The 141,341-nt window shown below is 49.3% G+C and overlaps 4 protein-coding genes across 4 annotated transcripts in view; all 4 read right to left on the bottom strand.

The window, feature by feature from the left end:
* The window catches only part of LOC119962804 (granzyme K-like), a 10,732-nt gene extending 7,067 nt beyond the window's left edge, over positions 1–3,665 (bottom strand). The window contains exons 1-2 of the mRNA XM_038790896.1: positions 3,471–3,665; positions 2,019–2,181 (exon numbers count right to left, since the gene is read on the bottom strand). Of these exons, the coding sequence (XP_038646824.1) occupies positions 2,019–2,181; positions 3,471–3,531 (224 nt within the window). The 5' untranslated portion in view covers positions 3,532–3,665. The remainder of the gene's footprint in view (positions 1–2,018; positions 2,182–3,470) is intronic.
* A 24,710-nt stretch (positions 3,666–28,375) lies between these two features.
* Positions 28,376–112,580, bottom strand: LOC119963626 (polyserase-2-like). The gene is made up of 14 exons (XM_038792955.1): positions 112,405–112,580; positions 112,180–112,324; positions 107,634–107,784; positions 104,434–104,706; positions 93,788–93,980; positions 82,376–82,520; positions 80,750–80,894; positions 78,836–79,117; positions 78,690–78,747; positions 55,107–55,280; positions 53,499–53,643; positions 52,247–52,400; positions 48,367–48,639; positions 28,376–28,711 (listed from the first exon to the last, which is right to left on the bottom strand). The coding sequence occupies exons 1-14, from the start codon at positions 112,475–112,477 to the stop codon at positions 28,565–28,567; spliced, it is 2,358 nt and encodes a 785-aa protein (XP_038648883.1). The 5' UTR covers positions 112,478–112,580; the 3' UTR covers positions 28,376–28,564.
* LOC119962806 (granzyme K-like) lies at positions 72,318–88,119 on the bottom strand. Its single transcript, XM_038790898.1, has 5 exons — positions 88,000–88,119; positions 82,376–82,520; positions 80,750–80,894; positions 78,851–79,117; positions 72,318–73,021 (listed from the first exon to the last, which is right to left on the bottom strand). Exons 1-5 carry the CDS (start codon positions 88,061–88,063, stop codon positions 72,872–72,874), a joined length of 771 nt encoding a protein of 256 aa, XP_038646826.1. The 5' UTR covers positions 88,064–88,119; the 3' UTR covers positions 72,318–72,871.
* Positions 112,581–127,332: 14,752 nt separating the features above from the next.
* Positions 127,333–141,341, bottom strand: part of LOC119962805 (granzyme K-like) — a 22,190-nt gene continuing 8,181 nt past the window's right edge. Inside the window, exons 3-5 of the mRNA XM_038790897.1 lie at positions 139,117–139,270; positions 133,754–134,026; positions 127,333–127,717 (exon numbers count right to left, since the gene is read on the bottom strand). Coding sequence (XP_038646825.1) covers positions 127,535–127,717; positions 133,754–134,026; positions 139,117–139,270 — 610 coding nt within the window. The 3' untranslated portion in view covers positions 127,333–127,534. The remainder of the gene's footprint in view (positions 127,718–133,753; positions 134,027–139,116; positions 139,271–141,341) is intronic.

Raw genomic sequence — 141,341 nt, 5'->3', positions numbered from 1 at the left:
GTTCCAATTCTAACTTTCCCACCCTGGTTCCATATACCCCCTATACCCTTCATCTTCATCTTTATAGAACATAGAACATAGAACAGTACAGCACAGAACAGGCCCTTTGGCCCTCGATGTTGTGCCGAGCAATGATCATCCTACTCAAACCCAAACCCACGTATCCACCCTATACCAGTAACCCAACAACCCCCCCCCCCCCAATCTTACTTTTTAGGACACTACGGGCAATTTAGCATGGTCAATCCACCTAACCCGCACATCTTTGGACTGTGGGAGGAAACCGGAGCACCCGGAGGAAACCCACGCACACACGGGGAGGACGTGCAGACTCCACACAGACAGTGACCCAGCCGGGAATCGAACCTGGGACCCTGGAGCTGTGAAGCATTTATGCTAACCACCATGCTACCGTGCTGCCTTCATGAATGTGAAGCTTCTGCATGTATGCAAACATACAGTAAGGCAAATTATTCCATGAAGAAAAGCACAAATTGTGGGAAATCAGTAGCAGTTCAGCCAGTTGCCATTAGTTGAATATTCGTCCTCAGACTCTGACTTATCTGTTCATCTATTTATTCTAGATTTCCAGAATGTTCTATCAGATTTCCAATCATCGCACATTTTTTTTTGATCTCCAGTGTAGGTGCAGCAGTTTAGTCATTTGTAAATAAAAGTGCAGACATCTGGAGTCATGGTTTTCAATTAGGAAATTAAAATTCAAAACATTTGTAAAATATCCATTCCTGAAAATCTAAGGGAGTTCTATGTGGTGTTGGCGGAAACACACCCTGGCCAAGAATTTGGTAAAGATTGTGCGATCAGCTGGTTATTCCTCAGTGTTTATGCCACTGGGGAGACTGCTCAAGAGAAAGAAGAGATGCCACTGGTGCACTGCCACAACAATAGGGGCACATCTAAATAAAGATGGCACCCCAGAGGCTCCGTACTGCGGAAGAGTAACCAACTAAGGCATTACTTGGGCATCAGGGATTTCCAAGAACCCTTTAATAAGGACACGGGGAGTCCATACCGAGTGAAAATAAGAACAAAGTTTTATTTACAAACGATATATATATACACACATCCCAATAGACCCCTACCGGGTACCTGCTTGGTCAGTGCCTTACTGGCTGACCTTATATACATGAGTTAATTGAGATACCCCGCCCCTAGCAGGGGAGCTCATGCTCCGAATGGAGTTCGGGCAACTATTCCCACCCTGTAGGTACCGTGCGGGATATTACAAACCCCTCCCTTTGACAGGTAGCATCATCATTCTAATGTGACTTCTGAAAGGGGTTTCATCTAAATAATTTTGACAAATGTCCTTGCTTCTGTGACCTAGATCCTCAGATGGGACGCATTTGCCATTTGGCAAATGGCCAGGTGTACCACTGTCAATGATGTTCACGCTCATGGGTCTGAGAAATTTCCAGTGTTGGGAGCCCTTGTCCTCCTAATTCACAGGTCATCATTCGGGAGATAGATTTCAATCCACTACAAGGTCCCGCAGTATCCCTAGCATGTAACCAAATGTATCCAGGTCCCAAGTTCATGTCTGGCCCTCCAACTGAAATCTCAGCTGAAGGGTTGCAGAACATTTACGCTCTCATGTACAGTTCTGTCCTGGCCAATTATCTAACTACTGACTGAGAGCTCTACTTGTGATTTGTGATACCTGCAGCCTGAAGCAGCTCTCCACTAGTCGGAAATATTCAAAAAACTAAACAATGTTCGCAACTACAGAACTATATCAGTCTTTTCTATCTGACAACCAAGCTGAATGAAAGTAAATGATTACATATATTATATAATAATATATATTGTTTTCATATCAAGATCTTGCCAAATAAATATATGCCAACAACACAAAGCTCTGTGTAGCAATAATGGTTCGCGAGAGTATTTGAAAGTTATTATTTGATGTTGTTTAAATGAGGGTGCTGAGCACTTCATAAATTTAAGTGAACAATCATTATATAACGTCATTTATACATGTACACACTATAACTTACGATTTACAGTGTGCTGCAGTTAGTACCCATTTATGTCTGATCAAGGCTCCTCCACAAAAATGATCATAGCTGTTCTTTCCATTGTTATAGCTTTGGATGGAAGCCATATAAGGTTTTGAATGGGGTTTAACTTCACGGCCTCCAATAATTTCCACACCATGATCTGTATTAAAAATATATAGAAGATGTTGAAAAGCTATTTCGTCAGTTGAAATGAGTACTGAATTAGTGTATGTAGATCTTTACATGCGTGAATATGGAAGTAACAATATGTTTACATCTTATATAATTTGGAATGTAAGCAAAACATTCTGATGAAGATGAGATGTTAGTGACTTCCCTTGACACCAAGGCAGCATTTGACCAAGTGTTAAAGTCAATTGGGATTCAGGAGCAAAACTCTTCACTGGCTGGACCTAACACAAAGGAAAATGGTTGTAGTTGTTGGAGACTAATTATTTTAGCTCCCGACCATTGCTACAGTAATTCCTTGAGATGTCCAGCCCTAACCATTTTCAGCTGCTTCCTCAATGAGATTTCCTCATTGTACGGTCAAAGGTGGGGCTGTTTGCTAATGAATGTACAGTGTTCAGTTCTACTCCAATTCCTTAAATAACTAACAAAGTAATCTGTGTCCCATCAGAATCCACTAGGACTCCTAAAAAAACGTAGCTTTTCCTTCTCTCGGACCCACTTTCTATGTAGTTTGGTTTGGCGGGGTAAATATCACTGTCTGAGGCTATAGCCTCTGACTAACATTGTAATCAGGCACAAGATTAAGTTCAACGTAATGATTAATGAGACGAGGTGTGAAATGGTCTGTTAACATCACTTGTTACGCACCATTACCTAAAGCTGAATTTCCCTCCTGAAGAATTAAATCTGTTATCGTTATTAGACCATCAAGCACATCTTATTTCTGGTGTTGAATATTATCAAGCAGATGTATTAGACAGCTTGGTAACAAAACATACTTATTCTCTCCACAAACTCCTCTTAGATTTGTTACATTGGTTAAAAAATGTCTTTGTGATGTGGCATGGTGGCGTAGTGGCTAGCACTGCTGCATCGCGGCGCTGAGGACCCAGGTTTGATCCCGGCCCCGGGTCACTGTCCGTATGGAGTTTGCACATTCTCCCCGTGTCTGCGGATGTCTCACCCCCACAACCCAAAGATGTGCAGGGTAGGTGGATTGGCCACACTAAATTGCCCCTTAATTGGAAAAAAATGTCTTTCTACATCCTGGAGTAATAAGGACTGGCATATATCAAAATGTAGGAAGTATATGTTCAGTGTAATAACTGTAGAAAGGGGTAAATATTAGCATATTAAGCATAATAACTTAGGTTATATTATAAAATAAATAAACAACACTGATTATGAAGTAAATATATTTATAATACATGCTAATATAAATTCACTAAGTATAAAGTTGCTTATTTTGTTACTTACAGGTTGGAGTTAGGAAGAGAGCAATCGAAGAAATGAACAGAGTATATTGTAACAATTCCATTGTAGCTTGCTTCTCTTGTGATTGCAAGTGAAGTCCTCATGGATAATTTATAATAAACTCAAAGGGATGTGGTTTATGACCTTTGATGTCATCTCCAAGAAGTTAATTTCTTTCTATGGTGAGTTGGTTCCATTTATGGCAAGCCACACAACAACACCCAAGCCTGACAGACCAGAATACAAATATTCAGGCATCTATAAGAGAACACTGGGTTTCACTCAGGGTTCTTTCAGATTTTGGAAACTATGATTTCATTTATATTTTGAATATTCCAGTGAAATGTTCTGATGACAAGACATGCCATATTTATTGGGATTCTGTAGCTTATGCAAATTTAATAAAGCAATTGATGGGCGCTGACTAAATCTGAGAAAACCTTAACAGAATGCGTTACTTTGATGTGGTTTACTTTCAAGAGACAGCTCTTACAGAAAGAATGTCACAGAACCTAATAGTTTAAGTTGTACTCTTCTACATGTTTGCGTCAAACCATTGTTCATGTGCGCACATTGAAGTAGAAATAAAAATGGTGTTAAGAATCTGGTCAGGGAACAAATGGCAAAGTGCGTGATCTAACGGAAAAAAAACAGAGTCCGTTCTTGGCGGACTCACTCGCCTTTTCTGCAATGAGGAACTCCACTCCTCAGTGCAGGAAGAGATTTTAAAATGGCGAACCAATCTCTTGACCCCCTGACCCCCTGACCCCCCCCCCCCCACCTAATGCCGCAACTCACCTGTTGGGGGGGGCCCTCGAGCCACCCGCCTGCACCTCATACGGACAGGGCACCCCAGGTCTAATCACTGGTGCAGGCAAAATGTCAGCTGGGCACCTTGGCACTGCCAGCCTGGCACCCTGGCAGTGCCACCAGGTTGTCCGCATGGCACCATGCTGGCAGTGCCAAGATGCCCAGGTGGCATCAGCAGTGGCCGGGTGCCACCCTGCCCAGGTACAAACCACCCATGGACTTCGGATTGCCTGGGAGAGTCACCGTGCCATTCCACCTGTGGGGACCAGTGATAAACAGTGCCTGACTGGAGTGTCCTTGGCGAGGCCGGTAGATCCTGGGTGCCAGTTAGATCTGGCATTGGCAGATTTCAATGCGAGCTTTCAAACTCACTTAACTGCAAATCTGGGTCCCGCCCATTATGGGCAGGATCCAGATTGAGATGTCTTGTGACATCTTGTTAGATCTCACGGGGTGTAATGACCGTCGGGAAACCCGGAAGAGGCCTCTAGCAGGATCTACCGGCCATGCTGCATCCCGATTCCGGTGAGGCATGACCAGTAAATCGCGCCAAAAATCTATAGCCCAGTAAGTGCAAAGTCAGGCTGTGGTCTGCAGTGAGTTAGTTGGACTTAGAGCCAATAAATAATGGTCGGATAATTCACTCTCTAGCAGGGTTCTGTTTCTGATTGCTGTCCAATAACTCCTCTTGGAATTTGAAGACGTATGGATGGCAAATGAGAATCAGGTCCGACATCATACTGTGAACTATTGAATATCAATTAAATGTCAACATACACTCAGCTGTAGCCTTAATCTGAAAGAGTTCTCCATTTGTTGAAGGTGGCGGCTTTAAACTGACACTTATCTCCCCTCTTAGGTGGTCATGAAAGATCCAATGATACTATTCAAAGAAGAGCAATGGAGTTTTCCTGGTGACCTGGCCAATACTACGAAACACATTGGAACATCTTGAAATTGTGAAAGGTGCTGTATAAATACAATTCTTTCTCAGGCTCACAAACAAAGAGATGATCCGCAGCAAGTCAACAAGATTGTTAGATGGAAAAAATGTTAGGGATTTTCAACAATCCATGGGTCAAAGAATGGAAACGGATGTGCTTTGAAAATAATGCTTATCGATGGCCTGTCAGTGTCCTGACAACGTTCAAAAAGTTTTTGTCTCAGCTCGGGTGCAGTACTTTTTAATTGATCGTATGGCCACTTCTGCGCACCTTGAGATTGCTGGTCCTCCTATGTGTTCCAGATATGCTGACTCTTATTCTGCAAGGTATCGATAGATCCCCTCATGACGGCCATCTGCCTTCAGCAGTTGTGCTGAGCAGGCAGTTCTGAACTCCTGTCAGAGCTTGGCTCCATTAACTGGGCACTGAGCTTGCCATCAGCCCACTTTTGGCACCTGCACATAAAGATCACGTTGTGTGGGTGACACAGACATGTTGCAGGGTCGGGACTCAGAAATCTTCTCGTCGTCGGGTTCCCAACCGTGGGTTGAAAATCAAGCCCAGCGGTTAGCACTGGTGGCTCACAGCGTCAGGAACCCGGGTTCAATTCCGACCTTGGGTCACTGTCAAACCCACAGCGAACTGCGCGCACTGCTCAACAAGTTCAATAAAGCGTATTGAACCAACATCACAGTTTGGAGTCTACATTCAAGTACAACTGCATCCAGTTGCAGTCCGTGTTAACCCAGGGTGAATAACACGACAGACTCCTCCAGTGCTGTAACCACTCTATGATTCTGCAATACCTGACTGAAATGCTCACATTCTGAATGCTATTGTCTAGAGTCAGTTGGGGACAAGTTAGATATTCTGCAAATAAAGGAAATGACCGCAAAAGGCTGCAGAATAATATAGCATATCTTTTTGCGACAGGAGATTGATGTGTGAGCATCAAGCAGTCACAAAGATTGCAGAGTCATACCACATTTATATTTAGAACATGCTGCCTGAAGTCAAGCAATGAGTTGATATAACCAAAACAATATAGACCTCACTAATTTCACAGCTTCTTGTGTAAGTTAAGGGCTTCAACTACAGAACTCACCTTCAGCGAGCTACACAGGGTAAGATGAATTGCAATGAGTGAAATTAAGTATTTTAAAAGCTCATTTGAGTATTTTAAGTAGTTGAATTTAATTATATTACGTTTCTGCAACAGAACAGCTAATATGTTCATTATCATAACCCCTGCAAGGCCCATGGGGAAACCACAATCGGTCTCCCCTGGGGGCTCCTGGATTACGAGTTTTCACAATAATGGGGAACAGAGCATAAAGATTCTTGGCCCGAGCAGGGACCAGCATGTTGGTTGTTCCAACGGGGACTGTGATGTGTACATAGTTATTGCCGTGGGCAGACTTTATGTTGGCTTCCTTGGTCATTAAACCCATTGTTTCAATGATTGAAATAATTTCAAAGTTAATGTTTCTTTAGTAATACGTGGGCTAAGGACATCATTTTGGGAGGAATGATTCTGCAAGTAATTGACTAAAACCATAAACATTAATCATATTCAATGGGTGTAATTTGCTGCATTTACAACTGTTAAATACTCATTCAATACCCACCCTTTTCTTTCACCCAAGAAAACCACATATGGCTTTCCATCAAGAGAGACAGTTGGTTTTGTATGAGTCATTCACCCAGGGTTTACCATTTGCAGTAAGCCACGACAATTTGAGTCATGCTGCTATCTAAAGGCGTGATTCTCTTGCCTTGTTGCACTCCGCTCGAGCAAAACGAGGCCGGTGAATAGTGGGAGAGGCCGAAAACAGGGACCGCGCCAGGCGCCAAACAGTTTGTGATGGAACCGGCCTGCTCCCCTAGGTGAAATGAGTATCTTGCCATAGCGTGGTGAGATACCAATTATCACCACTTAAGCCCAATTTGCAGACAAGTAATGAGAGCCACCCATCATCCAATGGCCTCCTGTCATTCAGCGGCCTCCCCAGCAAGTGCTCACACTGGCGCCGATTAGTACTCCTTTTTAAAAATGTGAACCTGGCAGAAGGGCTTCTGTGGGGAGCCGAGGAGGGGAGTAGACATCTTTGCTCACAGGCAAAGAACCCGGGAGCATTGGGCTTGTCCCTCCAGTGCTTGGCAAGGAATAAAAAACATAGAAACATAGAACAGTACAGCACAGAACAGGCCCTTCGACCCTCGATGTTGTGCCGAGCAATGATCACCCTACTCAAGCCCACGTATCCACCCTATACCAGTAACCCAACAACCCCCATTAACCTTATTTTTTAGGACACTAAGGGCAATTTAGCATGGCCAATCCACCTAACCCGCGCATCTTTTATCTGTGGGAGGAAACCGGAGCGCCCGGAGGAAACCCACGCACACACGGGGAGGACGTGCAGACTCCGCACAGACAGGGACCCAGCCGGGAATCGAACCTGGGACCCTGGAGCTGTGAAGCATTTATGCTAACCACCATGCTACCGTGCTGCCTTGTGGGAATGGGGGAACTAACAGCCGGGGGGGGGGGGGGGGGGGGGGGGGGGGGGTAACCCCAGCTGGGGGGACACCTATCTGCAGGGGTGGGCCACAATGGGAGGATGGGGGGGAAGCGCTGGGGGAGGCAACCAAGTGGCAACTATGCACAGTACCACCATGCCAACCTCTGCACCATGACCACACACGAGCCCCCCCCCCCCCCCCCCCCCCCCCCCCGACTGTCTGTGGCTGAAGGATATTGCTAACAGCGAATTGGCAATCGTGGTTAAGTGAGCACTTCACACAACCCAAGTGGATTCCCGTGGGTAGGTGGGCCATGTAGCATGTGGGACTTATTGCCTAGCATTCCAATCACACCGTGATTCCCGGACACTTTGCATGAATACTGCGGGGGGGCAACAACACCCAAGCAGCAGCCAACATCTGAACATCCAGGGGATGGGACACAGCTCCAGGGATGTGTTCATGGCCGGAGGGTGGGTGGGTGCCAAGGGAACGGACCATCGCCCGGTCCAGGGCAGTCCGGGCATGGGGGAGGGGGTGAGGGTGGATCAATGGGGGAATGGAGGGTCCTGGGCTTGGGGCCACCGCTGTCTGTCAGTCTAACAGCCTCTCCCAATGTCTTACAGATATTGGACACCATGGCAGGGATTTTGGACCCCGCAGAACTTGCTCTAGTCGTGCAGCTGCTAGGTCAGGCGGCCAGACGCCGGAGTTGCCGACAGCAGCAGCATCAGCAGATGCTCGGGGTGGCAGCCCATGTGCCGGGTCCCGCTGCAAACCCTGAGGACCCAGCTGCCCATCAGGTCAGGGTGAGATCCGGGGGGGGGGGGGGGGGGGGGTGTCGCGTGACAGCCCAGGGTGCACAAGCATTGCTGGTTCTTTGAACAGGTGATGGATAGCACGTGCCGCAGGAGGCTGTGCCTTAACAAAGAGATAGTGCAGCATCTTTGCCATATCCTCGAGGACACCTGCTCTCATTGGCCTTAGCTTTTACGGCTTAGGATCCTTTCGCGGCTTGAGCGGGGAACTGTGTGGCATCTCGCAAACTACAGCCCACAGGTGCATCCGACAAGTCATGGATGCCCTTTATGACCGGGCGAAAAACTACATCAAAGTTGACATTGACTGAGCCCAACAGGATGCCCAGCAGGTTTCTCTGCCATCGCCGGGATCCCCCAGGTCCAGGGGGTAGTGGATGGCATGCACACCAGTACGGAGGCCAGAGATCGAAGCAGAGTCCCGGTACGATGAGACCCATGTGGCTACCCAGGCTGTGATTGAGCGGTGCATCAGACTCCTCAAGGTGTAGTTACAATGCCTTGATCATCCGGTAGTGCACTCCAAGACACCTCTTGGAGGGTTACCCACTTTGTGGTGGTCTACTCTGTCCTCCACAACCTGGCACAGCAGAGGGGCGACGAGCAGGAGTTTGGTGATAAGGAACATGTTGGTTCACTATCAATTACGACGAGACGAGAGTAGAATGTAATCGAGGCTTTATTACACAGAGATGTGTGGCCTCCTACAGCAGCTGACAAAATGGCTGCTGTACGGAGAGCTCACATATTTATACTCCGCAGGCAAGGATCTACCCCGTACCTGTAGAACAGGGGCCTTACCGTAAAACCCATACATACAGTATAATACATCAGTGGTGACTACCACATTCACCCCCTGTTAAAAATGAGTCCAGCAGGGGTGGTGGAGAACTATATACATACAAATTGCTTTTAAAAATCACAGAGAATGTTACACATTTAGGCGGTCTAGTGCCTTAATTTGTCGGCGAGAGCGCCGCAGTGCTGGTGGTGACTCCAGCGTCGGCTTGGTCTTCGGTGACTCCAGGAGTGTGTCGAAATCCTCTTCATCCCCGGGTGGGAGCAAGGGGAGGACGGATTGTCCTGGAACGGTGGCTGCGTGCCGGGACAGACGGGGGGGGGGGGGGGGTGTGTGTGTGTGTGTGTGTGTGTGTGTGGAACCAGCTGGTGCCAGGTTTCTGAGGGAGACTGTGTCTTGGCAGCCATCGGGGTACGCTACCTGAGCGTACTGCGGGTTGGCGTGGAGTAGCTGTACCCTCTCAACCAATGGGTCCGCCTTGTGGAGTCGCATGTGTCTACGGCGGAGAATGGGTCCTGGAGCTGCCAGCCATGTCGGGAGCGAAACCCCGGAGGTGGACTTCCTGGGGAAGGCAAAGAGACGTTCATGGGGGGTTTCGTTAGCACGGTGCACAGGACTGACCGAATGGAGTGAAGTGCATCGGGGAGGACCTCCTGCCAGCGAGAAGCTGGGAGATTTCTGGACCGTAAGGCCAGTCGGACGGCCCTCCAGACTGTCCCATTCTCCCACTCCACCTGCCCGTTTCCCCTGGGGTTGTAGCTGGTTGTCCTGCTCAAGGCAATGCCCCTGTTGAGCAGGTACTGGCGCAGCTCATCGCTCATAAATGAGGATCCCCGGTCACTGTGGACGTAGGCGGGGAAACCGAACAGAACGAAGATGGTGTTGAGAGCTTTGATGACGGTGGCAGGTGTCATATCAGGGCATGGGATGGCAAAGGGGAATCGGGAATATTCGTCGACCACACTGAGGAAGAATGTTTCGGTCGGTGGAGGGGAGGGACCCTGTAAAGTCCACGCTGAGGCGTTCAAAGGGGCCTTCACCAGGCGCGCACGGTCTGCCCGGTAGAAGTGCGGTTTACACTCCGACCAGACCTGGCAGTCTCTGGTGATAGCCCTGACTTCCTCCATGGAGTAGGGCAGATTGCGGGACTTAATGAAGTGGTTAAAAACGGGTGACTCCTGGGTGACAGAGATTGTCGTGTAGGGTCCGGAATCGGCCCACTTGTGCGCTGGCACATGTACATCGGGATAGGGCTTGGGGGGGCTCGTTGAGCTTATCGGGGCGATACAAAATCTCGTAATTGTAGGTGGAGAGCTCAATCCTCCACCTCAAGATTTTATCATTTTTGATCTTGCCCCGCTGTGTGTTGTTCAACATGAAGGCAACCGACCATTGGTCAGTGAGCAGAGTGAATCTCCTGCCGGCCAGGTAATGCCCCCAATGCTGCACAGCTTCAACGATCGCTTGGGCATCCTTTTCGACAGAGGAGTGCCGAATTTCGGAGGCATGGAGGGTGCGGGAAAAGAATGCCACGGGCCTGTCTGCCTGGTTGAGGGTGGCGGCCAGAGCAACGTCTGATGCATCGCTCTCGACTTGGAAGGAGAGCGTCTCATCGACCGCGTGCATCGCGGCCTTGGCGATGTCGGCCTTGATATGGTCGAAGGTCTGATGAGCCTCGGCCGTCAGTGGGAAAATGGTGGACTGAATGAGTGGGCGGGCCTTGTCCGCATAGTTTGGGAACCACTGGGCGGAACACGAAAAGAACCCCAGGCATCGTTTGAGGGCCTTGGGGCAGTGGGGGAGGGGGAGTTCCATGAGGGGGTGCATGCGATCAGGGTCGGACCCTTGAACTCCGTTCTGAATCACAGAGCCGAGGATGGCTAATCGGTTCATACTGAACACACACCTCCTTGTTGTAAGTGAGGTTGAGGAGAGTGGCAGTGTGGAGAAATTTGGAAAGGTTAGCATCGTGGTCCTGCTGGTTGTGGCCGTAGATGGTGACGTTGTCCAGGTACGGGAAACTGGCCCGCAGTCCGTACCGGTCAACCATTCGTTCCATCTCCCGTTGGAAGATCGAGACTCCGTTGGTGACGCCAAAGGGAACCCTAAGGAAATGGTAAAGGCGGCCATCTGCTTCAAACGCAGTGTATGGGCGGTCCGCCTTACGGATGGGGAGCTGGTGGTAGGCAGATTTCAGGTCCACTGTCGAGAAGACCCGGTATTGTGCAATCTGATTGACCATATCAGATATGCGTGGGAGGGAGTACACGTCGAGCTGCATGTACCGATTTATGGTCTGACTGTAGTCAACGACCATCCTCGTTTTCTCCCCGGTTTTCACCACTACCACTTGGGCTCTCCAGGGGCTGTTGCTGGCCTCGATTATATCTTCCCGTAGCAGTCACTGGACCTCAGACCTGATGAAGGTCCTGTCCTGGGCGTTGTATCGTCTGCTCCTGGTGGCGACGGGTTTGCAATCCGGGGTTAGGTTTGCAAAAGGGAAGGCGGGTCGAACTTAAGGGTCGGGAAGCCGCAAACAATAAGGGGTGGTAAGGGCCCGCCAAGTTTCAGGGTTAGGCTCTGGAGGTTGCACTGGAAGTCCAGGCCGAGTAGCAAGGCAGCACAGAGGTTGGGGAGGATGTAGAGGCGGAAGCCGCTGAACTCTACGCCCTGGATGGTGAGGGTGGGTATGCAGTACCCCCGGATCGCCACGGAGTGGGATCCGGATGCCAAGGAGATTCTTCGGTTAGTGGGGTGTACTGCGAGGGAGCAGTGCCTTACCGTATCGGGGTGGATGAAGCTCTCAGTGCTCCCGGAGTCCAGAAGGTAGGATATCTCGTGCTTGTCGACCTTCACCTTTGTCGAAGTAGTTGCGAGGTTGTGCGGTTGAGACTGGTCAATCGTGACTGAGGCGAGACGTGGCTGGTCGTCGGCAGTTGCAGGCGATGAGCAGCCTGATGAGGTGCCCGACGGGCAGGGGTCTTGAGGCGGGTAAGATGGCGTCGCCCATGGGCAGCACGTGTCTTGGGGCAGGCATGATGGCGGCACCCATTGGCTCTGAGGCAGGCAAGATTGCGGCGCCCACGGGCCGCACGTGTTGTGAGTAGAGCAAGATGACAGCACCCACGGGCCACACGTGGTCGAAGGAGGGGAAGATGGCGGCGCCCACAGGCCGTACGTGGTGGGTGCTGGGACAAAAGCGGCAATTGAGCGGGCCTGGAACACTGCAGCGAAATGTCCCTTCTTGCCACAGGCATTGCAGTGTGTGCTCCGTGCCAGGCAGCTGGGGGTATTTTGACTGTCTGCGGAAGTAGAATTTGGGTCCCCCGGGGTTGGTTGATGCCACACGGCGCAGGCCTGGGGTTGGCCGGGTGCGGTCGCTGATGGGGTCCATGATGCGGTGGCTGTTGGTGGGGTCCACGAATCACAGGGGGGGTGGGCCTGTACATTGCGTGAGGCGACCATAAGTGAGAGCACTAGTTTTTTGGTCGCTGCGAGGTCAAGCGTGGCCCCTTCTATGAGGCACTGGCGGATGTAGTCAGACCCTATGCCCGTAACGAACACGTCTCTCATCAGCAGGTTTGAATGTTCAGTGGCCGAAATGGCCTGGCAGTCACAGTCTCTCACTAGGGTGAGCAGGGCACGCCAAAAATCTTCCACAGACTCACCGGGACGTTGGTGCCGCGTGGATAGGAGATGCCAGGCGTAGATTTTGTTGGTCCGCTGAGCGTAATCCTACTTCAGTAGCGCCATGGCCTCTGCGTAGGTTGGCGCGTCCTGGACGAGGGGAAAAATGTTGGAGCTCAGCCACGTGTACAGAATCTGGAGCTTCTGAGATTGGGTCTGGTGCAGACCCGATGTATGCTTCAAAACAGGCTAGCCAATGTTCAAAGTCCTTTTCGGCGTTGTCTGCTTGAGGATGCAGCTGCAGGCGATCCGGCTTGATGCGGAGGCCCATCTCTGAAAACTCTCTGTGTAATAAATTGGTGCACTATCAATTACGACGAGACGAGAGTACAATGTAATCGAGGCTTTATTACATAGAGATGTGTGGCAGCTGACAAAATGGCTGCTGTACGGAGAGCACACATATTTATACTCCGCCTACTGGGTGGAGCCAGAAGGCAGGGATCTACCCCCGTACCTGTAGTACAGGGGCCTTACCGTAAAACACATATATACAGTATAATACATCAGTGGTGACTACCACACATGTGGCCATCTCCGAGGAGGAGGAGGGGGACGGTGACGAGGATGATGAGAAAGCGCTGGACCAACAGGGGCTGGATCCTGAGTACCAGCCAGCGGCTGCTGGACAGGCGGCAGAGACGAGGGTCCGGCAAGCTTGGAGGGCCAGGGAGGCTGATTCAAATCAGACGTGGCCTGGTCCATTGTCAATAATGACCCATTCCCTCAAACCCATCTCCCACCCTCTCAGGTCTGTGTCACATCACTGGGACTCTATCAGCGGGTCACTGTCAAGGGCAGAAGGGCGATGATTACCTTCAGAGAGCTGAGCGTCAGTGCTCCTTAATCTATGCCATTGTCTGTTGAGTGCTCGCTCACGTACATCACCAACATGCTGTGTGGTGCTCACCAGGTTGTGCCTCAGAAGCCTGACCACTAACATTTCTCACTGAGGTGCATGTATCTGCATTGGTGAACGGTGGGGGTGGCAGCTGTGATGCCTCGATTGTGTCTTCCTCAGAGCTCCCCTCTGAGGTGGTCTCCTGGGAGGTTGGAGAGAATGCCACCCGGGATGGGCTAGCGCCATTGGCTGGAGGACCTGCGGGAGAATGGACATGTGATCAGTGGGAGGGATGGATGGGTCAGTCAGTATGGCAATAACAATTCACGTTTGCCACGTCCCCGGGTGGAGTCCGGTGGTTCCTCACCTCAGTGACGTCTGCCAACCTCTGCGAGGGTGACCGATCTGTCCTTCACCACCCCAGTCACCTCCAGGGCCCGCCCCTTGAAGAAGGTGAGGATTCTTAAGTCCAGCACTCTTCCGCCAGCAAATCGGCTAGCGAGTCTTCAGTTGCGGCGAGAGGCCCATGGGGCCTTGTTAAGTGGACCAATTAACATAGAATAGCATTGCCGGCATCGCTATGCTGAGCGCTGGGGAGCTCGCAGCAGTTCCCGCTCGCTACCGCACTTAGAAATCTTTCTGGAGAATCGTACCCAATGTTTTGTCAAGCTCTGGATGAATTCCACAAACAAACTTTCATTTTATTTTATTCCATAATTAATACAGTTGTTGGGCATAAATGTTTTTCAATTACACTCAATTACTTGGGTGTCATTGGGCAATATAAAACAATAAAGGTACTATCACACCACAGTGTGTATTCCAAAGGCCACCGACTAGAAGGAAAAAGAGGAATAAACTTTCAAGGAAATTACAGAGGTGCAAAAACTATCGAGTAGTTTTAACAGGGGGACTTTGATTAACCCATTATAGACTGCTGTAGTAAGACTGTTGAGAGGGAGAAAAGGTTTTGAAATCTCTTCAGGAGAATTTTCTTGATCAGTGCATTTCTGGCCCTAAGTAGGAGATATTATTGGATCTGTTCGAGGAGGTGATATGAGAAGCCAGCAACACAAGGATTAGGAGCAGGAGAAGGCCATTCAGCCTACTCCTCCATTCAATAAGATTATGGCTGATCTTCTATTGCTTTTCCTGTACCATCCCCATATTCCTTGATGTTTTTAATTTTTCAGTCTCAGTTTTGAACATACACAATGTCTGAGCCTCCATGGCTCTCTGGGGTAGAGAATTCCAAATATTCACTACCCTTGAGTGAAACATTCCTCCTCATCTCAGACCTAAATCACATCTTGGATACTGTGTTCCCTGGCTCTTGGCACCCCAGCCAGAGGCAACATCTTTCCAGCATCTACCTTGCCAAACACTGTAAGAATTTTGGAGGTTTGAATGAGATCACCTTTCATTCTTTTAAATTCCAGAGAATAAAGGCCCAGTCTATTTAATCTTTTCTCATTGGACAACCTCTCCATTCCTGGAAATAATTTAGTCAATCTTTGTTGCACCCCCTCTAAAGCAAATATATCTTTCTTTAGGCGAAGAGGCCAAATCTGCATACGCTGTACGGTAGCACAGTGGTTAGCACTGTTGCTTCACAGCGCCAGGGTCCCACGTTTGATTCATGGCTTGGGTCTCTGTCTGTGCGGAGTCTGCACGTTCTCCCCCGGGTCTGCATGGGTTTCCTCCGGGTGTTCCGGTTTCCTCCCACAAGTCCCAAAAGACGTGCTTGTTGGGTGAATTGGACATTCTGAATTTTCCCCCTGTGTACCCGAACAGGTGCCGGAGTGTAGCGACTAGGGATTTTCACAGTAACTTCACTACAGTGTTAATGTAAGCCTACTTGTGACACTATTAAAGATTATTATTATTACTCCAGGTGCAGTCTCTCCAAGACTTTCTGTAATTGCAGTAAGACATCTACTCTGAAACGCAAATCCTCTTGCAATAAATGCCAACATACCATCTGCCATCTTTTGTTTTTATAAATTTAGAGTACCCAATTATTTTTTTTTCAATTAAGAGGCAATTTAGCATGGCCTATCCACCTAACCTGCACATCTTTGGGTTGTGGGGGCGAAACCCACGCAGACACGGGGAGAATGTGTAAACTCCACACGGAGAGTAACCCAGAGCCGGGATTCAAATCCGGGTCCTCAGCGCCGTAGGCTGCAGTGCTAACCACTGCACCACATGCCGCCCAACCATCTGCCTTAACTGCTTGCTGAACCTTGGTACAGCTTTCAGTGAGTGATGAACAAGGATGCCCAAGTCCCTTAAACGTTTAACACTTGTCAGCTTCTCACCCAGGGCCAGGAAGAGAAAGTCATGGCTCTGGTGCTTCTCCTGTTTCTGGGCACTTTGACCACATTATGTGACAATAATTGTCAAATTCAAAAAAGTTTGGCAATTTGGTTTCTTCTGGAATATCAATTTCTTTGCTAACAACCATTTTATTCCAAATGAATGTGTTATGTTAAACTATACATATTGGTTAAATGGCAATGATTGAATAATCAGCTCATCAAAACACTGATCAAGAAAATTTTCCTGAAGAAATTTCAAAAACTATTCCTTTTCTCTGCTCTTTACACACTTACTAACCCATGCTCTGTTCAAAAGTCTTTCCAGAAATCTTTGAAAACCTAAGTCTTTCATTTAATATCCTCTGAAGTCGGTGAATAACAGTCCACCTGTCATTTGTAAGATATTTTGTAATTTGGATTCAAAAACCCATCCTTCCTCACGGTAGCATGGTGGTTAGCATCAATGCTTCACAGCTCCAGGGTCCCAGGTTCGATTCCCGGCTGGGTCACTGTCTGTGTGGAGTCTGCACGTCCTCCCCGTGTGTGCGTGGGTTTCCTCCGGGTGCTCCGGTTTCCTCCCACAGTCCAAAGATGTGCGGGTTAGGTGGATTGGCCATGCTAAATTGCCCGTAGTGTAAGGTTAATGGGGAGATTGTTGGGTTACGGGTATACGGGTTATGTAGGTTTAAGTAGGGTGATCATTGCTCGGCACAACATCGAGGGCCGAAGGGCCTGTTCTGTGCTGTACTGTTCTATGTTCTATGTTCTAGAGACGCACGTACCATGGCCTGACATCTTCTGGTCCTGCCCACTGTGGGACTGGAAATTCCTGCCTGAAGTCAACCGTGGAAGTGGGGGGGGGGAATTTCCTGCCCACTCACAGCACATTTTCCGGCAGCGTAGGCAACTTGCCGTTGGCGGGCAGTGAGAGCTCCCGGTACCGCCAATTCCATGGGGTTATGCGTGCACCTTCCGCACTGGGGGGACACGCCAGGGGGTTGCCATCGGCAGGACCAGAGGATCCCACCAGCGAGAAGGGCTGGAAAAGTTCAGCCAGCAAGTCCGTCAAATTTTTCCTCTCACTGGTGACATTTCCCATCCATGGAATCTAAAATGTTGTAATGCTCTATGTTCTATGCAATAGTATAGCACAGAAGGTGACCATTTGAGCCATCTCGTCTGGACAGTCTCTTTCAAAGGGCAATCCAATCAGTCCCACTCTTTCCCCTTATCCATGTTCATTTTTTCTCCTTCCAAATACATAACCAAATTCCTTTTGAAAACTTCTTTTGAGCCTGTTTCCAGCACCTTGCCAGGCCGAGCATTCCAACCATTCATTGCAAACCAGTCTCTTCATGTCACCTTAAATTTGTGTCATCAGATTCTTGACCCTTCAGCTACTGGGAGTAGCTTCTCTATCTAAACCTTTCATGCTTTTAAATACATTTTTCAAATCTCCACTTCGTCCCAACTTTGAATTACGGCCTCATCTATTCTGCTCCAATCTGATCCCGCCCTCCTTTATTCTGGATTGTCTTGCTGTACGCCACAGTAGTGACTTTACATTTGTATTGTAAATAACTATGTTAGCTTTTCAACTTGCATATCCTGGATTATCATACTAGCCTCCCTTACTGTGCTCCTATCTGACCCCGGCTTCCTTTATTCTGCTCCTATTTGATCCCGGCTTCCTTTATTCTGCTCCTATCTGATCCCGCCCTCCTTTATTCTGCTCCAATCTGATCCCGGCTTCCTTTATTCTGCTCCAATCTGATCCCGGCCTCCTTTATTCTGCTCCGATCTGATCCCAGCCTCCTTTATTCTGCTCCAATCTGATCCCGCCCTCCTTTATTCTGCTCCAATCTGATCCCGGCCTCCTTTATTCTGCTCCGATCTGATCCCAGCCTCCTTTATTCTGCTCCAATCTGATCCCGCCCTCCTTTATTCTGCTCCGATCTGATCCCGGCCTCCTTTATTCTGCTCCAATTTGATCCCGCCCTCCTTTATTCTGCTCCAATCTGATCCCGCCCTCCTTTATTCTGCTCCAATTTGATCCCGGCTTCCTTTATTCTGCTCCAATCTGATCCCGCCCTCCTTTATTCTGCTCCAATCTGATCCCGCCCTCCTTTATTCTGCTCCAATCTGATCCCGCCCTCCTTTATTCTGCTCCAATCTGATCCCGCCCTCCTTTATTCTGCTCCAATCTGATCCCGCCCTCCTTTATTCTGCTCCAATCTGATCCCAGCCTCCTGTATTCTGCTCCAATCTGATCCCGGCTTCCTTTATTCTGCTCCAATCTGATCCCGCCCTCCTTTATTCTGCTCCAATCTGATCCCGGCCTCCTTTATTCTGCTCCGATCTGACCCCGGCCTCCTTTATTCTGCTCCGATCTGATCCCGGCTTCCTTTATTCTGCTCCGATCTGATCCCGCCCTCCTTTATTCTGCTCCGATCTGATCCCGCCCTCCTTTATTCTGCTCCGATCTGATCCCGGCCTCCTTTATTCTGCTCCAATCTGATCCCAGCTTCCTTTATTCTGCTCCGATCTGATCCCGGCCTCCTTTATTCTGCTCCAATCTGATCCCGGCCTCCTTTATTCTGCTCTTATCTGATCCCGCCCTCCTTTATTCTGCTCCAATCTGATCCCGGCTTCCTTTATTCTGCTCCTATCTGATCCCGGCTTCCTTTATTCTGCTCCTATCTGATCCCGGCTTCCTTTATTCTGCTCCTATCTGATCCCGGCTTCCTTTATTCTGCTCCTATCTGATCCCAGCTTCCTTTATTCTGCTCCGATCTGATCCCAGCCTCCTTTATTCTGCTCCAATCTGATCCCGCCCTCCTTTATTCTGCTCCAATCTGATCCCGGCCTCTTTATTCTGCTCCAATCTGATCCCGCCCTCCTTTATTCTGCTCCAATCTGATCCCGCCCTCCTTTATTCTGCTCCAATTTGATCCCGGCTTCCTTTATTCTGCTCCAATCTGATCCCAGCCTCCTTTATTCTGCTCCGATCTGATCCCGCCCTCCTTCATTCTGCTCCAATCTGATCCCAGCCTCCTTTATTCTGCTCTTATCTGATCCCGGCTTCCTTTATTCTGCTCTTATCTGATTCCGGCTTCCTTTATTCTGCTCCAATCTGATCCCGGCCTCCTTTATTCTGCTCCAATCTGATCCCAGCCTCCTTTATTCTGCTCTTATCTGATCCCGGCTTCCTTTATTCTGCTCCAATCTGATCCGGGTCTCCTTTATTCTGCTCCAATCTGATCCCGGCTTCCTTTATTCAGCTCCAATTTGATCCCAGCCTCCTTTATTCTGCTCCAATCTGATCCCGCCCTCCTTTATTCTGCTCCGATCTGATCCCGCCCTCCTTTATTCTGCTCCAATCTGATCCCGCCCTCCTTTATTCTGCTCCAATCTGATCCCGGCCTCCTACATTCTGCTCCAATCTGATCCCGGCATCCTACATTCTGCTCCAATCTGATCCCAGCCTCCTTTATTCTGCTCCAATCTGATCTCAGCCTCCTTTATTCTGCTCCGATCTGATCCCGGTGTGGCGCTAACAATTATACTCAAAGCCGAGAGACTAGTACAATAGAGGCTTTATTGCTGTACGATGTTGTCCCTCCATCCGCAACTGTAGACTGAGGGTCTGAGCAGCTCTCATACATTTATACATAAACTCCCTGTGGGCGGAGCTAGCCGGCAGGGGCTGACCGGAGGAACCTGTATTACAGGTACAGGCATACATCCCCCTACTGCAGTACACATAACTACAGTGGTTATCTCACCACATTCACCCCCTGTAAAAAATGAGTCCGGCGGGGGTGACATGTAACTCTAATACAAAGGATGCTATTTACAAGAGGGTCCAACAAGTAAAATCAAGAGTCCATCCGGTTAGCAGGTTACAGGTTGAGTCGAATCGGTGGTCGGACGTTCTGCTGTGATCGGCGTAGCTGTGGTGGTGACGTCGGCACAGGCGGTGATGGCCCCGATGGTGCAGGTGCTGGCGGTGTTGGTGCTGGCTGCTGGCGGGATGACTCCGAGAGCAAGCCGAAATCTTCCATGTCCTCCAGGGTGGGCAGGGGGATGAGGGATGGACCTGATGGGGACGAATAGGGGGGCGCTGGGGTTGGCGCAGGAAGGGGTGTGGGCATGGGATCGGCACCTGAGGGAGCCAGGTCCCGGAGCGAGACTGTGTCCTGGCGGCCGTCGGGGAACTCCACGTAGGCATACTGAGGGTTGGCGTGGAGAAGGCGTACTTTGTCCACCAGGGGTTCTGCCTTGTGGTGCCGCACATGCCTACGGAGAAGGACTGGGCCCGGAGTCGTGAGCCAAGTCGGGAGCGACACTCCGGATGTGGACTTCCTAGGGAAGGCAAAAACACGTTCATGGGGTGTACTGTTAGTTGCGGTGCACAGTAGCGACCGAATGGAATGGAGCGCGTCAGGGAGGACCTGCTGCCAGCGAGCGGCTGGGAGGTTCCTGGACCGTAGGGCCAGCTGGACGGCCCTCCATACCGTCCCGTTCTCTCTCTCTACCTGCCCGTTTCCCCGGGGGTTGTAGCTGGTCGTCCTGCTGGAGGCGATACCCCTGCTGAGCAGGAACTGACGCAGCTCATCGCTCATGAATGAGGATCCCCTGTCACTGTGGATATAGTCGGGGAAACCGAACAGGGCGAAAATGGAATCCAGGGCCTTGATGACGGTGGCAGACGTCATATCTGGGCATGGGATGGCAAAGGGGAACCTAGAAAATTCATCGACCACACTAAGGATGTAGGTGTTGCGGTCGGTAGAGGGAAGGGGCCCTTTGAAGTCCACGCTGAGGCGTTCAAAGGGGCGGGATGCTTTCACCAGGCGCGCGCGATCTGGCCGGTAGATGTGCGGCTTGCACTCCGCACAGATCTGGCAGTCTCTGGTGACTGTCCGTACTTCCTCGACGGAGTAGGGCAGATTGCGGGCTTTGATCAGATGGTACAAGCGGGTGACCCCCGGATGGCAAAGGCTGTCGTGCAAGGCACGGAGCTGGTTCACTTGTGAACTGGCACATGTACCTCGGGAGAGGGCGTCTGGGGGCTCGTTGAGCTTGCCGGGGCGATGCAAGATCTCGTAGTTAAAGGTGGAGAGCTCGATTCTCCACCGCAAGATTTTGTCATTCTTGATCTTGCCCCGCTGCGTGTTGTTGAACATGAAGGCTACCGACCGTTGGTCAGTGAGGAGAGTGAATCTCCTGCCGGCCAGGTAATGCCTCCAGTGCCGCACCGCTTCAACGATTACCTGGGCTTCCTTTTCGACAGAGGAATGCCGAATTTCGGAGGCGTGGAGGGTGCGTGAAAAGAATGCCACGGGTCTGCCGGCCTGATTCAGCGTGGCGGCAAGGGCGACATCTGAAGCGTCGCTCTCTACTTGGAAAGGCAGAGTCTCGTCTACGGCGTGCATCCCCGCCCTGGCTATGTCAGATCGAATGCAGGCGAAGGCCTGTTGTGCCTCGGCCGAGAGGGGAAAATGTGTGGACTGGATAAGTGGCCGGGCCTTGTCTGCGTATTGCGGGACCCACTGGGCGTAATAAGAGAAAAACCCAAGGCAGCGTTTGAGGGCCTTGGGGCAGTGGGGAATTGGGAGCTCCATGAGGGGGCGCATGCGGTCGGGATCGGGCCCCAGTAGTCCGTTTTGGACTACGTAGCCAAGGATGGCTAAGCGGTCTGTGCGGAACACGCATTTCTCCTCGTTGTACGTGAGATTAAGGAGAGATGCGGTGTGGAGGAATTTATAAAGGTTGGCATCATGGTCCTGCTGGTCATGGCCGCAGATGGTGACATTGTCGAGGTACGGGAAGGTGGCCTGCAATCCGTACCGGTCAACCATTCGATCCATTTCTCGCTGAAAGACCGAGACCCCATTCGTGACGCCGAAGGGAACCCTCAGAAATTGGTACAGACGACCGTCCGCCTCAAAGGCAGTGTAGGGACGGTCCGATTTACGGATGGGGAGCTGGTGGTAGGTGGATTTCAGGTCAATAGTAGAGAAGACCCGGTACTGTGCAATCTGATTGACCATATCAGAAATGCGGGGGAGGGGGTACGCGTCGAGCTGCGTGTACCGGTTGATGGTCTGGCTGTAGTCCACGACCATCCTGTGCTTCTCCCCGGTCTTAACCACTACCACCTGGGCTCTCCAAGGGCTGTTGCTGGCCTCGATGATACCCTCCCGAAGCAGCCGCTGGACTTCGGACCTGATGAAGGCCTTGTCCTGGGTGCTGTACCGTCTGCTCCTGGTGGCGACGGGCTTGCAATCCACAGTCAGATTGGCAAAGAGGGAGGGGGGCTCGACCTTGAGGGTCGCGAGGCCGCAAACGGTGAGGGGAGGTAGGGGTCCACCGAATTTGAGGGTGAGGCTCTGGAGATTGCACTGGAAATCCAGGCCTAGTAGGAGTGAAGTGCAGAGGTCGGGGAGAATGTACAGACGGAAACGGTCGAATTCCACACCCTGTACAGTGAGTTTAACCAGGCAGAAACCCCGGATCGGGACAGAGTGGGAACCGGAGGCAAGGGAGATCTGCCGGTCGGCGGGATGGATCGCAAGGGAATAGCGCCTTACCGTGTCCGGGTGGACGAATGTCTCGGTGCTCCCGGAGTCGATGAGGCAGGAGGTCACATGGCCGTTGACCAGCACCGATGTGGAAGAGGGTGCCAGGTTGCGAGGACGGGACTGGCCGAGCGTAACGGAGGCGAGCAGTGGTTGGTCGGCGGTTGAGTCAGATGAGTCCGATGAGGAGCGGTAGCGACCCGTGTCCCGTGATGGCGGACCCTGGAGACGAGATGGCGGCATCCGCAGTACCTGTGGGTAAAATGGCGGCGTCCATGGAGCGCACGTTAAGGGGTCGGAACAAAATGGCGGCGCCCATGGAACGCACATGGCTGTGGTGGATGAAGATGGCGGCGCCCATGGGGCGCACGTGGCGGGGGCGGCAAAAGATGGCGGCGCCCACTGATTGCACGTGGGGTCGGGGGAAGCGGACGGCGGGGCCCATTGAGGGAGCGGCTGAGGCGTGGGGACCGGCGGCGCGATAGCGGCGACCGTCCGGGACTGACACACCGCTGCAAAGTGGCCTTTCTTTCCACAAGCTTTGCAGGTCGCTGTGCGGGCCGGGCAGCGTTGGCGAGGGTGCTTCTGTTGGCCGCAGAAGTAACAGTGGGGACCCCCAGGGGGTGCGGTGCGGCGGGCAGCGCAGGCATAGTGCGCGGGGGCGGCTGCTGGGGGGGCCGTTTGCGGGGTCCACGAGGGGTGGGACGGATGGGCCTGGGGAGCCGTTTGCGGGGTCCACGAGGGGTAGGACGGGTGGGCCGAGTGGCTAGCGGAGTAAGTGTGCGCACTACGGGAGGCGGCCGTCATGGAGAGCGCCAGGGCCTTTGCGGCCGCGAGGTCGGGGGCGACCCCTTCCAGCAGTCGTTGCCGGATGGGGTCCGATGCAATGCCTGTAACGAAGGCATCGCGCATGAGTAAATCAGAATGTTCCGCGGCTGTGAAGGCCCGGCAGTCGCAGTCTCGTACCAGAGGTATAAGGGCCCTCCAGAAGTCCTCAATCAACTCACCCGGCTGCTGGACGCGAGTAGAAAGTTGATGCCTCGCAAACAGTGTGTTCGTCGATGGTGCATAATTCTCCTTGAGCAGTTCCATAGCTGCGGTGTAGTCGGTCGCATCTCAAATGAGCGGAAAGACGCTGGAGCTAAGTCTGGAGTACAGGAGTTGCTTTTTCTGAGCCTCCGTCGGGGGAGGGTGTGCTGAAGAGATGTAGGCTTCGAAGACTGCGAGCCAGTGATCAAAGTCTTTTCTGGCGTGAGGCGAATGTGGATCCAGCTGCAGACGGTCAGGCTTGACTATGATGTCCATGGTGACTGGGAAATCGTACAGCAATAAATTGTGGCGCTAACAATTATACTCAAAGCCGAGAGACTAGTACAATAGAGGCTTTATTGCTGTACGATGTTGTCCCTCCATCCGCAACAGTAGACTAAGGGTCTGAGCAGCACTCATACATTTATACATAAGCTCCCTGTGGGTGGAGCTAGCCGGCAGGGGCTGACCGGAGGAACCTGTATTACAGGTACAGGCATACATCCCCCTACTGCAGTACACATAACTACAGTGGTTATCTCACCACACCCGGCCTCCTACATTCTGCTCCAATCTGATCCCAGCCTCCTTTATTCTGCTCCGATCTGATCCCGGCTTCCTTTATTCTGCTCCAATCTGATCCCAGCCTGCTTTATTCTGCTCCAATCTGATCCCAGCCTCCTTTATTCTGCTCCAATCTGATCCCGGCCTCCTTTATTCTGCTCCGATCTGACCCCGCCCTCCTTTATTCTGCTCCGATCTGATCCCAGCCTCCTTTATTCTGCTCCAATCTGATCCCGGCCTCCTACTGTGATGAATGTTATCAGTAGCTGATATAATGGTACCTTACCTTTAATGCATTGGCCCTTTAAGACCGGGCTTGGAACCCTGGGGGACTCTGCCTCTGGCTCCGCCCCCAGGAAACGGTATATAAGATAAGGCTCACTCAGGCAGCATGGGATGAGCACACTTCTCGGCTGCTGTACAGTTCTCAGATAATTAAAGCCTTTGAATCATCCCTGACGCTGCTCCCTGCGCACCCACCCCACCTCCCAAACTATTGCCCTCACCTCTGGGTCCCATTCGGTCCAAATCATGGAGTATTGTGTCGCTGACCTCGCAATTCAAGGCGCTGAATACACCCGTTTTAAACTTTACATCTTTCCCCTGCTGCACGGTCTAGGCTTTCAGTGCAGCCACCGGAGCCTGACACTGAAGTTCGGTGGACCCCTGCCCCCACTCACGGTATGCAGCCTGGCGACACTCAAAGTTGCGCCACCCCCCCCTCTTCGTGAACCTCACTCCCGACTGTAAGCCCGTCGCCACCAGGAGTCGCCGGTACAGTACCCAAGACATGACTTTTATCAAGTCAGAGGTTCAGCGGCTACCAATAGAAGGGGTCATAGAGGCCAGCAACAGCCCTTGGAGGGCTCAAGTATTGGTAGTCCGCTCCGGGGAAAAGCAACGAATGGAAGTGGATTATAGCCAGATCAAAAAACGCTTTACGCAACTCGATGCTTACCCACTTCCCCGCATAGCAGAAATGGTGACTCACATCGCCCAGTATCGGGTATTCTCCACGGTCGACCTAAAATCGGCCTATCATCAACTCCCTATCCGCCCAGAGGACCGCCCCTACACGGCGTTTGAAGCAGCCGGTCGGCTGTTTCACTTCCTCAGGGTCCCTTTTGGTGTTACAAACGGAGTCTCCATTTTCCAGAGGGCGATGGATCAAATGGTGGACCAGTACGGCTTACGGGCTACTTTCCCGTACTTGGACAACGTCACCATCTGAGGCCATGACCAGCAGGACCACAACGCAAACCTGAGGAAGTTCCTCCAGACTGCCCGGGCCCTCAACCTCACGTACAACAGAGAAATGCGTGTTCCACACAACCCGGCTAGCCATCCTCGGCTACGTTGTGGAAAATGGGGTCCTAGGCCGAGAACCCGACCGCATGCGTCCCCTTAAGGAACTCCCCCTCCCCTGTAGCCTCAAGGCACTCAAACGGTGCTTGGGGCTTTTCTCCTATTACGTCCAGTGGGTCCCCAGATATGCGGACAAAGTCCGGCCACTCATTAAGACCACGGTTTTTCCCCTGACGGCTGAGGCCCAGTCGGCTTTCAACTGTATCAAGGCCGGCATCATTAAGGCCGCCATGCAAGCGGTGGACGAAGCCATTCCCTTCCAAGTAGAAAGTGACGCATCAGATGTCGCCCTGGGTGCTACCCTCAACCAGGCGGGCAGACCAGTAGCATTCTTCTCCCGAACCCTCACCGCCTCGGAAATTCGGCACTCTGCAGTCGAGAAGGAGGCACAAGCAATGCGGCACTGGAGGCACTACCTAGCCGGTAGGAGGTTCACCCTCGTCAGCGACCAACGGTCGGTCGCCTTTATGTTCGATAACGCACAACGGGGCAAAATAAAGAATGACAAAATTCTGAGGTGGAGGATAGAGCTCTCCACCTACACGTACGATATTAAATATCGCCCGGGGAAGCTGAACGAGCCCTCAAATTCCCTGTCCCGCGGCACGTGCGCCAACGCGCACAAAGACCGCCTGAGAGCCATCCACGATGACCTCTGCCACCCGTGGGTCACCCGGCTTGCCCACTTCATCAAGTCCCGCAACCTTCCCTACTCCACAGAGGTCAAGGCCATGACTAAGGCATGCCAGATCTGTGCGGAATGCGAACCGCAATTCTATCGACCAGACAAGGCCCGCCTGATAAAGGCCTCTGGGCCCTTTGAGCGACTAAGCGTGGACTTCAAAGGGCCCCTCCCGTCCACCAACCGCAACATCTATTTCCTCACCGTCATCGATGAGTTCTCCCGCTTCCCTTTTGCTGTCCCCTGCCCCGATACGACCTCGGCCTCCGTGATCAAGGCACTGCACAGCATCTTAACTCTGTTTGGTTTCCCCGCTTATATCCACAGCGACCGGGGTACATCGTTCATGAGCGATGAGCTGTGTCGATATCTGCTCAGCAAGGGCATCGCCTCGAGCAGAACGACGAGCTATAACCCGCGGGGAAACGGGCTAGTGGAGAGGGAGAACGCGACAGTTTGGAAGGCTGTCCTCCTAGCCCTATGGTCAAGGAGCCTCCCAATGCTGTGCAGTGCCTTGATCACGGAAGCCGAGGTCATATCGGGACAGCAAAAGGGAAGCGGGAGAACTCATCGATAACGGTGAGGAAATAGATGTTGCGGTTGGTGGACGGGAGGGGCCCTTTGAAGTCCACACTTAGTCGCTCAAAGGGCCCAGAGGCCTTATTCAGGCGGGCCCTGTCTGGTCGATAGAATTGCGGTTCGCATTCCGCACAGATCTGGCAGGAGGTCCTACCCGATGCCCTACATTCCATTAGGTCGCTCCTCTGTACGGCCACGAACGAGACCCCTCACAATCGTTTGTTTGTCTTCCCCAGGAAGTCCACCTCTGGGGTCTCGCTTCCACATTGGCTGACGACTCCGGGACCAGTTCTACTCCGGAGGCACGTGAGGAGCCATAAATCCGATCCCGTAATCGAGAGGGTCCACCTGCTACATGCAAACCCTCAATACGCCTACGTCGAGCACCCCGACGGCAGGCAGGACACCGTCTCCCTGCGAGACCTGGCACCAACTGGCTCTCCCACTGACCCCGCTAGCTCGCCCACCGACCCCGACGCTATCCCCCCCCACCCCCCCCCCCCTCCTACCGACGCTCCCCTCACCGCACCGGCTGCCAACCCTGACAGCGCCCCCCCCCCCCCCCCCCCGTAGCGCCCCCTGCCCCCCAGCCGGCGCCGATCACCCTAGTGATCCCGGATACCACCCCCCCCCCCGCTCCAAGGCGGGCAAAGGCTCAGTCAACCGTGCTCCCGGATATACCACCATCAACACCGACCGTATCCACGGCCTCACCACCGGAGCAGAGAAAATCAGCACGGACAGTCAAACCACCCGCAAGACTGAACTTGTAACTCCACTTCACCCCCGATGGACTATGTGTTTTTTTTTTAAACAGGGGGTGAATGTGATGAATGTTATCAGTAGCTGATATAATGGTACCTTACCTTTAATGCATTGGCCCTTTAAGACCGGGCTTGGAACCCTGGGGGACTCCGCCTCTGGCTCCGCCCCCAGGAAACGGTATATAAGATAAGGCTCACTCAGGCAACATGTGATGAGCACACTTCTCAGATGCTGTACAGTTCTCAGATAATTAAAGCCTTTGAATCATCTATCTTCTCTCCTGTGTCGTGATTGAGGGTATCTCAGTGGCGTAAGCAATTTTTTTCCTTCCAACTCTTTCAGAGTAACTACCGGGGTAAAACTGGCAGAACCATCCAAAACTAACAAGATTAATTGCTTCCGTCAGATGGATCCCAGCCCAGCCCAGGCCAGCAGGTTACAGCCTATGTATGATCATTTATTTTATTTATTGAAGCACAAAAGAACAGAAATGTAACGCTTGAAAATATTGTTCCACTTTGCTGTTTAAACAAAATACCCACAAGGATTTCACCAATTGAACAACACAGCTGTGACCATTCAAAACTTTTCAGTTTTTTGACAGGTTCTATTGCCTACCCCTGAACCTTTTGCATGCTCCTGTTTTAAATTGCAGCATATTAGCCTAAAATAATTCAATAAACTGAAACCGTAAATGTAAATGCCATTTCTTTAGCCACCCGAGGTACAGCAATCCACGCAAGACAAACATAATGCATGAAACACAATATTCAAACACAAGGTTCAAGCTGTGATTTTACGAATCCACTTGATATACTCGTTTGTGATCCTTGTATAAATTCCAGGTCTGTCGGGAAGTCCACATTGTTTCCCAAAAGAGACAATTCCTTGGAGCTTGTTCTTACATATCAACGGCCCACCGGAATCTCCCTGAAACAAGAAACATTGATTCATCTAAAAGTACAGGAAATGCGCCAACATTCTTGTTATATCATTTTATAAATAAGAGTCAAGTTTATTCCCTGAAGGTTGAACAGAGAGTAGACAAGATCTGAGATTCATCCTGCCACATCTAACCAATTTAGGGCAGTGGTGATGGATGGTACACAAACCTCGAGCAGTAACTCAGTTGGCTGTTACAGTCATCAGAATCCCAAGGTGTTGTTCGAACTCAGAGGGTGAAAGGCTACAACAGAGACCCGAATCTTTCGTACTGGGCTGAACTTTCCAGCCCTTCCCACTAGTTGGATCTTCCAGTCCCGTCAACGGTGAACCCCCCCCCCAGATGTCGCACCAGTGGCCCACCATCGGTGGGACCGTATGTTCCACCACGCGCCACCTCCGTCGCTGGAAAACACAGCATGTGAGCATGGAAATTCCTACCCATAGAGTTTATTTTAAACAGAGCCACATTGCATCATCAAACACCTCAAATTAACAACCATTCTTTCAGCCTGCTCCTAAATATACATTTTTGGGGGATTTTCATAGGTCGAATTTACAGTGCAGAAGGAAGCCATTCGGTCCATTGAGTCTGCACCAGCCTTTGGAAAGAGCACCATATTTACGCCCATGCCTCCACCCCATCCCCGTAACCCCCACCTAACCTTTGGACACTAAGGGGTAATTTAGCGTAGCCAATCCACCTAACCTGCACATCTTTGGACTGTGGGAGGAAACCAGAGCACCCAGAGGAAACCCACGCAGACACGAGGAGAACGTGCAGACTCCACACAGTCAACGGAGGCCAGAATTGAACCCGGGTACCTGGAGCTGAGAGGCAGCAGTGCTAACCACTGTGCCAATGTGCCGCCCCTACATTTGATGGACTCCTTAGAAATGGGACTGTAATTAAACTGACTTTTAATTCTCTAAATCATGCGAGGTTGTATTCTCTTCTCATTAGCTTAATTAAAACTGCATTCAACAAGAACTTATTGAATCTGACCAGTCTGCCTGGATATGAAGATAATAAGGGTGAGACCAATTAAACTAATTAAACTGAGGGAAAATCAAAAGAGCAGACTCGTAAAGGGATTCTGCATGAAGGAAAAACAAATTGCAAAGAAAACTTAAAACATAAAATAAAAATGTGATTAAAGGGGTCAATAAAGCACGCCTGTCCCCATGAGTCCACTGGGCATGGACAACTCCATAATAATAATAATAATCTTTATTGTCACAAGTAAGCTTACATTAACACTCCAATGAATTTACTGTGAAAAGCCACTAGTTGCCATATTCTGGCACCTGTTCGGGTACACAGAGGGAGAATTCAGAATTTCTAATTCACCTAATAAACACGTTTTTTGGGACTTGTGGGAGGAAACTGGAGTACCAGGAGGAAACGCACGCAGACAAAGGGAGAACATGAAGACTCCGCACAGACAGTGACCCGAGGCTGGAATTGAACCCGGGCCCCTGCTGTGAATCAACAGTGCTAACCCTTCAAGAGTGCCGGCAGGCACCGTGTGCTCCAATATTATGACCACTCGTGTGTCTCAATTAACCACTACTTAAATACAACTAAAATAAATTGCTACATGTACAGAATTGGAAACACTTGCAAACACTTAGCTCCCTCTACCACTCTCCTGGTACCATATTTTCTAATAGTACAACAGACTGAATCACTAGAGGTATTTTTAAGAGTGGTTCTGTTTCATGTAAACACATGCTTTACACTCTGCATTAATTGAAGGTAATGATGGGCTCTCTCACCTCAGTTGAATGTTTCCAGGTGCACAGAAAGTTGCTGCAGGCAATCTCAGTGAATACCACTTCCTTTGAGCAGCTCACATTTTGATTCTTAGCTCCATTGCAAAGAGGTTTCCTCCTCTGCTTCCCTTCCGAGAATAATTACAACAGATCTATCCCAAAACTGGGACAATCTCAGGTCAGCTACTCTCCTGACAGACATTGTGACCCATTCAAGAACATGGCTTGTTTCAAAGTGGGAAATCCAAAATGCTGACTTTTAAAATCAGGAATACGAGATTGTCTACCCACCAAAAGGTGATCTCCCAATCACAAGAATGTTCAATGCAGGCAGCTCGTCCAGATTATACTAGGCTGATTCCAGGATAAAATTAGTTAATGGTTCGTCAATCCTCTCCTGCAATGTCTGACCTGAAAATCTATGCTCTAATTTATCTAAACCAGTAAGGAACATATTGATCAGCCGATTCCTCTCCATGTTGGATATTCATATTGTCATGTGGGTGTACCTTTAAGAAATGGGTGTTTTTAAATGGGTATGTATATAAATACCTGTAGTGAAAGTACCTTTAAGAAATGGGTGTTTACTACTGCAGTGATGTCAGAGAGTGGGTGGAGTTGGGCTGTCTGTCAGCTTTTTACTTTTGTTTTAGGCTGTTTGCTGCAGGATGTGTTTTAGTTTCGTTTTCAGAGCTGGACAGCTGCAGTCACAGCCAGAAGGGGTATTAGTCTTTCTCCCTCTGTAATCTAAAGTCTGTAAATCAGATTTAAAACTAATAGCTGCTCTCAGTAGTGACTTTAACCTGATGTGCTTCTGTTAAATATTTTGTTTTAAGTCCTCTGGATGTTAAAAGGACAGCTTACGGATTACTTAGTGTTGTATTCTTTGGGGGTTGTATTTGAATTAATGGTTGCTCAGATGTTCACTGTTTGTTTTAAAAACGTTAACTTGAGTTAATAGAATAAACATTGTTTTGCTTTAAAAAATATGTTTCCATTGCTGCTGTGCCACACCAGTAGAGTGGGCCGTGTGCTCCACATACCACAATCTATTAAACGTTGTGGGTCAGGTGAACTCCATCATATACGTTGGGGTTCTCTAAACCCTGGCCCATAATAATATCCATATTCCCCACCAGCACCACCAGCCCATCCAACTCACCAGCCTGTCCAGCACACCCAAATCACCAGCACCTCCAGCATTACCCAACTCACCAGCACCTCCAGCATTACCCAACTCACCAGCACCTCCAGCATTACCCAACTCACCAGCACCTCCAGCATTACCCAACTCACCAGCACCTCCAGCATTACCCAACTCACCAGCACCTCCAGCATTACCCAACTCACCAGCACCTCCAGCATTACACAACTCACCAGCACCTCCAGCATTACCCAACTCACCAGCACCTCCAGCATTACCCAACTCACCAGCAACTCCAGCATTACCCAACTCACCAGCACCTCCAGCATTACCCAACTCACCAGCACCTCCAGCATTACCCAACTCACCAGCCTGTCCAGCATTACCCAACTCACCAGCACCTCCAGCATTACCCAACTCACCAGCACCTCCAGCATTACCCAACTCACCAGCACCTCCAGCATTACCCAACTCACCAGCCTGTCCAGCATTACCCAACTCACCAGCACCTCCAGCATTACCCAACTCACCAGCCTGTCCAGCATTACCCAACTCACCAGCACCTCCAGCATTACCCAACTCACCAGCACCTCCAGCATTACCCAACTCACCAGCACCTCCAGCATTACCCAACTCACCAGCCTGTCCAGCATTACCCAACTCACCAGCACCTCCAGCATTACCCAACTCACCAGCACCTCCAGCATTACCCAACTCACCAGCACCTCCAGCATTACCCAACTCACCAGCACCTCCAGCATTACCCAACTCACCAGCACCTCCAGCATTACCCAACTCACCAGCACCTCCAGCATTACCCAACTCACCAGCACCTCCAGCATTACCCAACTCACCAGCCTGTCCAGCATTACCCAACTCACCAGCCTGTCCAGCATTACCCAACTCACCAGCACCTCCAGCATTACCCAACTCACCAGCACCTCCAGCATTACCCAACTCACCAGCACCTCCAGCATTACCCAACTCACCAGCCTGTCCAGCATTACCCAACTCACCAGCACCTCCAGCATTACCCAACTCACCAGCCTGTCCAGCATTACCCAACTCACCAGCACCTCCAGCATTACCCAACTCACCAGCACCTCCAGCATTACCCAACTCACCAGCACCTCCAGCATTACCCAACTCACCAGCACCTCCAGCATTATCCAACTCACCAGCACCTCCAGCATTACCCAACTCACCAGCACCTCCAGCATTACCCAACTCACCAGCCTGTCCAGCATTACCCAACTCACCAGCACCTCCAGCATTACCCAACTCACCAGCACCTCCAGCATTACCCAACTCACCAGCCTGTCCAGCATTACCCAACTCACCAGCACCTCCAGCATTACCCAACTCACCAGCACCTCCAGCATTATCCAACTCACCAGCACCTCCAGCATTACCCAACTCACCAGCACCTCCAGCATTACCCAACTCACCAGCCTGTCCAGCATTACCCAACTCACCAGCACCTCCAGCATTATCCAACTCACCAGCACCTCCAGCATTACCCAACTCCCCAGCACCTCCAGCATTACCCAACTCACCAGCACCTCCAGCATTATCCAACTCACCAGCACCTCCAGCATTACCCAACTCACCAGCACCTCCAGCATTACCCAACTCACCAGCACCTCCAGCATTACCCAACTCACCAGCACCTCCAGCATTATCCAACTCACCAGCACCTCCAGCATTACCCAACTCACCAGCACCTCCAGCATTACCCAACTCACCAGCACCTCCAGCATTACCCAACTCACCAGCACCTCCAGCATTACCCAACTCACCAGCACCTCCAGCATTACCCAACTCACCAGCACCTCCAGCATTACCCAACTCACCAGCACCTCCAGCATTACCCAACTCACCAGCACCTCCAGCATTACCCAACTCACCAGCACCTCCAGCATTACCCAACTCACCAGCACCTCCAGCATTACCCAACTCACCAGCACCTCCAGCATTACCCAACTCACCAGCACCTCCAGCATTACCCAACTCACCAGCCTGTCCAGCATTACCCAACTCACCAGCACCTCCAGCATTACCCAACTCACCAGCACCTCCAGCATTACCCAACTCACCAGCACCTCCACCATTACCCAACTCACCAGGCTGTCCAGCATTACCCAACTCACCAGCACCTCCAGCATTACCCAACTCACCAGCACCTCCAGCATTACCCAACTCACCAGCACCTCCAGCATTACCCAACTCACCAGCACCTCCAGCATTACCCAACTCACCAGCCTGTCCAGCATTACCCAACTCACCAGCACCTCCAGCATTACCCAACTCACCAGCACCTCCAGCATTACCCAACTCACCAGCACCTCCAGCATTACCCAACTCACCAGCATTACCCAACTCACCAGCACCTCCAGCATTAGCCAACTCACCAGCACCTCCAGCATTGCCCAACTCACCAGCCTGTCCAGCATTACCCAACTCACCAGCACCTCCAGCATTACCCAACTCACCAGCCTGTCCAGCATTACCCAACTCACCAGCACCTCCAGCATTACCCAACTCACCAGCACCTCCAGCATTACCCAACTCACCAGCCTGTCCAGCATTACCCAACTCACCAGCACCTCCAGCATTACCCAACTCACCAGCCTGTCCAGCATTACCCAACTCACCAGCACCTCCAGCATTACCCAACTCACCAGCACCTCCAGCATTACCCAACTCACCAGCACCTCCAGCATTACCCAACTCACCAGCCTGTCCAGCATTACCCAACTCACCAGCACCTCCAGCATTACCCAACTCACCAGCACCTCCAGCATTACCCAACTCACCAGCACCTCCACCATTACCCAACTCACCAGGCTGTCCAGCATTACCCAACTCACCAGCACCTCCAGCATTACCCAACTCACCAGCACCTCCAGCATTACCCAACTCACCAGCACCTCCAGCATTACCCAACTCACCAGCCTGTCCAGCATTACCCAACTCACCAGCACCTCCAGCATTACCCAACTCACCAGCACCTCCAGCATTACCCAACTCACCAGCACCTCCAGCATTACCCAACTCACCAGCATTACCCAACTCACCAGCACCTCCAGCATTACCCAACTCACCAGCACCTCCAGCATTACCCAACTCACCAGCCTGTCCAGCATTACCCAACTCACCAGCCTGTCCAGCATTACCCAACTCACCAGCACCTCCAGCATTACCCAACTCACCAGCCTGTCCAGCATTACCCAACTCACCAGCACCTCCAGCATTACCCAACTCACCAGCACCTCCAGCATTACCCAACTCACCAGCACCTCCAGCATTACCCAACTCACCAGCCTGTCCAGCATTACCCAACTCACCAGCACCTCCAGCATTACCCAACTCACCAGCACCTCCAGCATTACCCAACTCACCAGCACCTCCAGCATTACCCAACTCACCAGCCTGTCCAGCATTACCCAACTCACCAGCACCTCCAGCATTACCCAACTCACCAGCACCTCCAGCATTACCCAACTCACCAGCACCTCCACCATTACCCAACTCACCAGGCTGTCCAGCATTACCCAACTCACCAGCACCTCCAGCATTACCCAACTCACCAGCCTGTCCAGCATTACCCAACTCACCAGCACCTCCAGCATTACCCAACTCACCAGCACCTCCAGCATTACCCAACTCACCAGCACCTCCAGCATTACCCAACTCACCAGCATTACCCAACTCACCAGCACCTCCAGCATTACCCAACTCACCAGCACCTCCAGCATTACCCAACTCACCAGCCTGTCCAGCATTACCCAACTCACCAGCACCTCCAGCATTACCCAACTCACCAGCCTGTCCAGCATTACCCAACTCACCAGCACCTCCAGCATTACCCAACTCACCAGCCTGTCCAGCATTACCCAACTCACCAGCCTGTCCAGCATTACCCAACTCACCAGCACCTCCAGCATTACCCAACTCACCAGCCTGTCCAGCATTACCCAACTCACCAGCACCTCCAGCATTACCCAACTCACCAGCACCTCCAGCATTACCCAACTCACCAGCACCTCCAGCATTACCCAACTCACCAGCCTGTCCAGCATTACCCAACTCACCAGCACCTCCAGCATTACCCAACTCACCAGCCTGTCCAGCATTACCCAACTCACCAGCCTGTCCAGCATTACCCAACTCACCAGCACCTCCAGCATTACCCAACTCACCAGCCTGTCCAGCATTACCCAACTCACCAGCACCTCCAGCATTACCCAACTCACCAGCACCTCCAGCATTACCCAACTCACCAGCACCTCCAGCATTACCCAACTCACCAGCACCTCCAGCATTACCCAACTCACCAGCACCTCCAGCATTACCCAACTCACCAGCACCTCCAGCATTACCCAACTCACCAGCACCTCCAGCATTACCCAACTCACCAGCACCTCCAGCATTACCCAAATCACCAGCCTGTCCAGCATTACCCAACTCACCAGCCTGTCCAGCATTACCCAACTTACCAGCACCTCCAGCATTACCCAACTCACCAGCCTGTCCAGCATTACCCAACTCACCAGCACCTCCAGCATTACCCAACTCACCAGCACCTCCAGCATTACCCAACTCACCAGCACCTCCAGCATTACCCAACTCACCAGCACCTCCAGCATTACCCAACTCACCAGCCTGTCCAGCATTACCCAACTCACCAGCACCTCCAGCATTACCCAACTCACCAGCCTGTCCAGCATTACCCAACTCACCAGCACCTCCAGCATTACCCAACTCACCAGCACCTCCAGCATTACCCAACTCACCAGCACCTCCAGCATTACCCAACTCACCAGCACCTCCAGCATTACCCAACTCACCAGCCTGTCCAGCATTACCCAACTCACCAGCACCTCCAGCATTACCCAACTCACCAGCCTGTCCAGCATTACCCAACTCACCAGCACCTCCAGCATTACCCAACTCACCAGCACCTCCAGCATTACCCAACTCACCAGCACCTCCAGCATTACCCAACTCACCAGCCTGTCCAGCATTACCCAACTCACCAGCCTGTCCAGCATTACCCAACTCACCAGCCTGTCCAGCATTACCCAACTCACCAGCACCTCCAGCATTACCCAACTCACCAGCACCTCCAGCATTACCCAACTCACCAGCACCTCCAGCATTACCCAACTCACCAGCACCTCCAGCATTACCCAACTCACCAGCCTGTCCAGCATTACCCAACTCACCAGCCTGTCCAGCATTACCCAACTCACCAGCACCTCCAGCATTACCCAACTCACCAGCACCTCCAGCATTACCCAACTCACCAGCACCTCCAGCATTACCCAACTCACCAGCACCTCCAGCATTACCCAACTCACCAGCCTGTCCAGCATTACCCAACTCACCAGCACCTCCAGCATTACCCAACTCACCAGCCTGTCCAGCATTACCCAACTCACCAGCACCTCCAGCATTACCCAACTCACCAGCACCTCCAGCATTACCCAAATCACCAGCACCTCCAGCATTATCCAACTCACCAGCACCTCCAGCATTACCCAACTCACCAGCACCTCCAGCATTACCCAACTCACCAGCACCTCCAGCATTACCCAACTCACCAGCACCTCCAGCATTACCCAACTCACCAGCACCTCCAGCATTACCCAACTCACCAGCCTGTCCAGCATTACCCAACTCACCAGCACCTCCAGCATTACCCAACTCACCAGCCTGTCCAGCATTACCCAACTCACCAGCACCTCCAGCATTACCCAACTCACCAGCACCTCCAGCATTACCCAACTCACCAGCACCTCCATCATTACAGTAGATAACGGGGAGCCGATGGATGTGGTATATCTGGATTTCCAGAAAGCCTTTGACAAGGTGCCACACAAAAGGTTGCTGCATAAGATAAAGATGCATGGCATTAAGGGTAAAGTAGTAGCATGGATAGAGGATTGGTTAATTAATAGAAAGCAAAGAGTTGGGATAAATGGGTGTTTCTCTGGTTGGCAGTCAGTGGCTAGTGGTGTCCCTCAGGGATCCGTGTTGGGCCCACAATTGTTCACAATGTACATTGATGATTTGGAGTTGGGGACCAAGGGCAATGTGTCCAAGTTTGCAGATGACACTAAGATGAGTGGTAAAGTGAAAAGTGCAGAGGATACTGGAAGTCTGCAGAAGGATTTGGATAGGTTAAGTGAATGGGCTCGGGTCTGGCAGATGGAATACAATGTTGACAAATGTGAGGTTATCCATTTTGGTAGGAATAACAGCAAACGGGATTATTATTTAAACGATAAAATATTAAAGCATGCCGCTGTTCAGAGAGACTTGGGTGTTCTAGTGCATGAGTCACAGAAGGTTGCTTTACAAGTGCAACAGGTGATTAAGAAGGCAAATGGAATTTTGTCCTTCATTGCTAGTGGGATGGAGTTTAAGACTAGGGAGGTTATGTTGCAATTGTATAAGGTGTTAGTGCGGCCACACCTGGAGTATTGTGTTCAGTTTTGGTCTCCTTACTTGAGAAAGGACGTACTGGCGCTGGAGGGTGTGCAGAGGAGATTCACTAGGTTAATCCCAGAGCTGAAGGGGTTGGATTATGAGGAGAGGTTGAGTAGACTGGGACTGTACTCGTTGGAATTTAGAAGGATGAGGGGGGATCTTATAGAAACATTTAAAATTATGAAGGGAATAGATAGGATAGATGCGGGCAGGTTGTTTCCACTGGCGGGTGACAGCAGAACTAGGGGGCATAGCCTCAAAATAAGGGGAAGTAGATTTAGAACTGAGTTTAGGAGGAACTTCTTCACCCAAAGGGTTGTGAATCTATGGAATTCCTTGCCCAGTGAAGCAGTTGAGGCTCCTTCATTACATGTTTTTAAGGTAAAGATAGATAGTTTTTTGAAGAATAAAGGGATTAAGGGTTATGGTGTTCGGGCCGGAAAGTGGAGCTGAGTCCACAAAAGATCAGCCATGATCTAATTGAATGGCGGAGCAGGCTCGAGGGGCCAGATGGCCTACTCCTGCTCCTAGTTCTTATGTTCTTATGTTCTTATTACCCAACTCACCAGCACCTCCAGCATTACCCAACTCACCAGCACCTCCAGCATTACCCAACTCACCAGCCTGTCCAGCATTACCCAACTCACCAGCACCTCCAGCATTACCCAACTCACTAGCACCTCCAGCATTACCCAAATCACCAGCCTGTCCAGCATTACCCAACTCACCAGCACCTCCGGCATTACCCAACTCACCAGCACCTCCAGCATTACCCAACTCACCAGCACCTCCAGCATTACCCAACTCACCAGCACCTCCAGCATTACCCAACTCACCAGCCTGTCCAGCATTACCCAACTCACCAGCACCTCCAGCATTACCCAACTCACCAGCACCTCCAGCATTACCCAACTCACCAGCACCTCCAGCATTACCCAACTCACCAGCACCTCCAGCATTACCCAACTCACCAGCACCTCCAGCATTACCCAACTCACCAGCACCTCCAGCATTATCCAACTCACCAGCACCTCCAGCATTACCCAACTCACCAGCACCTCCAGCATTACCCAACTCACCAGCACCTCCAGCATTACCCAACTCACCAGCACCTCCAGCATTACACAACTCACGAGCACCTCCAGCATTACCCAACTCACCAGCACCTCCAGCATTACCCAACTCACCAGCACCTCCAGCATTACCCAACTCACCAGCACCTCCAGCATTACCCAACTCACCAGCACCTCCAGCATTACCCAACTCACCAGCACCTCCAGCATTACCCAACTCACCAGCACCTCCAGCATTACCCAACTCACCAGCACCTCCAGCATTACCCAACTCACATACACCCTGGGCTTTTGCAGCATTGTCCACCATACCAGCCAGTGGGCATACAGAATGCCCCACTCCGCCCCACCATCAGGCTGGTTTCCTCCAGGATGCCGCACCCATGAATACCTCTCACTCCTCCAGATCGCCCCATCCCACTAGAAGGCTAGGTCCCTCCAGAATACCCCACTCCACGAGCACCCCCTCCGCCCCCATTCCTCCAGATCGCCCCATCCCACCAGCAGGCTAGGTTCCTCCAGAATACACCACTCCACGAGCACCCCCTCCGCCCCCATTCCTCCAGATTGCCCCATCCCAACAGCATGCTGGGTTCCTCCAGAAAGCCACAGCAAGCCTTCAACCCTAGCCCCTCCAACATCCCCCAACCCACCAGCACCCCCAGTTCCTCCAGCATGCCCTCCTCACCAGCACCCCCGTTCCTCCAGCATGCCCTCTTCACCAGCACCCCCAGTTCCTCCAGCATGCCCTCTTCACCAGTGCCCAAAGGCCCTCCTCCATTGCCTAACCCACCAGCACTCTGAGCTCCTCCAGCACTCCCACCCCAGCAGCACCCTGAGCTCCTCCAGCACTCCCACCCCAGCAGCACCCTGGGCTCCTCCAGCACGCCCACCCCACCAGCACCCTGGGCTCCTCCAGCACTCCCACCCCAGCAGCACCCTGAGCTCCTCCAGAACACACACCCCACCAGCACCCTGAGCTCCTCCAGCACGCCCACCCCAGCAGCACCCTGAGCTCCTCCAGCACACACACACCCCACCAGCACCCTGACCTCCTCCAGCACACACACCCCAGCAGCACCCTGAGCTCCTCCAGCACTCCCACCCCACCAGCACCCTGAGCTCCTCCAGCACACACACCCCAGCAGCACCCTTAGCTCCTCCAGCACACACACCCCAGCAGCACCCTGAGCTCCTCCAGCACTCCCACCCCACCAGCACCCTGAGCTCCTCCAGCACACACACCCCAGCAGCACCCTTAGCTCCTCCAGCACACACACCCCAGCAGCACCCTGAGCTCCTCCAGCACACACGCACCTCACCAGTACCCGGGGCTCCTCCGGCACACACACCCTAGCAGCACCCTGAGCTCCTCCAGCACGCCCACCCCAGCAGCACCCTGAGCTCCTCCAGCACACACACCCCAGCAGCACCCTGAGTTCCTCCAGCACACACACCCCAGCAGCACCCTGAGCTCCTCCAGCACTCCCACCCCAGCAGCACCCTGGGCTCCTCCAGCACACCCACCCCACCAGCACCCTGGGCTCCTCCAGCACTCCCACCCCAGCAGCACCCTTAGCTCCTCCAGCACACACACCCCAGCAGCACCCTGAGCTCCTCCAGCACACACACCCCAGCAGCACCCTTAGCTCCTCCAGCACACACACCCCAGCAGCACCCTGAGCTCCTCCAGCACACACACCCCAGCAGCACCCTGAACTCCTCCAGCACACACACCCCAGCAGCACCCTGGGCTCCTCCAGCACACCCACCCCACCAGCACCCTGAACTCCTCCAGCACGCCCACCCCACCAGCACCCTGGGCTCCTCCAGCACTCCCACCCCAGCAGCACCCTTAGCTCCTCCAGCACACACACCCCAGCAGCACCCTGAGCTCCTCCAGCACACACACCCCAGCAGCACCCTTAGCTCCTCCAGCACACACACCCCAGCAGCACCCTGAGCTCCTCCAGCACACACACCCCAGCAGCACCCTAAACTCCTCCAGCGCACACACCCCAGCAGCACCCTGGGCTCCTCCAGCACACCCACCCCACCAGCACCCTGAACTCCTCCAGCACACACCCCCAGCAGCACCCTGAGCCCCTCCAGCACGCCCACCACAGCAGCACCCGGAGCTCCTCCAGCACACACACCCCACCAGCACCCTGAGCTCCTCCAGCACACACACCCCAGCAGCACCCTGAGCTCCTCCAGCACACACGCACCTCACCAGTACCCTGGGCTCCTCCGGCACACACACCCCAGCAGCACCCTGGGCTCCTCCAGCACACACACCCCAGCAGCACCCTAAGCTCCTCCAGCACAGACACACCCCACCAGCACCCTAAGCTCCTCCAGCACAGACACACCCCACCAGTACCCTGAGCTCCTCCAGCACCCACACCCCAGCAGCACCCTGAGCTCCTCCAGCACTCCCACCCCAGCAGCACCATGGGCTCCTCCAGCACTCCCACCCCAGCAGCACCCTGGGCTCCTCCAGCACTCCCACCCCAGCAGCACCCTGGGTTCCTCCAGCACGCCCACCCCACCAGCACCCTGGGCTCCGCCAGCACTCACACCCCAGCAGCACCCTGAGCTCCTCCAGCACACACACCCCACCAGCACCCTGAGCTCCTCCAGCACGCCCACCCCAGCAGCACCCTGAGCTCCTCCAGCACACACACCCCACCAGCACCCTGAGCTCCTCCAGCACGCCCACCCCACCAGCATCCTGACCTCCTCCAGCACACACACCCCAGCAGCACCCTGAGCTCCTCCAGCACTTCCACCCCACCAGCACCCTGAGCTCCTCCAGCACTCCCACCCCAGCAGCACCCTGAGCTCCTCCAGCACACACACCCCACCAGCACACTGAGCTCCTCCAGCACTTCCACCCCACCAGCACCCTGAGCTCCTCCAGCATCCCACCCCAGCAGCACCCTGAGCTCCTCCAGCACACACACACCCCACCAGCACCCTGACCTCCTCCAGCACACACACCCCAGCAGCACCCTGAGCTCCTCCAGCACTCCCACCCCACCAGCACCCTGAGCTCCTCCAGCACACACACCCCAGCAGCACACTGAGCTCCTCCAGCACGCCCACCCCAGCAGCACCCTGAGCTCCTCCAGCACACACACCCCACCAGCACCCTGAACTCCTCCAGCACACACACCCCAGCAGCACCCTGAGCTCCTCCAGCACTCCCACCCCACCAGCACCCTGACCTCCTCCAGCACACACACCCCAGCAGCACCCTGAGCTCCTCCAGCACTCCCACCCCACCAGCACCCTGAGCTCCTCCAGCACACACACCCCAGCAGCACCCTGAGTTCCTCCAGCACACACACCCTAGCAGCACCCTGAGCTCCTCCAGCACGCCCACCCCAGCAGCACCCTGAGCCCCTCCAGCACACACACCCCAGCAGCACCCTGAGCTCCTCCAGCACTCCCACCCCAGCAGCACCCTGGGCTCCTCCAGCACGCCCACCCCACCAGCACCCTGGGCTCCTCCAGCACTCCCACCCCAGCAGCACCCTGAGCTCCTCCAGCACACACACCCCAGCAGCACCCTTAGCTCCTCCAGCACACACACCCCAGCAGCACCCTGAGCTCCTCCAGCACACACACCCCAGCAGCACCCTGAACTCCTCCAGCACACACACCCCAGCAGCACCCTGGGCTCCTCCAGCACACCCACCCCACCAGCACCCTGAACTCCTCCAGCACACACCCCCAGCAGCACCCTGAGCCCCTCCAGCACGCCCACCCCAGCAGCACCCGGAGCTCCTCCAGCACACACACCCCACCAGCACCCTGAGCCCCTCCAGCACGCCCACCCCAGCAGCACCCGGAGCTCCTCCAGCACACACACCCCAGCAGCACCCTGAGCTCCTCCAGCACACACGCACCTCACCAGTACCCTGGGCTCCTCCGGCACACACACCCCAGCAGCACCCTGGGCTCCTCCAGCACACACAGCCCAGCAGCACCCTAAGCTCCTCCAGCACAGACACACCCCACCAGTACCCTGAGCTCCTCCAGCACACACAACCCACCAGCACCCTGAGCTCCTCCAGCACCCACACCCCAGCAGCACCCTGAGCTCCTCCAGCACTCCCACCCCAGCAGCACCATGGGCTCCTCCAGCACGCCCACCCCACCAGCACCCTGGGCTCCTCCAGCACTCCCACCCCAGCAGCACCCTGAGCTCCTCCAGCACTCCCACCCCAGCAGCACCCTGAGCTCCTCCAGCACACACACCCCAGCAGCACCCTTAGCTCCTCCAGCACACACACCCCAGCAGCACCCTGAGCTCCTCCAGCACACACGCACCTCACCAGTACCCGGGGCTCCTCCGGCACACACACCCTAGCAGCACCCTGAGCTCCTCCAGCACGCCCACCCCAGCAGCACCCTGAGCTCCTCCAGCACTCCCACCCCAGCAGCACCCTGAGCTCCTCCAGCACTCCCACCCCAGCAGCACCCTGGGCTCCTCCAGCACGCCCACCCCACCAGCACCCTGGGCTCCTCCAGCACTCCCACCCCAGCAGCACCCTGAGCTCCTCCAGAACACACACCCCACCAGCACCCTGAGCTCCTCCAGCACGCCCACCCCAGCAGCACCCTGAGCTCCTCCAGCACACACACACCCCACCAGCACCCTGACCTCCTCCAGCACACACACCCCAGCAGCACCCTGAGCTCCTCCAGCACTCCCACCCCACCAGCACCCTGAGCTCCTCCAGCACACACACCCCCAGCAGCACCCTTAGCTCCTCCAGCACACACACCCCAGCAGCACCCTGAGCTCCTCCAGCACTCCCACCCCACCAGCACCCTGAGCTCCTCCAGCACACACACCCAGCAGCACCCTTAGCTCCTCCAGCACACACACCCCAGCAGCACCCTGAGCTCCTCCAGCACACACGCACCTCACCAGTACCCGGGGCTCCTCCGGCACACACACCCTAGCAGCACCCTGAGCTCCTCCAGCACGCCCACCCCAGCAGCACCCTGAGCTCCTCCAGCACACACACCCCAGCAGCACCCTGAGTTCCTCCAGCACACACACCCCAGCAGCACCCTGAGCTCCTCCAGCACTCCCACCCCAGCAGCACCCTGGGCTCCTCCAGCACACCCACCCCACCAGCACCCTGGGCTCCTCCAGCACTCCCACCCCAGCAGCACCCTTAGCTCCTCCAGCACGCCCACCCCAGCAGCACCCTGAGCTCCTCCAGCACACACACCCCACCAGCACCCTGAGCTCCTCCAGCACGCCCACCCCACCAGCATCCTGACCTCCTCCAGCACACACACCCCAGCAGCACCCTGAGCTCCTCCAGCACTTCCACCCCACCAGCACCCTGAGCTCCTCCAGCACTCCCACCCCAGCAGCACCCTGAGCTCCTCCAGCACACACACCCCACCAGCACACTGAGCTCCTCCAGCACTTCCACCCCACCAGCACCCTGAGCTCCTCCAGCATCCCACCCCAGCAGCACCCTGAGCTCCTCCAGCACACACACACCCCACCAGCACCCTGACCTCCTCCAGCACACACACCCCAGCAGCACCCTGAGCTCCTCCAGCACTCCCACCCCACCAGCACCCTGAGCTCCTCCAGCACACACACCCCAGCAGCACCCTGAGCTCCTCCAGCACGCCCACCCCAGCAGCACCCTGAGCTCCTCCAGCACACACACCCCACCAGCACCCTGAACTCCTCCAGCACACACACCCCAGCAGCACCCTGAGCTCCTCCAGCACTCCCACCCCACCAGCACCCTGACCTCCTCCAGCACACACACCCCAGCAGCACCCTGAGCTCCTCCAGCACTCCCACCCCACCAGCACCCTGAGCTCCTCCAGCACACACACCCCAGCAGCACCCTGAGTTCCTCCAGCACACACACCCTAGCAGCACCCTGAGCTCCTCCAGCACGCCCACCCCAGCAGCACCCTGAGCCCCTCCAGCACACACACCCCAGCAGCACCCTGAGCTCCTCCAGCACTCCCACCCCAGCAGCACCCTGGGCTCCTCCAGCACGCCCACCCCACCAGCACCCTGGGCTCCTCCAGCACTCCCACCCCAGCAGCACCCTGAGCTCCTCCAGCACACACACCCCAGCAGCACCCTTAGCTCCTCCAGCACACACACCCCAGCAGCACCCTGAGCTCCTCCAGCACACACACCCCCAGCAGCACCCTGAGCCCCTCCAGCACACACACCCCAGCAGCACCCTGGGCTCCTCCAGCACACCCACCCCACCAGCACCCTGAACTCCTCCAGCACACACCCCCAGCAGCACCCTGAGCCCCTCCAGCACGCCCACCCCAGCAGCACCCGGAGCTCCTCCAGCACACACACCCCACCAGCACCCTGAGCCCCTCCAGCACGCCCACCCCAGCAGCACCCGGAGCTCCTCCAGCACACACACCCCAGCAGCACCCTGAGCTCCTCCAGCACACACGCACCTCACCAGTACCCTGGGCTCCTCCGGCACACACACCCCAGCAGCACCCTGGGCTCCTCCAGCACACACAGCCCAGCAGCACCCTAAGCTCCTCCAGCACAGACACACCCCACCAGTACCCTGAGCTCCTCCAGCACACACAACCCACCAGCACCCTGAGCTCCTCCAGCACCCACACCCCAGCAGCACCCTGAGCTCCTCCAGCACTCCCACCCCAGCAGCACCATGGGCTCCTCCAGCACGCCCACCCCACCAGCACCCTGGGCTCCTCCAGCACTCCCACCCCAGCAGCACCCTGAGCTCCTCCAGCACTCCCACCCCAGCAGCACCCTGAGCTCCTCCAGCACTCCCACCCCAGCAGCACCCTGAGCTCCTCCAGCACACACACCCCACCAGCACCCTGAGCTCCTCCAGCACGCCCACCCCAGCAGCACCCTGAGCTCCTCCAGCACGCCCACCCCACCAGCATCCTGAGCTCCTCCAGCACGCCCACCCCACCAGCATCCTGACCTCCTCCAGCACTCACACCCCAGCAGCACCCTGAGCTCCTCCAGCACACACACCCCAGCAGCACCCTGAGCTCCTCCAGCACACACACCCCAGCAGCACCCTGAGCTCCTCCAGCACACACACCCCAGCAGCACCCTGGGCTCCTCCAGCACACCCACCCCACCAGCACCCTGAACTCCTCCAGCACACACCCCCAGCAGCACCCTGAGCCCCTCCAGCACGGCCCACCCCAGCAGCACCCTGAGCCCTTCCAGCACGCCCACCCCAGCAGCACCCGGAGCTCCTCCAGCACACACACACCCCAGCAGCACCCTGAGCTCCTCCAGCACACACACCCCAGCAGCACCCTGAGCTCCTCCAGCACACACACCCCAGCAGCACCCTGAGCTCCTCCAGCACACACACCCCAGCAGCACCCTGAGCTCCTCCAGCACACACACCCCAGCAGCACCCTGAGCTCCTCCAGCACACACACCCCAGCAGCACCCTGAGCTCCTCCAGCACACACACCCCAGCAGCACCCTGAGCTCCTCCAGCACACACACCTCAGCAGCACCCTGAGCTCCTCCAGCACACACACCTCAGCAGCACCCTGAGCTCCTCCAGCACACACACACCCCACCAGTACCCTGGGCTGCTCCAGCACACACACATCCCAGCAGCATCTTGAGCTCCTCCAGCACACACACCCCAACAGCACCTTGAGCTCCTCCAGCACACACCCACCCCACCAGTACCCTGAGCTCCTCCAGCACACACACACCCCAGCAGCACCCTGAGCTCCTCCAGCACACACACACCCCAGCAGCACCCTGAGCTCCTCCAGCACACCCACCCCACCAGTACCCTGAGCTCCTCCAGCACACACACACCCCACCAGTACCCTGGGCTGCTCCAGCACACACACATCCCAGCAGCATCTTGAGCTCCTCCAGCACACACACCCCAACAGCACCTTGAGCTCCTCCAGCACACACACCCCAACAGCACCTTGAGCTCCTCCAGCACACACATCCCAGCAGCACCCTGAGCTCCTCCAGCACACACAGCAGAAGTCAGGGATTTGCTGAAGAAGGCCTGGGGAAGCCTCCAGAGTTGCGTTGGAGGCCGCCAGCAACCCTGGACCCTGGTACACGACAGCATTGGGTGGGAGGGGCATATTTCAGGAGGATCTTCTAGTTTCAGTGTCATCGAGGAGGCCCATCTTCCAACCTCTTCCAAATATCACAATAGTGATATTTAAAGGGCATCTTGACAAATACATTAATAGGATGGGAATAGAGGGATACAGGTCCCAGAAGTGTAGAAGATTTTAGTTTAGATGGGCAGCATGGTCGGCGCAGGCTTGGAGGGCCTGTATATTATATATCCATCTTCTTTTTTCAAAGGTGGGTCAGTGATGTTGGGCCTCTTTTAAAAATGGTACCCAGATCTGATGGTGGGATGAGCATCATCAAACCCGCGCCACCACAGAATATGGCATGAAATCCCAGGTGCCCAATTGATGATGTCGGGGCAGGAGGATATAGCACGGTTTACAGTTGAACTCCACAGTGAGAAACACTCCCCAGTCCCTGCTGCCATTATGTGATTTAGTCCCAGATGGGAAAATTTCTCCCGATATTTTGCTTATTCCAGATGCAATGAAATCAAAAACAACAGAACATTCTGGAAAATCTCAGGCGGTCAGACAGCAACTATGAGGGAAACCGAACTGGTGGACATTACAGGTGAACAACATTAAAAACCTGTTTTCTTTCTCATCCACCTTCCCTTTGTCCTGCTCTGTTTGTTCCTCTGTAATAGTCTCCAGTTCCAGGAAGGGTAGTAGGTGCCTGGAACTCGCTGCCGGAGGAGGTGGTGGAAGCAGGGACAATAGTGATATTTAAAGGGCATCTTGACAAATACATGAATAGGATGGGAATAGAGGGATACAGGTCCCACAAGTGTAGAAGATTTTAGTTTAGATGGGCAGCATGGTCGGCGCAGGCTTGGAGGGCCTGTATATTACATAAACTAAATAGATTAAATTATTTAATCCTTTTAATAGCTCAAGAATAGATTGATTATAAGCTTGAAGCACATTTTATACAGCACTAACTAAAGTAACCAATTCTAATAGTTCTGTTCCAATATTGCAGCTGTGTTTTACACAATCTAACTTACCTTGCATGCATCTTTTCCACCTTTTCTGTCACCAGCACAGAGCATGTTGGTGGTTATCACAGGGTCATTGTTGTAATACTTCTTACTGTTGCACGTTCTTCTGTTAACGATGGTTACGTTTACTTCCTTAAGGTTGTCAGAGGGCTTGTCCAACTTTATATTTGTCTTTCCCCATCCCACAACTGTGCAGATAGATCCATCTTTCACATCCACGCCACTTTTGGGCAGAGGTAGGTCTTTTACAAACTTGTTAAGTTTTGCCTCAGATTGCAGCTGCAATAGTAGAGATAATTGTTACGTTTTCTTTCACACACCAAAGTCTCTGAAATTATTTATTTGTATTTCACATACTCTATGACACGAAGAAAATGCTGGGTTCACTCACAGGTCAGTTAACAACTATGGGGAGATCAGGCGAGTGAATGTTTATGTGTGGAAACAAAGAACAAAGAAATGTACAGCACAGGAACAGGCCCTTCGGCCCTCCAAGCCCGGGCCGACCATGCTGCCCGTCTAAACTAAAATCTTCTACACTTCCGGGGCCCGTATCCCTCTATTCCCATCCTATTCATGTATTTGTCAAGATGCCCTTTAAACCTCACTATTGTCCCTGTTTCCACCACCTCCTCCGGCAGCGAGTACCAGGCACCCACTACCTGATGTGTTGGGTGCTCTGGATCTGTGGAGACTGCGTTTACCTCAGCAGTAACACATACAGGCTACCAACACTTAAAATAGTACAACGCTATTTTATTAAGCTAGGAACTGTTGAACATACTTTCACTGTGGGTCGACACTATGTTAGATTAAACTAAAGACCTATGCCTATCCTAACCAGTCTATGCACTCAGCACATGGTGAAGATCTGTGCTACAAGCTGTGAGCTCTGTCCTTCTGAGAGGCTGCATCCCGAATGAGCGGGAGAACTGATGCCCTCTGTCTTTATAGTGAGTGTGCTCTAACTGGTGATTGGTTGCGGTGTTGTGTGTGTTGATTGGTCTTGCTGTGTGTCCATCTGTGTGTGTGTCTGCACCACGATATACTGGTGTATATTAATGACACAACCCTTCCTGGAACTGGAGACTATTGCAGAGGAACAAACAGAGCAGAACAACGGGGAGGTAGATGAGAAAGAAAACAGGTTTTTAATGTTGTTCACCTGTAATGTCCACCAGTTCGGTTTCCCTCATAGTTGCTGCCTGACCTCCTGAGATTTTCCAGAATGTTCTGTTGTTTTTGATTTCCACCCTCTGTACCTTTTGTTTTTTGTTTATACCCCAAAATAATGTGTTTTTTGATGATAAACATGATAACAATTTGTGTATCATATCTTTTCTGTAATTCAGTTCTTCCTAACTCTTTCTAAGTATAAACATGGAACTTTGATAGGTTAAATTCCCTTAATAGTCATAAACTCAAAATCCGTTTATCTCTCCACTGATTCTGCCAGACCTGCTGAGTTTATCCAGCATTTTCTGATTTTATCCCATGATTCTGTAGTCTCCATCTTAATAGGCACTGCCAGGCATGTTCTCAGTGAGAAGTGCTTGTACCACAGCCCACGGGAATATGTAAGAACTATGTAAGTGGGAAGAACATCGCAGCATTTCCCAGTCTCACAGCCAGGCTGAATGGAAAATGCACCGAGGGAAATGGCCCTGAGGAAGAGATTCAAGGATCAGGGAACAGGCTCAGGACAAGCCTATAAATCCAAATTTCTCTTTTTTTTTTAGACTGGGGCACAGGTCTAGAGGTCTTCTGACTACTGCAGATCCCAACCATGCAGCTCATGATAATAATAATCTTTATTTGTGTCACAAGTAGGCTTACATTAACACTGCAACAAAGTTACTGTGAACAAAGTATTAATTAAAAATGCTTCAGGTTTGAGTTATCTTTGGGCGCAATTTAACAAAAAAAAAAGAGTCCCATTTTGTGGGAATAGCGGGGTGTTTCTCGGAACCTGGAGTGCCGAGAACGACCCCTCTATCAAATGGGACTTTGTTTTTTGAGGGGCCTCTGCAGGGAATATGCTGCCGAGGCCGCACTTACATTCATTTGCTCGTCAGAGCATGAAGAGAACGGGGTGCAATTTTTACAGTGGTCTCCGGCCCCCCCAAATGCCACAACCTACCAATTAGGGGGCTCTCAAGCCCCCCCTTCACCATACCTCATAAAGGCAGGGCAACCTCAGGCCTGATCCTGGCATGGGCACCCTGTCCCTGCCAACCTGGAACCCTGGCAGGGCCCCTGCCAGCCTGACAGTGCTATCTGGGCATTGGGGGCTGCCAAGAGCCCAACCATTCAGGAGCCTCCCATCACCTGGGAGACCCCCCTCCCCAGTGCCAGTACGCCTGGTCCATGTTTGTGCTAAACTGCGCCACCCTGCGGTCTCCCAGGAGCAGGCATTCGATTCTGGACCTTGGAATCCTCCAGTGTAGGCATACTTAAGTGAAACTAACTGTTCATGTAAATATGCAAATCTGGATTCAACCAGTGAGGGTGAAATCTAGATCTTGCGAGGCGTCCCAACCATCGTAAATCTTGCGAGATGCCTGTCGCGAGATTTAAAGGTCTTGTCGGGCGCGACAAGGTCGTACGATCACGACCTATATTGGTAACAATGATAAATCAGAGGGATTTAAATGGGTAAATCAGAATAAAATTATGAAATCTGTAAAACACGATACAGGAATTGACTTAAATAACTTCAAAAAATTATTCATTCATGCGATGTCGGCTTTACTGGCTAGGCCAGCCTGCATTTAGTGGCCATAACTAATTGCTGTTTAGAAAGTGCTGGTGTCTTGAATCGCTGTAGTCCATGTGCCAGAGATCATGAACAATGCTGTTCGGGAGGGAGTTCCAAAATATTGACACAGCAACAGTGAAGGAACAGTGATATAGTTCCCAGTCAGGATGATGTGTGACTTGGAGGGGAACTAGTACGTGGTGGTGTGCCTATGCATCTGCTGTCCTTGTTCTTCGTGATGGTAGATGTCATGGGTTTGGAAGGCGCTGTTGCTGCAATGCATCTTGTAGATGATATACAGCGCTGCCACTGTGTATTGGTGGTGTGTGTTGGTGGTGAGGCGGGGAGTGAAAACTTATTGTGATGGATTGAGGTGCCAATCAAGTGGGCTGCTTTGTCCTGGATGGTGTCCTTCTTCTTCAGTGTTGTTGGAGCTGCACTCATCCGGTCAAGTGGAGAATATTCCCTCACACTCTTTGCTTGTGTCTTGTAGATGATGGACAGTCTTCAGGGAGTTAGGAGGTGAGTTGCTCGCCTGTTCTGGCAGCCGCGGTATTTATATAGCTAGTCCATTTCTGTTTCTGGGCAATGGTAACCCTAAGTTGTTGGTAATGAGGGATTCAGTCACAGTAACGCTATTGAACGTCAAGGGGTGATGGTTAGATTCTCTTTTGTTGGAGATGGTCACTTGTGTGGCGTGAATGTTAATTGCCTCTTGTCAGCCTAGGCCTGGATATTGCCCAGATCTTACTGCATGGGGACATGGATGCTTCAGTGTCTGAGGAGTTGTGAATGGTCCAGAACATTGTGCAGTCATCAGCAAACATCCCCATGCCCATATATGCATTAAAAATAATTTAAATTGAGAAATCTTATGCAAGTATTCAACATTTAGGAAATAAATAAATTAAATGGACAAATGCAACTGGGGACATTATGCAATTAAATATTATTCATTTTAAGGAAAATACAAGGTACAAAGTATATTGGCAATTAAATTAGGGGGATTGAAAATGATTTTGTAGTTTGACAACGGAGTTTAGATGGAAGCATCTTTTATTCTATTTCTATTTTATATCAGAATAAAATGAGTGTAAAACTGGAAATAATTAATTAAAAATCACATACTTGGAGCAGCATGATGTCATTGTCAAAGGTTTTACTGTCAAAGCAAAGATGAGGAATTTTCTGCTTCACCACGAGTCTTTGCGCTGATTTATCTTTATCTCTGCTCAGTGAATCTGTTCCCAGAACCACCTCAATATTTTGGTGTTTAAATTTGCTATGTGTGATATGAAGAGGACACATTAAGTACATAAGCAGTGAACTTCACTTCAAAATCTCACCTTAAAATCCCAGAGCCAGTCACCATGATTTCCCAATTATTTCAATTGCAGCAAACCCATTTCAAACTATTTAATTAATTTATGTTTATGATCTCTATTATAACGTCCACATTTTACAGAATCTCAGAATTTCAGGGCTGAAGGAAGCCATTCAGCCTGTCATGTCTGTACCAGCTCACTGAATGGGCAAATGTGGAAATGTGGGAAGTCTTATAATTTGAGCACTTTATTTTCTATGCCTAAAAGAAGTGTATTGTTTGGAATACACAATGTAAGTACCTCACACAGTTTCAAAAGACCATGAAACCTTTCAAGAAAGTGAATGCTCATTGTTGTAGTTTTTTTTTTCAATCAGTTGAAGTATGTGGCAAAGTCCTGTTGGCCCAAAGGCATCTCCTGTGGTGGCAGTGAGAAGGGGTGGGGGGGGATAGGGGAGGATAAGGCTGAGATGCAGCCACTGCAGTTGATCAGCCAGTGAAGAGGTCCTGCAGCTTCTGCTCTCCAAAGCCTCTTCCAACAGTTACTGTGGAGACACAGCTGGGTTTGCATCACAGACAAATTGATAGTCTTCCCAATTGCATAAGGGCGGCACAGTAGCACAAAGGTTAGGTGGATTGGCCATGCTAAATTGCCCTTAGTGTCCAAAAAGGTTAGGTGGGGTTACTGGGTTACAAGGATATGGTGGAGGTGTGGGCTTAAGTGGAGTGCTCTTTCCAAGGGCTAGTGCAGACTCGATGAGCTGAATGGCCTCCTTCTGCACTGTAAATTCTATGATTCTATGATTCAAAAATATCAGTGGCTGTTCAGTTGGCAGCCAAATAATAGCCGAACAGCAGCGTTACTATTCAAGGTACTGAGGAAATTCAGGGTCATGAGAAATGTTAACTGTAGGCTGCCATATAGAAGATATAAACCACTTATAGATTCAGCAAAGTCTGTATAAATCTTGACTGATTCTATCATAGGAAAAAGGCACAAAATACTAAACTGTTCTGAAAATGGTTCATACACATATTACAGTTACTGTAACTTACAGATTGCAGTGTGCTGCCGTGAGTACCCATCCTGGTTTGATTAATATTCCTCCACACACGTGACGTTTGCGAAGTTGGATTGATGCCATGTAAGGTTTGGAATGAGGTCTGACATTTTTACCCCCGATGATTTCCACACAGTCATCTGAAAGAACAAAACCAGAGAAACTGGATATTGCCTGAGAACAGAACTGTGAGTGATATAGAGAAAACTACAAGTGCTGCAGTGCATAAGGTGGTCAGAATCACTAATTGCTTCAAACTGGGTTGAATCTGGAGAGGACATATGGAGCTTGCACCTGAAATTGAATGTTGGACTTTATCTCTGTGGAATGGGAGAGATGTGGATGCCCCTTCGCCTGGAAAAACCGCTCTTAGATTCTATCAGCAGCAATTTGGGTAGCGAATTACTGACGGTGAAGATCATGTAGAACCTGCAAAATATACAATCCTCAGAGGGAATGAGCTCTGGGCTAGCAGCAGCTGCCAGCTGCTTTGTCGAGCCATGAGGAGCATTGCTGCTCCTTCCAACTCCACAACATACTGATGGGGTCATAGTTTGGAGCAATTTACCAATGGCCTACAGCATTCTTTGTAGTGACCACTGGTAAGACTACTTTAGATCTGGTATAAATGATGGCAAGGTGGCAAAAACTCTGTCCAATTATACTCTTTCTAAAAAAAGCAAAATATACTTGATGTAAATTTGACTTTTATCTGGTTCCAAGACATTGAATTGCAGCTAAAGAAATCTGTTTCTCTTCCTGCCACCTCTCCTGAAGGTGTTACCCCATGCAACGGTGCAATTAACAGTCACTAAGTTTCTTCCAGGACTTTGCTCCAGTGGCATTCTTCACATACACAATGTGGGGCAATCTTTTCCCATCTGCAAGGCTAAAATCACAACATGATGGAATATTTGACACAATGGAGCAGTTCAGTTGATCAGTGACTTTACCTCTCAGCCACTCTGGGGATGTGGAGCAACGTATTTTGGATTTAAAGTGAGAGCTGGATGAGAGAAAAGTGGGCGGGGAGATCAGGTCATACAGAGGCCATCTGTCAGAAGCAAGAGAAACCTTTCAGTAACAAAATATATAAGGGCGGGATAGGTGTTGCAAGGGATGTTAAAAGGGCGGGGTGGAGAACCGATGACAGAGGAAGCCTTACCGTTTCTTATCGAGCTCAGCAGAGCATTATTCATTCTGGCCGCAATAAGGAAGGTTTTAGAACTTACCTGAGGATGCGTCAGTTTCCCACCTATTCTACCTGGTGGGCCACCTGTGCTTTAAAATACATTCAGAGTTTCCTGTGACCATGGCTTATATTTCTTAATCTAGAGTCTGATGGGAGCTTCATCCATTCTCAGGCCAAGGAATTAAAATGGGACTGGGAAAACAGCTGCTCCTTTTTAACTGCTCCTTTCATTTTATCCTGATCAAAACGAGTTTAAATTCCCCATTTTATTATCATTACACTTCCAGCAGTTATATTTTTAAAGCTCACACTAATTGAAAGCTTCTGTGTGTCCAATACAAACTCACACATACATTTAAACTAATAATTCCTATCAATATAGCTTGGATCAAAATACTTAGACATACGTACCTCCTGGTGTTAGGAAGTAAATAATCACTACAGATCTGAATAAAGCCTGAAATATCATCGTTGCAGTCAATTTGTGAGTGGCGAGTTTACGCATCTTCTGTCTATTTATAACAAAGACTGAGGATGTGGTTTGCCAGTTATGTTCAATGTGTTCTTTAACATCTTCAGTCTCTTCTGAGGTGCAATTTTTCAGAAGTTTCTCATGTTTAAAACATGTTAATTCCTCATTTCTGACTGAGACTGACAGCAGTGAGCAATGTGAAGAACAGTTTGATCAGTGAAGATTGTTGGAAAAACTGATGAGACCGAAGACTGAACCGAAAAGGGGAAATAAATAAATAAAAACACAAAGTCAGGTTTAAATCAATGTGATACGGACAGTTCACAGTTCTTAAGTTTCTCTGAGGTTATGTGCTTTTTACTGAGCACTCTTTTCATTATTTTTCCTTGTATTAGTCCGTCCTGCTGAGAACTGATACTTGAACTTGACTGTTCTCCAATATTATTAAGGTGGAAGAAAACACGTACATTAATATAATGTCTTGCATGACCTCAGCTTGTCCAAATTGTGAAACAAGCAATGAGCTGAGTTTTTCCATGTCCACAGTGGGTGCATCTAGGCAGCACATAAAATAGGCCAGGCGCCCATCTCACCACCTTCTTCGCATCCCCCCCCCCCCCCCCCCCCAAACCCCTGAGCTCAATTACCCCATAACACAATTTCAACAGCCTGCCTGCCATATTGAAATGAATAATTGAAGGTCAATTAGGCTTGTTATCAAGCCAATTCACAGGGATAATACATTGCTCAATCAGGGAAGGAAAGGGGAGGCAGCAGTCTTGTGGGTTTCCCTGTGCAGAACGTGGGTCCAGTATCTCTTCCTTTCTATCTCCTTCCTCCCTTAAAACCACCCCTCCACCCCTCTTTTTAACATACCTGGTCCCTCCCAGCCCAAGACCCCAGACCTACCTACTCCAGGGATGCGTGGGGCTCGGTTTTCTTCTCAGCCGTCGACACTGACACCATCCTGGCACTGCCGCAACTGATGATAACAACCAATTTGTACAGATCAAGGTTGTAACGGTCTGTGCTTAGTGTTGGTTGAGGAATTAATTTTGGCTTGGAAGCTTCCCAGGCCCTCCTTTGAATAATGTCTGGAATCTTTTACATCTCAGGGTATAAGACCATAAGACCATAAGACATAGGAGCGGAGGTAAGGCTATTCGGCCCATCGAGTCCACTCCACCATTCAATCATGGTTGATTTCAACTCCATTTACCCGCTCTGTCCCCATAGCCCTTAATTCCTCGAGAAATCAAGAATTTATCAATTTCTGTCTTAAAGACACTCAACGTCCCGGCCTCCACCGCCCTCTGTGGCAATGAATTCCACAGACCTACCACTCTCTGGCTGAAGAAATTTCTCCTCATCTCTGTTCTAAAGTGACTCCCTTTTATTCTAAGGCTGTGCCCCCGCGTCCTAGTCTCCCCTGCTAATGGAAACAACTTCCCTACGTCCATCCTATCCAAGCCATTCATTATCTTGTAAGTTTCTATTAGATCTCCCCTCAACCTCCTAAACTCCAATGAATATAATCCCACGATCCTCAGACGTTCATCGTATGTTAGGCCTACCATTCCTGGGATCATCTGTGTGAATCTCCGCTGGACCCGCTCCAGTGCCAGTATGTCCTTCCTGAGGTTTGGGGCCCAAAATTGCTCACAGTATTCTAAATGGGACCTAACTAGTGCTTTATAAAGCCTCAGAAGTACATCCCTGCTTTTATATTCCAAGCCTCTTGAGATAAATGACAACATTACATTTGCTTTCTTAATTACGGACTCAACCTGCAAGTTTACCTTTAGAGAATCCTGGACTAGGACTCCCAAGTCCCTTTGCACTTTAGCATTATGAATTTTGTCACCGTTTAGAAAATAGTCCATGCCTCTATTCTTTTTTCCAAAGTGCAAGACCTCGCACTTGCCCATGTTGAATTTCATCAGCCACTTCTTGGACCATTCTCCTAAACTGTCTAAATCTTTCTGCAGCCTCCCCACCTCCTCAATACTACCTGCCCCTCCACCTATCTTTGTATCATCGGCAAACTTGGCCAGAATGCCCCCAGTCCCGTCATCTAGATCGTTAATATATAAAGAGAACAGCTGTGGCCCCAACACTGAACCCTGCGGGACACCACTTGTCACCGGTTGCCATTCCGAAAAAGAACCTTTTATCCCAACTCTCTGCCTTCTGTCTGACAGCCAATCGTCAATCCATGTTAGTACCTTGCCTCGAATACCATGGGCCCTTATTTTACTCAGCAGTCTCCCGTGAGGCACCTTGTCAAAGGCCTTTTGGAAGTCAAGATAGATAACATCCATTGGCTCTCCTTGGTCTAACCTATTTGTTATCTCTTCAAAGAACTCTAACAGGTTTGTCAGGCACGACCTCCCCTTACTAAATCCATGCTGACTTGTCCTAATCCGACCCTGCACTTCCAAGAATTTAGAAATCTCATCCTTAACGATGGATTCTAGAATTTTGCCAACAACCGAGGTTAGGCTAATTGGCCTATAATTTTCCATCTTTTTTCTTGTTCCCTTCTTGAACAGGGGGGTTACAACAGCGATTTTCCAATCCTCTGGGACTTTCCCTGATTCCAGTGACTTTTGAAAGATCATAACTAACGCCTCCACTATTTCTTCAGCTATCTCCTTTAGAACTCTAGGATGTAGCCCATCTGGGCCCGGAGATTTATCAATTTTCAGACCTTTTAGTTTCTCTAGCACCTTCTCCTTTGTGATGGCAACCATATTCAACTCTGCCCCCTGATTTTCTTGAATTGTTGGGATATTACTCATGTCTTCTACTGTGAAGACTGACGCAAAGTACTTATTAAGTTCCTCAGCTATTTCCTTGTCTCCCATCACTAGATTACCAGCGTCATTTTGGAGCGGCCCAATGTCTGCTTTTGCCTCCCGTTTGTTTTTAATGTATTTAAAGAAACTTTTACTATCATTCCTAATGTTACTGGCTAGCCTACTGTTGCACGTTTTACTATGGGTGTAATACGCGTTTATTGGAGTGTATTAACACGCCTCCGTTTAAAGGCCGTGTGCTTAACACTACTAGGCTCTATGTATGTATTTTCAGCTCAGGAGTCGCCAGATGCCGTATAGACACCTCACAAATATTCCAAGGTCAGGTTCAAAGTAATAAAACAATACACCGATTAGTAAGTTCCAAACGATCAATATTTATTATACAATTATAATAAATACGCATGCTCACGCTAAGGGACTAAGTATGACTAAACTAAGCAATCAGAATACTTAACTAAACAGGAACAGGCAAGGTCAGGGAGCGAGGCCTTCGTTCCGGTCTTGGTCTGCAACCTTCAGAGAGCGTGCTGGTCACTGGGGGTCTAGTGGGCCTGGTTCGCGTAGCGAGCGTCGTATTGGCACTTACGGTTCGGCGGCTGGTGCTCAACGGCTGGAGTCAGGATACAATTCGAAATTCTTGGTCAAAGCCGGAGCACAAAACAACAGACAGGACCATGGGTGGGGGTCTATCTTTTATAGGGGTCCCCAATGTCCTTGCCTTTTCCTGGGCGGGCTTTACCTTCAGGTATCGATTGGATCACTCCCAATCGATATCTTTTGAATTCCTCCAATGTGAGGGTCTCTCTTGATGGCGGGGGCGGTTTCTATAGTGGATACTTCTAGTGCCGCTCTGTCTGGACATCCACTCAAAGTATCTTATTCAAACCCAAATGTTGCCATTGTGTGTGCCTAGATCTGGACTGCCTCATTAGTATGTAAAGCGTTTTGCCATTATTACCTTTGGTTTGAGATCTTCCACCTGGCCAGAAACTAGTTTTGCTGCTTGCAAAATGCTAATGAGTGTTTGCAGGCTGCTGCCTTGGCTAAACTGCTTTTCCCTGCAGTCTTAGCGATTCTCCATTTTGTTTAGTTCAGTGTCCATTTTAGGTGGCTACAGTGGCTACATTCCCTCCTTGTGATCCTCACAATCAAAATATTGTGAAGAATCACCTATGCACGTTGCTTCGAGTGCTTCTGGGTGCCTTCTTTGTGTTCCCTGACCTCGGCAAGCTCCTGAGCGTCTACTCTGTCCTTAACTATGGGAAGAAAAATTTTACCTGACATCTCTACTTGGCGCTATGTCAAAGGGGACATGCATTACCACAAACCGGGAACCTCTACCTATCACAACTATCCTTATCTTACCTTAAACATTTCATTACAGACGAAACCTCATCCATTCATACCACATCACATAACATTTCCTGACTCGGCAGTCAAGTTCAGGACAATATAATACATGGGTATATTTTATTTTATTCACAGTGCTTTATTCATTGAGGGGCAAAGGGGATTGATGAAAACCGAAGATAGGAGATCGAACTCCATAGACGGTTGAGGGGCAGGAACGGGAGGCTCTCCTCTTCCACTTCCTCAACCTGAGGGTCTGTACGAGTATGCCGAGGATCGCAATCACTAGCAGTGATTCAATCACGTATGACATGGAGTACCATGTCATTAATTTTGTGCACCAGGTCTGAACCTCACTGATCAGAGCTGAGCACGGGGGAGTTGCTGTGAGTGAAACATTTACGGCGGGGGTTGTGGGGGAAACGTGTCTTGCTTTGACATAAACAAATACAATATTTAAGAGCAATAAGTAGGCTTCCATCATCTTCTCTTCGTTCTCCTTTTTATTCCTCCTGTATGGCCGATCCTTGCTGTGATCCCTGTTTCGTCCTTCGAAAGCTATGGGATCAAGCACAGTATCTGTCAATACAGCTTAATATCCGTACTTGTTAGTGTATCTGTCTTTCAATTCCAATTGACCCATTAAAATGACTGGCCAAGTCACACCCTGTGACTCCCCTCATTTTTTTTTTCAAAAGCGAATTTAATGAACACAATACACCTAACAACTCTCCTCCTGCGAGCCGTCTCGCAGGCTTTGCTCATTTACCATCCGAATGTTCCTGGATGTAAATAGCATGTGGGATGGCGGCCTAAGGGCTGCCTAACGAAAAATGAAAACAAATTGGAAACAAAAGGTCGAATGGGTTGCGTATGGGCCGCTACGGGTACGATTTGAATGGGATCCCCGGGTAGGGCGTGCTGTGCCATACCCGAGCTTGGCTGACCAAAGTGGGTTCTCAGACAGGGCGGGTCCTCAGTGCCGTTTGTCCACTGCCTGAGTAACCTGGAGTAAACGGGCAAGAATGTGTTTACCGTGGATTTGCAGCCTCTATTCGCCGAATAGAGGGGCACCCAAAAACAATGGAGGAGCCAAGATGCTCCTTCATCTGAAAACAGGGAACAAGTCGTGAACCGTGTCGGTTCACCAGAGGATACAACTGAAGTTCTCAGAGGTATCTGCGGACAAGCTAACGTGCGTGCGAGGTGGTCACAATCTTTTCAGCTGAAAAGATCTGCAATCAAACCCTTAACATATTAACAAACAAACATAAACTGACAAACAAACATGCGTGCAGGTTCCATCAGTGGTGGCGTGGGGCTGTGAAAAGCTGTTTAAATTTAAACACTGAACATTTAACAAACACATACAAACAAACATGCAACGTACAGGTTCCATCAGAACAAAGGATACTGTAAATTACATATGGCTTGGGGTGTAACTAGCATACGGAGCCAGTGCAGTGTGACTGAAGAAGAGGGGAAGGAGAGAAACAAAAATGAACTGGCATTGCTGAGGTATCCCTGCCATGAGAAGTGGTGGGTAAGCACTCATAGTTTGCATGGGGCAGCTGGGACCTTGTGGCTGCTGTGGGTGGTGTTCTCTTTCATATCTGGGGGCGGGTCTAGCTGGTGCTGGGTGTCTCCTGCAATCTCGGGAGAAGTGTCCTGGCTGCCTACAGTTGTAACATGACCCCTGAGGCACATAAGGTGGAGCAGGCACTCTGGTGCATTGTTCCCTTGTGTACTGTTCCCTGAGAGGGGGGTTGGGGCTGTTGGTTTCATTGCTGCTTCGGGGGGCATTGGTGGGCTGATTCTGTTGCTGTTTTGGGGGGGCTTGACATTCTCGAGCGTAATGTCCTAACTGTCCACAGTTAAAACATTCCTTTGACTTGATCTGCTGTGGGCTGTTGCTTCCCTCATTTACACATGCGGGGTTTTGATATGTTTTAACTGGATTCATGTCTGCATCTGCCTGCTCTTCGGGATTTATAAATGCTGTTTTATTGTGGACGGATTGCTGCCAAACGCGGGACAATCTTTTCAAGACCCATTTTTCATTATGGGCCTCTTCTGAGGGGTCATAATTGCTGCAGACATTCTGTCCTGCATCTGTGGCGTGGGAGATTATGGTGCGCGTCCATTTAACCATATTTTCACGGTTCAAATGGGCTCTGTTTAAATCGCCAAATACTGCGTTAAAATGGATCCACAGCCTTCCGGCGAATGCTGTGGGGTGCTCGGTTTTCTTCTGTCGGCACTTATTAAGTCCTTCTACGGGGTCACCTCGATTATACGCTATGGCATCTAAAATGGAGGTGTGCATTTCCTCTAGTGTGCCTCCGCCAACGTTCTGTGGGTCGGGGAGGGCTGCTACTACCGATGGGTCTAAACTCAGAACTGTGAGTTTAACCTGCTCTCTCTCGTCCAGGCCGTACATGGTAGCCTGCTGCTTTACCTTTGCGAAAAACTGGTGGGGGTCTGCGGTGGGGAGAAACGGAGTGATCTTTTCACACGCGTCCCTTAGTTGGGTTACAGTTAAGGGGGTGGTGTAAGTAATATCGGGTGCGCCTTCTGTGGTCGCTTTTCTCTGGGTGGTGACTGGATTCATTGGAACGGTAACTAGCTGATCTGTGGGGGGTTGGGGTGCTTGTCTTTTCTGCTGCGCTGCTGGCGCACATGTTCCCTGAACATAACGCTGCGCTGTCTCACTTAACTCTTTCCAGTCTGGGGCATTCTCCTCATCTAACTGCGTTCCAAAGGTGCTTTGAAACCCATTTTGCACCGAAAGCAGCGATTGCAGCTCTGCAATCTGCTTCCTGCATTTCGCGTGGTCTACAGTACTCTGTCTTTGTTCTGTGGTGGCAGCATGGAGTGCTCTTAAAGCTGCCTTTAGGTCAGAGCATTGCCTCTGCAAAGCCTCTACCTGCTTCTCTGATTCTTCTCTTATCAGGACGGCACGTTGCACGTCCTGATAGGCCTTTTCGTACTGGGTCTGGGAACTGCTGAGATGGGCTAGACAAGACTGATGTGCCCTCTTGGCATCATCCACCTCTCTACCTTTCTCTGCCAACTTCCCTCTGAGATCCATGTTTTCCTTTTCGATGTCCCTGACATCCACTTTACTCATTCTATTTCTTTCTTCTAATTCTGCCCGGAGCGTCTGAACGACCTCCTCTGTGCCTCGCAATTGTGCCAAACAGGACACAATCGCCATCGGCTTACGTGCTTTACTCATATTTTTCTTGTGAATTTGAGAGAGGTTCTCCCACCAAGTATGTCCTATACTTCCGGGACCTGTCTCCTCATTCAAACAAAACTCTTTCCAAAGGGGCCATCCCTTTCCTTGCAGATATTTGCGGAGTTCCAGCTCCCACATGGGACACTGACCTACTCGGCTACTGCTGGTCGCTGCGACCACAAACCGTTCTGGATTCATGAGGCGTTCCATTGCCTGCATGGCCATTTTCTCTGACTCACTTTAAATTTTGGAACAGGGGGTGTTGAGGTTATGTCTCACGAAACCGGTAAGGCTTACGCTATGTTCCGTTCACAAAACTACCGAAAGTTTGTCGCAACAAAAATGCTTTCAGGTTTTCCTTACAACCCTGTTAGTACGCATGCACTAAACACACTTCCGAATTACGTTTATTCCTTTGAACACCTTGAATATTTGTGATTTCTTTCCTTTTTCTTTACCAGATTTCTAATTCAAATTTCAGGGTCCTCGATGGAGTGGGGGTACCACTTGTAACCGTGTCCCGTCAGGATGTCGCCACTAAATGTTGCACGTTTTACTATGGGTGTAATAGGGAGAATCCCCATAAAGGCCCGCTAAATAGGGAGAATCCCCAAAGGCACGCTAAATAGGGAGAATCCCCATAAAGGCACGCTAAATAGGGAGAATCCCCATAAAGGCCCGCTAAATAGGGAGAATCCCCATAGAGACCCCTAAATAGGGAGAATCCCCGTAGAGGCCCGCTAAATAGGGAGAATCCCCATAGAGGCCCTCTAAATAGGGAGAATCCCCATAGAGACCCCTAAATAGGGAGAATCCCCGTAGAGGCCCACTAAATAGGGAGAATCCCCATAGAGACCCCTAAATAGGAAGAATCCCCGTAGAGGCACGCTGAATAGGGAGACCCCCTTCAGAGACCTACTAAATAAGGAGACTTCCCACATACCCCCAGAAAAGAGAAACCTCTCAGGAAACCCCCCCCCCCACCCGAAAAAAGACTCCTGTTTGGAAGTTCGAGAACAATGTTCATAAACATCAATCACTTCAAAGAGTTAGGTGTATTTCAAATGCCCTCCCCTATTCACGCCTGTGTGATATTTTGAAGTGGTCAGCTGGATATTGACAGCACTTGATTCTCTTTGAAGTTGGCGACTAGGGCCTTTTCACAGTAACTTCATTGAAGCCTACTTATGACAATAAGTGACTACTATTTCTATTATTATAAACCTTGTGGTTGGAGCACTTTAGAGTTACTCACCCATGAAGGAAGACGAATGAAGCAAGGCTGCCAGCTGTACGTGTAGAAGCTGACAAACACAGCCCAGTAAGTTAAGTGAATGAATGGCTTGGAACTCAAGGATCTGAGGGATTTAAACACAGGTCACTGGTTTCTCTTTCCAGGAATTGACACATGGTGCTTCCTCTGTCTGAGCCAGAAAGTGTATTCCCAGGTGAGTGTTACAACAGTAATTCTGTTCACTGCCTCTGTATGGACTGTTCTCTAGCTACCAGACAGGGGTCTATTTTCTGGGGGCGGGGGTGGGGCTGCCTTCCTGACAGGGGTCTCTTTTATTAGGGGTATCCTGACAGGTTTCTCAGTTCTGGGGGGCTTCCTGACAGGGGCCTATTTACTGGGAGAATTGCCTATTTAGGGGGTCTCTGGGGTCTCTTTATTTTTGGGGTATCTGGAAATGTCTGTATACACTGGGGGAATCTGGGGGGGGATCACTTTATTTAGGGAGTTTCTGGGGGTGCAGTGGGCAGGCCTTGCATTGTGGGGGGAGGGGGGGGAGGTGGACCTCGGATGGATTTTGGGGGAACCTCCTTAAGGAGTTCTCCCCTTGGCCCACCATGAGGTCCACCACTTCAGGGGTCAGGGCCATGCTGGGAAATACATGTAATAAATACCGCTCACGTGATTCCTGGCCAAGAGGACCGGAGAATCACGAAGACCCAGAGAATATGCTGCCGGCTAAGTGGATGCATAGATGCTGCCGTCGAAGTGACAGAGCATAGCGATTTGGCGTCAAATTAGCGCCCGCCGCGATTTTAGCATCGGAACCTGTTCTCCGCCCAATCGCATTTCTTGATTTCGCGTCAGCCAATGGAGAATCCCACCCGCAGTATGGCTGCCGGGCGCCAACATCTTTCTAATGCTCCAATCCCCTGCTGGTGGTGGTTTCGAGGTTCGCCAGGAGGAAGATCCAGATGGGTCAAAATGACCCATTTACAGCCTATTAAAGATTCTATGAGCCATGTGAATCTCTGTTCATCTGGGCCAGAATTCACGTGGGCGCTTATTGATGCTGGTATTTCCCAGTGTGGCCCTATTGAGGTGGGCCAAGGGGGTAACTCTTTATGAGAGTTGCCCTCAAAGTCCATCGGAGGTCCCCCTACCCCCACAAAGTAAATCCTGCCCCTCACCTCCGCCCCCAGCTACACCTCAAGGACAGCAGCGGTTCTAGAAGACAACTCACCACCACCTTCTAAAGGGCAACTAGGAAGATTGATGTAGCGAGCCACATTGAATTTGGTACTGGGTAATGAACTCGGCCAGGTGTTAGATTTAGATGTAGGTGAGCACTTTGGTGATAGTGATCACAATTCGGTTATGTTTACTTTAGCGATGGGCAGGGATAGGTATATACCGCAAGGCAAGAATTATAGCTGGGGGTAAGGCAATTATGATGCTATTCGGCAAGATTTAGGATGTATAGGATGGGGAAGGAAACTGCAGGGGATGGGTACAATCGAAATGTGGAGCATTTTCAAGGAACAGCTACTGCGTGTCCTTGATAAGTATGTACCTGTCAGGCAGGGAGGAAGTTGTCGAGCAAGGGAACCGTGGTTTACTAGGAAGTTGAAGCACTTGTCAAGAGGAAGAAGAAGGCTTATGTTAGGATGAGACATGAAGGCTCAGTTATGGCACTTGAGAGTTACAAGTTAGCCAGGAAGGACCTAAGGGGAGAGTTAAGAAGAGCGAGGAGAGGACACAAAAAGTCGTTGGCGGATAGGATCAAGGAAAACCCTAAGGCTTTCTATAGGTATATCAGGAACAAAAGAATGACTAGAGTAAGATTAGGGCCAATCAAGGATAGTAGTGGAAAGTTGTGTGTGGAATCAGAGGAGATAGGGGAAGCGTTAAATGGATATTTTTCGTCAGTGTTTACACTGGAGAAAGACAATGCTGTCGAGGAGAATACTCAGGTTCAGTCGACCAGGCTAGATGAAATTGAGGTTCACAAGGAGGAGGTGTTAGCAATTTTGGAAAATGTAAAAATAGATAAGTCCCCTGGGCCAGATGGGATTTATCCTAGGATTCTCTGGGAAGCCAGGGAGGAGATTGCAGAGCCTTTGTCCTTGATCTTTATGTTGTCTTTGTCGACAGGAATAGTGCCGGAAGACTGGAGGATAGCAAATGTCGTCCCCTTGTTCAAGAAGGGGAGTAGAGACAATCCTGGTAATTATAGACCTGTGAGCCTTACTTCGGTTGTGGGTAAAATGTTGGAAAAGGTTATAAGAGATAGGGTTTATAATCATCTTGAAAAGAACAAGTTGATTAGCGATAGTCAACACGGTTTTGTGAAGGGTAGATCATGCTCACAAACCTTATTGAGTTTTTTGAGAAGGTGACCAAACAGGTGGATCAGGGTAAAGCTGTTGATGTGGTGTATATGGATTTCAGTAAGGCGTTTGATAAGGTTCCCCACGGTAGGCTATTGCAGAAAATAAGGAAGTATGGAATTGAAGGTGATTTAGTGGTTTGGATCAGTAATTGGCTAGCTGAAAGAAGACAGAGGGTGGTGGTTGATGGCAAATGTTCATCCTGGAGTTCAGTTACTAGTGGTGTACCGCAAGGATCTGTTTTGGGGCCACTGCTGTTTGTCATTTTTATAAATGACCTGGAAGAGGGTGTAGAAGGATGGGTTAGTAAATTTGCAGATGACACGAAGGTCGGTGGAGTTGTGGATAGTGCTGAAGGATGTTATAGGTTACAGAGGGACATAGATAAGCTGCTGAGCTGAGCTGAGAGGTGGCAGATGGAGTTTAATGCGGAAAAGTGTGAGGTGGTTCACTTTGGAAGGAGTAACAGGAATGCAGAGTACTGGGCTAATGGCAAGATTCTTGGTAGTGTAGATGAACAGAGAGATCTCGGCATCCAGGTACATAAATCCCTGAAAGTTACCACCCAGGTTAATAGGGCTGTTAAGAAGGCATATGGTGTGCTAGCCTTTATCAGTAGGGGGATTGAGTTTCGGAGCCCCAAGGTCATGCTGCAGCTGTACATAACTCTGGTGCGGCCGCTCCTGGAGTACTGTGTGCAGTTCTGGTCACCACATTATAGGAAGGATGTGGAAGCTTTGGAAAGGGTTCAGAGGAGATTTACTAGGATGTTGCCTGATATGGAGGGAAGGTCTTACGAGGAAAGGCTCAGGGACTTGAGGTTGTTTTCGTTAGCGAGGAGAAGGCTGAGAGGTGACTTAATAGATACATATAAGATAGTCAGAGGGTTAGATAGGGTGGACAGTGAGATTCTCTTTCCTCGGATGGTGATGACCAACACGAGGGGACATTGCTTTAAATTGAGGGGTGGTAGATATAGGACAGATATCAGAGGCAGTTTCTTTACTCAGAGAGTAGTAGGGGTGTGGAACGCTCTGCCTGTAACAGTAGTAGACTCGCCAAATTTAAGGGCATTTAAGTGGTCACTGGATAGACATATGGATAAAAAGGGAATAGTGTAGGTCAGATAGGCTTCAGATGGTTTCACAGGTCGGCGCAACATCGAGGGCCGAAGGGCCCGTACTGCGCTGTAATGTTCTATGTTCTATGTATTCGGTGATCAGGCGGAAAATCCCTTTCAATGCAAAAATCAGGGGCGGAGCCTGTTTTTGGATGCTCTGCCTCCTCAAAATTGGCGTCATCAAGGAGCACATCATTGGGGCGACCTGCTAGTCAGTGAACCGTGGAATTGTTCGGCCTCTCCTTCTCATTGACCCCCCCCCCCCCCTCCCCCACATCCTCCTCATCGGATGAGGTCTGCCCTTCCTCTTCATCCTTCTCCTCCAGCACATAGCCCCTCTGCTGCGCGATGTTGTTCAGGATGCAACAGGTCACTATGATGCGGGCCACTGTCTCAGCTTCATACAGGAGGGGCCCTCCAGAGTGGTCCAGGCACCTGAAGCGCACCTACAGGGGGCTGAAGCATGTTCGACCACACTCCTCTTCGTTGAAAGGATGTTATTGTAACGGGTCTCCGCATTGGTCCAGATAGGCGTCATCACCCACGGCCATAGCGGGTAACCCCTGTCGCCCAGGAGCCAACCCCGCAGCGGGGTGCCCCTGAACATTTCGGGGATCACAGTGTGCCAGGATGAAGGAGTCGTGCACGCTGCCTGGGTATCGGGCGCAGATGTGCACGATGTGAAGCTGGTGATCGCAGACTGGCTGGGTGTTCAATGAGTGAAACCCCTTTTGGTTGGTGTACAGCGGCCTATTATCCGCCGGTGCCTATAGGGTGGCATGCATCCCGTCTATTGAACCCTGGACCCGGGGCATCCCGGCAATGGCATTAACCCCGCTGCCCGGGCATCCTTGTGGGCTCAGTCCACATGGATGTACCGATCCGCCTGGGCGTATAGGGCGTCATTGATGGCGCGGATGCACCTATGCACCAAGATCTGTGAGATCCCAGACAGGTCTCCACTGAGCGACCAGAAGGACGCTGTCGCGTAAACGTTCAGGGCGACCGTCACCTTGACAGTCACTGGGAGCGGGAGTCCTCCCCCATTCCCCTGCGGTGCCAGGTGCGCTATTATCTAGCAGATGTGGTGTACTGTCTCTCTGCTCATCCCCAGTCTCCCACGGCATGTCCGGTCTGGCAGCTCCTCGAATGACATGCGGCACCAGTACATGCGAGGCCTCATGCGGCGCCTTCCTCGCACCTCCTCCTTGGCCCATTGGGGAGCAGGCCCTCCAGCCTGTGCAGCTGAAACCTGCCCCTCTGCAGCCCGTTCCTCTGCTGCGGCTTCCCCCTCCTCTCTGAGCGGCCCCCGCTCACGCGGCTGCAGGCCAGCATAGCAGGTTGATGTCCAAATGTCATTGTCTGCAGGGGGTGGACGGCCAACATGTTAGCGTGGTGCATACTCCCTTGCCCATCGAGGTTCCATGGGCGACACTGTGGTCCCGGTTGGCACTGTTGGCCCTGCCCACGTATGTGTACCACCCCCTCCCCGCACCCCTGCCCAGGTATCCAGCCTCATCCGTGCCCCCAGTCCTGGTGCCCTCTCTGTTGTCAAGGGTGCCATTGGCTGGCACTGCCCTCACTGGGGCCTGCTTTGTGTGTGGCCCTGGGTGGTCCCCGGTGGGTGGCTGCCGGTTGAGCGGGGTATTCGGGGGCAGGGGGATCGTGCTGTGGTGGGGGTGGGGTGTGGGGGTGGGGTGAGGGAGTGGGTGCACCCATACGGCCGGTGCCACTGTGTAGAACCAGGGGCCGGGGTGGGTGGTCGGTTGGTGCTCAGCAAGATGGCCGCCGTAATGGCGGCTGGTGCCCGGGCACCACTCCAGTCCTTTGGGGGGGGCACCCTGGCTGCTTGGCCCCTCCTCTCCCTGGCAGGGGCTTCCCCCCCCCCCCCCTCCGCCGCAGCCAGCATGGCTGGTGTCTGGGCCGGCAGCCCGCAGTCACTCCACGCCATTTCCTACCTCCTCTCTCTCGCTCAGCAGCCAGTACACCAGGTTTCCGATTTTTAAAACCACAAGTGAATGTCGGCGTCGGGAACTTGGGCCATCAGAGGCGATGAATCGCTGAGGCCCTGGAGCATAGGGTGTCAGGCCCGCTAATGATATGCCTACTGTACTTTCACCCAGCGTGGCGAGCGACACTGATGTGACCATCAATTCACTAGACACATGATTGGAAGTAAACTGTGGTTTTAATAGTCTTACAACTGAGCCTGCCTGCGACCAGAGGAACTGAGAGCAGGCTTACCGCTGCAGCACTTTATACTTCCAGTAGTGGGAGGGGCCATGGGCAGGGCCATGGGCAGAGACAAGGGAGGAGCCCTGTACAAGCTCCTCATCTCCCCCTATGGGCCATGGAGCGGCTCACATACAGAGCCCACAAGGACATAATATAATGTAATGCAATACAGTGTGCATTACAATACAGTATAATTCACCACAGACGCATTTACGCCATTTTCGGTGTGCCGGGGCATCCCAGTTCAGCATTAATCTGGCGTCTATCCCAATTTTGGTGTCGGAAGCTATTCCCCGCCCAATCGCATTTTGCAATTTCAGTGTTGGCAAGTGGAGAATCCCGCCCCTGATGTCCCAGGTCTTGCCGCCCACCAAAGCAGAATCATCTCCTTCCAGCCTCAACAGGGAACTTCCAGGTAAGTCAGAAAATTAAGACCGTAGAACAGACAACGCTTTCACATTTTGAAGCATAATTGAAATTATGGAGATTAATTTTATCCCCGCCGCAAATAGTGAATTTGAAGGCACATAAAGTAAAGTGGATGGCTCGCCTACTGCCACCAACCATCCCTGACCTGTCACCCATATTACGGAGAGTGAGTGAGGCATCAGGAAAGCAAACGTAGGCCTAATGAGCCTCTTAAGTGGCCAATTAACTGGCACTTAAGAGCCTTATAACACCTCTGGTGCAATTTTTCAACCTGCAGGCAAAGGTGGAAGTAAATTGGCAGCTTTTGCAATTTGACAACATGGGCTTCTGTCGACCAGGAAGGCCCCTCTGGGGTGGGAGCCCTATGCCATCACACCCCCTCCTCCAAAACGGCCCCCCTTTGACCCTCCCTTCCCAGTCCTTCTAAACACAAGGCCCCTTCCCAATACTGGGATCTCCCAGTTAAGTCCACCCAAAATCCCCAGGCTTGCCTCAAGCCTGGGAGACATTAATTTATTTTTGAGGACTGGTTGTAATTTCAGCAGTGTCCACTACTCTCTTCTGGCGCTGCTGAGACCATCGGATTGATGACCAATCAGATTGGTTTGAGGGGTGGCCGTCCCAGTTTTAACTAATTAAGGCAGCATCCAGAGTAAGGGGAGGCAACCAAATCCATGTTGGCGAGCAGCCGATCCACTTTTCCATCAGGGTGAAATCAGCCCCTCCCATAAAATCTGCCCAATAATCAGTTATGATTTTATTAACTATAGATATCACATAATGCTGGTATGGGTAACAAACTGAGCTACTGAATTTTATTTGTGTATAGAATGCAAAATAAAACACTTTCAGTCATAAATCATATTTTTATCTTGCAAAGAAGGGTACACTGCAATTTTAGGCATTATAGTTCAGAGCTGAAATGTTGCATCTTAAAGCTTACTAATGGCAGATATTTAAACCGAGTCAATATGTAGGCAAGCGATAAAGTTTAAATGATATCTCTTGGCTTTGAAAAACATGTTGTGGTAAAGATTCTACTGCTGTGGCCATGGATAATTGTGGCTGATTTGTGCCGAATCAGAATTTCTATCTCTCTCTGCTGCTTGCTTCCCACTTCCTGTAAATGCCCCCTGTTTTAAGAAATTATGGAGATGTGGCAAATTTGAATTAGTAAGAGATTTCAGTCATTAATGCGTGAATTAAACCTATCTGTCATCATCGGGTTGAAGTCAAGGTAACTCTTGTGTCTCATTGAAACAGCCCGGGCGGGATTCTGCGACAGCTGGAGAATCCACTTTTACACCAGAATCCGAGGCGGTGCCGTATTTGCGATGCTCCGCCCCCTCAAAAATGCCGGGCGCGATTCTCCCAAAACGGGAGAAATCGTAAGGCTGGCGTCAAACCCGCCCGGAAGAAGCGCGCCCCTTCCCGACCGGAAACCGATTCTGGTCCCCGTTCGGGGCTAGCAGCCCGACGCCGCAAGCTCTGGCATCACGGGTTTAACGAATTTCGTTAAGCCCGCTTGCCGGAGATAGCGCCGGCTGACGCGTCATATGACGTCAGCCCCGCATTGGAAGGCTCCAACCCTCGCATGCGCGGATGACGTCATCGCGTATTTGCGCGAAACCCGCGCATGCGCGGGCCGGGTTGCCCCTCAGCCGCCCCGCGAATGGATACTGCGGGGCGGTGGAAGGACAAATAGTGCGCGGGCATCGGGCCCGCTGCCCGCGATCGGTGCCCACCGATCGCGGGCCCATGGCACCCTTGGCACGGCCGTGGTACTGCCGTGCCAATCGGTGCCATGGTTATAAAAAGCGAGTTGTTCCCGCCGTTTTTACGAACGGCCAGACCAGGTGTGTTTGCCGTTCGTAAAAACAGCATAAAGGGCTGGGACTTCGGCCCATCCAACAGCTCTGAATTGCTGCCGGCCGTAAAAAGACGGCGGCAGCGATTCGTGTCGGGAGTTGGGCGGGGGGGGGGGAGAATAGCGGGAGGGCGGGAAAAATGTCGGGAAGGCCCTCCCGCTATTCTCCGACACGTCGTGGGGGGGGCGGAGAATCGGGCCCGCCATACTTGGGGAGCATGGCGCACGCTGTTTGGAGGGCCTCAGGACGTCATCTGAGGCCATCGCCCGATGCTCCGCCCCCGATGGGCCGAGTCCCCGACGGTATGGGGCGCGTGTCCTCACAACTTTCAGGGACCTCGCGTGGTGGCTGCGGACTCTGTCCAGCGCTGCCACAATCGGGGGGGGGGGGGGGGGGGTGTGTTCTGCTGACATGGGGGGTTTTGGAAGGGGTTGAGGGGACTGATGGGGAGTGGCGAGGGGGGTTACAGGGGAGCAGTTTTTGGCAGGCCGGGTCCGCGCACGGCCGGCACCATGTTGCATGGCACGGCCGCTGTAGGCCGCCACCTTGCGCAATCGTGGCCTTGGACCCTGCCATTCTGAGGTTGTATCCGCAGTAAAGCCAGGGATTTATCCTGCGTGGCTGCTAGCCCCCCATTGGACGGAGGATCGGTGCGGGGGTGCCACTGACTTTCTTGTCGTAAGACCAAACAGATCCAGCGAACATAGCCGCAGGATCGAAGAATCCAGCCCGTGGTCTTTCATTACCATCTTATTGATGAATAGAAGCAATATAACACTACTTGTTTTATCAAAACCATTCATAATCTTGACAGGACATCCTTCAAATGTTTCTGCTCCAGTGAAAAAAGGTTGCACAAAATCAGTTTCAAAAAGGTAATTGTTGAGCAGGAAATAACCTTTTGGCAAATGCTTAGCTGCTTTCTGGGTCTATCCCATCTCCATGTTTTAGTATTTGAGTTGCAACAATCGGGCACTAATAATATACCAGGCAAAGCTTAAGCTATCACTGAAAAGTTTCAGCTTTGAATTGTCCTCTTAATCCAGGAAAGGTAGTTCTGTGAAAGACGTGTGTAAACTCCAGGTTTATGGGGCTTTCCACAACCGCATCCAAAAGAAACAATTCCGTTGAATTTTCCATTGCATAAGAGTGGACCTCCCGAATCTCCCTGGAAGAAAAGTAATACACAACGAATGGATTCTTTTTCCAAGCTTGCATGTCTGCCACTGTGGGAATAGCACTGCTTAAGAGATCCTGAACAAAATTAGGAATAGAGGAGTTGCTCATTAAAAAACTATGAAACCCTTCTAACTTACTATTTACTATCCTGATTGTCAGGTGCTACCTCAATAATGAGGTTATTGACTAACTATTGCATCCTTTAGATTACGCCTATTTGCCTTGGTCTGGCAGTAAACCATGACAGCCAGTCAATTATTCAAAGCAGTGTGAACTATTGCCAACCTACCTGTCTAGGCTATCAGACGATGTCAGTGGTAAGCTGGCCAGATGTCTGGTCTTTATCGACCAGTCCGGTTTTCAGCTGGCCTGGCCATTATCTGGTATTGAATGGCTTCACATCCAGCATTTTCACCCTTAGCCCACTGACTTTAGTAAATCACTGATAGGGGTCCGTGCTCATTCCTGACATGATGGAAATGTAGAAAACAGCCTTCCTTTACATACTTCACCTACCATCTTCCCTTCCACTTCCCAGTGGCCAATCCAGCTTTGTTCCCCCCCCCCCCCCCCCCCCCCCCTCCTATAGGTTGTCAGGTTATTTACGCAGAGGGTGGTGAGTGCCTGGAACGCGTTGCCAGGGGAGGTTGTGAAAGCAGATACATTAACGGCGTTCAAAAGGCACCTTGACAAACACATGGATAGGATGGATATAGAGGGATATGGCACAAGGAAGAGCTGAGGCTTTCGCAAAGTTTGGTATCATGACCAGTACAGGCTTGTTCTTTGTTCTTTGATTGGCACTGAATCTCCAGACATGATGAGCAATGGTGTCAGATATTTATTTCCTTTGAAATTGGTCAATCCACCAATTTACTCCTGACCTCTAAATGATTGATGTTAATTTTATGAATTCAGCAAAATAAAAGTATTAAAATTGTCTCAAAAATGCATTGCCAGAAAGATATCTGCAAAGTTTGATGGTCGAAATCAGTAATATTTGTCAAGAAAAACTGGCATACATTTGAAAATGTAACCAAAACACCAGGAACCTGAATGGGGTGTCACTATAATTTTGAACTACCTAAATGACTGGAGATCATAAAAGGTCATTAACACAGGGTTTCCATTGCATCAGTTGTGTTGTGGTGGGCTGTTACTAGATGTTAATTTAATTTTTACATTCAGTCTCACCCCCTCCTCTCCCTACCTTTTTCAACAAGAACTCAAACTGAGTAAGCTCTTTAGTCAAAATATGCTATTAATGCGGAACTTGCTGCCAGATTGAGTTGTTAATGTGAACTAATAGGTGTATTTAAGGGGGTGCCAAATAAGTATATGAGCGATAAAAGAATACAAAATTTGGTTGGAGAAGTTTTATGTGAAGCATAAACGCTGTAAAGGCCTGTTGGCCCAAACAGCCATTTCTGTAAGTTTGCTGTAAGTTTCCAGGTAATTCAATTTAACACTCGCAGTACAACTCCACTATGACTAATCAGTCCCTTAACATAAGGGCTGGGATTCTCTGTTGCGAGTCTGCCCTGCTACTGCTGCTAGTGAGGACAGAGGATTTGGCACACAGCCACATCTCCCATTCACTGCAGCAGGAATGGAGAATCACACTGCCATGAACCTGGCTAAGATATGGCAAGATCAATCTGATTCTCCTTGTTAAGCATGAAGGCAGCTTAACTATTCCATGAATGTTTCATTTTCACAAAATAGCATGTTGCACATGTAAGTTAATGGTCCTTGTACTTGGACATCAGGCAGAGGCAGGAAAAAGATGCAAACTAATTGATATCATTTTTGATTCAATAGTTGCCTTGGTCAGCTGATTAAGACAATTTGTTCAAAGGACGTGTGTAGACTGCATTAGTTACCTACCCTTGGTTGTCCTGATAAATGGATGGTGGGGCATCTTGAGCCACCAGAAACTATTTGTACATTAAGAGTGAACCAAATTGTGTGGAAAGAGCCTCACGTGTAATCCTGACCAGGCAACGGTGGGAAATTGGATTCTCCCCATGATCCATCACGATCAGTGTTCTGATAGTAGCCCCAGCAATTTTCATACCTACTGTATTTGACTGCACAGTTTTCTCTGCTAGGGCTGTGCCACCATGTAAAATGAGTGACCTAAGCACACCAAGTCAAAATTATCCCTATGATCTTGTGGTATTGAGTACAAAGGAGGCTAGTTATGCTGGATGTTATAAAGTTCTGGTTGGACCACAACCATATAGTGTTGCGCCCATTACTGGTCCCAACAATTTGGAACGGATCCATGGGTCTTTGAGAGGGTACAGAGGAGATGCACCAGAATGTTTCCAGGACTTGTTGGGACAAACAGCCTGTTTCTGTGCTGTAAACGTGCTGGAAACTCTGTTTAATTAGGGATTTTAGCTACAAAGTTAGGTTGGAGAAACTGGACCAAAGTGAGCAAACCGAAGCAAAGATTACTGAGGGGATATTTGATGGAAGTGTCCAAGATTATGACAAATTTAGATAAGGTAGACAAAGAAAAACTGTTTCCATTGACTGACTAATGGACAAGGACCAGGGGACAGAGATGTAGGGCAGGATTCTCCGGTCGCACCTTCCCAGAGACCGGAAATTTCACCTCAAGGTCAACGGACTGTTACATGGTCCCCGTCCCATCTGTGGTGATCTTGCGGTGGGTACGACCAGAGAATCCAGCCCATTTGGTTTTGGACAACAGATACAGATAGGATATGAGGAAGAACATTTATAACGTAGCAGATGGTAATGAGCAGGAATTTGCAGCCTACGGAGGTGGCGGAAGTGGAGACACTGAGTGCTTTCAAAAATAAATTGGATGGGCATTTGAGCGAAATAAACTTTCAGGGCTAGGGAAATAGAGCAGGTGAATGGACAGGCTGGCTTGCTCTAAAGAGAGTGGCAAAGACTCAATAGGCTAAATGGCCTCTAACAGTGCCCTAAGATTCTGCATTGTTTTTTTTTATAAAATATTTTTATTGAAATATTTGTAAATTTTGAGAACAAAAACAGAAAAGGAACAAAAGGCGTTAAACATTAACATAGTGCAAAAATAGATATTTCCCGAACGGCTCTGTCTTCACAGACCACCGAAATCTAACACTATTATCAAGACAAAAGTCAGGAAGTCGAGGGTGTGATTCCCCAGTTGATGTAGAGCATTTAGTGGCACGGTACCATAGTGGTTAGCACTGTTGCTTCACAGCACCAGGGCCCCAGGTTCGATTCCCGGCTTGGGTCACTGTCTGTGCGGTGTCTGCACGTTCTCCCTGTGTCTGCATGGGTTTCCTCCGGGTGCTCCAGTTTCCTCCCACAAGTCCCGAAAGACATGCTATTAGGTAATTTGGACATTCTGAATTCTCCCCCTGTATAGCCGAACAGGCGCCGGAATGTGGCGACTAGGGGCTTTTCACAGTAATTTCATTGCAGCGTTAATGTAAGCCGACTTGTGACAATAAAGATTCTTATTCTGGACGTTTAGAATTGATGAGGGGAATTTCAACTCAAAAAAGGGTTGGAGGGCAGCACGGTGGCCTAGTGGTTAGCACAGCTGCCTCACGGCACTGAGGTCCCAGGTTCGATCCCGGCTCTGGGTCACTGTCCATGTGGAGTTTGCACATTCTCCCCATGTCCGCGTGGGTTTCACCCCCACACCCCAAAAATTGCAGAGTAGGTGGATTGGCCGCGCTAAATTGCCCCTTAATTGGAAAAAATAATTGGGTAATTTAAATTTATTTTAAAAAGGGTTGGGTTTGGCCAAGTGGCCATGTAAAAATGGACAAAATCTGAAGCCGGGCCAAAACTGTTTTTGGTTTTAATGAAGACAAGGGAATTTCTTTAAAATTATAATGAGGTTCGCTGCCTTAGAATTAATGATCACTTTTCTCCTCCATCACCAACTCTTCCGATTTCCCTCCTGAGGCCCTTCCAATTCTGAGGCCTTTCTAATTTTGTCCATCATTATCTCTTCTCACCTCTCACCCTCTCCCCTGGCCTTTCTGACTCCAGGTTGACTCATCCAACACGCAGTCCACTCTCAATTTGGCTGGCTGAGGCCAGGAAAAGGAAATGGAAACAAAAGGTACTCAATCAGATTCTGCCATTATCATTAGCTGGATCTGAGGAAAATCAATAATAATAATTGCTTATTGTCACAAGTAGGCTTCAATGAAGTTACCGTGAAAAGCCCCTAGTCGCCACATTCCGGCGCCTGTTCGGGGAAGCCGGTAAGGGAAATTCTTCCATGATTTCTCAGTCGAAAACAGGCGAGGCAGTGGTGTAGTGGTATTGTTATTGGACTAGTAATCCAGAGATCCAGGCAATGCTCCAGGATCGTGGTTTTGATCCTCACCATGGCAGATGATGAAATTTTAATTCAATGACAATTTGGAATTAAAAGTCTAATAATAACCATGGAGCCATGTCAATTGCCGTATAAAGCTATGTGGCTCACTAATGTCCTTCAGGGAAGGAAATCTGCTGTCCTTACCTAGTCTGGCCTACATGTGACTCCAGACCCACAGCAATGCTGACTGATAACTGCCCTCTGAAATGCCGAGCAAGCCAATCAGTAGGAGGGTAATACAGTCTGTGATGCTCGCATCGCATGGAATAATTTCTTTTTAAAAGCCTCTGCTCCCACCTCATCTCAAGCTAATATATTGTTGTCTTTGGGTTAGGGAAGTGTAAATTGACTGGGGTTCCTGCTTCTGATCCTTATTTAACAGGCCCTGCTACAAGTGGCACATTGCAAACTTTGGTTAAGAGCAACATTGGTTGAGTAGCCTGCCAACACACATTGCATAGGTTCACATACAAAGAATGATCAGTAGCACAAGGTTCTTTGAGGGCATCTACAGAACTGTAACCCAGTGAGAAGTCAATACATTCAGAGGAGGGAAGGGGGAATAGATAGGAAAAAATGAAGGGATTTTTTTTGTTGCGGTGACCCCATGTGCAAATGCCATGGCATTTTATAATGCAATGCTGCTTTCTTCATAAAGTGTATTGTCACACACCATGATAGGTGGTGAGCTATTTTGGCAAAAATTAGTAACATTATATTAACAAAATGAATACAAAGATTTAAAACTGTTTTGTGGGACTATATGACACTGTGGGTACTACAGAACTGTTGGCCATCCGATTCACCAGCAGCACTCTCAGGCAGCACTTACTCCTGACATTGGGGCGGAAGATTCGCCTTAAAGCATTAACATTGCTTCCAGCATGGACAAGTTTCCCCCCACCTATTAGCTCGCAGGGCAGGGACTGTGGCATCTCATTAAATACATCCTCATGAAATTGTCAGATTGTTTTCTATTTAACCTTGGTAAATGTACTTTTTTGCATATGGTATAGAAACCTGGCTGCTGGGAAACAGGAATACCACTTTCAGTGGGCAGCTGCCCTTTCAAGTTCTCTCTCATTTTCCCATGTGGCTGACCTCCATCCAGCACACACCATAAAACAGAGATTGGGAGGACTTGCCAGCATAAATTCAATGGCCTGTGCTCCAAGTAGGAATGTGGACCATCCGGGAGTATGGACAAGAGAATCAGCATTACAGAGGGTAGGCCAATCTCTGAGTGCTGCTCTCCATGGGAATTGTGGGATCAGTGAAATCACCACATTACCTGGATGGCCAAGGCCATTGAATCCTGCTCTACTGCTGCACGATACAGCACTCGGGATCTCATAAACACAGAAACAATATTGTTTGTAGACATTCTCAGTTTACATAGAGTTACGTATTCATCTAGAATTTTGAAGTAATTTTTACCTCACAGATACTTACAAAGCAAGAATCTCTTCCTTCTTCTTGGTCACCAGCACAAAGTACGTCATCTGTTATTGCCGGGTAGTAGGTGTAATACTTAGAACACATGTCCCTGTCTACGACAGTCACATTCGCTTGTTGCAATGTATCTGAAGTGCTCCACACTTCAGGTCTGGTGACTCCCCAACCTGCAACATTGCAAATGACTCCTCTTTTAACATCCTTTCCGTTGTTAGGCAATCCCAGGATATTCACAAATTTGTTCAGAGTCGCTGTGCCATTGAGCTGGAATTACATTTATAAAGCATGTGAATCATTTCTACATGTGTGGTGATCTGAGTTTTCTCAAACGCAATTTCAGTTTTGGTTACTGGCTAGGCTGTAGATTTTGTGAATCTACAGGGGTTTTTATTGAGTTAGGTTTGAACAGCCACTGACTGCACAGCTACCTCTCATTGCGTTGTTGCACGTATCGCGACATTGGTATTTCTAGAGTAATTTATTCCAAGGAAACTATTTAAACATCTCACAATTAAGTTAATCATGATTTTTAACTTTTGCTGTAATAGCATCAGTAGCTAGTGTTGCACAATACCTTGTCATAGTTCCAATTTAGACAAACGTCTTAAAAAGTGAACATCATTCATTCTATTCGGCATTGGAGAGTTTATTTTGTTATCTTGTTTTTGCAGGAAATGATACCATTGTAAGTGTTCCGAACGATTGCAGGTAGTTTTCAAAATGGGTGCCAAGGTCTCCAATCAGCCAAGCACTCATTACCAGCCAAGAGGCAAAGAGATAGGCATTCAGGCCCTGCTCTTGAAACCAACAGTGGACTAAGCAGTTGTTTCAGAACTGACATGCAAAACCCTGAATGTAGTGAGCGTCAGCCTGGCTGCATTCAGGAAAGCCAAGTTTACATGCAGACTGACAGGTGGTCCTCAATGAGATTGCAGCAGACATCAATCAAAAAGATACATTTATTAAAAATACTTTCCTAAACATGAAGCCAGGAGCAACAGGAATATTTCTCCTGGAATCCCATGAGCCATTGGTGGCCGCTACTCAATACCCTCTCCCCGTTTCCTGAACTTTATTTTGTTTCTCCCTTCCCTTCACATGCCCTGTGCTCCTCTTCCCAGTCACCCCGCACAATTACATTCTCTTTCCTTTTAACACCTCTTAGGGTAAGGACAGCACAGTGGCTCAGTGGTTAGCATTGCTGCCTCACAGCACCGAGGGCTCGGGTTTGATCCTGGCCCCGGGTCATTGTCCATATGGAGTTTGCACATTCTCCCTCTGACTACATGGGTCTCACCCCCACAAGCCAAAGATGAGCAGGTAGGTGGATTGGCAACGCTAAATTGGCCCTTAATAGGCTGAGGGGTGTGGGGGGGGGGGGGGAGTGGCTGGGGGACTGGTGGAGATGGTTAGGAGGGGTCCAAGGGGGCACTATCTGGCAGGTCGGATTCACACCAGCGCTGTTGTAAGGCAAGGCCACTGCAGGTCATCACTATGCGTATGCGCAGCCATGGACCTAGCTGTTTTTCATCCGATTTTGCTGTGGGAGCCAGGAATTTTACCCGGCGCCACTGTTGGCCTCTCACTGGTCTTGGAATCGGAGGGTTCGGCGCCAATTTTAGCTTTGTAAAAAGGCACTGTTCCCACACCGGCGTCAGCACTTAGCCCCAAAATCGGAGAATCCAGTCCTATATCTTTCACTGGTGAGCTGCATTAGGATGTGAAGCATAGGTCATGGCTTCCTTTAAATGAGGCTTAAGGCCTAATATTGGATGCACCTTGAGCCGAGCTGTTCAGGTACAGGGATCATTCCTTGCACTTGGTCTGTACCTACAAGGTGAAACAGATGAATCTCTAGACATTATAATTAGAAATATAAAGCTTTAACATTTTTACCTCAATAAGCATGATGTCATTTGTAATCAATTTTGAGTCATACAAATCATGTGGAATCATCCTTTTAACAGTAAATATTTGTTCTGCCTTCCCTCCTTTTGAAAGTGAGTGAGCGCCGAGAACTACCCGAGTGTCCTGTGGAATCCTTTTGTTGTAAAAGAAATGAAGAAAGTTGATACATTACTTTTGTTAGCATTTTCTGTAGTTCAGTTGGTACCACAGGACAAATGACTGATCAAGAGCAATATGACTGAGAATTGAAAAGAATGTAAATGCTGTCCTTTGAGTTGAAGTCACAGTGTGCAATATTAATAGCAAATCTGTTTGTTTTCAAATTCTGTGCCCTTTATTTCTCAGTTTCCAGGAGATGCATGACAGAAAGGGGTTAGGGAGATTTTGGGGGTGATGATGTCCATAGATTACACCATTTGTCAATCTATGCAGTCGGGTCTGACAATTGATATTGGCGTCTGTGGTTAAGTAACCAAAAGACACTCAATGATTTTGTTACGAATTGCTCCTCGGGACCAAAGGGTAGCTGCTGGCACTTTAACCCAGTGAAGGACAACGGCAACTGTGAAGGGAAACTGGGTTGGATAGCATTCACTATGGAGTGTAAAATGGATGAGAGGTGCTCATCCGAGGGTAGATTAGAGATTGAATGGGTGGATTGATTCCTGGGATGACTGATTTACGTGGAGAGATTGATTGGTTCGGATTATATTCGCTGGAGTTCAGAAGAATGAAAAGGGCATCCTATAACATTCTAACAGGACTATACAGGGTAGATGCAGGAAGGAAGTTCCCGATGGCAGGGGAGTCGAGAACCAGGGGTCGCAGTCTGAGGATACAGGGTAAATCATTTAGGACTGATATGAGGAGATATTTGTTCACCCAGAGAGTGTTGAGCCTGTGGAATTTGCTACCACAGAAGGCAGTTGAGGCCAAAACTTTGTATGTTTTCAAGAAAGAATTAGATATAGCCCTTGGGGCTAAAGGGATCAAAGGATATGGTGGGAAAGTGGGAACAGGTTTCTGAGTTGGATGATGAGCCATGATCATAATGCATAATAGAGCATGGCTGAAGGGAAGAATGGCCTCCTCCTGCACCTATTTTCTATGTTTCAATGTTACTATGTTAATGCGACAGGAGTGGCTCAGTGCAGCAAATGGACTTTTCATAGAATCATAGAATTTACAGTGCAGAAGGAGGCCATTTGGTCCATCGAGTCTGCACCGGCCCTTGGAAAGAGTACCCTACCTAAGCCACCCTCTCCCCATAACCCAGTGACCCCATTTAAATGTTTTGGACACTAAGGGCAATTTAGCATGGTCAATCCACCTAACCTGCACATCTTTGGACTGTGGGAGGAAATCGGAGCACCCGGAGAAACCCCATGCAGACACGGGGAGGATGTACAAACTCCACACAGACAGTGACCTAAGCCGGGAATCGAACGTGGGATCCTGGAGCAGTGAAGCAACTTTGCTAACCACTGTGCTGCCGTGCCCTTTCCTATGTGTTTTCATGTATCTTAGAGATATTGTTCTGAACATAACTTTTATTATTCTTACCCACTGTGCGCTTATTGCTTTTCAAAGATGCATTAATCTATTGTAACTTACATTTGGCAGTGTGCAGCTGTCAGCACCCAACTGGTTTTGATTAAAGCTCCTCCACATCCATGATTTTTCCTGAACTGAATGGAAGCCATGTAAGGTCTGGAATGGGGCACAGCTTCCTGGCCTCCAATAATTTCCATACAGTTGGCTGTAATAATAAAAAAGTTTTATGGATCTTTAGAATCAAAGATAATGCATTACAATGACATGTTGCACATTTTCATTTTTCTTTCATTTGTTCCTTCGATATGGACAACACTGGTAAGTGGTAATTAGTACCCATCGCTAGTTGTCTTGAGGGTTTAAGAGTCAATCACACAGTGGGGGACTGGAGTTACATGTAGACCATACCAGGTGGCAGCGGCTGGTCTTCTGCACAGAACATGACTCAACGCATGGGTTTATGTTACATATTCACTTCCATTGTGGATGATACAAAACTCAGAAGCGTTGTAAACTGTGAAGAGGACAGTTCAAAAGGACATCAACAAACTGGTGGAATGGGTGGACATGTGTCAGATGAAGTTCAGTGCAGAGAAATGTGATTCATTTTGGTAGAAAGAACATGAAGACATGGTATGAAATAGGGAGTGAAACTCCAAAAGGGGTGCAGGGGATCTGGGTGTATATGTGCCTCAGCCAATAACAGAGAATTGGTTCAAGGAAAGGCAGGACTTGGTGTTAAATGTTCCTGGGTATAAGGAGTTCAGGAAGATAGGAAAGTAAGAAAAGGAGGAGAGGGTAGCAGGATTGGAGAAGGAGAAGACCATAGTGTTGGAGAAAGAGGATGTCCAAGATGGTTCAAGGTCAGAGTCAATTTGGCTAAAGCGAAGGAGCAAAAAGTGAGCAATTCCATTGCTTGGTGTCATCCACAGACCACCAACTAGTGAGAAGGATGTAGAAGACAAATCTTCAGTGAAATTACAGAGAGATACTAACATTATAGAATAGTTTTAACGGGGAACTTGAATTACCCGAATATAGACTGGAATAGTTATTTTAATGAATTTATGGGATGTGGCTGGGCCAGCATTTATTGTCCGTACATTGTTGCCCCTGAGAAGGTGGTGGTGAGCTGCCTTCTTGAGCCGCTGCAGTCCCTGAGGTATAGATGCATCCACAGTGCTGTTGGGGAAGGAATTCCAGAATTTTGACCCAGCAACAGTGAAAGAACAGCAATATATTTCCAAGTCTGGATGGTGAATGACTTGTAGGTGAACTGTCCAGGTACTGGTGTTCCTACGTGCCTGCTGCCCTTGTCCTTCTAGATGATAATGGTCGTGGATTTGGAAGGTTCTGCCTAAGGAACCTTGATGAGTTCCTGCAGTGCATCTTGTACATGTTGCACACTTCTAACACTGTTCCTCGGTGGTGGAAGGAGTGAATGTTTGTGGAAAGGGCACTAATCAAGTGCGCTAAATTGTTTTGGATGGTGTCAAGCTTTTTGAGTGTTGTTAGAGTTGTGCCCAACCAGGCAAGTATAGATTATTCTATCATACTTCTGACCGTGCCTTGTAGATGGCTTTGGGGAGTCTGGAGATTAATTACTTGCCACAGGCTACACAGTTTCTGACCTGTTCTTGTAGCCACAGTATTTATATAGCTGGTCCCGTTCAGTTTCCAGTCAATGGTACCCCCAGGATGTTGATAACGGGGGATTCAGTGATCATAATGCCACTGAATGTCAAGGGGTGAGGTCAGATTGTCTCTTGTTGGAGATGAACATTGCCTGATGCCTGTGTGGCATGAATGATATTTGCCATTTTTCAGCCCTGTCTGGATATTGACCTGGTCTTACTTAATCATATGTTCTATGTTCTATTTGGGCATGGACTGCTTCAGTACCTGAGGAGGTGCAGATGGGGATGAACATTCTGGTAGTGTAAAGGGCAGAGAGGGTCAAAAGTGCCTAAATTATGTTCAGGAAAAGTTTCGACAGCATTTTTTGTCCAGTCCAGCAAGAAAGAATACGCTGTTGCACCTGGTTCTTTGAAATGATGTAGGTCAATTAGATCAAGTGTCAGTAGGAACATTTAGGAAACAGTGATCATTGTATTGTAATGTTTAGGATGATGATAGAAAAGGAAATTAGGCAGCCCAGAGTCTAAATAATTCACTGGGGGAGAGATGAATTCAATGGAACAAGAATGGTGCTGGGCCAGTTAGACTGGACTGAAAGATTGGCAACTGCAGCTGAACAATGGGCTACCTTCAAAGCAGAAATGGTCTAGGCACAGACATTATCTTAGAAGGGAAACGTAAGGCAAACAAACCCAGAACTTTGTCGGTGAAGGAGATAGCAATTAAAATAAAGAAGAAAATGTCTACTTATGACAGATGTCAGGTAGAAAAGACAGTTGAGAAGCAAGAGGAATAGAGAAAGTTCAGCGGGGAGATGAAAAAGCACATTAGTGAAGCGAAGTAGGATAACAAGATTGGAGGTATGGCTGAGATATGAAATGAACGCTTTGCATCAATCTTTACCAAAGCGGTAGTTGCTACCTAGGCCATGGAGACAGACAAGGTAACTCTGTCCCTAGAAGGGTTCAAAATTAACAAGGAGGAATTGTTGAATAGATTGTCAGTTCTTAAAGTTGACAAGGCACTGGGATAGGAGGAGATGCGTCCAAGGATATTGAAAGAAGTGAGAATGGATATTGCAGGGGTGCTGGCCATGATCCTACAGTCTTCTCTGAAGCAATGTTACAACAATAGCCCCATCAATTACAGACCAGTCAGTTTAGCGCCAGTAGTGAGCAAGCTTCCAGAAACAATTATTTGGGATAGAATTGATTGTCACATGGACAAATGTGGGTCAATAATAAAGAGCCAGCATGGATTTCTAAAAGGAAAATCGTGTTTAACTAAGGAGCAGGAGTTTTTTGAGGAGGAAACAGAAAGGGCCGATGAGGGTAATGATGATGATGTGGTGTGTGTGTGGACGTTCAGGAGGCATTGACGCAGTGCAACGTACAACAAACTTGCACGAAAAGATACAGCTCATGAAATAAAAAGGACAGTAGCAATGCGGATACAAAAGTGACTTAAAAATAGGGAGAGTAATGGTGAATGGATATTTTTTGGACTGGAGGAAGGTTTGTAGTGCTGTTCCCTAGGAATCTGTATTGGGACCCTTTCTTTTCCTGATATATATTAATGATCTCGATCTTGGTGTGGAGTGGACAATTTCAAAGTTCGCGAATGACATAAAAGTTGGAAGTATTGTAAACTGTGAGGAGGATAGTGTAGAACTTCAAAAGGGCATCGACAAATTGGTGGATTGGGCAGATAGATGGCATTTGAAGTTCTATGTGGAAAAGTGTGAGGTGATGCATTTTAGTAGGAAGAACATGGCAAGACAGTACAAAATAAGGGATAAGATACTTAAAACGGTGTAGGAGCAGAGGGTCCTGGGTGTATATATGCCTAAATCATTGAAAGTGACAAGACAGGTAGAAAGAGCAATTAATAAAGCATATAGTATTCTTGGCTTTATTTATAGGGGCATAGATTACAAGAGTAAGCAGGGGCGGCATGGTAGCACAGTGGTTAACACTTTGCTTCACAGCGCCAGAGACCCGGGCTCAATTCCCGGCTTGGGTCACTGTCTGTGCGGAGTCTGCACATTCTCCCCTTGCCTACCTGGGTTTCCTCCGGGTGTTCTAGTTTCCTCCCACAAGTCTCGAAAGACTTGGTGATTTGGATATTCTGAATTCTTCCTCAGTGTACCTGAACAGGTGGTGTAGTGTGGCGACTAGGGGATTTTCACAGTAACTTCATTGCAGTGTTAATGTAAGTCTATTGTGACACTAATAAATATTATGTCGTGCTGAATTTAACCTAAGACCTCAGACCTTAGATGTCAGCTGGAATATTGTGTACTGTTCTGGGTGCAGAAGAAGTTTGCATGAATGGTTCTAGGTTTGAGAAACTTCAGTTATGAGGGTAAATTGGAGAGGCTGGGACTGTTCTTTTGGAGAGAAGAAGGCTAAGAGGAGATTTGAGATGCTCAAAATCATGAGGAGGCTGGAGAGAGTAAATATGGAGAAAGTGTTCCCATTCATAAAAGGATCAATAACAAGGGCACAGATTTAAAGTGATTTGCAAAAAAAGCAAATGTGATATGAGAAAAAAACTTTTCACACAGCGAGTAGTTTGGGTGTGGAATGCACTGTCTGGAACTTTGGTGGAGGCAGCTTCAATTGAGGTATTTAAGAGGGTACTGGATGATTGTTTCTATTCAAACAATGCGCAGGGGTACTGGGAAAAGGCAGGGGAATGGCACTAAGTCGCGATGCTTGTTTGGAGAGCCGATGTAAACACAATGGGCCAATTGGCCTCCTTCTGCACCGTAACAATTCTGTGATTCTGTGATATCATTGAAGGTGGCAGGATCGTTTGTGAGAATATTTAATTAAGCATATAGTTTCCTGTTTTTTTCCAATAGGAATGTGGAGTACAAGAGCAAGGAGGTTATGTTAACTAGTATAAGTCACTAGTTTGGCCTCAGCTTGTGTATTGTGTCCAGTTCTGGGCGCCGCATTTTAGATTCACAAGAATGGTTCCTGGGATGAGGAAATTAAGTTGTGAAGATAAATTGGAGAGGTGAACATGTTTTCCTTCGGGGAAAGAAGCCTGAGAGGAGATTTGGTGGAGGTGTTCAAAATCATGAGGGACCTGAACAGAGCAACTAAGGAGGCAATGTTCCCACTCGTGAAAGGATCTAGAATGAGAGAGTACAGATTTAAAGCAATTATTTTAAAAAGAGCAATAGTGAAATGAGGGAAAACTTTTTATGCACAGCGAGTGTTTAGAGACTGGAATGCACTGCCTGAGAGTAAAGTGGAGGCACGTTCAACGGAAACATTCACATGAGAATTAAACTGTTGTCTCAAAAGGAAGAATATGCAGGGTTACCCGGGGTAAGGCAGGAGAATGACACTAGGTGAGTTGCTCATTCAGAGACCCAGTGCAGGCATGACTGGCCAAATGATCTTCTTCTGCAGCGTAACAATTCTGTGATTCTATGAATTGTATTGGAGTTTGTCATAATCAGTAAAATACAGTCATGGGAGAAACATTAATTACATCAGAATCAAATGCAAAACTCAGAAGCTTGATGATTTAATTCATTACAATTAACTGAGGTGTAGAATAGACAAATCATCTACCAGAGGGATCTGGTCAGAGACTCTCTGAAAATTAGATGGAAATGTCGCAAGTTTACCTTCAAACTGATTGAAATTCTAATGCCTTACGGTGGCCTCACACTATCTGGTAAACTAGAAAGCACCTTCAGGTTGCCGAATTTACCAAAAAACAGAACCGATTGTGCAGCAAAATAAAGACAAATGCTTAGATTAATGCAAAATGTCTCATGTAATTGGCCTTTTGCTGAAGCTGTTCGGTGCTTAGAAATATTAAACCAACTGTGCACAATATGTACATATACTTTGTAGAAATACTTAGCACATTATATAAGTTAACCTGATTTCTGATTTTCATTATATTTGCAGTTTGCAGGTTAATGATAAATTTTCTATTGCCCAAAATTAAGTTTGCTGACAAATTTAAATAAATTCTCCAGTCAACATATAAAAGAGTAGAAATTCTGTGTGTTTACTTACAGTCTGATATGAGTAAGAAAGTGATAGCCACAGAGCTGAGCAGAGCCGGGAACAGCATTTTCATCAGTCTGTGTGTGTGTGAAGACTGAGGAAGTGAATGTATTTTCTACTTTTAAGCCTGTTTAGAGGAAGCGGTTAGACACGTATATTCTAATGACTGTCAACATTTCACCAAGATCAAGATTCCTTGAAATCTAATGCATGCATAAAATATTAATCCAGAAACAAACACAAAAATAAATTATATGTTAGGTATAATACACATTATACAGAAACATGAAGACGTTTTTCCAGTGCAAAATATGTAACTGATCTATTAACAAAACTCTTAGAAACTTATAACTATTACAATCAATGTGTACATGCACAGTATAGGAACCCATCTCATTTGGGAAAAAATTGAGAAATATGAAACTAATACAGGATGAGTAGTGTCAATATAATAATAATATTTATTAATATCACAAGTAGGCTTACATTAACACTGCAATGAAGTTACTGTGAAAATCCCCTAGTCGCCACACTTCGGCGCCTGTTCTAGTACACAAGGGTGGAATTCCAATTTCCAATTCACCTAACAGCACGTCTTTCGGGACTTGTGGGAGGAAACTGGAACATCCGGAGAAAACCCACACCGACACAGGGAGAATGTGCAGACTCCACACAGTGACCCAAACCGGGAATGAGACCAGCTTCTCCCAGCTGAGAGCACTAATATCTGCATTGTTACCAGTTTCTCTGGGGAGCAATTCGTTGGAAAGATTTAAAAGTCCAGTTTTGGGTGCCTTTGTTGGGGTGTTTCAAGCCGGGAATCAAACCCGGGTCCCTGGCACTGTGAAGCAACAGTGCAGCCACTGTGCTACCTAGTCAGATAATGTTGTTTGGATCTCTTACAGTTATGATTGCAGATTTGATTAGATTGGACTCTTACCTCCTGTGCCACAGTTCTGATGCTATATGTGTCCATTACAGATGTGATCTTCTTTAGCTTGTCTAGTTTACTCCCTCTGCCCAATATCCACACCTTCCGCAGTTCCCAGTTGCTTTCCAATATCCTTGTTCATAATTCCTCTCTTTCACTTCAAGGTGGAAATCTTAATTTTTTTTTACTGTCGGGGCATAGAAGCAGTGTTGCAGATCCATTGTTCATTATAGAAACTGTCCAGTTTTAGTTTCCACACATTGCAACATCCGTTAGCCTCAATAAGGTTAGCCTCAATATGAACGGTATTCAAATCAACACCTTAGACAATTCAGTAGGATTGTGGAGAGGTACTGTCAATGTTTCAGGTCAAGGGCCAGGATTCTCCCCTACCCGGCAGGGCTGGGGGTCCCGGCGGGACGGAGCGGCGTGAACCACTCCGGTGTTGGGCCTCCCCAAAGGTGCGGAATTCTCCGCACCTTTAGGGGCTAGGCCTGCGCCGGAGTGGTTCCCGCTCCGCCGGCTGGCGTGAACGGCCTTTGGCGCCACGCCAGCCGGGGCCGAAAGGCCTTCGGCGGCCGGCGGAAGTCCGCGAATGCGCCGGAGCGTCAGCGGCTGCTGACATCATCCCGGCGCATGCGCAGGGGAGGGGTCTCTTCCACCTCCGCCATGGTGGAGATCATGGTGAAGGCGGAAGAAAAAGAGTGCCCCCACGGCACAGGCCCGCCTGCCGATCGGTGGGCCCCGATCGCGGACCAGGCCACCGTGGGGGCACCCACCGGGGCCAGATCGCCCCGCGCCCCCCCAGGACCCTGGCGCCCGCCCGCGCCGCCACCAGAGGTGATTTAATCCACTCCGGTGGGAAAGGCCCCTCAGCGGCGGGACTTCAACCCATCGCAGGCCGGAGAATCGCCGCGGGGGGCCTGCCGACCCCGAAGGGGGGGTCGGAGAATTCTGCCCAAGGTAACCGTTCATCAGAGCTGATGAAAGGCCACCTTGACTTAAAACACTCTTTCTCTTCACAGACCTGCTGAATATTTCCAGCATTTAAAATTTTTTATTTCAGGTTAAGGGCATCTTTTTTTGTTCCTTCAGCGCCTATTTGGAATGGAAGCAAGGGAAGCTCCATGAGAGAAAGCTGAATTGCTTTATGTTATTTTTGCACAGCTCCTTTTAGTTCAGGCATGTTTTAATTTTAATTTTCCTGAAAGAATTGTGGGGGAAATTCAATTTGCACCATCGAGAGCACAGCACCAATGATGGGGGAAGATCGCCATTGCTCTCAGTATTACACTGAGGTTCAATCCTGCTAACATGGCAACATCAGACAATGGGCTGCCCACATACGGATCAAACAGGCGACTAATGGACTAATCAGCATGGCCTACCTTTTCGTTTCCTTTCTCAGAGGAACTCTTCTAATTAATGTCCCCCAAAGATTGAGAAGTGTTATTCATGAATAGTAAGGTATATGAGATTATGTGTCAAGGGGTGTAATAAATGAACATTTACATGAGGTCCTTACTTTATAGGAAGGAAAAGTACATTTCACATTTCATCTGATGCCATTGAACTTCTCATTTACATCTAAGCATGGTGGAAATTGCGGCAGATTAACTCTATCCAGCTTGTATGTGACATTTGCTTTTCTTTATTCTTTGATGGGCTGTGGGCACTGTTGGAAAGGCTAGCATTTGTTGTCCATCGCTTAATGCCCTTTAGCTGAGTGGCTTGCTAAGTTGTTGAGGAGGGTTATTAAGAGTCAACCTCATTTCTATGGTACTGACTTAGATTTCCTTCCCTAAAGAACATTAATGAATCAAATGGGCTTTTACAGCAGTCAATGGTAGTCGTATAGCCAACATTACTGAGGTTAGTTTTAAATTCCAGTGGCGCAATTCAGTGACCCCATTGCCTCTGGCATGGAGCTGGGTGCAACGGATGAATCGCACGAGAGCCACAAAGCAGGATCTGCGGCGGGCGCTGGGCCGATCATGAGTCATCCGACTTGCTTCGCCTGGCGCGATCTGGATCTTCCTCAGATTCAGATCTGAATATTTAAATGAGCCTTGCAAACTTGGCACTGCCAAGGTACCCGGTTCCCAATTGGCAGGTTGGCACTACCAGTGGTCGGGCCGAGGTGGGGGGCCTTGCCAAGTAGAGGGAGGGTGAGGAGAGGTTGTTCATGGGGCTGCCCTAAGGTTGAAAGGTGAGGGGGTTAATAAAGTGGGGATGGGGAATGCCTGAAAGGGGGTGGGGGAAATCGGGGCTGCCGGAGAAAATGGCGCTCGAAGTTCGGCAGCAGGAAATCACTCCCCGAGGCCAATACAAAAAGGCAAAGTGCCGTCAATTAGCGAGATGTTTCTCGGTGCTGCAGCCACCGAGAATCACCCCATTAAGCACGCCCGCCGGCGGACTTAGTTTGAAGTCCACTGAATCGCATCCAAATTTATCAGTTTAATTCAACTTCAAATCCCTTTGGTACCATACAGGGTCACCCTCCTTTGTTAACCATTTCGTAGTAACATCTCAAATTACATTTTACTGAAGGACTCTGAATTGCACACTAACCTCCAATAGAACAATTGTAAAAAAATCTCCTTCCTGAGTAACAGTCCTTTGAGAGCTTCTAGCTAACCCAGACTTTCATATTTCAGCTAACTACCAGGCAGCACAGTAGCACACTGGTTAGCACTGTTGCTTCACAGCGCCAGGGTCCCAGGTTCGATTCCTGGCTTAGGTCACTGTCTGCGCGGAGTCTGCACATTCTCCCCGTGTCAGCGTGGGTTTCCTCCGGGTGCTTCGCTTTCCTCCCCGAAAGACGAGCTGTTAAGTGAATTGATCATCCTGAATTCTCCCTCTGTGTACCCGAACAGGTGCCGGAATGTGACGACTCTGGGTTTTTCACAGTCACTTCATTGCGTGTTAATGTAAGCCTACCTGTGATAATAATAAAGATTATAGATTCAGGTCAGTCTCCATGGGTATTCACCATATTCATATAAAGGGAGAGACTTAACTCAGGGAATGAGACCAGCTTCTCCCAGCTGACAGCACTAATATCTGCATTGTTTCCAGTTTATCTGGGGAGCAATTCGTTGGAAAGATTTAAAAGTCCAGTTTTGGGTTTCTCTGTTGGGGTGTTTCATGACGTTTGTGGTGCCGAGATTGACACTGCTATTCAGCGGCACTTAGCCATTTTTTAGGCCCTTGGGGAGTTTCTCTCTCTCGCTCTCTCTCTCTCTCTCTCTCGAGGCCACACTTTGAAAGTTTTGCCAGCACTGGGGAGCTGAGCTCGCCAGCAGGACCGGCTCCTCATAGGTCGGGGCACCATTTTGAATGGACCCCCACTTTCAGGGCATCCGCTTCACCTATTCAACCTTTCTGTGGCCCCTGCAAACCTCCCCTCACTCCCTTTTCATGGGCATGGCCCCTCTGGCCTTGACCCTTGGCAGTGCCAACCTGGCACATGGACTCCTTGGCACTTCCATCCTGATAGTGCCCCTAGCACCTTCGCAGTTCCAAAAAGTCACCCTGGCAGTGTCAGTTTGGCAGTGCCAGGGTGCCAAGCTGGCAGGCCATGGTGCCTGTGTGTCAGGGGGTGTGCCAGGGTACTACCCTGCCCTGTCCCTGACCACTTGAGATGCTCTAAAGGCTTCTAAGATATCACACCTGAGCCACAATTGAGGAAACCAGTACTAAATGGTATCCAATTGAGGCTTTGCTGGTGCAGCCCTTGACGCCCAGGCGCTGGGTGAATATAGTGTTGGCATATTTAAATGAGCCATTATCTGGATCATACCCCATGAAGGCATGATGCAGATAGCAGCAGACGCCGCGGATGGGTGCGAGATTTTGCGGATGGCGCGAAGCACTATTTGGGCGTCTCCCGCGATTCACCCAGCTCTGCACTGGTCTCGTTGTGGTGGGAAAATTGTGCCCCCGGTCTCACAGGTTTGTACTCATCGGGCTGGTTACATTACTTTGTCTTTTGCCGTTTGAATGGTATTTGGAATTCACCGATGAACCTGCTGATTCACACAAGGGTATTTAACGCTTCAGAGGCCAAGGCTTATGAGTAAAATAAAAACACATATCAACTACCTGCATATGACAAATGTAAAAAAAAAAATCTATCCTATCGGGGTGCTGTCCTTCATCACACTGTGCATCGCCAAGAAACTATGGGTCTGCGGGGGGGGGGGTTTCTCTGGATTCTAAAGGAAAAGTGGAAGGTGGAAATTCCTTTGTCACAAATGAATGAGGCAACGAGTGCAGTAAAAATAATTCTGTTCCATTTTTAATCAGAATGACAGAATTTGCCAAATTACAAGCATTTACCAATCATGTTACTTTGAACAAAACTACACCGGACCTTCAGGGTAAAAGAACATCATCTGTGTGTGGATGTCACAGAGTGAGTTGAAATGTATTTATGCCTTTAGAGCTTTTAAAGTTAGGTGGGACTGGTGGGTGCCCACTTCATCAAAATGTTTACACCTTGTCCCCGTGTAAGAGACCAAATAGGGAATAAACCCCAATCTGCTCTGACATGAAATCAGTTGACTTGGTTCTTGATCTAATTTGGTACAGTCCTTAACTGTTTCAGAAACATTGGGTGATGTAGGATGAGCAAGAACGCTCCACTAAATTAAACACTGTCTGCCAAAATGAATCAAAGCTGTCAGAGTACAAGATTTAATCATTTAAAACGATACATGTCAAATTGTTCTGAGCCTCTGTCCAATTTAACCTTTGTTAAATTCTACAACCAATCAGACAAAACAACTTTGAAAGTGTTTATCAATTAAAAAGCGACGCCAATGTAAGGGAAAGGCATTGCACGATATGTATAGATTAACCATCAGATCTGATCCTTTGTCATGTTATAGCTTTTAATCCTGACATATTTTGTTATCCAGTGGAGATATTTCTCTGTTAAACGTGTATAGATGCCAGGTTTGGTGGGTTCTCCACAGTCAATGCCACCTGAAACAATGCCCTTGTATTCTTTCTTCTTGTTCTTCATCATACATATTAATGGTCCACCAGAATCTCCCTGCAACAAATAAATATACAGTATGCTATTGATTAGAAATATACCTCGGACGTATTTAACACTGCACATGTAAATGTGTCTGAAGTAAAATACTGCAGATGCTGGCAATTTGAAATAAAAACACAAAATGCTGCACCTACTGAGCAGGTCAAGGAGTATCTGGGGAGAGATACGGGCAGAATTTAATCATTGTGGTGGTGGGCTAGTTCACCAGCTGGACAGCTGGTGGCAAACCGACCCACGCACCAACCCCTTCTCCCAAACAGACATTTGGCTTCCCTGATCTAAATTTAAAAATAAATTTAGAATACCCAATTATTTTTTTTTCCAATTAAGGGGCAATTTAGCGTGGCCAATCCACCTACCCTGCACATCTTTGGGTTGTGGGGTAAGACTCACGTAGACACGGGGAGAATGTGCAAGCTCCACACGGAGAGTGACGTGGGGCAGAGATTCAAACCCAGATCCTCAGCGCTGCAGTCCCAGTGCTAACCACTGCGCCACGTGCCACCCTCTTCCCACCCCCCCCCCCCCCACCCGATCTAATTTAGCACCAATCAGACATTCCCTTCATTGGCGATGGGATACATGTTGCCTTATATTCAGGGGGGGGGGGTATTTTCCATCTCTGAGAGCATCAGACCAATCAGCGATTGACAGATCTTCCGCGAATGGGAGTTATAAAAGGGTCCAGCCTTTACATTTGGCAGGACCTTCACTCCCCTGGCCTCACCCTGGTCACCCCCAGGCTACCCACTCCTCCATCTTTGTTGAATTGGTTTGTACCGGTTCATCATTTAAACATTTCAAGTCCTCTTTCAAGTATTGTACTTCATGCAGCGACACTCCAGTATTCTCAATAAGTCCTGTTGTTTCTTACTGACTGGCCTCTCGTGTGTGAAAGTTAACTATTGACACTGAACAGATTTTCTTTGGCAGACTATGATTCCTCTCTGCCATCCATTAAGCATAAATTCTCTCATCGCACTTCTGCTAATTGTTTGTGAAACACCTCACACTCTTTGCTGGGAACCTCTACCTTTGCTCGATGCTCTTGATTTTTGTCTCTTCATATATCTCTTTGGAAATGTAATGGATTTCCACGGTTTCTTGCAAATGTGCAGCTGTTTGCTTTGGTACTCCAAGTATATAAAACATTCTTACGCCTTCTCTGAAAACTGGCTTGTCAGTTATTCCAGTGTGACTTTGAAGGCATTTTGTTTAACTTTGTGCTGTCTCAGTGGAACAAACACTGACCTGAGGTATCCTAGTAGTGAGTAAAGATCCTTATCTGGATTTCTCTTTTTGTTAGGAAGCTCAATTAGTTCACCTTGAGTTTTCTTGTATTTTACCAAAGTCTCATGGAGTCTGTTCCACTGTTCTGACATTCTGTTGCTCAAGGTACTCTTTATTCCGTCATGATGCTGAACGATGATGTCCTGTTTGAATTTGATCTTGAAGGACAATTGGCTATTCTTTCAACTATTTATTTTCTTGTCCAACTCTTGTCTGCTCACTTCGCATTTTAGTGTATTGCTTTGCCATTACTGATAGCTCCAATGCAGCTTCACCTGAAGGACCATTCAATTTTGTTTTTAATTCCTTGCATGTTTCCAGAGGTACATATTGGTTGCTCAAAAAGTCTTTCAAGGCCAGAACTTCTTTCAGCATATTACTTGTCTGCTGTTATGTCTGGCAGTATTTCAGGTGAAGTTCTTCCAACTCAGTTTTGACACGAACATTCTCTGATTCTGGGGACAATCTAATGGCGCCATTGCGCCCGGCCTGGATCCTTGCCACCTGGTTAGATTGCGTAGAGGCCAAAATCCGATTCTATGCAGGGCGCTGATCCGTTTCCATTCTAACCGGGGGCCTCACGGTAGCATGGTGGTTAGCATCAATGCTTCACAGCTCCAGGGTCCCAGGTTCGATTCCCGGCTGGGTCACTGTCTGTGTGGAGTCTGCACGTCCTCCCCGTGTGTGCGTGGGTTTCCTCCGGGTGCTCCGGTTTCCTCCCACAGTCCAAAGATGTGCGGGTTAGGTGGATTGGCCATGCTAAATTGCCCGTAGTGTAAGGTTAATGGGGGGATTGTTGGGTTACGGGTTTAAGGGTTACGTGAGTTTGAGTGGGGTGATCATTGCTCGGCACAACATCGAGGGCCGAAGGGCCTGTTCTGTGCTGTACTGTTCTATGTTCTATGTTCTAACCGACCCAGATATAGTGAAATTCCAATTAACACCAATTGAGGGCAATCTCCATATCATTGATGAGATGGACGCCCTATCTAACGGCATCCCAAGCTCTAACTGGCACCCCAGTGGGAGGACATGTGGGCACTCTTTAGCACACCTATTTAAAAACAAGAAGTTGGCGGAATTGCTGTTGAGGGGAGTGGAGGAGGTGAGCAGCCATCTTTGAAATTGGGCATGCAGGCTGGGGGCTCTGGAGCTGCTTTCTCAGTGCTTGGGGGAGGGAGGAGATCCCTGGGGAGAGCACGGGCCTGGTCAGGGGGTTGGGCACCATTGGTGGGGGGTCGTCCCTGGACTGGCAGGGTGAGGGGTTCAGGCACCTGCAGGTTACTAAATGCCAACCCCCAGATTGTGTATGCCCATAATGGGGGCAACTTCAACTACTGCCCACCTGTCCCACCGAACACACCCAGGGCAGAGCCCTATTGTAGTAAAATGGTGAAGGTAACTTCACGGTAGCATGGTGGTAAGCATAAATGCTTCACAGCTCCAGGGTCCCAGGTTCGGTTCCCGGCTGGGTCACTGTCTGTGCGGAGTCTGCACGTCCTCCCCGTGTGTGCGTGGGTTTCCTCTGGGTGCTCCGGTTTCCTCCCACAGTCCAAAGATGTGCGGGTTAGGTGGATTGGCCATGCTAAATTGCCCGTAGTGTCCTAAAAAAGTAAGGTTGGTTTGGGGGGGGGGTTGTTGGGTTACGGGTAAAGGGTGGATACGTGGGTTTGAGTAGGGTGATCATTGCTCGGCACAACATTGAGGGCCGAAGGGCCTGTTCTGTGCTGTACTGTTCTAAGAGAACTCGCCCTGACTGTGAGGAGCCTCTGGCTGCACAGCTGAAGGCTATTGCTAATAGAGAATTGGCAATGTTAGTTATGAGCTCTTCACAGCTGTCGAGTGGAATTTCATAGGTACACGTTCCATGTCACTGTGAGTGTTATTGCCTACCATCCCAATCAAACTATGAAACCTGGACACTTTACCTGAACCCTGGAGGTGTCAACGCCACAGAGACAGTGGACAACAGTCAAACACCATAGAGCTGGGCTTCAGCACTGGGGACATTCCCGCAACCAGAGCGTGAGTGCGCGTGCATCGGGGCGGGAAAATGAGCCCGGTCCACATAATGTTCCCGTCAGGTGTCTGGGGTCCAGTGTCTGGGGCTCCATCTGTGTCCGGGATGGATGCACAGGGTGGGGACCCACAGGGTGGATAGCACCCTGAGAGAAGCTGGGGAACGTAAGGGTCGGGCAGGCTTGGGGGTTTCAAGGGTCCTGGGGTGGAAGCCACAACTGATTGTCGGTCTGTCACCCTCTCCAATTCCTTACTGATATCACATTATGGATGGTAATGCGGACCCCGCAGCAGCTGCCTCGTGGTGCTGGTGGCAGCCCAGGTGTCCAGATGCCGGAGAAGGTGGGAGCAGCAGTGTCATCGTAGGCTCGAGGTGGCAGCCCATGTACAGAGACCCTTCCAATACTCTGAGGACCTGGCCGCACACCAGGCTGGGGAGGGACCCAGAGGTGGAGGTTGGTGACAGCTCAAAGTGTACAGATGTCGTTGTCGTTTGAGGAGATGCCGGACAGCATGTGCCGCAGGAGGCTCCGTCTCAACAATGGCACCTTTGCCATGTCCTTGCGGACTTGGCACCAGCAGGATACCCAACCCCGGTGGCCATCAAGGTCACTGCTACCCTAAACCTTTAGGCTGGGTTCATTCCAGGGCTCAAGTGGGGAATACCACGACCTGCAACCTACAAGTGCATCCGTGGAGTCACAGGTGCTCTGTATGCCCGGACTTCAGATGATACAAACTTCAAGATGGGCCAAGCCATCAAGATGCCCGGGCAGCAGGATTCTCCGCCAATGCCAGATACCCCAGGTACAGGGGGTTATTGATGGCACACATGTCACCTTGCGCACATCGGGGCAAAAGAGAGTGCCCTTCATCAAGAGGGATTCCACACCCTGAATGTTCAACTTGAGTGCAACCTCCACCTCCGGATCAGGCACATGTGTGCACGCTTCCCAGAGACTGTGCACGGCAGCTACATCCTGGGCCACTCGGAGATCTCTGGCGTTTTCCAGGAGCGTCCGAAGTTAACTGGTTGGCTCTTGGGGATAAAGCTGAGGTCCTGGGTGATGGCACCAGTGCAGAGGCTGATGCAAAGACCCAATGCAATGAGGCCCATGTGGCCACCCGTTCTGTCATTGAGTGGTGCATCAGACTGCTTAAAATGTGGTTCCAATGCCTCGCCCGCTCTGGTGGTGCAGTACACCTCTGGAGCGTTGCCGACTTACTGTGCCCTCCAAAATGTGGCACAGCAGCGGGGCGGTGTGCTGGAAGTGGAGCAGGAAGACATGCGGCCTTGTCTGAGGAGGAGGGTGAGGAGGGGCCGGACAAGGATTGCGTGAAGGACGGGTCCGGGGGGGGGACCCGAGGGAGCCGCAGAATGATGGAGGACAGGCAGTGGCAGAAAGGGGTCCGGTATGTCTGGAGGACCAGGGAGGCTCTCATCCTCACCCGCTTCTCATAGGATGTAGCTCTGTCCATCATCTCACCCCCTCCCCCATGCCCTTCACATCCACACACACCCCCGCGATCACCCAGTTCCATCCTCCCAGGGTCTGTCTACCATCACTCCAAGGTGATGGCCCTGTCCTGAATTTCACGGCCGCACCACAGTGTTTACATCAGCTTTGAGTGGCTTGTCCAGAAACTCGACATAAGGCTGGGTTCCAGCTAGGTCCTGCAATCCAGCAGACCTCTGGCTGCTGTCTCTCCTGGATGTTCCCACCTCCATCTGATGTACATCAGCAATGTGTGGTTCTCACCAGATTGTGCTCCAGAAGCCTGTCCATGTTGCCCATCGAGGTGCGTCTCTACACTGGTGGAGGGTGGGGATGACAGCTGTGACACATCGATGGTGGTCCTCGGAGTTCCCCTCCGAGGTGGTCTCTTGGAATGTGGGGGCGGGAACCCCGAATGGGTCGGCACCAACAGGTGGATATCCTGCGGGAGAATGGTCAGTGAGAGGGAAGGAACATTATGCCTGGCATGAACAACTCACATGTCATAGGTCGCCTGGGTGGGGTCGGTGGATAAACACCTCTGCGACACGTATAGCGGTCAACCGACATGGGCACTGCTGCTGGACATGGGTGGGTCATGCTAGTGGGTGCACAGTAGCGGTATTGTGCTCAGGGGTGAGGGCTGTGTAGTGCCAGCTGCCAATTCGTTGCGTGGGAGAAGGGAGGGCGGGGGAAGAGTGTGGAGGACCAGTGCCAGGGGACCAATGTCACTTCAGCCATGTGGCCCTGTTGAGGTCGGTGACCTTCTTACTACAATGGACTGAGGTCCTTCTCATCATGTCCCTGAGCTGATGGTTGTTTCCACTGCCTCCCAGGTGGCACTGGCTGTCCTGTGGTTGACCCTCCGACCCCCTAGGGCGAACAAGGGCAGGATTATCTGACCCCCCGACGGGTCGGAGAATCGCCGGGGGGGGCCGGGGTGAATCCCACCCCGCCGCTCCGACGCCGGCTGCCGAATCCTCCGGCGCCAGGTTTCGGGCAGCGGCGGGGCTCACGTCGCGCCGGTCGGGGGCCGTTGGCAGCGCCCCACCCCCCTGCAATTCTCCGGGCCCCGATGGGCCGAGCGGCCGTGCGTTCCTGGCCAGTCCCGCCGGCGTGAAATGGCTTCGAGGGTGGCTAGCGGAGTCCTTGGGGGGGGGGGGGGTGGGGGGGGTGGGGGGGGGGGGCTACGAGGGGGCTCCCACGTGGCCTAGCCTGCGATCGGGGCCCACCGATCTGCGGGCGTGCCTGTGCCGTGGGGGCACTCTTTCCCTCCGTGCCGGCCTCTATCGGGTTCCGTCACGGCCGGCGCGGAGAAGAAACCCCCTGCGCATGCGCAGGAAACATGGCGACGGTCCTGCGCATGCACCAACTCGCACTGGTCGGCGGTGGCCCTTCGGCACCAACCCCTCCAGTGGCGGCCTCGCTCCCAGAAGTGCAGAGGATTCCGCAACTTCCGGGCAGCCTGACGCCGGAGTGGTTCACGCCGCACTTGGCCTCAGTACGGGCCGCCCCGCCAATTCCGGGAGACTCCCGGCCAAGGTGTCCCGTCTTCATAGAATTTACAGTGCAGAAGGAGGCCATTCGGCCCATCGAGTTTGCACCGGCTCCTGGAAAGAGCACCCTACCCAAGGTCAACACCCCCACCCTATTCCCATAACCCAGTAACCCCACCCAACACTAAGAGCAATTTTGGACACTAAGGGCAATTTATCATGACCAATCCACCTAACCTGCACATCTTTGGACTGTGGAAGGAAACCGGAGCACCCGGAGGAAACCCACGCACACACGGGGAGGATGTGCAGACTCCGCACAGACAGTGACCCAAGCCGGGAACTGAACCTGGGACCCTGGAGCTGTGAAGCACTTGTGCTAATCAGTATGTTATCATGCTGCCCTGTCTTGACTCCACCGCGTCCAACACTCTGTCCAGGTCTGCATCTCCGAATCCTGGAGCTGGTCGATGAGGTGACATGGCTGCATGCTGTCTTGGGTTTGCTCATGAAGCTCGTGGAGGATCATTTCTGGCCCTAATTGACGTTAGATACCGGCTGCTGCCTCGCTGGGTTGGCCTTTGGGAGGCACGCGGCAAGTCCCGCTCCCTATCATACTTAATGCTTCTCCCGTTAGATCGTCTTCTATCGCTGCTTTTTCTTGCACTGCCCGCCACAGGGCTTTTTTCTTGTCATTCACCACTGTCTGAAACATCAATAAGGAAATGATCTGGTGCTTCTGCCTCGGGCTTTCCGTAAAGATATATTACTGGGGCTCCTGGAGAGTTTTGTGTCTCTCTGGTGCCCTCACGTGGTTTGTGTGGGTGTTGTCTTTTGCTTTTTTCCACTGTGCTGGAGTTTCTGTGCTGTTTTTTAAGTTCTGCAGGCTGGTTGAAGTTACATTAATGTCAGTGGCATGATATGCAGACACACACATAATGATATACAGGCAGGCACAGACAAGCAGCTAATGGACACAGAGAACAGGACATGACCAATAAGCAGGCAGGACACTCAGGGGTGGGATCTGACTATAAAAGACATGAGGCACTCACACTCCGCCTCTTTCCACTGATGACAATCTAGAGAGTCAGTCGAAGGTGTTGTTACAATCTCACAGTTCCACCACGTGGCAAAGAGCTAGTCTGTTTCAGTCAGACAGAGTAACCACACGTACGTTCGCAGAGAGTCGAACTCACAGAGAACTGTGCTAACTGCTATTAGTTCAATAAACCTGATTGAACTAACTTCAAGGTTTGGAGTATCTTTTAGGGCAGCACGGTAGCATTGTGGATAGCACAATGGCTTCACAGCTCCAGGGTCCCAGGTTCGATTCCGGCTTGGGTCACTGTCTGTGCAGAGTCTGCACATCCTCCCCGTGTGTGCGTGGGTTTCCTCCGGGTGCTCCGGTTTCCTCCCACAGTCCAAAGATGTGCAGGTTAGGTGGATTGGCCAGGCTAAATTGCCCTCAGGGTCCAAAATTGCCCTTAGTGTTGGGTGGGTTATTGGGATAGGGTGGAGGTGTTGACCTTGGGTAGGGTGCTCTTTCCAAGAGCCGGTGCAGACTCGATGGGCCGAATGGCCTCCTTCTGCACTGTAAATTCTATGATCTATGATCTAAGCTGCATCCAGTTGCAGCCAGTGTTAGACCAGTGTACTTAACACGACAGTCAGGACAATGTCATTCGCAAGAACACCAAACCATTGATTAAATTGGTCTTCCTCTGAATCATTAAAGAGATCTTCACTTACAGGATATGTGCGTCGTTGGCTAGGTCAGCATTTACTGCCTATTGCACTTTCCCTTGAGAAGATGGTGGTGAATTGTCTTCTTGAACTGCTGCAGTGCCTGTGGTGTAGGTGCACCCACAGTGCTGTTTGGGAGGAAATTACAGGATTTTGATCCAGCAGCAGTGAAGGAACAGTGAAATATTTCCAAGTCAGGGTAGTGAGTGACTTGGAGGGGAACATCCAGATCGTGGTGCTACCATGTGTTTGTTACCCTTGTCCTTCTAGATGGCAAAAGTCGTGGGTTTGGAAGGTGCTGTCTAAGGAGTCTTGATGAGTGGCTTCCATGCATATTGTAGATGGTTCACACGACTGCCATTGTTTGTCAGTGGTGGAGGTAATGAATGTTTGTGGAAGGGGTAGCAATCAAGTGGGATGCTTTGTCCTGGGCGGTGTCGAGTTTCTTGAGTGATGTTGGTGCTGTACGCATCCAGGCAAGTAGGGAGTATTCCATCACAGACCTAACAGCGGACTGATGGGCACACGGTCGCACAGTGGGTAGCACTGTTGCTTCACAAGACCAGGGTCCCAGGTTCGATTCCCAGCTTGGGTCGTTGTCTGTGTGGACTCTGCACATTCTCCCTGTGTCTGTGTGGATTTCCTCCGGGTGCTCCGGTTTCTTCCCACACGTCCCGAAAGACATGCCGTTAGGTAATTTGGATTCTGAATTCTCCCTCCCTGTCCCCGAAAGGCGCCGGAATGTGGCGACTCGGGGCTTTTCACAGTAACTTCATTGCAGTGTTAATGTAAGCCTACTTCTGACAATAAAAATTATTATTATTGCTTGCGCATTGTAGTTGGTGAACAGGCTTTGGCTGGGGGGGGGGGGGGCGGGGGTCCAGGAAGTGAGTTACACGCCATAGGATTTCTAGCCTTTGACCTGCTCTGGCAGCCAAAGTATTAATATGGCTAGTTCAGTTCAGTTTCTGATCAATGTTGACCCAGTGTTGATTGTGGAGGATTCAGCAATGGTAATGCCATTGAATGTCAAGGGGTGATGGTTTGACCCTCTCTAATAGGGGATGGTCATTGCCTGGCACTCTTTGACACAACTGTAGCTTGCCACTTGTCAAGCCAAGCCTGGATATTGTCCATGTCTTGCTGTATTTGGACACGGACTGCTTCATTAAGGGTTATGGTGTTCGGGCCGGAAAGTGGAGCTGAGTCCACAAAAGATCAGCCATGATCTAATTGAATGGCGGAGCAGGCTCGAGGGGCCAGATGGCCTACTCCTGCTCCTAGTTCTTATGTTCTTATGTTCTTATTATCTGAGAAGTTTCAAATTGTGTTGAGCATTGTGCAATCATCCCTACTTCTGACCTTATGATGGAAGTCAGATAATTGATAAATCAGCTGAAGATGGTTGGGTCTAGGATATTGCCCTTAGGAACTGCTGCACTGATGTCCTGAAGTTTGGATGATTGACACCCACCAACCACAACATTTGTTCCAGATATGATGCCAACCAGGTAGGGGTTTTACTGATTTCCATTGACTCCAGTTTTGCTCTGGCTCCTTAATTCCACATGCAGTCAAATGCGGCCTTGATGTCGAAGGCAATCACTCTCACCTCACCTCTGGAGTTCAGCCCTTCTGGCCATATTCAAACCAAGGCTGTAATGAGGTCAGGAGCTGAGTGTTCCTGGGAGAACCTGAACTGAATGTCAGTTAGCAGGTTATTGCCAAACAAATGCCAAATGTGAAAATTCACTTCTCAAGGATGCCAAATTTCCTTTTCAGCTTTGACAAAGAGTCATCCAGCCTCGACAAGTTAGCTCCCTTTCCTCTCCACAGATGCTGTCAGACCTGTTGAGATTGTCCAGTATTTTCTGTTTTTGTACCAAATTTCTTGTTAGATTTGACCTTTGGATTGTTCCAAGTGGAGTCGGAAGTATGAAATTGTGATCCATGTTAAAGATGTTTAAAGTGTGAGTACAGCTTTAAGAGCACACAGACTTTCAGGAAGCAGTCACCGCTCATTGCAGAACAAAGGATTTCCTGTGATTGCCGATTTTGATGGGCTCCACAAAATGGTAGCGGCAGGATCTCAGTAAAGATTCAAAGGAAGACCCAATGAATACTTTCTTTTTTACTGGTTTGGTGACCTTGCGAATCATCTTGTCCTGATGCAAGGAAGTGATCTTGGACTTGTGAGAATAAGTCATCTAATTTTCTCTGTGTAGTCACTGAAATTTCCTCTCTGATTTCCACATAAATAATGGCGAGCAACCTTAATTCTTCTGCAAAATCCAATACAACTTTAAATGAAAGAAAACAGCTAGCAATCAATCTGCTTTGCAACGAATATACTTTGAAACTGTTAGAATTTTAATTTTAATTTAGAGAACTGCAGCTTACCGCACATGAATCCTTTCTCGCTTTACTATCACCAGCACATAGCATGTCCATTGTTATTAAGGGATCATAGTTGTAGTATGTTTTACTGTTGCAGACCTTCCTGTCAATGATGGTTATATTTACTTCCCTCAGAGTATCAGATTGTTTCAGGACATTAGGATCTGTCGTTCCCCATCCTGCTACACTGCACTTGGTTCCAGCTTTGACATCTTCTGTTGATTTAGGCAATTCCAGAGTTGATATATACTTGTTCAAAACAGCATCTCGGGCCAACTGTCCCAAATTAACACAGAAAATAGACTGGATTATTAGATTTAGTGAAAATCATTGGTCAATCGTGCTGCATTAATTAAACTGAAAATATTTTAGTTTCATTTTCAGCAGGAAACCTTTGGAGCTTTCGAGAGCTCCACTATGTGAACACGATAAAGTTTGCAATAACGTGGATGAATTAATTGCACAAATAGGTGTAAACGGGTGTCATATAGTCGGGATTATGGAGACATGGCCACTGGGTGACCAAGGATGGGAACATCCAGGGGCATTCAGTACATAGGAAGGACAGACAAAAAGGAAAAGGTGGTGGCATTGCAATGCTGGTTAAAGTGGAAATTAACACGATAGGGAGCAACAATATTATCTCTGACAATGTGAAATCTGTATGAGCAGAGCTGAGAAACACCAAGGGGTAAAAAACATTAGGACGAGTGGTATATAGAGCCAAAAACTGTCATGGTGAAATTGGAAATGGCATTAAATAGGAAATTAGATATGCATGTGATAAAGGAACATCTGTAATAATGGGTAACTTTAATCTGCATAAAGGTTGGGCAAATCAAATTAGTCACAATGCCATAGAGGGGGAATACCTGGAGTGTATGCGGGATGGTTTTCTGGGCCAATACATTGAGGAGCCAACTAGAGAGCAGGCCATTCTCAACTGGGTACTGTATAATGAGAACAGACTGATTGGTAATCTAGTTGTGTGAGACCCCTTGGGGAAGAGTGACCATAATATGATAGAATTTTTCATCAAGATGGAGAATGACGTAGCTGATTCTGAGACTAGGGTCCTGAATCTTAATAAAGGAAACCAGGATAATATGAGGTGTGAGTTGGCTTTGATAGATTGGGAAATGTTACAGAAAAGGCATAATGGTGGAAAGGCAATGGCAATCATTCAAGAATGGGAACTATTGTTTATTCTTGTCTGGCTCAAGAGTAAACGTGAAAGGTGGCCAAACCATGGCTTACAAGGGAAGTTGGAGATAGTATTAGGTCCAGGGAAAAGGCATAAAAATTGGCCAAGAAAAACAACAGATTTAAAGATTGGGCTCAGTTTAGAATTCAGCACAGGAGGACCAAGGGATTGATTAAGAAGGGGAAAATAGAGTATGAGAGTATGCTTGTGGGAACATAAAAACTGACTAAAGTTTATACAGGTATGTGTAGAGAAAGATTGGTGAAGACAAATGTAGGTCCCTTACAGTCAGAAAGAGGTGAATTTATAATGGGGAACAAAGAAATGGCTGACCAACTAAATACATACTTTGGTCTGTCCTCACAAAGGAGGACACAAATAAGATGACAGAATTGTCGGTGAACTTAGGGTTTACTGAGAGGGAGGAACTGAAGGATATCAGTTACAGTACAGAAATGGCGTCGGGGAAATTGATGGGATTGAAGGCCGTAAATCACGTGACACTGGCAGGGTGCCTGAGGCATGCCAAAGTGCCAGGCTAGTTGTGCCAGGGTGCCCAGGTGCCAGGTTGGCACTGCCAGAGGTCAGGCCCAGTGGGGCCTTGCCAAGTACAGGGGTATGAGGGGGTGGGAGTGGGGTCAAAAAAGCAAGGCCAACCGGACGGGGGGGAGGTTTGTGAAGAGCCTTTCCTTCTGGCGAGCTTCACTCTAAGTGTAGCCATGACGAGGAGAAACCGGCAAAGTGCCATTGGATAGCAGGATGTTTAACTCTGTAGGCGTTGGGAAACACCTTGTTAAACGTGCCTGAAAGTGGACTTTAACTTCAGTCCACTGAATTGCACCCATTGTCACACAAAGACCACATGTTAAGGTGCTTGGAATGGAACCAGGGGTGTTCAAGGATTTTTTTTAGCTGAGTTGTGATCTGGGGTGCATTCCCAGAAATGGCGGTGAAAGCAGATTCATAAGTAACATCCAAAATCAAATTTGATCAATACCCAAAGGGGAAAAGCATAAGATTAATTGGATAGCTCTACAAAATAGTTAGCACAAGTACAGCAGTGGGCTGAAGGGTCCCTTTCTGTGTTATAATGGGGTTTGAGCTAACACCCAGCCTCCTGATAATCCCACCTCCAAACGTGACTTCAGGACAGAGAATATCTGGGTGGAACAAATACCCTTCCACCCATTGTCAGAATTTACCAATTGGACTACAAAGGGTCAGAAACACATTGACCAGGATTTTATGGGCCCCACCCACCATCTGAAATGTCAGGGGTTCCAGCCCTGGAAGCCATGAACTTATTTTATGTTGAGTGGGTAATCAATTGCCTGCAGTCATAGTTTCAACCCTCTAAGGAAGGACATCCTGCCTTTAAGAGCAGTCAGTCGATCAGAGAGTTGACGGATCAACAGCCTCTGCAACGTTACCAGGAGCACTAGCCGCTGCTGGGCCAACAGCAAGCCCAATAGCCATCGAGGTGGTCTGGAGGTACATGGGGTTGGGGATTTCTGGGACCAATCAGGCAGGTCCTGCAGAGGGATGGAGGTGATGGAGAAAAAAGCAGCAGGAGCAGAAAGAAACCCCTTAGTGGCCGCCATTGTTGGTGACTTCCCTGTCACCGACCCCAGCACCGGTAAAATATCAGCGGCAGCAGGAAGGTATCCTATACTAACCCATCCAATTTTACATCCCTCCTATCTCCCAGTTCACTGCTGAGAGGGTGTGGGGGAAATTCCATCAGAAATGGATTTCACTCCAAATTTCTCCCTTTCCTTCTTGGCTCAGATTACCTTAACTCTTTACCATTTTTGGCATAGAATTTATGGCTAATGAGTTTTACATAGATCCATTGAAAATGTTACTGCTCTTTGTAATCCCCACTCGGAAAGGGTGCTCAGAAGTGTAGTTACTGCATTAAAACTCAAATGCTCTGGCCCACCACACTATGCACTGTGGAGTTAGCCTTCACTTATCTTGCTGAACAAACATTCAGTACCTTAAGAAGCATGATGTCATTTTCTGGATGTTCCACATCAAACTTGGGGTGAGGGATTGCCTTCAACACTTTAATTGCCGTTACCCCTTTTTGCAACCGAGTAAGTGAATGTGCTCCAAGGACCACTTTACAATGGCTCATTCGACCAAACCTGCAATTGGAAAGATGAGTTGTCCAAAGTTCCAGAAAATATTTCACTAAAAATGTATATATTTAATTATCCAGGTTTATTGTATAAGTTTACTTTTGACTGTTTCTATCAGCATGAAATAGGAACAAAAAATGGAATAATTATAATGAAGCAGTAAATAAAGGCAACTGCCAAGAATCTAACCAAAAGTACCAGTGCAAACAAATAGCCCTAACTACATTTTACATGAATCTAAGTTCCAAAGTTTAATAACAACTTTTTTCTTCTATGAGTTATATACTCTTCAAGGTACATACATCATCTCAAGGCCCCAGAGACGTAACTTTAATGCTGTCTGAGACGGATTCTTCAAATCAGCTGGGAGGACAGGTGCACTACCATCAGCATTGAGGCCATGGTCAACTGAAACCAACTCCGCTGGGCTGGCCATGTGCTTAGGATATCAGCGTCCTGACTACCAAAGCAAATCTTCTTTGCCCAGCTCAAAGTAGGCTCCCGAACAAGAGGAGGACAAAGGAAGTGCTTCAAAGAGACCTTGGAAGGCTTGCCTCAAGGAAGGCAACATAGAGATCAACGTGTGGGAGACCCTTTCTCAGAAGAGACCTACTTGGAGGAACCTCCAGTCTGAAGGGTCACAATTCTTCGAGGACACCCGACAGCAAGAGGAGGCCTGGAGAAGGAGCCTCAGAAAGGAATCCAAGCGATCCCGAGTACAGGGAACGATCCCATCTCCTAGAAACACCTGTTAAGTGTGTAGTCAAAACGGGCAACATGGTGGCGCAGTGGTTAGCACTGCTGCCTCACGGTGCCGAGGTCACAGGTTCGATCCCGGCTCTGAGTCACTGTCTGTGTGGAGTTTGCACATTCTCCCCGTATTTGCGTGAGTTTTGCCCCCACAACTCAAAGATGTACAGACTTTTGAAAGTCCAGATACAAAACATCCACTAGTTCACCCTTGTCCACTCTACTGGTCACATCCTCAAAAAATTCCAGAAGATTTGACAAGCATGATTTCCCTTTAGTGAATCCATGCTGACTTGGACTGACCCTGTTCCCACTTTCCAATCATGTGGAAGCATCCACAGCTGTGGCCGGCTTTAAGGTTCGGAATGCATGCATGTGTGCCCTCTCAGGTGGATCTGGCAGTGCTCAGGCTCGGAAAACAGTGGAGCTGACTGCCTCCTCCTGACAGCACGTTGTCCCAGTACCGTCACCTCCTCATGTCAGCGAGCCTCAGTACCGTCTCCTCTTGACGTCAGCGCGCTGTCCCAGGACCAAATTTATTTATTAAAATGGCAGAGTCTTCCCACCAGAAGTGGCTGCAGAGAGCAGGTCACATGGCCGGCACCTTCACGGCTTCACGTGTTTGGGTGCGGAATCACAGAGGAGAGATTCCTCCATTTTGTAGTTGCCAGCAAGCAAGGCAACAAGACTGTGTGAAGAACTGAAATGGATCATTTTGGAATAACGAAGAAAGGGCCAGAGACACAAACGGGCCAGGATCTCCCAACTGAATCTGCTGGAGAGAGATTCACAGGAGAGTCCACGGCAGGATAAAACGGTGAAGGTGTGAGCTCCAGGGCCTCTGAGGAACCATTAAGAAGGAGCTGAAATCGGAAACAAAGCAGTATAAAGATGATTTCTTGAGGTGTGGCTTTATTAATTGTGCCAATGCAAATCAGGAATCAAAACCCATGTGTGTTATGTGCAGGGAAGTACTGGGAAACAAGAGTTTAAAACCCTCAAAACTTCAAAGGCAAAACTTCTAAGCATGGCGAGTTTGAGGACAAACCTCCTGATTTTTTTTCAAAGGATGCAGCAAGAACTTAAATCATCAGCTGCAATCCTTAGCAGAAATGTAACATTGAATGATGAAGCAAGAGAGATCATGAGGACCAAGCAGGCTCACCTGTCACATTAAAGGTAAGCAAAAATGACATTCCGTGAAGTTTGGGTGGCGTGGGTCATGAAGGTCAGTTCGTGTGGGTCAGCTGCCATGGGTCGCAAAGGCCAGCCAGCATGGGTCCCGAAGGTCAGTCAGCTGGTAAGAATCGGTCCCGGGAAGAAAAGTTGGAAAAACACTGATCTAGAAGTTTGGTCAGGGCTCCCTCCGTGAAATGTGCTGCTGTCTTCCTGGCGGCCATCCCCCCAACTGGACTTGGAGCAAGTGCTGGGGAGGCTTTTTAAAGCAGCATCCCACTGATTAGAGAGATTAGGTTTTAGCATGTGAATCAGAGGCCACATGGAGTGAAACACATGGGGGAAAAAATAATTAAAGTGGCCAAATATATGATGGTTTTTCTCACTGACATCGCTGGTGGGATTCTTGCTGGGGCCAACACTTTGAAAAATTCTACCCATTGTCTGGATCTCCTGTGTAATCTCCTTTCCTGGACTGTTGCACAAGATGTCTGAATTCTTCTTCTTAACTTTTCAAATGCAGCAAGGACGAAGTGCCTGGTCGAGGAGGGTAGGTTGAGATGGACAACTGTTTAAACAGAACTGCAAATCTCCCTGAAGAACCTCAAAGAAGGCGCAGCTCATTATTGTCTATTTTCTACCTTTGTGATATGTCAGTGTCAAAAATGGCCAAAACAAAACTTCAGATGAGGACTACCAAATCATCAGATGTTGTCATGAGCCAACATGAAAGCCATCTTACAGCATGACTATGTTTGTGAACCAATGTCACACAAACTATCCTCACTGAAAGGCAATGCACAGTGAGATGGTTAAATTCCATAAACAAATTCTGACATGAAATGATGAGGATTCGGAATATTTACTCAAGTCCACTGCAATGCTTTAGAAAATCAATGACGTCAGCTTGTCAAACTAAAATTTGAAAAACAAAATGTGCTGGAAAAACTCAGCAGCAGCTGTGGGGAGAAAAACAGTGTTAATATTTTGAATCCAATATGACTCTTCTTCAGATCTGGGAATAATGACTGGATAATACTTATTTGTACTTCAGCAAAACTCTTGATGCAGTGCAACAGAGGAGATTGACCACAGATTGGGAAGGTTCTTCAGCAAGGGTTGAAAATTGATTGAAACAGAGTAAAGTCGTGCACAGAGTTTTAACAGTGTTTGAGGTAATAAATAGTGGAGTGCCTCGGCGAACAATGCTGGGGTCATTTAGAGTCTACACTGTGTGAGGCTACACACGACATGTCACAGCTGATCACACACGGAATGGCCTGGATAAATTGGACAGCCAAACATTCTTTGACTGAAAGCATTTGCATAGACTGAAACATACATAACAACATTAGCAATTTTAAAAATAAAAGATAAAGGGCGCAATTCTCCCATCAGGAGACTAACGGCGGAGTGAAAACCGGAGTGTTTCACTCCAGCGTCGGAGGCCGCTCCCTGCTCCCTATTCTCCCACCCCCGGGGGGCTAGGAGCGGCGCCACGTCATTTACGTGTGCCGGGCCTTGGCGCTGTGTAAATTACATGGCCGGCGCCGCATAAATGACGTCACCCGCGCATGCACGGTTGCCGTCCGCCCGGCGGCCGCCCCGCAAGAAATGTTGGATGGATCTTGCAGGGCGGCGGAGGAAAGGAGGTCCTCCTTCAGAGAGGCCGGCCCGCTGATCAGTGGGCACCGATCGCAGGCCAGACCCCTTTTGAGGCCCCCTCCCCGTGCAGGATCCCCCCTCCCCCCCCCCCCCCCCCACAGGCCGCCCCCCCCCCCAGCGTTCCCGCGCTGTTCCCGCTGGCAGCGACCAGGTGTGGCTGGCGCTGGCGGGAACCTGTCATGTTGGGCAGGCCGCTCAGCCCATCCGGGCTGGAGAATCGCCGCTTGCCCGTTACAAACGGCGAGTGGCGATTCTCCCAGCGGCCAGCCGTGAATCTCACCGTGCCGGTTTGGGGGGGGGGTGGGAGAATCGCGTGCGGGGCCGAGGCGGCGTGGCGGGACTCGCTCGGCGTCCCCACGATTCTCCCACCCGGCGTGGGGGGGGGGGGGGGGGGGGGGGAAGAATTCCGCCTAGTAACTTTCCCTTGTGCTGATAAGCTTCCAACACAAGGCCTTGGCATGTAAATAAAGTCGACCTCAGCAAATCAAGTGGGTGAGCACACAAATCGCTAAACCAAGGCTGATAATGCATCAGCTGACTAATGCTCGATCGTGGGTCTGATTGGAAATCCTACCCAATCTTTGGTTGAGAAAGGAAAGCAGAAAAACATCTTTGTGTGCATAATTTTGCAAAAACATTTCAGAAGTTCTCAGGCAGTGTGATCTCCTGGCTACATGTCTGTGCATCACAAGGTCATGTTAATCCTCAATATTCCTTTGTAAATACCATTCACATCACACAAAATAAGAAAGATATACTAACTTGAAAATAATCCTCACACTACACAATAAGTAAAATGTAGTAACTCACGCTTCACAGTGAGCTGCAGTCAATACCCATCTCCGTGCAATCAAAGCTCCTCCACAAATATGTTGTTTATTCTCCTGAATCGAGACCATGTACGGTCTAGAGTGAGGTTTAATCACACGGCCCCCAATAATTTCAGTGCAGACGCCTACAGAAGTAGATAATAAAGAATTAGTTAATAGAACAATAAGCCTGGCTAATGCAACCATTGATCCTTTAGATACTTACAGGCTTGCAGAGTCAAAAAAAGTATTGTAAAAATGATAAACTCCACACAAAATGAGTTGGACATTTTGTCCATGTTGTTCGGGTGAAGAGAATGGCAGATTTTTTCAAAAGGAAGTGGTTTTACTAAGCCCGAGATGAAAGCACTGAAGAGTTTGCAACACCTCTGAGATCCATATTGGTGTGGTGGCAATGAAAGTTACTATGTGGCTGCATAAAGACAGACACATATATTTTTCAAAAATAAAGGTTTAATTTTGAACGAAACAGTTTTACACTAACAATTATTCATATATAACTGTTAGTTCCAGAATCAACTTCAATTCTGCTTTTCATGGGATGTGGCTGCTGCTAGCCCTTAATTATTCCTTATATCTGTGGTGCAATCTAATGGGAGAAGCACTAAGTGCGGTAGTGAGAGAGAAGTGCCGGATCTCTACTCTGTCATCTACGTATAGGTCCCCTACTGTCAGTATCTCTTTGTCCTGTCTCCACCTTTTAAAGGAGGCATCAATTGTCGCAGGGGTAAATCAATGGTTCTTGCAGATGGGGCCTCTGGTGGACATTGCAACCAGGTTGAAATGGTGACTTGATCCCACTTCCTCAACGTGGCCATTACCACTGGGCTTCTTCAGTACTTGGCTAGGGGAAATGGGAGTGGTGCCGTGGTCACGGCTCGGAGGGATGCCCCCGTGCAGGAGGTCTCCTCCGTTCTCACTCATTCCACCTCCAGCTATTTGATCCAGCCTTTACTCTTTCTGTGTTTGCCACCCAGTGGTAGAATAGGTGGTTCAGAAGGGCCAGGCTCCCCATATTCCTCCTTCTCTGTGGGACACTTTTACAGATCCTAGGGTTCTTCCCACCCCCCCCCCCCCCCCCCCCCCCCACACACACACACACAAACACCATGATTAGTTTGTCTACTCTGGTGAAGAAGGCCTTGTTGCTGAAGATCAGGAGGGATCTGAACACAAAGAGGAATTTTGGCAGCATGTTTATTTTAATTGTCTGCACTCTCACTGCCAGGGAGGGTGGGAACGAATCCCACTTCCACAGGTCTCTCTGCGAATCCCACTTCCACAGGTCTCTCTTTACCTCTTCCACCAAACTTGATAGGTGCCACTTATGGATCCGCGTCCAGTCGTGGGTTATCTAGATTCCCAGGTATTGGAATTTGGTTTGGGCCCATTTGAATGGCAGCTTCCCCCAGCTCTGATTTCCACCCCCCTTGTGGGTTCACGGGGAAGATTTAACTTTTTCTCAGGTTGAGTTTGTAACCTGAGAAGCTCAAACTCCCTCAGGAGTTCCATTATTCCTCCTATGCTGGCTAGGGGGATTGGGATGTGGAGGTGCAGGCCATCTGTAGACAATGAGACTCCCTGGCCAGGATTCTCCAATCCCGCGGCCAAGTTCTGACGCCAGCGTGAAAAGCGGCGCGAGCCATTCCGGCATCAACGGGCCTCCACGTCCAGGTATTCACCCCTTCGTAGGGGGCTAGTAGGGCGCCGGAGTGGTGTCCGCAGCTCCAGCACCCGAAAGCCGGCGCTCCTCCGGCGCATGCGCGGCACGGCTGGCGCGAGTTTGCGTATGCCCGCCACGGCCGACATGGTTCCGCACATGCGCGTGGGTTCCCGTTTCGCCGCGGCCCCTGGGCAATATGGCGGAGCCCTTCAGGGGCCCTGCATGGAGGAACATAGGCCCCCCATGGAACTAGTCCGCCCGCCGATCGATAGGCCCTGATCGCGGGCCAGGCCACCGTGGAGGTTACCCCCCCTCTGGGGTCGGATCCCCCACCCCACCCACCAGGACGGCCAGAACTCCCAAGTCCCGTTGGGAAGGACCATACGTAACCTACGCCGGCGGGACTTGGCTGAACTCAACGGCCCCTGACCGGTGTGGCGGCAATCCCGTGGGCGCCCGAGAACCGGCGGCGGAGAATCGGGGGGCCGGTGTCGGAGCGGCGTCGCACAATTCTCGTGGCCCTCTGTCTCCTCCCTGGATGCCTCTCCACCCGCTTGCTGATCTGAGGGTGAGAGCCAGTAGCTTGATTAGGGAAAATGGTAGCAGAGATGAAGGGTATCTTTGTTTCGTGCCTCGATGCAGCTGGAAGTATTCAGAGCTGGTGGTTTTTGTCCATATGCTTGCCATGGAAGTGCTGTACAGGAGTTTCACACATTAGGTGAATCTTGGCCCCAACCCAGAACCTCCGTACCTCCGATACCTCCATTCGACTCTGTCAAATGCCTTCTCTGCGTCTAGGGAGATTATCACTTCTGGTGTCTCCTCCCAGGTGGAGTCATAATCACGGTCAGCAGGCGTCTGATGTTCGCTGCTAGTTATCTGCCTTTGACAAAGCCCGAACGAACTCTCGCCCTGGGGGCGTTGTACAAGAGTTTCACCCACGAGCCCAAGCCACTCCAAGACCTCAATGATACTTCCATTTGACTCAGTCTGCATCCAGGGAGAAGATCGCCTCTGGTATTCTCTCCCTGGGGTGTTGGGGGGGGGGGGGGGGAGGGGGGGGGGGGAGGGGGGGGGTGTCATTTTACATTCAGCAGCCAACTGATGTTCATAGTTAGCTGCCTACATCATCTGCGACCACCTTCAGTACGCAGTTTTCCAGTCTCTTGGCCAGGATTTTCACGAGTATCTTTGCGTCTACATTAAGCAGCGAAATGGGCCTGTACGATCCGCATTCCATCTGATCCTTGTCTTTTTTGGGTATCAGCGATATCGTGGCCTGTGTTAGCGTAGGAGGCAGGGTGCCCCTCGTGAACGAGCCTGCGAACATGTCCCGTAGGTGTGGTGCCAGGGCTGGTGTGAATTTTTTTTATAGAATCTGCTGAGAACCCATTGGGTCCCGGCGCCTACCCCGCTTGTATGGAGCTGATACTCTCCATGGTATCTCCCAGTCCTATTGGTGTTTCCAGGTCCCACCCGTCTATCATCCCCACAATTGGTATTTCCAGTCCATCGAGGAACGGTTCCCCCCCACGTCCCATTGCGGGGCAAGGAGGTGTACAGCTCTCAGTAGAATGTCTCAAATGCTCAGTTGACCTCTTTTTGCATGATTACCATTCTGCTATCCTTCACTTGTGTTAACTCCCTCATGGCTGCCTGCTTTCTCAGCTGGTAAGCCAGTAGGTGACCAGCCTTTCCCCCATGTTTGTAGAAGGTTCCCCGTGTCTGGCCGGGTTGGTGCACTGGTTTCCCAGTGGAAAACAGGTTAAAGTCCATTTGAGGCTTTTTCCTCTCCGCCAGAAGCTCTACAGTCAGGACCTCAGAGTACTTTCTGTCCACCTCCAGAATGGAGTGAATCAGTTGTTGCCTGGCTGCCCTCTCTTCCTTATCTTTTCCTGCCTTGTAGGCTATAATCTCTCCCCTAATCACTGCCTTCAGTGCCTCCCAGAACGTGGAGGGTGAGACTTCCCTGTTACGGTTATTTGTACCATATTCTCCGATGGCCAATGATGTTTTCTGGCAGAAGACCTTGTCGGCCAGTAGGTTTGTGTCCAACCTCCACGTGGGGCGCTGGGCACGGCCCATCTCCAACCTCACACCCACCTAATGTGGAGCATGGTCGGAGATAATTATCGTGGAGTAATCCGCTCTTACTATGGAAGCCCCGCTTTCCCCACCGCAAAGAAGTCTATCCTCAAGTATGCTTTGTGGATCGGTGAAAAGAATGAGAATTCCTTCTCACCCGGGTGTAGGGACCACCACAGGTCCACCGTCCTCACCTGCTCCATGAATGTTCCCTGGCCATGCCCATTCTTTTCCCCGATCGGTTTGTCAATGGGTCCTGTACACAGTTGGTACGTGTCAATGTTGGGCATTTCCTCCATGGCCTTTTTTATGAAGCCTGTGTCGTCCCAGTTGGGCACGTACACATTTGCCAGGACTACCGGTGCCCCGTCTAGAACACCGCTGACCATGACGTACCGTCCCCCTGGGTCCATAATCGTCCTTGTCAACGTGAACCGCGTCCTCTTACTGATCAATATGGCTACTCCCCTAACTTTCGTCCCGTAGCATGAATAGTACGTCTGTCCCACCCAGCCCTTTCTTACCCACAGTCGATCCTTCTCCCTCAGGTGTGTTTCCTGCAGGAGATTATGCCGACTTTCAGGCTTCTTTGGTGGGTGAAGACTCTGGATCTTTCCACTGGGCCTGCACTCCGGGGTTTTTCTTTGTTGGGGGCTGTCAAAAATGGCCAGAGTCACTGTTCTCACCTTGCGGCCGGCCCCATGGAAACACCGGGTTTCCATTTATCCATGGACCACCCAACATGGCCGCCAACTGTGTGTACACCACGTGGATGCACACCTGCACTCCGGGGTTTCTCTTTGCCCAGGGACCCTCCAAAGTGGCTGCTTGTGGCACCATCCTCTTTCCTCAGCCTATTCCTCACTCGCTGAAGCCCGTAATGAGCCCAACTCATTTTCCTGCTCTGTTCCTTTTGTGTTCTTCTCCCCCCGCCCTTCACTGCATCACCCTTTCCCCATCTCTCCCTGTACCTTCCCCTTCTCCATCCCTGTGTGCCCTCTGCCCCAGAATTCACCCCCCCCCCCCCCCCACCCGACCAGGCATTCCTTCCCTGCTGGAATGTGCACCATGGTCCCCCATGCAGTCTGTCTTCCTGAACTAGCTATTCCTGCTAGTGTGGTGGCCCTCCTCCTTGGGCTGGTCTAGCCCCTTCCTTATATCCGCCAGCTGCCCGATTTCCCTGTTTAAACTCCTACCTGCCTTCCCCTGTCCTCGCTTCTTTTGTGACCCAGTCTTACCTTTATGATCAGAGCAAGGCAACACAGTCCCGCACAAACATGCTCACTGTCCAATGAGTCTTTTGCCCTTTCACAGTCTTTCTCTGCACGACCTTCATCATCGCCTTGCCTGTCCTTTGTCCAGGCCATTGGTTCGGACAAATTCATTTGTTTCCTCCTGGGTGTTAGTGTTCTTTTTTTTGGTACGTGACCCTAGAGCCTAAGGAACGTACCCTGTACTTGTACAGGGCTGATTTCACCTGGTTGAACTCGGTCCTGCATTTTGCTAGATCTGCCCAATGTCCTGGTAGGTTCGGATTTTGTCCTTCTCAGGCATTCGCTGTTGTCTGGCATGCCCAACGCAGGATCCTCTCACAGTCCTGATATTGGTGGCACTTTTCAATAATCACCCTCGGCTGCTCCCCAGCTTTGGGTCTCGGCCTGAGCGATCTGTGCGCTCTGTCGAGCTCTGGGGGGTTTGGGGAAGCTGGCTTCCTGACTAAGTTGCCCAGCATTTGGGCGATGTAGTCCGTCGGATCGTCACCTTCGATGCCTTCTGGCAGGCCCAAATCCGAAGATTTTGTCGTCGGGATCGGTTCTCTTCATCCTTGACTTTCCCCCTTAGATTCCCCCTGACTGCCACCAACCTTTTCATTTCTGCCTCGAGGGTGACAATTCTGTCACTCTGGTCTTTTGAGGCCTTTTCCAGGTCGAGGATCGTCCTCTCCTGAGTCTCTACTTTCTTCCCCAGCCCATCGATCGCCTTTTCCGTGGTGGCCATCGCCTCTGCCACCACCACCTTGACTGCCCCCTGGATTTCTATCCTGATCGCCTTCTTCATGGTGGTTAGCTCTTTCATAAGGAAGTTCTTCCACCCAGCTCCAGGTGGTGGGAGGGACGCTGATGCACGGGTCGTTGACCGTCCTCTCTCCTGGATGGCAGGTGCCCTTTCACCTTGTGGATCCGTCATTTTTTCCGCCTGCTGCTCGAGATTCTTTCGGCCGCTTCTGTCGTCTCTTCGGCCCCTCGCGCTTCACTGGCATCTTTTCTTGGTTACCCTCCTTTTGCTGTTGAGGTATTTTTTTCCTTTGAAATTTGGACAAAATTCGACTAAAAGTGCCTTTTTTGTCCTGGTTTAGAGGAGAACCACCTGATGTGCGCCCGTTCAGCACATCACCATCACCGGAAGTCTCCAATCTCACATATATGTAGTGTGGTCAGAGATTACTATTGCAGAGTATTCCGCCCCTAACACTGTTGGAAGCACAAATTTACCCACTGCAAAGAAATTGACACGGAAATATGCTGTGTGAATTTGGGAGAAGAAGAAGAACCCGTTCTCCCTCAGATGATTGAACCTCAATGGGTCCACCCTTCCCCCACCATCAGCTCCATGAAGGTGTTCAGTTCCTTACCCATGGCCGATTGTGTCCATGATTTGGGGCTGGATTTTTCCGTCCTTGGGTCCTGTACACAGTTGATGTCTCCCCCCATGAGGAGTTGGTGGGGGTCTAGGTCGGGCATCTCTGCCATGGTTTTTTTAATGAAATCCGCTTTGCCCCAGTTAAGGGCGTTTATATGCACATGCACCACAGATGCTCCTTGTCGGACACAGGTAACCATTATGTACCGTTTCCCCCCCCCCCCCCTTGTGGATGTGCCCCAGCATGCTGAGGATTCCCTTTGTTTGTGGTCCATCCATGATGGCCGCCATTGTCTTCTTTGTTCCAGCCCTCCCCATGTGTGACCTGTTGTGACCAGCATTCTGCCCTCCACCCACTTCTCATTTCAGTGTACCTCTGCCTTCCCCCCTCCCCACCCCTGATCATGCAGGAACAGAAATAAAGTCTTGTTTATGTGTTTTTGATTGTCCATTTTTCAGTCTTCCCTGCCCATTTTTCTGGGTAAATTCATTCGCTTCCTCTGGCATGTTAAAGGAGTGCTCTTATTTGTCGTAGGTTATTCAAATCCGGGTACAACATGCCAAACTGGGTCTTGTTTTTAAATAAAGCCGCTTTTGCCCCATTAAATTCTACCCGGCACTTAGCTAGGGTGTCTCCAATGTTCCGGTTGATGCGGATTGTATGTCCTCCCATCTACACGACCGGTGCTCCCTGCCCAGTTCAGCACACGCTCTTTGTCCGGTAACTAATGCAGCTTTGCTATTATCACCCGCGGTGGTTCTCCTGGCTTGGGCTTTTGCGACATGTGGGCCAGGTCCACTTCTGGGCTTTGTTGAAGCCCTGCCCTCTGACTATCTCCCCGAGCATACTCGCGACATACTCTACCAGAGGCAGGAGGACCTCTTCTCCTGATCCTCAACCTCCCCCTTGAGCGCTCTCTGAGTTGTGGCCAATCTTGGCACCTCGGCCTCAAGTGAGGTGATCCACCTTCTTTGGTCGGTGGCCGTTTTATCCAGGCCTCTCACCTTTGCTTCCTGGGTCTCCTGTCTCCTGTCTGTTTGATCCAACACCTCTTTCAGGGGGGCCAGAGCAGTTTCCATGGCTGAATGATGTGGTGCTAACAATTGCACACAAAAACTCGATTCGGTACAAGAGAGGCTTTATTACAGTGAGATGCTATTCCTTCAGCTGCAGCTGTAGAATGGTATCTCAGGGAAACTTAGGAATATTTATACTGCTCCCAGTGGGTGGATCTAGCTGGCAGGGGCTTACCGGAAAACCTGTAATACAGGTACTGTCATACATCCCCTAATGCAAGCACACACATATGTACAGTGGTAGATCACTACACATGAGATCCTCCTTTATAGAGTTCCTGGATTGGATTCTCCGCAGCCCCCCGCAAAAATCACATTTGGCGCGGGTGCAGAAAATCAACCAGTCCGGCGATTCTCCGGACCCCAAATATCCGCATGTCCACGAGTTACTCTGCGCGGCTGGGGGTCCATTGCTAGAAGCCCGCCCAGTGATACTCCGCTCCCGACCGGCCGAGTTCTCGACAGCATTGAACTAACATGGTATGGCCGATCGGGAGTCCGCGGCCGCTCTGGTGGGGGTGCGAGAATCGGGCACCGGGGTGGGGGGGCCTTATGGGCAACCGATCGGGAGGGCCTACATTACGGAGCTGCCTCCACGGTCCGAGTTTGCCATGGTGCTTGGCACGGCTGCTGGAGGCCGCGGCCATGCACATGTGGACTCGAAGCCGGAATTGCGGGGGCCAGTATCCGCAGCTAAAGCTACCTGAATCAATCTGGGTCCCTGCTAGCCCCCTCAAGGTAAGTGAATCGGTCCATCTTTTTGTGAGGAAACTCGAAGTGCAACGCCAGCGTTTTTATGCTGGGTCCGCCATGCTCTGTTCCGCTGCACTCCACGTCTCCTCTCACTCTGAGGTTGAGGTCCTCCTCTCTCATAGAATATACAGTGCGCAAGGTGGCCATTTGTCCCATCGAGTCTGCACCGACCCACTTAAGCCCTCACTTCCACCCTATCCCTGTAACCCAATAAACCCTCCTAACCTTTTTGGTCACTAAGGGCAATTTATCATGGCCAATCCACCTAACTTGCATGTCTCTGGACTCTGGAAGGAAACCAGAGCACCCTGAGGAAATCCATGCAGACACGGGGAGAACATGCAGACTCCACACAGACAGTGACCCAGCAGGGAATCGAACCTGGGACCCTGGCGCTGTGAAGCCACAGTGCTATTCACTTGTGCTACCGTGCTGCCCAACTTTTACTTTTCTTTTGGCTCTGTGGCTGGTTCAACGGCATTTTGTTGGTTGGTTGTTAGTTTCGGGTGGGGGTGGCGGGGGGTGGGGGGGAGGGGGGGTTGGTGGGGGGGGGGGGGAGATTGTTACTTCTTTATCCAATTTTCGAGACAAAAAGGCCTAAGTTGAAGTTCCGAAGAGAGAGCCAACTTTTGTGCAACTGTTCAGCTGATAGCCGCCACCGGAATCCCATATTTTCTTTTACAATGCCTCTGGGGAACATGTTGAGAAGCTTTCATTAAAGCTGCTACATAACTACCAGTTGTTGTTGTTGAATTATAGGGTTTCCAATCTCACCTCAGTCAAATCTTTGTTGACTCACACGCTCAGCCATATTACTAATATAATCCATGGTGATGGTATCCTGTCTTGTGCAACTGTGAGATTTTACACTCACTTTAAGTTCCTGTGTCCAGTTGTGAGGCAGAGCCCGAACAGTCACATCACAGGCCGCAGAACATAAAGTTGTCGAGCATTTGTGTGGCTGATTCTGAGATGTACTGTTTTCACATGTTTTTTTACACATGCCAACTTTATGTAGAAGCATAAACTGAATTTAACACGTCCTCAATCAATGGTTGCAATGGTTGGAAATGAGTCAAATTACTATGTGAGTGATTACCATGTGGGTGATAGTTTGACGTACAAGCTCCTAAAACCGTTAGACTGTGAAGCAGCAAATGTTCTGATATACTTCGAGTGGCAATTCCACCATTCTTATAATCAGTAGCTTTCAGAGTTTGGCAGCTTAAAAGAATTCAGACTCTAAGGATTGTCAATTTGAAATGAGGCACTGCTGCTCACTTGCCAAAACAGATCATTGCTAAAACAGCAATGCTGTGTTACAGTTCATTCAGTTAGCCCGAGTTGCTGTAACAACATGCCCTTTAGATGTAGTCCGGACCTATGGGTGGTGATTGTAATGACACCAAAATTATTTCCAGCACATGGTTGACCATGAATCTCTCCCAGTCTTACTGCCTGGCATTGGTCTATCTTGGAAGGATTTGCAGGTTGACAACCAGCATGCATGGCTGTGTTCTGAATGCAGCATGTCTGGCTGTGTTGTAAATGCAGCATGTTTGGCTGTGTTGTAAATGCAGCATGTTTGGCTGTGTTGTAAATGCAGCATGTTTGGCTGCGTTATGAATGCAGCATGTTTGGCTGCATTGTGAACGCACCCACCTTGGCCACTCGGTCTTGGAGTGGGACTTGAACCTGGGGCTTAAGGCTTGGAGGCTGGGATAACCCACTGTGCCCAAAGAACTCCCGCTGACACCATAATACAACTCGAAAGACAGGAAGAGATTTACTACAATGATGTTAATCTTGTATAACTAATATAAAAAATTACAAATTTCTAAACATTGGCCTTATTATTATTTTCCTCGAGTCTTTCATCTTCTAATTTTATCGAAAAGCCAGAAACATTTGAGGTCTGAGATCCAGGTAGGAGATCATAAAAATGTCAGGAACAGGCAATGAAAATAACCAAAAATGCTGAAGGAATTCTGGCCTTTGTAATTCGAGGACTAGCACACTGCAGCCTTATAAATGCCTGGTTCAACCACGTTGGAGCATTGTGACAAATCCTAGGCACAACATCACTGGAGAATACATTGATCTTGAAGGGAGTGCAGCATAGGTTTATCAGAATGATGCCTGGACTCCAAGAGTTAAATTATAATTTAAATTATTTAATTATAATTAAATTACAAAAACAAGGCTTTATTCCCTGGAATTAGAGACGAACTGATTGAAGATTTCAAGATATTAAGAAGTGTTGTCAGGACCTATGATGTCCAATTTTGACATCTTCGCATCACATCAGCAGTTGGTGGGACAGACCAGTTCAAAAAAGCTTAAAAAGACAATATATAATTGTCGTAGTTAAATGTTGAAGACAAAGGCCATTCTTTAACATAAGAACATATGAATTAGGAGCAGGAGAAGGTCACTCCAGTGGATACAAGCCTAGCCTGCCCATCCTGTCTTTATAAGACAATCCTCCTGTTCTAGGCATTAGTTCAGTAAACCCTCTCTGAACTGCTTGTATTTGCATTTACGCCCTTCCTTAAATAAGGAAACCAGTACTGCACTCTGTACTCTTGACATGGTCTCACCAATGCCTAGAACTGAAGCATAACTCCCTACTTTTGTATTCAATTCCCCTGGCAACAAATTAAAGCATTGTATTATCTTTCCTAATTATTTTTGTACCTGCATTATAGCCTTTCACGATTCATGCCCCAGTTTCTCACAATTTAGAAAATATGCTTCTTTTTTATACTTCCCGCCAAAATGGACCAGAAGGCATAATTTAGAGATTGAAAACATATAATAGTGATACTAGAGATGCTTCAGATTATCAGCATTCCAAATCTATAAAACCAAAAACTTGCAAAACATAGTCCATCTACAGCAGCTGCAGGTTAGATGTTTTGTCTCGAGGTGAGAGTATAATCTAAGATGAGAAAAGAGACAGCGCAGAGGGCAGAGATGGTGTGAGATGTTCAAATCTGATAAGGTGCAATACACACTGTGGTTATATGTTTAGGGGCAAGCATATCAGACAAAAATGTTTTCCTCACAATCTCAAATTCATTAAACTTGACGTGCGATTGCCCAGTCTTTTGATATCAGATGCTGTCCTATCTAATCCAACTAGTTGTTGATCTAAAAGCATGTTTATTAGTATAGGTTACACTGGTATGGATCAACTGTCACTGTACACTTGTTTAATTATTGAAACTAAGGGCTGGATACTTGCTACCAGAATCACAGAATTGTTACAGTGCAGGAGACCATTCGGCCCATCATGTCAGTGCCTGCTCTCTGTAGGAGCAATTTATCTAGTGCCACTCCCCTGCCTTGTTTCCAAACCCCCTGCACTTTCTTCCTGTTCATATAATTCCTGATTGAATGGCGCATAGAATCATAGAATAGAATCATAGAACTTACAGTGCAGAAGGAGGTCATTCGGCCCATTGAGTCTGCACCGGCCCTTGGAAAGTATACCCTACTTAAGCCCATACCTCCACCCTATCCCTGTAGTCAGTAATGCCACCTAACCTTTTGGACACTAAGGGGCAATTCAGTATGGCCAATCCACCTAACCTGTGCACCATTAGACTGGGAGGAAACCGGAGCACCCAAAGGGAAACCACGGGAAGAAAGTGCAAACTCCACACAGACAGTCACGAGGCTGGAATTGAACCCGGGACCCTGGAGCTGCGAAGCAGCAGTGCTAACCACTGTGCCAGGCTCGATTGAACAGCCTCCCTCACACTCTCAGGCAGTGAATTCTAGAATCTAACCACTCTCTGTGTGAGAATTGTTTTCAGGTCACCATTGGTTTTTTTGCCAATTACCTTCAATCTGTGCGCTCTGGTTTTTAATCTTTCGATCAAAGAGGACAGTTTCTCCCTGTACACCCTGTGCTGAACACTTATGATTTTTATGCATCAACCAAATATATTCTCGATTCAGTAGACCCACTTCAGTGTAAACGTTTCCTTTCAAGCCAACTTTCTCCTTGGGGAAGCAGAAACAGGATGGGGTTGGATCCATTAAACCCTGACGCAGAACCTAACTCACTATGCAAGCAGGTGAGAGATGAGGAAAGCTGGTTGGAAGTATCACCTTGAGCCTCTAGGACTTTGTCCCCTTGGTTTTAGATGCTGTTGGGCCCTCTATCCCTCACCCGTCGCACAACCTCATACCTCCTATCCATCTCCATGTTCCCTCATTACCCCCATGCCACTTCCAAACCAACTCATGTTCCCCATGCACCCCAGTCCCCCTCAGATCCCTATGCCAACTCCATGTCAATTAATTCCCCCATCAATGGGCGGCACAGTAGCACAGTGGTCAGCACTGTTGCTTCACAGCTCTAGGGTCCCAGGTTCAATTCCCGGCTTGGGTCACTGTCTGTGAGGAGTCTGCACGTTCTCCCTGTGTCTGCATGGGTTTCCTCCGGGTGATCCGGTTTCCTCCCATAAGTCCTGAAAGATGTAGGGCGAAATTCTCCAACCCCACGCAGGGTCGGAGAATCGCCCGGGGGCGCCGATAATCGCCGGGGGCGCCCGGGGGCGCCTTCGCCATGGAGGAAGCGGAAGAGAACCCCACATCGCGCATGCGCCGGCAGTGACGTCAGCGGCTAGCTGCCGCTGACGTCACTGCCGGCGCATGCACGGACCGGCGAAAGCCTTTTGGCCAGCCCCGCTGCCGGGGGCGCCGGTTTTTTGCGCCGGTCTTCTGGTGGCAACCGCTCCGGCGCGGCGCGACCCCTGAGTGGTTGGCGCCACTCCCCTACTCCGGGACCCTCCGTCACACCGGGTAGGGGAGAATGCCGCCCGTGCTTATTAGGTGAATTGAACATTCTCCCTCCATGTACCCGAACAGGTGCCGGAATGTGGCGACTAGGGACTTTTCACAGTAACTTCATTGCAATGTTCAAGCAAGCCTACTTGTGACAATAAAGATTGTTATTATAAACACCTCGTGTGCCTCTTATAGCTGTGTCCCTTCATACCCCATTCCACCTCCATAGCCACTCATCACGTGTCCACCATGGGTAGACCTCAAGATGCATTTGGAGATGAAATAAATAAACTGCTAATAATCTAATAGAGCTTTCACTCATGCACACTTCATAGTAAAAGAACTCCCATTCAAGAAAGATATTCAGAGCTTTGAGTGGGGTATATAGGACGGGGGTTGTTGCGCAGGGCACAAGGCTAACTATTCAGCCTGGCCCTGAGGACGTTGTGCAGTTTTTTCTGCCACTGCTGGCTGATCTCAGTGAATGGCAGGGGTTGGCAGCCTCCTTCTCACCCCGGGGTAAAGGGTTGCCCGCCTCTCCGCAATGGTGTCCAGCAAGGTCTCCACTTCCGCGTCGGTAAATCCCGGGGCTGCGCCTCATGCTGCCATCTTGTTGGCAGGAATGGTGTGTGTTGGGAGTGAAGTGTGTATATGCAGCTGCAACTTTTCAGGCTCCTGAGTGTCAATCCTGAACCCGGCGAATCCGGCACCGTTTCTCATTGGAATCTATTGCGTTCCACGTGGCGCCGGTGCTAGCCCCTTAATGGTCATTGAATCGGTCCAGGCGCAATGCCAGTTTTGCTGTTGTGGAACTCGACTAATGCCCCGGCGTCAACACTTAGTCTCAGGAACGGAGAATCCGGCTGAGGGTTTTTTAAAGCTCTCACAGACAGCTTAATTCTGTTTCTTTATGTTTAAAGAGTGTAGGATTTTAAAAAAAACTTCAGATCATCTCTCTTGTCACATACCAGCCAAACCTCCCCACTCACCTTTTTCCTTGGACTCCATAATCGATTGCCAGTGCAGACCGCACTGTAGCACCGGCGGTGGCCACCGCACACGGTGGCATTGCAGTACTGGAGAAATGCTGATTGGTGGCAGCACTTGATGTCGGGACATTTGCTTCACACCAGGGTTTCCAGGGGAAATGCTCCTCACAGGCACCAGGAAGTCCAATGCTGGACAGGTAAGGGCCCGATTGAGACTTAATCACATTGGGCCACTCAAAAATGCTAGTGGCAATGTTGCCATTGGTTTCCCAAACAGTAGATAGGCTCCTAACTGTGACCATTAAATTTGGTCCTTTGACTCGGCCACTGTACGAATACCTAGAAGTCACTAGCCAGGGTCATCAGTTACAGTAGCTCCAGTGGTTAGCAGGTGGACAAAGAATTATCCTTAATATCAAGAAATAAATTAAGCAAAATTGAATGGGTATCAAAACTATAGTCTGGATTCTCCGCAACCTCACGTTGAAATCGGGCCCGGCACTGGTCCGGCGATTCTCCGGGACCTGAGCGTTGGTGTGATCATGGAGTACGCCACTCGACTGGGGGTCCATTGACAGAGGCCAGCTCAGTGATCCACCGCTCCCGTCCGACCGAGTTCCCGAAGGCGTGGAACTAACCTGGTATTACCGATCTGGATGCTGGCGTGGCGGCTGCGGACTCAGTCCGTGGCCGCCCTGGTGGGGACGGGGGGATTGGACACCGGGGGGGATTGGACACCAGGGGGAAACCTTATAGGTGGCTGGGGTTGAGGTCCGCGCAGTCAGATCCTCGGGCGCGCAGCCGATCGGCGGGGCTCTAATTTTTGTGTCTGCCTCCGCGATCTGAGTCCACAATGGCGCTCAGCGTGGCGGATGGAGGCCGCCGCCGTGCGCATGCTCGAACTCAAAAGCTAAAGCTGCGTGAAGCACTCCGTCCCTGCTAGCCCCTTGCAGGGCAGTGAATTAGCTGTACTTTTCCCAGGAATCTCCAGAGTAAAGCACCAGCGTTTGTACGCCGGCGTGAGGACATAGTTCCATTTTGGGAGAATCCAGCCCTATGTGTCAAGCCTTGGAAAATTAAACTGTTAATTACAGATTAGCCAAACTCAAAACAGCACAGTAGATCATTCAGCAAGAAAATGACAAAACATTTATTTTGCAAATCATTGAATTTGCACCATTCCATTTTATAACATTCAACAGTGGATATTAATTGAAAATTAATTATGTGACCATTTCATGTGAAAAATGTTAAACATCACTCGATAGTTTATTCAAGCAAACTAGCGCCATGAATGCAGGGGAAAACGTTTCTTTTCAAGAACAAACTTAATCTAGTGTTTTAACTTTCGTGATGCGGTTTATCCATTTCAGGAATTTTTCAGATAAACGAGTATAAATGCCAGGCTTTTTACGTTTTGCACACTCATCTCCTGTTGAAACGATGCCTCTGTATATATATTTTTTTCTGAACATGCTCATTTTGCACATGAGTGGACCACCAGAATCCCCCTGAAAAAAAGTAAACAAAAATAATGTCAGTCGAATGATGCCTAATTTCAAAATTCATTTATTTCAAATTTGGAAAATCATAATCGATCCACCATGATTTTGCATGCTGGTAGTCAAGATCAAGTGTGATTGCCTGGGGATAATATTGAAATTCTGAGTGGAGCACATGAAATAAGTTAATAGTATATAAGGTTTAAAGAGTGAAAAACAGTAATATAGAAAAGTGCTTGAAGATGTAATAACAAACAAAAACTCTGCACAAATATATATAAACTAGGTAACAAAAACTTTCTATTAAAAAAGGTAACATAATTATGTTCACATCAAGATAAAAGCACTAAAATTTCCTCAGTGTTCGGCTAATCAGCTACTGTAACTTTGGCAGAAGATTGGCAAAAGGCCCACTTAATTGTCAACCCCATGTTCTAAAGTACTGGTGACTGATTGGGTGAACCCTCAGGAATATTCCAGTGAAAGAACCTTTAAAATATACTAAATAATTAACCAAATGCAACTGAAAGGTTTACAAAAAGCTAGAAAAATATAAAACCATAAAGGATTTATAGCAAAGCGATAAGAATTGTTACAATGACGGGAATTGTGACTGAGTGATATCAACCTGTCTTTCACCAGCTATACACACAGATACTGAACTCTTCAGCAATTACTTTTTAAAGACAAGAAAATATGCTGATCAAAGATGGCTTCCACAAGTCACTTGATGCATGGTATTGCAAGTTGACACCTTTTCTGGAAAAGTTACTATATGGATTGCCCAAACATGTTGCTTATGGAATTTCACACTCTCAAGGTCCACTGAATAAAGGAACCTTTGAAAGGAATGGGGCACAGCATTTGCATCTATATAAGACCACCTCTCCAGTGGAGCCTGAAAGTCTACCAGGCCAATAGCTACCTGGAAGGTTGGGGGTGGGGGTGGTTGGGGGGGGGGGGGGGGGGGGGGGAGGTGATCATAAAGATGGACAATGACTCCTTGAGAAGCCAATGAATGGAATATTGTAAGACATAGAACAAAAGCCAGATTGAGACATAGATAAATAAACCTGTTTTGAAATTGTTGTGAGAAAGAAGGTCATATGTAACCATTTTAAAATCTCTTTATACAATCATGAAACTCAGATACAAAAGTAGTCTGGAGAAATTACCAATGGAGAAGTACTCTCTTACTCTTCAAATTGAAGCCCTATCTCTTATAGTTTAAAAATCTAGCTCATATAAGTGAATTTCCATCAAAAGAAACCCAGGAGCAAAGATCATCGATTTCTGAAAAAGATGTATTACAGATTAAGAAAGAGATTGTCTTTGACAATTGCAGTTACATATGCTTCAACTCAACTCCTGGAACTTAAATAAACCTGGAAAATCCTGCCACTCGAAGAACTCATAAATCATGAACTCTCTTTTTAACCAATACTTAGCAGTGCTACATCACATTGCCAGGGACACAGGTTCGATTCTAGCCTTGGGTTACTGTCTGTGTGGAGTTTACAAGTTCTACCCGACTGTGTTTGGGTTTCCTCCGGGTGCTCCGGTTTTCTCCCACAGCTCAAAGATGTGCAGGTTAGGTGGATTGGCCATATTAAATTGTCCCTTAGTGTCCAAAGACGTACAGGTTAGGTGGGTTGGCCATGATCAATGCACGGGGTTACGGGGATAGGGTGGGGGTGATCTTTCAGAGGTTCAGTGAAGACATGAAGGCCTCCTTCTGCGCTGTAGGGATTCTATGGTTGGTTCTATAGATTCTATCTCCTTTCATAATTGAATTTTCAGTGTGAAAGTGGGTCGTGAAAGTTCGCGAAGTGTAAGTTTACCTTTTCTTAAATATTTTGCTATCTTTACCTGGGTGGGTTTTAGTTCAATAAAATTGCATGCAATTGTTTTAAAATTTCCGAGAAGGTCTGCCAGTCTCGTTACTTTGCAATCAGTTCAAATCAGGTTAAACATAGACATTAAGAAAATGTCTTAATGCACCGAAACTCACAAACAATCTGGTTATGGTCAGTGGTGAATTGGTACGTGGTGTGGTAAATTCCATTTCAGAACTCAGCTAAGAGTCAACCACATTGCTGTAGAACTGGAGCACCATATAGGGCCAGAGGGGGAAAAGGCAGCAAACCTTCCAACACTGAAGGGCGCTAGTTAACCAGATGGGTTTTGAAAACATTCCAGTCATTTAACGGTCATTATTAATGAGACTCACTTTTGATTCCAGATTAATTAATTGAATTTAAACACACCCAGCTAGTGTGATGAGATATGAAATCTTGGGCTCGATGCTCTGCCGGCAGGATGCTCCATTTTGCCGGCAGCCTGGGGGTTTCTCAACAGCCTGGGGCTGCCCCACAGTGGGAAACCCCATTGAGCGGCCGGTGTAATGGAGAATCCCGCCAGCGTGGTGAACCTGAAATGTGGCGCGGCGGGGTGGCGAATATACCTACAACTCACAAATGGCAGCGGTTCATAGATAGAATTTACAATGCAGAAGGAGGCCATTCAGCCCAACGAGTCTGCACTGGCTCTTGGAAAGAGCACCCTACCCAAGCCCACACCCCCACCCTATCCCCGTAACCCAGTAATCCCATCCAACACTAAGGGCAATTTTGGACACTAAGGGCAATTTATCATGGCCAATCCACCTAACCTGCACATCTTTGGACTGTGGGAGGAAACCGGAGCACCCGGAGGAAACCCACGCACACACGGGGAGGATGTGCAGACTCCGCACAGACAGTGACCCAAGCCGGGAAGTGAACCTGGGACCTTGGAGCTGTGAAACAATTGTGCTAACCACTATGCTACCACGCTGCCCTCAAGGAGGCGTCAACTGCTACCTTCTCAAGAGTGACTAAAGATGGGCAATAAATGCTGACTTGCCCACAGCATTCACATTCATAAATTAATAAAATAAGCAGCTAGAAGGACATTGCTCTTACTCAAACACCTCCCACCATCAGTGTTACTTACAGGGATCATTTATTACTTACAGGTTAGTTGCTGGTTGATTAATGTTGGCTGTTGCTTTGATTCTACAACTGTTAAGTGCTTGCCTCCGATCCATTGACTCCATCTACACCTCCCACTGCCTGGGGAAAGCGGGCAGCATAATCAAAGATCACTCCCACCCGGCTTACTCACTCTTCTAACTTTTTCCATCGGGCAAGAGATATAAAAGTCTGAGAACACGCACGAACAGACTCAAAAACAGCTTCTTCCCCACTGTCACCAGACTCCTAAATTACCCTCTTCTGGACTGACCTCATTAACACAACACCCTGTATGCTTCATCCGATGCCAGTGTTTACGTAGTTACATTGTGTACCCTGTGTTGCCCTATTATGTATTTTCTTTTATTTACTTTTCTTTTCATGTACTTAATGATCTGATGAGCTGCTCGCAGAAAAATAATTTTTCACTGTACCTTGGTACATGTGACAATAAACAAATCTAATCCAATCCAAATTAGAGTGGCCAGGTTTTCCCCCTCCTCACACTATCATAACAATATGAAATTAAAACTCTGCAAACATAACTCGTTTGTAGCATCTAAAAGTTATACGTGGTTTGAGTAAATGAGAGAAAACAGTGTGAGGTGAGGAAAGAGACTTCATAAAGGAAGAGATGGTGTGAACTGCTCAGCATGAATACAATGCAATGCATGCTGTTTAAAAGTTTCTTTCCAACTTTATAAAACCTGACATGAGATTCTTCAGTTTATACCATAAATAAAAATGTAATTTTTAATTTATATAAATACAAGTTGCTGTTGTTTTCTGGTATCTGATGCCAACCAAATCCAATCAACACAGTTGCTGATCTAAAAACATATTCACAAATGTCTTAGCAGAGGATAATGTGGTAAAGTGCAGGGGAGTGAAACTGGTTTCCGAAAGCCTGCTATTTGGGCAGTACAGTTGCTGTTCAGGACCAAAATGGCATGCACTATGTGTACTCAAACTCTTGTTATTGAATACATCCAACGCTATTTAAACAAATTTTATTTCTATGTAAGTAATCGGGTTTGAGTGGGCCCATTGGTGAAGGCATTAGTGCATCACAATTGAGATCCGCTGAATGCATGCAGAACACTGTTATCTCAATGTCAATCAGCACGCAAAACTAATTTGATACTGAAAGAGTCATTTTGGAGCCCAACGTGCCAGCTAATACCCTCTCTTCACCTCAGAGAGAGGAACATAGCTGGGGACGGCAGCATAGTGATTCTGTTACTGTACTCGTCATCCAGGGGCGAGAATCGCCCGGAGCTGGTGTCAATCCCGCCCCCGCCGTGGCCCGAATTCTCCGCCACCCAGGAAACGGCGGGGGCAGGAATCGCGCCACGCCGGTCGGTGGGCCCCCGCGGCGATTCTCTAGCCCGCGATGGGCTGAAGTCCCGCCGCTGACAGGCCGTTCCCGCCGGCAGGAATCAAAGCATGTCTGGTGCCGGCGGGATTGGCGGCGCGGGCGGGCGCTGGGGTCCTGGGGGTGCGCAGGGCGACCTGGCCCCGGGGGGTGCCCCCACGATGGCCTGGCCCGCAATCGGGGCCCACCGATCGGCGGGCGAGCCTGTGCCGTGGGGGCACTCTTTTTCTTCCGTCCCCCCCATGGCCTTCACCATGGCGGGGGCGGAAGAGACCCCCTCCCCAGCGCATGCGCCTGTGTGACGTCAGCAGCCGCTGACACACCAGCGCATGCGCGGACTTCCGCTGGCCGGTGAAGGCCTTTCCCCCCCAGCTGGCGGGGCGCCAAAGGCCATTCGCTCCGGCCAGCCGAGCGGGAGCCACTCCGGCACGGGCCTAGCCCCTAAAGATGCGGAGAATTCCGTCATCTTTTTAAACAATATTCTTATTTTCTATTTTCTACCAAAAATGGATAATCACACACATCCCCATGTATTTCTCTATCTGCTACCTTGTTTCCCACACATTAAAGCTGTCTGTACCTCCTTCCAGGCTCTTTGAGTTGTCCTTCTCCTTTTGATTGTAGTCTTGGGCATGAGATTAGATGCTTGATGATAAACATTGACAGATAAACCACTATTCATGCTGGGGAAGTGTGAGGTTTTGGGACCTCGGAGTTTTGCAAAATGACGCAGTGGAACTCTACCTTGGGCTTGTGGGATGTCTGCGTGTTTCTGGGAAATGTTCATCTTCACCCACATCTCCATATGATGAAGAGCTGCTGCCCTATGATTATCAGCTTTTCTGTTTTCAGCCTGAGATTACCACTCTTTCCACTGATCAGCTATACTGACAGTTTCTCTAAGCAGAGGTGATTTATCTGGCTTGGCTGCACCTTTATCCATGAAGCTGGGAGAAGCCATTTCCTGGTTCATTCCCCATGGCAATGCTTTAGTGAATCAGAGTTGAATTTAAACAAAAGCTTGGCAGTTAATTGTTACCTGGTGCATTTTCTGTGGCAATCCTCTTAATAATCAGAGTTCACTTCCCAAGCACCCACCAAGCTTCCAACTATTCTCCTCTTCCCCTCACACATCAATCTCTTCACATTTGCCTCTTCACTACCTTGCTGTACTTATTTCCCCCAATCTCCAATCCTAGTTGAATTGAATAGCACAATTGGTTGGAAGTTTGGGAGCTGGTGGGTTGGGAGGGTTGTAGAGGAGATAGATTTTTATCATCACGATGCATTAAATGCCATGGGTGATGGTAAGTTAAAACTAAATGTAGTCAGCAGTGCATGGCTTACTTTATTTATGTTGCTGTCCAACAGACATTTATTTATACAGATTTTTTTGCCATGTTCCTTTAAAACCAACACAATCAATGATGGGTCCATTTCATACCATTCACTTATTTTTAATCTTCAGGTGCAATCCATTTTGAGCAGTATTGATTTTTATAACATATTGCCTTATTTCACTAACCTTAGTAGGATTATTTAGCTTGGCAGAATTATTTTATTAGCAGTTATTCACAAATCAGAGATTAATTCATCTTCAGGATAAGATACTTAGCAGACCTGTTAATTAGTTCTTACCTTATCTGTTTAACTTACCTTACATGAATCCCTTCTAGCTTTTTTATCACCAGCGCATAACATATCCTTATTTATGAAGGGAACATAATTATAGTATTTTCTACTGTTGCAGACCTTCCTGCCAATGATGGTTATATTTGCTTCTCTCAGGGTATCAGATATTTTTGGAACTTTAGGATCTGTCATTCCCCATCCTGCTACACTGCACTTGGTTCCAGCTTTGACATCTTCTGTTGATTTAGGCAATTCCAGAGTTGATACGTTCTTGTTCAAAACAGCATCTCGGGCCAACTGTCCCAAATCAACACAGAAAATAGACTGGGTTATTGGAACCATTAGATTATTGGAACCATGAACTGAATACCAATTTCATTTATAATAATAATAATAATTAATTATTAGTGTCACATTAACACTGCAATGAAGTTACTGTGAAAATGCCCTAGTCGGGGCAGCACGGTGGCGCAGTGGGTTAGCCCTGCTGCCTCACGGCGCCGAGGTCCCAGGTTCGATCCCGGCTCTGGGTCACTGTCCGTGTGGAGTTTGCACATTCTCCCTGTGTTTGCGTGGGTTTCGCCCCCACAACCCAAAGATGTTCAGGTTAGGTGGATTGACCATGCTAAATTGCCCCTTAATTGGAAAAATGAATGGGTACTCTAAATTTTTTTTAAAAGAAAAAAAAAAGAAAATGCCCTAGTCGGCACACTACGGCGCCTGTTCGGGTACACAGAGGGAGAATTCAGAATGTCCAATTAACTTAACAAGCACGTCTTTCGGGACTTGTGGGTGGAAACCGGAGCGCCCGGAGGAAACCCACGCAGACATGGGGAGAACGTGCAGACTCCGCACAGACAGTGACCCAAGCTGGGAATCGAACCTTGGTCCCAGTCGCTGTGAAACAACAGTGCTAACCACTGTGCTACCGTGCCGCCCATCATTCATGGCTAATATATCCTCCAGCATTGTACATTCTTCCAGATCTGACATTATTCATTTGGCAGCATTAGTTGGAAATAAGTTTGTTCTGAATAGCCAGTGATTAGACTTATTACAGTTAGCTAAACAATAATAGCAAATGTTGATTCCTCCTGTTGAACATACTTTCACTGTAATTCTTCTTACCGTGTTGATTTAAAGTTCAGTATTTATTTACTTTATCAAGCAGTGATTGACTGTAACGCTTTATGTTCACCCATTACCTCCTCAGATTATATTTAATGCCCCTCAGAATATTAAAGTGAGCATCCTTGCTGTCATGTATTCCTTAAACATATGACCCAGTCATCATTGGAAAAAACTTCTACTTTTGTTGGAGCTAAAGAACAAATGTCACTTGGGACATTGGCCAGAATATTATGCTCCCCAGCTAGCAGCTTGTTAAGTTGGGGGGGGGGGGGGAGATGGGAGGAGGTGGGCAGCATGAATTCGAAAGGATGGAATTCCCCCCGGGTTCACTTCCGCCCTGACCACAACATCATGTTGTGCGCACTAGCACTGTGCTAAATGGGATGGACAACAAAAAGACGGAGCAATTCCTGACCAGGGCCGCGATTTAGCGGACCAAAGCTAATATTTTGGGCGCGTTTGGCGGGAAGTTTCATGATGGCCACGTTGGCGACATGATAGGCCGTATTCGATGGCACTTAGTGCCAAAAATGTGACCCACGAGAATCTCAACATTAGTGGCTCTCTCGCCATCTGATTCAACTGCCTTGCACCTCACCTGCTTGCTGCTGACGAGAGTAAGCTGCTTTTAAACGCTCCCTCACCACTCACTCCCAGTCAACACACAAGCATGGCAGCGCACAGACCTGCTCCTCACTTCGGGTGGGCAACTTCACAAGGCTTCCCAATGCTGTGGATGAGAGGGGGGCACCCTGAAGGGGTCGGAAGACCAGCAGCAGGGTCAGCAATGTTGCCTGGGAGGCAGTGGCAAGGTCTGTCAGTGTGGGAGTATGCCAAGGAGGACTGCTGTCCAATGTCGAAAGAAATCCACCGAGCTACAAGGGTAAATTACCACCTCTCTCCTGGCCTGTCACCCCTCATATTCCTAAACCCTGCCCAATTCACTGATTGACACCTCACACCCTCCTCACAACCGATCTTGTTCCTCAGAATGCCCTGGCACCCACCAGCACAATCCCTTGCTGTCCAGATGCGGTCCCATAACATGCCTTCTCTAGACCCTCCACCCCCCCACCCCCCCTCCCTCCCCCCCAACTCACCAAGCATGCCACTCACAATGCCCTCTCTTTGTCCCTGCAGGAGAGGATAGCCCATAATAAATGGGGAAGGGCCAAAATGGGAAAAGAATCCCAGACATTCGAGTCTTCATCCCCTATGAGGATTGGGCCTTGGAAATTGTGGGGCTGACCAAGGAAAGAGCAGTTACCGACAGCTAGGTTGGCCTGAATCAGAGAGGTGAGAATCCATTGGCCCTTCATCCAGATGACTTGTCTCAAGTGAATTGTTCATATCAGACAAAATGATCCTTCCCTTTCACTGACCTCATATCCATTGTCTCACAGGATCACCATCTGATGATGCCGCGCCATCCAGAGACACCCCCCCCCATTCCACTATCACCCAAGGGAACTCCTCGGACGAAAGCACAGACACACGCCTCGGTGGGCGACACTAGTGGACTGACGTTTGCGGCACAATCTAGTGAGCACCACATAGATTCTGAAGCACATCAGGTGGATGCAGGAACATCCAAGGGAGTGGGCTGTCAGATGTCTGCTGCGTCCCAGGGATCAGTTGGGATGCAGCAAGATGCTGAGTCTCTGGACTAATAAAGGGATCAGGGGTTATGGGGAGAAGGCAGGAGACTGTGGATGAGAAAAATATCAGCCATGATTGAATGGCGGAGCAGAGTCGATGGACTGAGTGGCCTAATTCTGCTCCTATGTCTTCTGGTCTAATGATCTTATGGACAAGGTTCTCCCTGTGCAGACCATAGGACACAGCCGTCGGCTCCAGGAAGGGGGGGGGAGGGCAGGAGGGGTGTGGGGGTGTGGGGGGGGGGGCAGTGGCATTCCAGGAACTACAAGGTAGATTGGAAGAGACCCAAAGGCTTCAGGTGCAGGAGATGCTGCCAGCAATCCGTGGCACTGAGGCCAACACTGCTAGGGTCGCGACCGCAATGGAAAACCTGGAGCATGACATCTACCTCTTGAATGGTGGTATCTAAGGCATGGCTCAGTCTGTGACGACCATGGCTGAGGGTTTCAACATCACGTCCCAGTTGCTGAGCGACGTGTCCCAGAAACAGGTAGACATTGCCGAGGCACTCCAGAGCATGTCCGAGTCACTGAGTACCATCGCTGAGCGCATCAACACCATGGTGCAGACAGTGGGGAGCCTCCAGGACTGACAGCGCCAGATGACAAGCTCACTCCAGCTGCCCCTCCATCCTATTACACCCACGAGGGCCCTAAGGGCATCATCAGGGAGGAGGAAGAACTGGAGGCCAACCCGGGGCCTGCCACCAAGGAGACTATGACAGTCTCCAGTACTTCTGAATTCCCCCCTCCTGACATTGGAGCATCCTAAAAGCAGCGGGCAGAACAGGATGGCCTTTACCACCTGTAAATCAGCCGGGAATCCCCGGCTACAGACCCTCTATCAGACGTCCGCCAAGGGCATCAAAGGCCACAGGGCTCGGAAAGCAGCAGACTGCCTCCACCTCTGATGTGCATCCTGGGGCACACCAGACGTAACACCAGGCCACGGAGGATCAGGAAGAGCGGGAAGCACTGGAAAGGTCACTGTCCATAGCGAGGGGGAATGGAAATCTGTCACAGTAAAATGTTTACTATCAAAACATGTCACACCTCATACATGTGAAGCCTCTGTCATGTTCATATTCACTTTGGGCCTGCCTGCGCCCTGATCTCCTGTCTCCCCTCTGCTCCCTGTACTCCCCCACCCAGGGCACAGTGATCCAAGATCAAAAGCCTCCAATGCAGACTCCGTCGTGAGGATGGATGTGAGCGTGCTGTCAGCAGAAAGACGGGAGTCAGATTTTAGCAGAAATTGAGGAGCAGGAGAGCTTTCCTCACAGCGAGTTATCATCATTCTCCTGCCTTGTGTATTGACCCGCTGACAGTGCAAACACAGGCCTTTCACCCTGGAATGATGCCACACACACCTTGGAGGGGAGACCAGGGTGGTCAGGGAGGGGGTGCTGTTAAAGGGGGTGGAAGGTCGGAAGGGGAGTGCAGGAGATTAGGGGGGGGGAAGGAAAGGGTGTTGAGATGATGGACACAGCCTCATCTTAGGAGAATCTGGAGAAGATGAGGGCCTCCCTGCTTCTCCTGGCATGTCAGAAACTCAAAGCAGCCTGTCCTCCAACTCCTCCTCGGACACCCAACCAGAGACGTCGGCACCTTCGCCTTGCCAGGGACCACCTCTTAGCCAGGGAACACGTTTGACCGTGGCCGGATCAGGAGGAAGAAGATATGGACACAGTGGCGCCCTCTGGAGGTCAGCCAAAAAAAGGCCTTCAACTAATCGGTATGCACCACCCGACACAGACCCGCCACAGGCAGAAGCTCAGCCTCGGGTGAAGCAGCGCAGGAGGCCTCCTCCGATGATGGCAGAGGGGGAGCTTTCAGACTTGGTGGAGGTGGGGGAAAATGATGCCATAAAACCATTATCGATCTCCCATGGGGCTTGTAGATTATGAGCTTCCCAGGTAGGGGACATGTGTTGTTCTCTGCCTTGCTCTAACCAGATGGCTTTATGTGTAGTGTTAATCAGAGAACAACGAGTCTTATAAACTAAACTAAACTATTTATTTAACAGTACAATTAGATTTGACACTTATCCCTGAGAACTAACAGTTGATTAAACACACATAAACTATACTCATCTAACTCACTAACTCATTAACTACTCTCTTGCTCTCTTACTATCTTCAGCACTCCTAGCTCTGCTCCTGCACCAGTCTTCTATCCCACAAGGCTCTGCATCCTCCCTTATATACCTCTGAGACTAGCTCCACTAGTGGCTCTCTGGTACACATATTAACACTTAGTTTACTGGCATCTATAATAATACCACAGGACAGAGGCCCACTCAGCTGAGGCTCGTTAAACTGAGCATAAAGCCGGCCTAATCAGGGACCGGCATGTTGGTTGTCCCAACGGGGACTGTGATTGTAGATAGTTACTGCTGTGGGCAGTGCATTTTCAAAAGTAAAATAAATCTTTTCTACCGTTGGCTTCCTTGGTCATTAAAACTGTCATCCCACCCAGTTTCCGCCAGGTAGGGAGAGTCAAACGCCCACACCCCCATCCGTGACTCAAATTAAGCTGTAGTCCTCTGGTGTAGCCATTAAATCTCCACAATCACTTATCCACTTTAGCCAAAAGTACCTGAATCAGCATTATGTCACCTTCTTTCCTTCTAAAGTTAAATTGTGGATAAGGGAAACACTTCTTGACTTCCAACACCTGTTGTTTCTCTTCTTGTCTCTCCAAAAGCGAATGGGCTCCAAGTATCACTTCAATCTTCTGATTTTTCCAATTTCTGGAATGGTTCCAAAATAAATAATTTGATTACAGAATGCACCTTAAATACAAGGGCTGGGATTCTCCAGTCCGCCAGCCGCAGTTTCCTTGGCGGTGCACCCTCGCCAGTAGTGGGATTCTCCATTCCCGCCACATGCCAATGGGATTTCCATTTGTAGCCACTCCATCCTGGGAAATCCGCAGGTGTGGGTACACAGCCAGTTGAACGCACAATCCTGTCAGTGGAGAATCCCTCCCAAGGGCTTTGGTTGGTCAATGAGGTCGCAAGAATATGATAAAAGCAAATTACTGTGGTGCCGGAACCTGAAACAAAAACAGAAAATGCTGGACAATCTTAGCAGGTCTGACAGCATCTGTGGAGATGGAAGGGAGCTAATCCTTCAGTCTGGATGGCTCTTTGTCAAACTTCGTGCAAGAATATCCTGCTAGAGTCTCCAACGGTGGGATCCTCCACCCCACAGGCAGTGCACGCACACCCATGCGTTTCCCGACAGTGTGGGGTGGCCCACAATGGGAAAACCAATTGTGAGGTTGTGCAGTTTCTTCCTGCACTGCTGGCCAATCCTGGCAGTGTTGCCCAAGGTGCTCAGGGCCTCTCCCACCTGTGCCCAAGCCTGATGGAGGATGGTCTGATACTGCTATGGTTATTCGGCAAATATCACCACATTCCTACATAATCAAAACTGCAGAAGGTGGATTGATTAGAAGGAATAGGCGTGATCTTTTGAAAGTTCAAATTCGTCAACCTGTTTTTCCAACTTTGAATTTAAATCAATCTTTAAGTCAACGTGTGAATATCAAACAACCTGTTGAAAGTGAACAGAAAAACATTACAGTTTCGACTTCTCCTAAGATTTTAAGAAGATCAACCAGAAGAAGAAGAAAACCGAATCGTTCGAACTTATGAACATTTAACTGATTGATTCATAACTGATGTACAATGCATGACAGAATACGTCATTTCTAAAGTACAATTTTATGTCTCGTGTGTAGAAAAGTGTAACACAAAAAAGGGGGGATGTAGTGTCCTCTGTATATGTTAATGCATGATTAATTGATGTGCAGTCAGTACAGTCAGCTGATCACTAGATGACAACACTAACAGGAACTGTATAAAGAGTTTCCTGCTCTTTTCCTAGTCAGAAGGAGTGTGTGTGATGTTGGAGAGAGTATATTGCAGCTAGAGTAGAGAGGTGACCAGCTCAGAGTATAGTGTATTATATTAATTGTTATTTTAATTCAATCTTAGTTAATTATATTACTAGTCAAAGTATTAAAGTAAAAGAACTCACAAGTATATTCTTTTGTTACTCAATAAATAATTTGTCATCAACTGGAAGACTTCGACTGTTTATCATAAAGTTAAATACAACTTGGTAAGACAAATGAGGAGCACATATATTACATCTCTTGCAATATAACAGGAAAGGCGCCAATTTTGCTGTTGTAAAACACCACCGATTCAGTCCCAGCGTCAACACTCCTGAAACGGAGAATTCCGCTGAACATTCTTGGTGAGCAGATCAGCTTTCTGGGATTGGATAAAGCCAGAAGCATCCCACAACATCCTTGAAGGAGTGATGCTGGATGGAATTGTGTGGGCTTCGTCCTTTCCGGATTGTTGGAGCCATTTTCTGGTTGACAATCCGATATCCTAATGGGTGGGCTTTGCTGAGGCTCTTTCCCAGAGCAAAGGCATTAGCATCTAACCTCCAGGCACCCTGTCAATTGAGGATAGAACCCATTCTATCAGAGGAAGGGTTACAAGTGCTTACAGGCACTTGGACTTTGTATTTGCACCAATCACAGGAATGGGGAGGAGACCTGGACAGCTGTCCAGCACCCCCTCCCCAGCACTCTCACTCTTACCTGGAGACCCTGCTGCAGGATCTGAGGGCCTGTAGTGAGGTAATCTCTCTCGAAGATGGGAGCAAGAGAGCAACATCTTCAACTGAGCAGGTTTGGATGGAAGTGATAGAGAATGTCAGCAGCTAGAGGGAGCTCCCTCCAACATGAAGACAGTACACCAAGAGCATTCAGTACCTCGGGAGGGCATGGCTGGTGAGTGG

This window comes from Scyliorhinus canicula, chromosome 3 (genome assembly GCF_902713615.1).
Source record: "Scyliorhinus canicula chromosome 3, sScyCan1.1, whole genome shotgun sequence".
Lineage (NCBI taxonomy): Eukaryota > Metazoa > Chordata > Chondrichthyes > Carcharhiniformes > Scyliorhinidae > Scyliorhinus > Scyliorhinus canicula.
Note: the sequence above shows the minus strand (reverse complement) of the source record. Positions and strands in the feature narration are given on the sequence as shown.

Excerpts from the sequence above, each read along its gene's own strand:
- LOC119963626 (XM_038792955.1), bottom strand. The coding sequence starts at position 112,477 with ATGGACAAAATGTCCAACTCATTTTGTGTGGAGTTTATCATTTTTACA. Across the intron at positions 112,325-112,404 it reads TTTTTTGACTCTGCAAGCCT|GCGTCTGCACTGAAATTATT; the intron begins GTAAGTATCTAA and ends CTACTTCTGTAG. Across the intron at positions 79,118-80,749 it reads ATGACATCATGCTTATTGAG|CTCAATGGCACAGCGACTCT; the intron begins GTAAAAATGTTA and ends ATGTAATTCCAG.
- LOC119962806 (XM_038790898.1), bottom strand. The coding sequence starts at position 88,063 with ATGAAAATGCTGTTCCCGGCTCTGCTCAGCTCTGTGGCTATCACTTTC. Across the intron at positions 82,521-87,999 it reads TTTCTTACTCATATCAGACT|CCAACTGTATGGAAATTATT; the intron begins GTAAGTAAACAC and ends TTATTATTACAG. Across the intron at positions 79,118-80,749 it reads ATGACATCATGCTTATTGAG|CTCAATGGCACAGCGACTCT; the intron begins GTAAAAATGTTA and ends ATGTAATTCCAG.